At 49.4% G+C, this 144,179-nt stretch overlaps 1 protein-coding gene across 1 annotated transcript; it reads right to left on the reverse strand.

The window, feature by feature from the left end:
- Positions 1-40,505: 40,505 nt before the first annotated feature.
- LOC137325567 (nucleus accumbens-associated protein 1-like) lies at positions 40,506-118,717 on the reverse strand. The gene is made up of 6 exons (XM_067990821.1): positions 118,613-118,717; positions 83,144-83,959; positions 77,293-77,466; positions 76,708-76,813; positions 73,633-73,730; positions 40,506-47,920 (listed from the first exon to the last, which is right to left on the reverse strand). Exons 2-6 carry the CDS (start codon positions 83,934-83,936, stop codon positions 47,577-47,579), a joined length of 1,515 nt encoding a protein of 504 aa, XP_067846922.1. The 5' UTR covers positions 83,937-83,959; positions 118,613-118,717; the 3' UTR covers positions 40,506-47,576.
- Between the last annotated feature and the right edge of the window lie 25,462 nt (positions 118,718-144,179).

Genomic DNA, 144,179 nt, shown 5'->3' on the forward strand with positions numbered 1-144,179 from the left:
TCTGCTCCACCTACCTCAGATATACAGCAATCTCTGCTCTACCTACATCAGACATACAGCAATCTCTGATCGAACTTCATCAGATATACAGCAATCTCCGCTCTACCTTCATCAGATATACAGCAATCTCTGATCTACCTTCATCAGATATCCAGTAATATCTGATCTACCTTCATCAGATATACAGCAATCTCTGATCTACCTTCATCAGATATACAGCAATCTCTGCTCTACCTTCATCAGATATACATCAATCTCTGCTCTCCACCTTCATCAGACATACATCAATCTCTGCTCTCCACCTTCATCAGATATACAGCAATCTCTGCTCTACCTTGATCAGATATACAGCAATCTCTGCTCTGCTTCATCAGATATACAGCAATCTCTGATCTACCTTCATCAGATATACAGCAATCTCTGCTCTACCTACCTCAGATATACAGCAATCTCTGCTCTACCTTCATCAGATGTACAGCAATCTCTGATCTACCTTCATCAGATATACAGTAATATCTGCTCTTCCTTCATCAGATATACAGCAATCTCTGATCGACCTTCATCAGATATACAGCAATCTCTGCTCGACCGACGTCAGATATACAGCAATCTCCACTCTACCTACATCAGATATACAGCAATCTCTGCTCTCCAACTTCATCAGATATACAGTAATCTCTGCTCTACCGACATCAGATATACAGCAATCGCTGCTCTACCGACATCAGATATACAGCAATCTCTGCTCTCCACCTTCATCAGATATACAGCAATCTCTGCTCTGCCTTCATCAGATATACAGCAATCTCTGCTCTCCACCTTCATCAGATATACAGCAATTTCTCCTCTACCTTCATCAGACATACAGCAATCTCTGCTCTCCAACTTCATCAGATATACAGCAATCTCTGCTCTACCTTCATCAGATATACAGTAATCCCTGCTCCACCGACATCAGATATACAGCAATCTCTGCTCTAACCACATCAGATATACAGCAATCTCTGCTCTACCTTCATCAGATATACAGCAATCTCTGCTCTCCACCTTCATCAGATATACAGCAATCTCTGTCTCCACCTGCATCAGATATACAGCAATCTCTGCTCTCCCTTCATCAGATATACAGCAATCTCTGCTCTCCCTTCATCAGATATACAGCAATCTCTGCTCACCACCTTCATCAGATATACAGCAATCTCCGCTCTACCTTCATCAGATATACAGCAATCTCTGCTCTAACCACATCAGATATACAGCAATCTCTGCTCTACCTTCATCAGATATACAGCAATCTCTGCTCTCCACCTTCATCAGATATACAGCAATCTCTGTCTCCACCTGCATCAGATATACAGCAATCTCTGCTCTCCCTTCATCAGATATACAGCAATCTCTGCTCTCCCTTCATCAGATATACAGCAATCTCTGCTCTCCACCTTCATCAGATATACAGCAATCTCCGCTCTACCTTCATCAGATATACAGCAATCTCTGCTCTAACCACATCAGATATACAGCAATCTCTGCTCTCCACCTTCATCAGATATACAGCAATCTCTGCTCTACGTACATCAGATATACAGCAATCTCTGATCGACCTTCATCAGATATACATCAATCTCTGCTCTACCTACATCAAATATACAGCAATCTCTGCTCTACCTACCTCAGATATACAGCAATTTCTGTTTCTAACTTCATCAGATATACAGCAATCTCTGCTCTACCTTCATCAGATGTACAGCAATCTCTGCTCTCCCTACATCAGATGTACAGCAATCTCTGATCTACCTACATCAGATATACAGCAATCTCTGCTCTCCCGACATCAGATGTACAGCAATCTCTGCTCTACTACATCAGATATACAGCAATCTCTGCTCTACCTTCATGAGATATACAGCAATCTCTGATTGACCTTCATCAGATATACAGCAATCTCTGATCGACCTTCATCAGATATACAGCAATCTCTGATCGACCTTCTTCGGATATACAGCAATCTCTGCTCTACCTACATCAGATATACAGCAATCTCTGCTCTACCTTCATCAGATATACAACAATCTCCGGTCTACCTCGTTAAGTTACGAGGAGAGATTACATAAATTCGGGTTGTATTCTCTGGAGTTTCGAAGGTTAAGGGGTGATCTGATCGAACTTTATAAGATATTCAGGGGAACAGATTGGGTGGATAGAGAGAAACTATTTCCGCGAGTTGGGGATTCTAGGAGCAGGGGGCACAGTCTTAAAATAAGAACCAGACCTTACAGCAGCTGCATTGACACTAGCTCAATTGCTGAATTTAAATCTGAGATAGATAGCTTTTTGGCAACCAAAGGTATTAAGGGATATGGGCTAAAGGTAGGTATATGGAGTTAGATCACAGATCAGCCATGATCTTATCAAATGGCAGAGCAGGCACGAGGGGCTGAATGGCCTACTCCTGTTCCTATGTTCCTACCTTCATCAGATATACAGCAATCTCTGCTCTACGTACCTCAGATTTACAGCAATGTCTGCTCTCCACCTTCATCAGAGATACAGCAATCTCTGCTCGACCTACCTCAGATATACAGCAATCTCTGCTCCACCTACCTCAGATATACAGCAATCTCTGCTCTACCTACATCAGACAGACAGCAATCTCTGATCGACCTTCATCAGATATACAGCAATCTACGCTCTAACTTCATCAGATACACAGCAATCTCGGATCTACCTTCATCAGATATCCAGTAATATCTGATCTACCTTCATCAGATATACAGCAATCTCTGATCTACCTTCATCAGATATACAGCAATCTCTGCTCTACCTACATCAGATATACAGCAATCTCTGCTCTACCTTCATCAGATATACATCAATCTCTGCTCTCCACCTTCATCAGATATACAGCAATCTCTGCTCTACCTACATCAGATATACAGCAATCTCTGCTCGGCTTCATCAAATATACAGCAATCTCTGCTCTACCGACATCAGATATACAGCAATTTCTGTCTCTACCTGCATCAGATATACAGCAATCTCTGCTCGAACTTCATCAGATATACATCAATCTCTGCTCTACCTACATCAAATATACAGCAATCTCTGCTCTACCTACCTCAGATATACAGCAATTTCTGTCTCTAACTTCATCAGATTTACAGCAATCTCTGCTCTACCTTCATCAGATATACAGCAATCTCCGCTCGACCTACATCAGATATACAGCAATCTCTGCTCTCCACCTTCATCAGATATACAGCAATCTCTGCTCTACCTTCATCAGATATACAGCAATCTCTGCTCTACCTTCATCAGATATACAGCAATCTCTGCTCTACCTACATCAGATGCACAGTAATATCTGCTCTACCTTCATCAGATATACAGCAATCTCTGCTCTACCTACATCAGATATACAGCAATCTCTGCTCTCCCTACATCAGATGTACAGCAATCTCTGCTCTACTACATCAGATATACAGCAATCTCTGCTCTACCTACATGAGATATACAGCAATCTCTGATTGATCTTCATCAGATATACAGCAATCTCTGATCGACCTTCATCAGATATACAGCAATCTCTGATCGACCTTCATCAGATATACAGCAATCTCTGCTCTACCTTCATCAGATATACAACAATCTCCGGTCTACCTCGTTAAGTTACGAGGAGAGATTACATAAATTCGGGATGTATTCTCTGGAGTTTCGAAGGTTAAGGGGTGATCTGATCGAACTTTATAAGATATTAAGGGGAACAGATTGGGTGGATGGAGAGAAACTATTTCCGCGAGTTGGGGATTCTAGGAGTTGGGGGCACAGTCTTAAAATAAGAACCAGACCTTACAGCAGCTGCATTGATACTCGCTCAATTGCTAATTTTAAATCTGAGATCGATAGCTTTTTGGCAACCAAAGGTATTAAGGGATATGGGCTAAAGGTAGGTATATGGAGTTAGATCACAGATCAGCCATGATCTTATCAAATGGCAGAACAGGCACGAGGGGCTGAATGGCCTACTCCTGTTCCTATGTTCCTACCTTCATCAGATATACAGCAATCTCTGCTCTACCTACCTCAGGTATACAGCAATGTCTGCTCTCCACCTTCATCAGAGATACAGCAATCTCTGCTCGACCTACCTCAGATATACAGCAATCTCTGCTCTACCTACCTCAGATATACAGCAATCTCTGCTCTACCTACCTCAGATATACAGCAATCTCTGCTCTACCTACATCAGATATACAGTAATCTCTGATCTACCTTCATCAGATATACAGCAATCTCTGCTCAACCTACCTCAGATATACAGCATTCTCTGATCGACCTTCATCAGATATACAGTAATATCTGATCTACCTTCATCAGATATACAGCAATCTCTGCTCTACCTACCTCAGATATACAGCAATGTCTGCTCTCCACCTTCACCAGAGAGACAGCAATCTCTGCTCCACCTACCTCAGATATACAGCAATCTCTGCTCTACCTACATCAGACATACAGCAATCTCTGATCGAACTTCATCAGATATACAGCAATCTCCGCTCTACCTTCATCAGATATACAGCAATCTCTGATCTACCTTCATCAGATATCCAGTAATATCTGATCTACCTTCATCAGATATACAGCAATCTCTGATCTACCTTCATCAGATATACAGCAATCTCTGCTCTACCTTCATCAGATATACATCAATCTCTGCTCTCCACCTTCATCAGACATACATCAATCTCTGCTCTCCACCTTCATCAGATATACAGCAATCTCTGCTCTACCTTGATCAGATATACAGCAATCTCTGCTCTGCTTCATCAGATATACAGCAATCTCTGATCTACCTTCATCAGATATACAGCAATCTCTGCTCTACCTACCTCAGATATACAGCAATCTCTGCTCTACCTTCATCAGATGTACAGCAATCTCTGATCTACCTTCATCAGATATACAGTAATATCTGCTCTACCTTCATCAGATATACAGCAATCTCTGATCGACCTTCATCAGATATACAGCAATCTCTGCTCGACCGACGTCAGATATACAGCAATCTCCACTCTACCTACATCAGATATACAGCAATCTCTGCTCTCCAACTTCGTCAGATATACAGTAATCTCTGCTCTACCGACATCAGATATACAGCAATCGCTGCTCTACCGACATCAGATATACAGCAATCTCTGCTCTCCACCTTCATCAGATATACAGCAATCTCTGCTCTGCCTTCATCAGATATACAGCAATCTCTGCTCTCCACCTTCATCAGATATACAGCAATTTCTCCTCTACCTTCATCAGATATACAGCAATCTCTGCTCTCCAACTTCATCAGATATACAGCAATCTCTGCTCTACCTTCATCAGATATACAGTAATCTCTGCTCCACCGACATCAGATATACAGCAATCTCTGCTCTAACCACATCAGATATACAGCAATCTCTGCTCTACCTTCATCAGATATACAGCAATCTCTGCTCTCCACCTTCATCAGATATACAGCAATCTCTGTCTCCACCTGCATCAGATATCCAGCAATCTCTGCTCTCCCTTCATCAGATATACAGCAATCTCTGCTCTCCCTTCATCAGATATACAGCAATCTCTGCTCACCACCTTCATCAGATATACAGCAATCTCCGCTCTACCTTCATCAGATATACAGCAATCTCTGCTCTAACCACATCAGATATACAGCAATCTCTGCTCTACCTTCATCAGATATACAGCAATCTCTGCTCTCCACCTTCATCAGATATACAGCAATCTCTGTCTCCACCTGCATCAGATATACAGCAATCTCTGCTCTCCCTTCATCAGATATACAGCAATCTCTGCTCTCCCTTCATCAGATATACAGCAATCTCTGCTCTCCACCTTCATCAGATATACAGCAATCTCCGCTCTACCTTCATCAGATATACAGCAATCTCTGCTCTAACCACATCAGATATACAGCAATCTCTGCTCTCCACCTTCATCAGATATACAGCAATCTCTGCTCTACCTACATCAGATATACAGCAATCTCTGATCGACCTTCATCAGATATACATCAATCTCTGCTCTACCTACATCAAATATACAGCAATCTCTGCTCTACCTACCTCAGATATACAGCAATTTCTGTTTCTAACTTCATCAGATGTACAGCAATCTCTGCTCTACCTTCATCAGATATACAGCAATCTCTGCTCTCCCTACATCAGATGTACAGCAATCTCTGATCTACCTACATCAGATATACAGCAATCTCTGCTCTCCCTACATCAGATGTACAGCAATCTCTGCTCTACTACATCAGATATACAGCAATCTCTGTATTCTCTGGAGCTTCGAAGGTTAAGGCGTGATCTGATCGAAGTTTATAAGATATTAAGAGGAACAGATTGGGTGGATGGAGAGAAACTATTTCCGCCAGTTGGGGATTCTAGGAGTAGGGGGCACAGTCTTAAAATAAGAACCAGACCTTACAGCAGCTGCATTGATACTAGCTCAATTGCTAATTTTAATTCTGAGATCGATAGCTTTTTAGCAACCAAAGGTATTAAGGGATATGGGCTAAAGGTAGGTATATGGAGTTAGATCACAGATCAGCCATGATCTTATCAAATGGCAGAGCAGGCACGAGGGGCTGAATGGCCTACTCCTGTTCCTATGTTCCACCTACCTCAGATATACAGCAATCTCTGCTCTACCTACATCAGATATACAGTAATCTCTGATCTACCTTCATCAGATATACAGCAATCTCTGCTCAACCTACCTCAGATATACAGCATTCTCTGATCTACCTTCATCAGATATACAGTAATATCTGATCTACCTTCATCAGATATACAGCAATCTCTGCTCCACCTACCTCAGATATACAGCAATCTCTGCTCTACCGACATCAGACATACAGCAATCTCTGATCGACCTTCATCAGATATACAGCAATCTCTGCTCAACCTACCTCAGATATACAGCAATCTCTGATCTACCTTCATCAGATATCCAGTAATATCTGATCTACCTTCATCAGATATACAGCAATCTCTGATCTACCTTCATCAGATATACAGCAATCTCTGCTCGACCTACATCAGATATACATCAATCTCTGCTCTCCACCTTCATCAGACATACATCAATCTCTGCACTCCACCTTCATCAGATATACAGCAATCTCTGCTCTACCTTGATCAGATATACAGCAATCTCTGCTCTGCTTCATCAGATATACAGCAATCTCTGCTCTACCTACCTCAGATATACAGCAATCTCTGCTCGACCTACATCAGACATACAGCAATCTCTGCTCTACCTTCATCAGATATACAGCAATCTCTGCTCTACCGACCTCAGATATACAGCAATCTCTGCTCTACCTTCATCAGATGTACAGCAATCTCTGATCTACCTTCATCAGATCTACAGTAATATCTGCTCTACCTTCATCAGATATACAGCAATCTCTGATCGACCTTCATCAGATATACAGCAATCTCTGCTCGACCGACGTCAGATATACAGCAATCTCCACTCTACCTACATCAGATATACAGCAATCTCTGCTCTCCAACTTCATTAGATATACAGCAATCTCTGCTCTACCTTCATCAGATATACAGTAATCTCTGCTCGACCGACATCAGATATACAGCAATCGCTGCTCTACCGACATCAGATATACAGCAATCTCTGCTCTCCACCTTCATCAGATATACAGCAATCTCTGCTCTGCCTTCATCAGATATACAGCAATCTCTGCTCTCCACCTTCATCAGATATACAGCAATCTCTGCTCTACCTTCATCAGATATACAGTAATCTCTGCTCTACCGACATCAGATATACAGCAATCTCTGCTCTAACCACATCAGATATACAGCAATCTCTGCTCTACCTTCATCAGATATACAGCAATCTCTGCTCTCCCCCTTCATCAGATATACACCAATCTCTGTCTCCACCTGCATCAGATATACAGCAATCTCTGCTGTCCCTTCATCAGATATACAGCAATCTCTGCTCTCCCTTCATCAGATATACAGCAATCTCTGCTCTCCACCTTCATCAGATATACAGCAATCTCCGCTCTACCTTCATCAGATATACAGCAATTTCTGCTCTAACCACATCAGATATACAGCAATCTCTGCTCTCCACCTTCATCAGATATACAGCAATCTCTGCTCTACCTACATCAGATATACAGCAATCTCTGATCGACCTTCATCAGATATACAGCAATCTCTGCTCTACCTACCTCAGATATACAGCAATCTCTGCTCTACCTACATCAGATATACAGCAATCTCTGATCGACCTTCATCAGATATACAGCAATCTCTGCTCTACCTACATCAGATATACAGCAATCTCTGATCGACCTTCATCAGATATACAGCAATCTCTGATCGACCTTCATCAGATATACAGCAATCTCTGCTCTACCTTCATCAGATATACAGCAATCTCTGCTCTACCTACATCAGATATACAGCAATCTCTGCTCTCCACCTTCATCAGATATACAGCAATCTCTGCTCTACCTTCATCAGATATACAGCAATCTCTGCTCTACCTTCATCAGATATACAGCAATCTCTGCTCTACCTACATCAGATGCACAGTAATATCTGCTCTACCTTCATCAGATATACAGCAATCTCTGCTCTACCTACATCAGATATACAGCAATCTCTGCTCTCCCTACATCTGATGTACAGCAATCTCTGCTCTACTACATCAGATATACAGCAATCTCTGCTCTCCCTACATGAGATATACAGCAATCTCTGATTGACCTTCATCAGATATACAGCAATCTCTGATCGACCTTCATCAGATATACAGCAATCTCTGATCGACCTTCATCAGATATACAGCAATCTCTGCTCTACCTTCATCAGATATACAACAATCTCCGGTCTACCTTGTTAAGTTACGAGGAGAGATTACATAAATTCGGCATGTATTCTCTGGAGTTTCGAAGGTTAAGGGGTGATCTGATCGAACTTTATAAGATATTAAGGGGAACAGATTGGGTGGATGGAGAGAAACTATTTCCGCTAGTTGGGGATTCTAGGAGTAGGGGGCACAGTCTTAAAATAAGAACCAGACCTTACAGCAGCTGCATTGATACTAGCTCAATTGCTAATTTTAAATCTGAGATCGATAGCTTTTTGGCAACCAAAGGTATTAAGGGATATGGGCTAAAGGTAGGTATATGGAGTTAGATCACAGATCAGCCATGATCTTATCAAATGGCAGAGCAGGCACGAGGGGCTGAATGGCCTACTCCTGTTCCTATGTTCCTACCTTCATCAGATATACAGCAATCTCTGCTCTACCTACCTCAGGTATACAGCAATGTCTGCTCTCCACCTTCATCAGATATACAGCAATCTCTGCTCGACCTACCTCAGATATACAGCAATCTCTGCTCCACCTACCTCAGATATACAGCAATCTCTGCTCTACCTACCTCAGATATACAGCAATCTCTGCTCTACCTACATCAGATATACAGTAATCTCTGATCTACCTTCATCAGATATACAGCAATCTCTGCTCAACCTACCTCAGATATACAGCATTCTCTGATCTACCTTCATCAGATATACAGTAATATCTGATCTACCTTCATCAGATATACAGCAATCTCTCCTCTACCTACCTCAGATATACAGCAATGTCTGCTCTACACCTTCACCAGAGAGACAGCAATCTCTGCTCCACCTACCTCAGATATACAGCAATCTCTGCTCTACCTACATCAGACATACAGCAATCTCTGATCGACCTTCATCAGATATACAGCAATCTCCGCTCTACCTTCATCAGATATACAGCAATCTCTGATCTACCTTCATCAGATATCCAGTAATATCTGATCTACCTTCATCAGATATACAGCAATCTCTGATCTACCTTCATCAGATATACAGCAATCTCTGCTCTACCTACATCAGATATACAGCAATCTCTGCTCTACCTTCATCAGATATACATCAATCTCTGCTCTCCACCTTCATCAGACATACATCAATCTCTGCTCTCCACCTTCATCAGATATACAGCAATCTCTGCTCTACCTTGATCAGATATACAGCAATCTCTGCTCTGCTTCATCAGATATACAGCAATCTCTGCTCTACCTACCTCAGATATACAGCAATCTCTGCTCGACCTACATCAGAAAAACAGCAATCTCTGCTCTACCTTCATCAGATATACAGCAATCTCTGCTCTACCTACCTCAGATATACAGCAATCTCTGCTCTACCTTCATCAGATGTACAGCAATCTCTGATCTACCTTCATCAGATATACAGTAATATCTGCTCTACCTTCATCAGATATACAGCAATCTCTGATCGACCTTCATCAGATATACAGCAATCTCTGCTCGACCGACATCAGATATACAGCAATCTCCACACGACCTACATCAGATATACAGCAATCTCTGCTCTCCAACTTCATCAGAAAAACAGCAATCTCTGCTCGACCTTCATCAGATATACAGTAATCTCTGCTCTACCGACATCAGATATACAGCAATCGCTGCTCTACCGACATCAGATATACAGCAATCTCTTCTCTCCACCTTCATCAGATATACAGCAATCTCTGCTCTGCCTTCATCAGATATACAGCAATCTCTGCTCTCCACCTTCATCAGATATACAGCAATTTCTCCTCTACCTTCATCAGATATACAGCAATCTCTGCTCTCCAACTTCATCAGATATACAGCAATCTCTGCTCTACCTTCATCAGATATACAGTAATCTCTGCTCTACCGACATCAGATATACAGCAATCTCTGCTCTAACCACATCAGATATACAGCAATCTCTGCTCTACCTTCATCAGATATACAGCAATCTCTGCTCTCCACCTTCATCAGATATACAGCAATCTCTGTCTCCACCTGCATCAGATATACAGAAATCTCTGCTCTCCCTTCATCAGATATACAGCAATCTCTGCTCTCCCTTCATCAGATATACAGCAATCTCTGCTCTCCCTTCATCAGATATACAGCAATCTCTGCTCTCCACCTTCATCAGATATACTGCAATCTCCGCTCTACCTCGTTAAGTTACGAGGAGAGATTACATAAATTGGGGTTGTATTCTCTGGAGTTTCGAAGTTTAAGGGGTGATCTGATTGAACTTTATAAGATATTAAGGGGAACAGATTGGGTGGATAGAGAGAAACTATTTCCGCTAGTTGGGGATTCTAGGAGTAGGGGGCACAGTCTAAAAATAAGAACCAGACCTTACAGCAGCAGCATTGATACGAGCTCAATTGCTGAATTTAAATCTGAGATAGATAGCTTTTTGGCAACCAAAGGTATTAAGGGATATGGGCGAAAGGTAGGTATATGGTGTTCGATCACAGATCAGCCATGATCTTATCAAATGGCAGAGCAGGCACGAGGGGCTGAATGGCCTACTCCTGTTCCTATGTTCCTACCTTCATCAGATATACAGCAATCTCTGCTCCACCTACCTCAGATATACAGCAATGTCTGCTCTCCACCTTCATCGGATATACAGCAATCTCTGCTCTCGACCTACATCGGATATACAGCAATCTCTGCTCTACCTGCATCAGATATACAGCAATCTCTGCTCTACCTACATCACATATACAGCAATCTCTGCTCTACCTTCATCAGATATACAGCAATCTCTCCTCGGCTTCATCAAATATACAGCAATCTCTGCTCTACCTACATCAGATATACAGCAATTTCTGTCTCTACCTGCATCAGATATACAGCAATCTCTGCTCGACCTTCATCAGATATACATCAATCTCTGCTCTACCTACATCAAATATACAGCAATCTCTGCTCTACCTACCTCAGATATACAGCAATTTCTGTCTCTAACTTCATCAGAAAAACAGCAATCTCTGCTCTACCTTCATCAGATATACAGCAATCTCCGCTCTACCTTCATCAGATATACATCAATCTCTGCTCTCCCTTCATCAGATATACAGCAATCTCTGCTCTACCTACATCAGATGCACAGTAATATCTGCTCTACCTTCATCAGATATACAGCAATCTCTGCTCTACCTTCATCAGATATACAGCAATCTCTGCTCTACCTTCATCAGATATACAGCAATCTCTGCTCTACCTACATCAGATGCACAGTAATATCTGCTCGACCTTCATCAGATATACAGCAATCTCTGCTCTACCTACATCAGATATACAGCAATCTCTGCTCTCCCTACATCAGATGTACAGCAATCTCTGCTCCACTACATCAGATATACAGCAATCTCTGCTCTACCTACATGAGATATACAGCAATCTCTGATTGACCTTCATCAGATATACAGCAAACTCTGATCGACCTTCATCAGATATACAGCAATCTCTGATCGACCTTCATCGGATATACAGCAATCTCTGCTCTACCTACATCAGATATACAGCAATCTCTGCTCTACCTTCATCAGATATACAACAATCTCCGGTCTACCTCGTTAAGTTACGAGAAGAGATTACATAAATTCGGGTTGTATTCTCTGGAGTTTCGAAGGTTAAGGGGTGATCTGATCGAACTTTATAAGATATTAAGGGGAACAGATTTGGTGGATAGAGAGAAACTATTTCCGCGAGTTGGGGATTCTAGGAGTCGGGGGCACAATCTTAAAATAAGAACCAGACCTTACAGCAGCTGCATTGATACCAGCTCAATTCCTAATTTTAAATCTGAGATCGATAGCTTTTTGGCAACCAAAGGTATTAAGGGATATGGGCTAAAGGTAGGTATATGGAGTTAGATCACAGATCAGCCATGATCTTATCAAATGGCAGAGCAGGCACGAGGGGCTGAATGGCCTACTCCTGTTCCGATGTTCCTACCTTCATCAGATATACAGCAATTTCTGCTCTACCTACCTCAGATTTACAGCAATGTCTGCTCTCCACCTTCATCAGATATACAGCAATCTCTGCTCGACCTACCTCAGATATACAGCAATCTCTGCTCCACCTACCTCAGATGTACAGCAATCTCTGCTCTACCTACCTCAGATATACAGCAATCTCTGCTCTACCTACATCAGATATACAGTAATCTCTGATCTACCTTCATCAGATATACTGCAATCTCTGCTCTACCTACCTCAGATATACAGCAATGTCTGCTCTCCACCTTCACCAGAGAGACAGCAATCTCTGCTCCACCTACCTCAGATATACAGCAAACTCTGCTCGACCTGCATCAGACAGACAGCAATCTCTGATCGACCTTCATCAGATATACAGCAATCTACGCTCTAACTTCATCAGATATACAGCAATCTCTGATCTACCTTCATCAGATATCCAGTAATATCTGATCTACCTTCATCAGATATACAGCAATCTCTGATCTACCTTCATCAGATATACAGCAATCTCTGCTCTATCTTCATCAGATATTCTGCAATCTCCGCTCTACCTTCATCAGATATACATCAATCTCTGCTCTCCACCTTCATCAGATATACAGCAATCTCTGCTCTACCTACATCAGATATACAGCAATTTCTGCTCTACCTACATCAAATATACAGCAATCTCTGCTCTACCTACCTCAGATATACAGCAATTTCTGTCTCTAACTTCATCAGATATACAGCAATCTCTGCTCTACCTTCATCAGATATACAGCAATCTCTGCTCTACCAACATCAGATATACAGCAATCTCTGCTCTACCAACATCAGATATACAGCAATCTCTGCTCTACCTTCATCAGATATACAGCAATCTCTGCTCTAACCACATCAGATATACAGCAATCTCTGCTCTACCAACATCAGATATACAGCAATCTCTGCTCTACCTACATCAGATATACAGCAATCTCTGCTCTAACCACATCAGATATACAGCAATCTCTGCTCTACCTACATCAGATATAAACAGCAATCTCTGCTCTACCTTCATCAGATATACAACAATCTCCGGTCTACCTCGTTAAGTTACGAGGAGAGATTACATCAATGGGGGTTGTATTCTCTGGAGTTTCGAAGGTTAAGGGGTGATCTGATCGAAGTTTATAAGATATTAAGGGGAACAGATTGGGTGGATAGAGAGAAACTATTTCCGCTAGTTGGGGATTCTAGGAGTAGGGGGCACAGTCTTAAAATAAGAACCAGACCTTACAGCAGCTGCATTGATACCAGCTCAATTGCTAAATTTAAATCTGAGATCGATAGCTTTTTGGCAACCAAAGGTATTAAGGGATATGGGCTGAAGGTAGGTATATGGAGTTAGATCACAGATCAGCCATGATCTTATCAAATGGCAGAGCAGGCACGAGGGGCTGAATGGCCTACTCCTGTTCCTATGTTCCTACCTTCATCAGATATACAGCAATCTCTGCTCTACCTACCTCAGATATACAGCAATGTCTGCTCTCCACCTTCATCAGATATACAGCAATCTCTGCTCTACCTACATCAGATATACAGCAATCTCTGCTCTTCACCTTCATCAGATATACAGCAATCTCTGCTCTCCCTTCATCAGATGTACAGCAATCTCTGCTCTCCACCTTCATCAGATCTACAGCAATCTCTGCTCCACCTACATCAGATGTACAGCAATCTCTGCTCTCTACCATCATCAGATACACAGCAATCTCTGCTCCACCTACCTCAGATATACAGCAATCTCCGCTCTACCGACATCAAATATACAGCAATCTCTGCTCGACCTACATCAGATATACAGTAATCTCTCATCGACCTTCATCAGATATACATCAATCTCTGCTTGACCTACATCAGATATACAGTAATCTCTCATCGACCTTCATCAGATATACATCAATCTCTGCTCTGCCTACATCAGATATACAGCAATCTCTGCTCTCCCTACATCAGATATACAGCAATCTCTGCTCTCTACCATCATCAGATATACAGCAATCTCTGCTCTACCTACATCAAATATACAGCAATCTCTGCTCTGCCTACATCAGATATACAGCAATTTCTGTCTCTACCTGCATCAGATATACAGCAATCTCTGATCGATCTTCATCAGATATACATCAATCTCTGCTCTACCTACATCAAATATACAGCAATATCTGCTCCACCTACCTCAGATATACAGCAATTTCTGTCTCTACCTACATCAGATAGACAGCAATCTCTGCTCGACCTTCATCAGATATACTGCAATCTCTGCTCTACCTTCATCAGATATACAGCAATCTCTGCTCTACCTACATCAGATGTACAGTAATATCTGCTCTACCTTCATCAGATATACAGTAATATCTGCTCTACCTTCATCAGATAGACTGCAATCTCTGCTCTACCTCGTTAAGTTACGAGGAGAGATTACATAAATTGGGGTTGTATTCTCTGGAGCTTCGAAGGTTAAGGCGTGATCTGATCGAAGTTTATAAAATATTAAGAGGAACAGATTGGGTGGATGGAGAGAAACTATTTCCGCCAGTTGGGGATTCTAGGAGTAGGGGGCACAGTCTAAAAATAAGAACCAGACCTTACAGCAGCTGCATTGATACGAGCTCAATTGCTAATTTTAATTCTGAGATCGATAGCTTTTTAGCAACCAAAGGTATTAAGGGATATGGGCTAAAGGTAGGTATATGGAGTTAGATCACAGATCAGCCATGATCTTATCAAATGGCAGAGCAGGCACGAGGGGCTGAATGGCCTACTCCTGTTCCTATGTTCCTACCTTCATCAGATATACAGCAATCTCTGCTCCACCTACCTCAGATATACAGCAATCTCTGCTCTACCTACATCAGATATACAGTAATCTCTGATCTACCTTCATCAGATATACAGCAATCTCTGCTCTACCTTCATCAGATATACAGCATTCTCTGATCTACCTTCATCAGATATACAGTAATATCTGATCTACCTTCATCAGATATACAGCAATCTCTGATCTACCTTCATGAGATATACAGCAATCTCTGCTCGATCCACATCAGATATACAGCAATCTCTGATCTACCTTCATCAGATATACAGCAATCTCTGATCTACCTACATCAGATATACAGCAATCTCTGCTCTCCCTACCTCAGATATATAGCAATCTCTGCTCTACCTACATCAGATATACAGCAATCTCTGATCTACCTTCATCAGATATACAGTAATATCTGATCTACCTTCATCAGATATACAGCAATCTCTGCTCTACCTTCATCAGATATACAGCAATCTCTGATCTACCTTCATCAGATATACAGCAATCTCTGCTCTCCCTACATCAGATATAGAGCAATCTCTGCTCTACCTACATCAGATATACAGTAATCTCTGATCTACCTTCATCAGATATACAGCAATCTCTGCTCTACCTTCATCAGATATACAGCATTCTCTGATCTACCTTCATCAGATATACAGTAATATCTGATCTACCTTCATCAAATATACAGCAATCTCTGATCTACCTTCATGAGATATATAGCAATCTCTGCTCTACCTACATCAGATATACAGCAATCTCTGCTCTACCTTCATCAGATATACAGCAATCTCTGCTCTATCCACGTCAGATATACAGCAATCTCTGATCTACCTTCATCAGATATACAGTAATATCTGCTCTACCTACATCAGATATACAGCAATCTCTGCTCCACCTACCTCAGATATATAGCAATCTCTGCTCTACCTACATCAGATATACAGCAATCTCTGATCTACCTTCATCAGATATACAGTAATATCTGATCTACCTTCATCAGATATACAGCAATCTCTGCTCTACCTTCATCAGATATACAGCAATCTCTGATCTACCTTCATCAGATATACAGCAATCTCTGCTCTCCCTACATCAGATATACAGCAATCTCTGCTCTACCTTCATCAGATATACAGCAATCTCTGCTCTACCTACCTCAGATATACAGCAATCTCTGCTCTACCTACATCAGATATACAGCAATCTCTGCTCTACCTACATCAGATATACAGCAATCTCTGATCGACCTTCATCAGATATACAGCAATCTCTGCTCTACCGACCTCAGATATATAGCAATCTCTGCTCTACCTACATCAGATATACAGCAATCTCTGATCTACCTTCATCAGATATACAGCAATCTCTGCTCTATCCACATCAGATATACAGCAATCTCTGATCTACCTTCATCAGATATACAGCAATCTCTGATCTACCTACATCAGATATACAGCAATCTCTGCTCTACCTACCTCAGATATATAGCAATCTCTGCTCTACCTACATCAGATATACAGCAATCTCTGATCTACCTTCATCAGATATACAGTAATATCTGATCTACCTTCATCAGATATACAGCAATCTCTGCTCTACCTTCATCAGATATACAGCAATCTCTGATCTACCTTCATCAGATATACAGCAATCTCTGCTCTCCCTACATCAGATATACAGCAATTTCTGCTCTACCTTCATCAGATATACAGCAATCTCTGCTCTACCTACCTCAGATATACAGCAATCTCTGCTCTACCTACATCAGATATACAGCAATCTCTGATCTACCTTCATCAGATATACAGCAATCTCTGCTCTACCTACATCAGATATACAGCAATCTCTGCTCTACCTACATCAAATATACAGCAATCTCTGCTCTACCTACATCAGATATACAGCAATTTCTGTCTCAACCTGCATCAGATATACAGCAATCTCTGATCGACCTTCATCAGATATACATCAATCTCTGCTCTACCTACATCAAATATACAGCAATCTCTGCTCTACCTACCTCAGATATACAGCAATTTCTGTCTCTACCTACATCAGATATACAGCAATCTCTGCTCTACCTTCATCAGATATACAGCAATCTCTGCTCTCCACCTTTAGCAGATATGCAGCAATCTCTGCTCAACCTTCATCAGATATACAGCAATCTCTGCTCTACCTACATCAGATATACAGCAATCTCTGCTCAACCTTCATCAGATATACAGCAATCTCTGCTCTCTACCATCATCAGATATACAGCAATCTCTGCTCTACCTACATCAGATATACAACAATCTCTGCTCTACCTACATCAAATATACAGCAATCTCTGCTCTACCTACATCAGATATACAGCAATTTCTGTCTCTACCTGCATCAGATATACAGCAATCTCTGATCGACCTTCATCAGATATACATCAATCTCTGCTCTACCTACATCAAATATACAGCAATATCTGCTCCACCTACCTCAGATATACAGCAATTTCTGTCTCTACCTACATCAGATATACAGCGATCTCTGCTCTACCTTCATCAGATATACTGCAATCTCTGCTCTACCTTCATCAGATATACAGCAATCTCTGCTCTACCTACATCAGATGTACAGTAATATCTGCTCTACCTTCATCAGATATACAGCAATCTCTGCTCTACCTACATCAGATATACAGCAATCTCTGATCGACCTTCATCAGATATGCAGCAATCTCTGATCGACCTTCATCGGATATACAGCAATCTCTGCTCTACCTTCATCAGATATACAGCAATCTCTGCTCTACCTTCATCAGATATACAGCAATCTCTGATCTACCTTCATCAGATATACAGTAATATCTGATCAACCTTCATCAGATATTACAGCAATCTCTGATCTACCTTCATCAGATATCCAGCAATCTCTGCTCTATCTACATCAGATATACTGCAATCTCCGCTCTACCTCGTTAAGTTACGCGGAGAGATTACATAAATTGGGGTTGTATTCTCTGGAGCTTCGAAGGTTAAGGGGTGATCTGATCGAACTTTATAAGATATTAAGAGGAACAGATTGGGTGGATGGAGAGAAACTATTTCCGCCAGTTGGGGATTCTAGGAGTAGGGTGCACAGTCTAAAAATAAGAACCAGACCTTACAGCAGCTGCATTGATACGAGCTCAATTGCTAATTTTAATTCTGAGATCGACAGCTTTTTAGCAACCAAAGGTATTAAGAGATATGGGCTAAAGGTAGTTATATGGAGTTAGATCACAGATCAGCCATGATCTTATCAAATGGCAGAGCAGGCACGAGGGGCTGAATGGCCTACTCCTGTTCCTCTGTTCCTACCTTCATCAGATATACAGCAATCTCTGCTCTACCTACATCAGATATACAGCAATCTCTGCTCTACCTACATCAGATATACAGCAATCTCTGCTCTACCTTCATCAGATATACAGCAATCTCTGCTCTAACCACATCAGATACACAGCAATCTCTGCTCTCCACCTTCATCAGATATACAGCAATCTCTGCTCTACCTACATCAGATATACAACAATCTCCGGTCTACCTCGTTAAGTTACGAGGAGAGATTACATCAATGGGGTTTGTATTCTCTGGAGTTTCGAAGGTTAAGGGGTGATCTGATCGAAGTTTATAAGATATTAAGGGGAACAGATTGGGTGGATAGAGAGAAACTATTTCCGCGAGTTGGGGATTCTAGGAGTAGGGGGCACAGTCTTAAAGTAAGAACCAGACCTTACAGCAGCTGCATTGATACCAGCTCAATTGCTAAATTTAAATCTGAGATCGATAGCTTTTTGGCAACCAAAGGTATTAAGGGATATGGGCTGAAGGTAGGTATATGGAGTTAGATCACATATCAGCCATGATCTTATCAAATGGCAGAGCAGGCACGAGGGGCTGAATGGCCTACTCCTGTTCCTATGTTCCTACCTTCATCAGATATACAGCAATCTCTGCTCTACCTACCTCAGATATACAGCAATGTCTGCTCTCCACCTTCATCAGATATACAGCAATCTCTGCTCTCCACCTTCATCCGATACACAGCAATCTCTGCTCTACCTACATCAGATATACAGCAATCTCTGCTCTACCTACATCAGATATACAGCAATCTCTGCTCAACCTTCATCAGATATACAGCAATCTCTGCTCTCTACCATCATCAGATATACAGCAATCTCTGCTCTACCTACATCAAATATACATCAATCTCTGCTCTGCCTACATCAGATATACAGCAATTTCTGTCTCTACCTGCATCAGATATACAGCAATCTCTGATCGATCTTCATCAGATATACATCAATCTCTGCTCTACCTACATCAAATATACAGCAATATCTGCTCCACCTTCATCAGATATACAGCAATTTCTGTCTCTACCTACATCAGATATACAGCAATCCCTGCTCTACCTTCATCAGATATACTGCAATCTCTGCTCTACCTTCATCAGATATACAGCAATCTCTGCTCTACCTACATCAGATGTACAGTAATATCTGCTCTACCTTCATCAGATATACAGCAATCTCTGCTCTACCTACATCAGATATACAGCAATCTCTGATCGACCTTCATCAGATATGCAGCAATCTCTGATCTACCTTCATCAGATATACAGCAATCTCTGATCTACCTTCATCAGATATACAGCAATCTCTGCTCTATCTACATCAGATATACTGCAATCTCCGCTCTACCTCGTTAAGTTACGAGGAGAGATTACATAAATTGGGGTTGTATTCTCTGGAGCTTCGAAGGTTAAGGCGTGAACTGATCGAAGTTTATAAGATATTAAGAGGAACAGATTGGGTGGATGGAGAGAAACTATTTCCGCCAGTTGGGGATTCTAGGAGTAGGGGGCACAGTCTAAAAATAAGAACCAGACCTTACAGCAGCTGCATTGATACGAGCTCAATTGCTAATTTTAATTCTGAGATCGATAGCTTTTTAGCAACCAAAGGTATTAAGAGATATGGGCTAAAGGTAGTTATATGGAGTTAGATCACAGATCAGCCATGATCTTATCAAATGGCAGAGCAGGCACGAGGGGATGAATGGCCGACTCCTGTTCCTATGTTCCTACCTTCATCAGATATACAGCAATCTCTGCTCCACCTACCTCAGATATACAGCAATCTCTGCTCTACCTACATCAGATATACAGCAATCTCTGATCGACCTTCATGAGATATATAGCAATCTCTGCTCTACCTCCATCAGATATACAGCAATCTCTGCTCTACCTTCATCAGATATACAGCAATCTCTGCTCTATCCACATCAGATATACAGCAATCTCTGATCCACCTTCATCAGATATACAGCAATCTCTGATCTACCTACATCAGATATACAGCAATCTCTGCTCTACCTACCTCAGATATATAGCAATCTCTGCTCTACCTACATCAGATATACAGCAATCTCTGATCTACCTTCATCAGATATACAGTAATATCTGATCTACCTTCATCAGATATACAGCAATCTCTGCTCTACCTTCATCAGATATACAGCAATCTCTGATCTACCTTCATCAGATATACAGCAATCTCTGCTCTCCCTACATCAGATATACAGTAATATCTGATCTACCTTCATCAGATATACAGCAATCTCTGCTCTACCTTCATCAGATATACAGCAATCTCTGCTCGACCTACCTCAGATATACAGCAATCTCTGCTCTACCTTCATCAGATATACAGCAATCTCTGCTCTCCCTACATCAGATATACAGCAATCTCTGCTCTACCTTCATCAGATATACAGCAATCTCTGCTCTACCGACCTCAGATATACAGCAATCTCTGCTCTACCTACATCAGATATAGAGCAATCTCTGCTCTACCTACATCAGATATACAGCAATCTCTGATCGACCTTCATCAGATATACAGCAATCTCTGCTCCACCTACCTCAGATATATAGCAATCTCTGCTCTACCTACATCAGATATACAGCAATCTCTGATCTACCTTCATCAGATATACAGTAATATCTGATCTACATTCATCAGATATACAGCAATCTCTGCTCTACCTTCATCAGATATACAGCAATCTCTGATCTACCTTCATCAGATATACAGCAATCTCTGCTCTCCCTACATCAGATATACAGCAATCTCTGCTCTACCTACATCAGATATACAGTAATCTCTGATCTACCTTCATCAGATATACAGCAATCTCTGCTCTACCTTCATCAGATATACAGCATTCTCTGATCTACCTTCATCAGATATACAGTAATATCTGATCTACCTTCATCAGATATACAGCAATCTCTGATCTACCTTCATGAGATATATAGCAATCTCTGCTCTACCTACATCAGATATACAGCAATCTCTGCTCTACCTTCATCAGATATACAGCAATCTCTGCTCTATCCACATCAGATATACAGCAATCTCTGATCTACCTTCATCAGATATACAGCAATCTCTGATCTACCTACATCAGATATACAGCAATCTCTGCTCTACCTACCTCAGATATATAGCAATCTCTGCTCTACCTGCATCAGATATACAGCAATCTCTGATCTACCTTCATCAGATATACAGTAATATCTGATCTACCTTCATCAGATATACAGCAATCTCTGCTCTACCTTCATCAGATATACAGCAATCTCTGATCTACCTTCATCAGATATACAGCAATCTCTGCTCTCCCTACATCAGATATACAGCAATTTCTGCTCTACCTTCATCAGATATACAGCAATCTCTGCTCTACCTACCTCAGATATACAGCAATCTCTGCTCTACCTACATCAGATATACAGCAATCTCTGATCTACCTTCATCAGATATACAGCAATCTCTGCTCTACCGACATCAGATATACAGCAATCTCTGCTCTACCTACATCAAATATACAGCAATCTCTGCTCTACCGACATCAGATATACAGCAATTTCTGTCTCAACCTGCATCAGATATACAGCAATCTCTGATCGACCTTCATCAGATATACATCAATCTCTGCTCTACCTGCATCAAATATACAGCAATCTCTGCTCTACCTACCTCAGATATACAGCAATTTCTGTCTCTACCTACATCAGATATACAGCAATCTCTGCTCTACCTTCATCAGATATACAGCAATCTCTGCTCTCCACCTTCAGCAGATATGCAGCAATCTCTGCTCAACCTTCATCAGATATACAGCAATCTCTGTCTCGACCTGCACCAGATATACAGCAATCTCTGATCGACCTTCATCAGATATACATCAATCTCTGCTCTACCTACATCAAATATACAGCAATCTCTGCTCTACCTACCTCAGATATACAGCAATGTCTGCTCTCCACCTTCATCAGATACACAGCAATCTCTGATCGACCTTCATCAGATATACATCAATCTCTGCTCTACCTACATCAAATATACAGCAATCTCTGCTCTACCTACCTCAGATATACAGCAATGTCTGCTCTCCACCTTCATCAGATACACAGCAATCTCTGCTCTACCGACATCAGATATGCAGCAATCTCTGCTCTACCTACATCAGATATACAGCAATCTCTGCTCAACCTTCATCAGATATACAGCAATCTCTGCTCTCTACCATCATCAGATATACAGCAATCTCTGCTCTACCTACATCAAATATACAGCAATCTCTGCTCTACCTACATCAGATATACAGCAATTTCTGTCTCTACCTGCATCAGATATACAGCAATCTCTGATCGACCTTCATCAGATATACATCAATCTCTGCTCTACCTACATCAAATATACAGCAATATCTGCTCCACCTACCTCAGATATACAGCAATTTCTGTCTCTACCTACATCAGATATACAGCGATCTCTGCTCTACCTTCATCAGATATACTGCAATCTCTGCTCTACCTTCATCAGATATACAGCAATCTCTGCTCTACCTACATCAGATGTACAGTAATATCTGCTCTACCTTCATCAGATATACAGCAATCTCTGCTCTACCTACATCAGATATACAGCAATCTCTGATCGACCTTCATCAGATATGCAGCAATCTCTGATCGACCTTCATCGGATATACAGCAATCTCTGCTCTACCTTCATCAGATATACAGCAATCTCTGCTCTACCTTCATCAGATATACAGCAATCTCTGATCTACCTTCATCAGATATACAGTAATATCTGATCTACCTTCATCAGATATTACAGCAATCTCTGATCTACCTCCATCAGATATACTGCAATCTCCGCTCTACCTCGTTAAGTTACGAGGAGAGATTACATAAATTGGGGTTGTATTCTCTGGAGCTTCGAAGGTTAAGGGGTGATCTGATCGAACTTTATAAGATATTAAGAGGAACAGATTGGGTGGATGGAGAGAAACTATTTCCGCTAGTTGGGGATTCTAGGAGTAGGGGGCACAGTCTAAAAATAAGAACCAGACCTTACAGCAGCTGCATTGATACGAGCTCAATTGCTAATTTTAATTCTGAGATCGATAGCTTTTTAGCAACCAAAGGTATTAAGAGATATGGGCTAAAGGTAGTTATATGGAGTTAGATCACAGATCAGCCATGATCTTATCAAATGGCAGAGCAGGCACGAGGGGCTGAATGGCCGACTCCTGTTCCTCTGTTCCTACCTTCATCAGATATACAGCAATCTCTGCTCTACCTACCTCAGATATACAGCAATGTCTGCTCTCCACCTTCATCAGATATACAGCAATCTCTGCTCGACCTACCTCAGATATACAGCAATCTCTGCTCCACCTACCTCAGATATACAGCAATCTCTGCTCTACCTACATCAGATATACAGCATTCTCTAATCTACCTTCATCAGATATACAGTAATATCTGATCTACCTTCATCAGATATACAGCAATCTCTGATCTACCTTCATGAGATATACAGCAATCTCTGCTCTACCTACATCAGATATACAGCAATCTCTGCTCTACCTTCATCAGATATACAGCAATCTCTGCTCTATCTACATCAGATATACAGCAATCTCTGATCTACCTTCATCAGATATACAGCAATCTCTGATCTACCTCCATCAGATATACAGCAATCTCTGCTCTACCAACCTCAGATATACAGCAATCTCTGCTCTACCTACATCAGATATACAGCAATCTCTGATCTACCTTCATCAGATATACAGTAATATCTGCTCCACCTACCTCAGATATACAGCAATTTCTGTCTCTACCTGCATCAGATATACAGCAATCCTTGCTCTACCTTCATCAGATATACAGCAATCTCTGCTCTACCTACATTAGATATACAGCAATCTCTGCTCTACCTTCATCAGATATACAGCAATCTCTGCTCTACCTACCTCAGATATACAGCAATCTCTGCTCGACCTACCTCAGATACACAGCAATCTCTGCTCCACCTACCTCAGATATACAGCAATCTCTGCTCTACCTACATCAGATATACAGCATTCTCTGATCTACCTTCATCAGATATACAGTAATATCTGATCTACCTTCATCAGATATACAGCAATCTCTGATCTACCTTCATGAGATATACAGCAATCTCTGCTCTACCTACCTCAGATACACAGCAATCTCTGCTCTACCTACATCAGATATACAGCATTCTCTGATCTACCTTCATCAGATATACAGCAATATCTGATCTACCTACATCAGATATACAGCAATCTCTGCTCTACCTACATCAGATATACAGCAATCTCTGCTCTACCTTCATCAGATATACAGCAATCTCTGCTCTATCTACATCAGATATACAGCAATCTCTGCTCTACCTTCATCAGATATACAGCAATCTCTGATCAACCTTCATCAGATATACAGCAATCTCTGCTCTACCTACATCAGATATACAGCAATCTCTGCTCTACCTTCATCAGATATACAGCAATCTCTGCTCTCCACCTTCAACAGATATACAGCAATCTCTGCTCAACCTTCATCAGATATACAGCAATCTCTGTCTCTACCTGCACCAGATATACAGCAATCTCTGATCGACCTTCATCAGATATACATCAATCTCTGCTCTACCTACATCAAATATACAGCAATCTCTGCTCTACCTACCTCAGATATACAGCAATGTCTGCTCTCCACCTTCATCAGATACACAGCAATCTCTGCTCTACCGACATCAGATATACAGCAATTTCTGCTCTACCTACATCAGATATACAGCAATCTCTGCTCAATCTTCATCAGATATACAGCAATCTCTGCTCTCTACCATCATCAGATATACAGCAATCTCTGCTCTACCTACATCAGATATACAGCAATCTCTGCTCTGCCGACATCAAATATACAGCAATCTCTGCTCTGCCTACATCAGATATACAGCAATTTCTGTCTCTACCTGCATCAGATATACAGCAATCTCTGATCGACCTTCATCAGATATACATCAATCTCTGCTCTACCTACATCAAATATACAGCAATATCTGCTCCACCTACCTCAGATATACAGCAATTTCTGTCTCTACCTGCATCAGATATACAGCAATCCTTGCTCTACCTTCATCAGATATACTGCAATCTCTGCTCTATCTTCATCAGATATACTGCAATCTCTGCTCTACCTTCATCAGATATACAGCAATCTCTGCTCTACCTACATCAGATATACAGCAATCTCTGATCGACCTTCATCAGATATGCAGCAATCTCTGATCGACCTTCATCGGATATACAGCAATCTCTGCTCTACCTTCATCAGATATACAGCAATCTCTGCTCTACCTTCATCAGATATACAGCAATCTCTGATCTACCTTCATCAGATATACAGTAATATCTGATCTACCTTCATCAGATATACAGCAATCTCTGATCTACCTTCATCAGATATACAGCAATCTCTGCTCTACCTTCATCAGATATCCAGCAATCTCTGCTCTATCTACATCAGATATACTGCAATCTCCGCTCTACCTCGTTAAGTTACGAGGAGAGATTACATAAATTGGGGTTGTATTCTCTGGAGCTTCGAAGGTTAAGGGGTGATCTGATCGAAGTTTATAAGATATTAAGAGGAACAGATTGGGTGGATGGAGAGAAACTATTTCCGCTAGTTGGGGATTCTAGGAGTCGGGGGCACAGTCTAAAAATAAGAACCAGACCTTACAGCAGCTGCATTGATACTAGCTCAATTGCTAATTTTAATTCTGAGATCGATAGCTTTTTAGCAACCAAAGGTATTAAGAGATATGGGCTAAAGCTAGGTATATGGAGTTAGATCACAGATCAGCCATGATCTTATCAAATGGCAGAGCAGGCACGAGGGGCTGAATGGCCTACTCCTGTTCCTATGTTCCTACCTTCATCAGATATACAGCAATCTCTGCTCTACCTACTTCAGATATACAGCAATGTCTGCTCTCCACCTTCATCAGATATACAGCAATCTCTGCTCGACCTACCTCAGATATACAGCAATCTCTGCTCCACCTACCTCAGATATACAGCAATCTCTGCTCTACCTACATCAGATATACAGCATTCTCTGATCTACCTTCATCAGATATACAGCAATCTCTGCTCTACCTTCATCAGATATACAGCAATCTCTGCTCTATCTGCATCAGATATACAGCAATCTCTGATCTACCTTCATCAGATATACAGCAATCTCTGCTCTACCTTCATCAGATATACAGCAATCTCTGATCTACCTTCATCAGATATACAGCAATCTCTGCTCTACCTACATCAGATATACAGCAATCTCTGCTCTACCTTCATCAGATATACAGCAATCTCTGCTCTACCTACCTCAGATATACAGCAATCTCTGCTCTACCTACATCAGATATACTGCAATCTCTGCTCTACCTTCATCAGATATACTGCAATCTCTGCTCTACCTTCATCAGATATACAGCAATCTCTGCTCTACCTACATCAGATGTACAGTAATATCTGCTCTACCTTCATCAGATATACAGCAATCTCTGCTCTACCTACATCAGATATACAGCAATCTCTGATCGACCTTCATCAGATATGCAGCAATCTCTGATCGACCTTCATCGGATATACAGCAATCTCTGCTCTCCCTTCATCAGATATACAGCAATCTCTGCTCTACCTTCATCAGATATACAGCAATCTCTGATCTACCTTCATCAGATATACAGTAATATCTGATCTACCTTCATCAGATATACAGCAATCTCTGATCTACCTTCATCAGATATACAGCAATCTCTGCTCTACCTTCATCAGATATCCAGCAATCTCTGCTCTATCTACATCAGATATACTGCAATCTCCGCTCTACCTCGTTAAGTTACGAGGAGAGATTACATAAATTGGGGTTGTATTCTCTGGAGCTTCGAAGGTTAAGGGGTGATCTGATCTAAGTTTATAAGATATTAAGAGGAACAGATTGGGTGGTTGGAGAGAAACTATTTCCGCTTGTAGGGGATTCTAGGAGTAGGGGGCACAGTCTAAAAATAAGAACCAGACCTTACAGCAGCTGCATTGATACTAGCTCAATTGCTAATTTTAATTCTGAGATCGATAGCTTTTTAGCAACCAAAGGTATTAAGAGATATGGGCTAAAGCTAGGTATATGGAGTTAGATCACAGATCAGCCATGATCTTATCAAATGGCAGAGCAGGCACGAGGGGCTGAATGGCCTACTCCTGTTCCTATGTTCCTACCTTCATCAGATATACAGCAATCTCTGCTCTACCTACCTCAGATATACAGCAATGTCTGCTCTCCACCTTCATCAGATATACAGCAATCTCTGCTCGACCTACCTCAGATATACAGCAATCTCTGCTCCACCTACCTCAGATATACGGCAATCTCTGCTCTACCTACATCAGATATACAGCATTCTCTGATCTACCTTCATCAGATATACAGTAATATCTGATCTACCTTCATCAGATATACAGCAATCTATGATCTACCTTCATGAGATATACAGCAATCTCTGCTCTACCTACATCAGATATACAGCAATCTCTGCTCTACCTTCATCAGATATACAGCAATCTCTGCTCCATCTACATCAGATATACAGCAATCTCTGATCTACCTTCATCAGATATACAGCAATCTCTGATCTACCTACATCAGATATACAGCAATCTCTGCTCTACCTACCTCAGATATATAGCAGTCTCTGCTCTACCTACATCAGATATACAGCACTCTGTGATCTACCTTCATCAGATATACAGCAATCTCTGCTCTACCTTCATCAGATATACAGCAATCTCTGATCTACCTTCATCAGATATACAGCAATCTCTGCTCTACCTACATCAGATATACAGCAATCTCTGCTCTACCTTCATCAGATATACAGCAATCTCTGCTCTACCTACCTCAGATATACAGCAATCTCTGCTCTACCTACATCAGATATACAGCAATCTCTGATCGACCTACCTCAGATATACAGCAATCTCTGCTCTGCGTACCTCAGATATACAGCAATCTCTGCTCTACCTACATCAGATATACAGCAATCTCTGATCGACCTTCATCAGATATACAGCAATCTCTGCTCTACCTACATCAGATATACAGCAATCTCTGATCGACCTTCATCAGATATACAGCAATCTCTGATCGACCTTCATCAGATATACAGCAATCTCTGCTCTACCTTCATCAGATATACAGCAATCTCTGCTCTACCTACATCAGATATACAGCAATCTCTGATCGACCTTCATCAGATATACAGCAATCTCTGATCGACCTTCATCAGATATACTGCAATCTCGGCTCTACCTTTTTACGAGGAGAGATTACATAAATTGGGGTTGTATTCTCTGGAGCTTCGAAGGTGAAGGGGTGATCTGATCGAACTTTATAAGATATTAAGGGGAACAGATTGGGTGGATGGAGAGAAACTATTTCCGCTAGTTGGGGATTCTAGGAGTAGGGGGCACAGTCTAAAAATAAGAACCAGACCTTACAGCAGCTGCATTGATACTAGCTCAATTGCTAATTTTAAATCTGAGATCGAAAGCTTTTTAGCAACCAAAGGTATTAAGGGATATGGGCTAAAGGTAGGTATATGGAGTTAGATCACAGATCAGCCATGATCTTATCAAATGGCGGAACAGGCACGAGGGGCTGAATGGCCTCCTCCTGTTCCTATGTTCCTACCTTCATCAGATATACAGCAATCTCTGCTCTACCTACCTCAGATATACAGCAATCTCTGATCTACCTTCATCAGATGTACAGCAATCTCTGCTCTACCTTTGAGAATCCCTACGTGGTCAGTTTTCAGTAAAATATTAAAATGCCTACGTGGCAAAGAAGCAGAATGCAAAATGGTTAGAAAGGGTTAATTAGTTAGTAACTGAGATTAGTACAGGTGGCCTGGCCTCCTGCTGGGCCATATGTTTGCGTCGTCAGCAGGTTTGCATGGTCTTACCAATGTAGAGTTTTTGATGTGATTCAAGGACTGGTCTGAATGTCTCCATGTTTATGGCAGATCAATATAGGTAACGAGCTTAGCTAAAGTTGAAAGACATTCCAGGTTGGGAGAGAAGGAACAGGGAAGAACATTCCAGGTTGGAAGGTGAGGAAGTATCCCCTTTGATGTCTAACAGCAACATGATCAGCACATGGATTATCTATGATTGGCCGGAAATAATGTAACCTCGCATGGCAACCTACGCCCGGCTTATGATTGGTGTTGACCCTCGTTAAGTATGTTCCAACCCTATTGATTTGTATAAAAACGTGTGGATTTCTGTATGTTTTTGTTCTTGCTCTGCCAGCATAGAGGGACTCTATCAGGAGTCCAAATCAATGCTGCAGACTAAGAACCCTGCTATTAAAGTTGTGATGAACTTTAAAATGTATTCGACTTCAGTTTTTACTGATCCATTTGGTGGCCCGTACGGGGATCTTAACGGTCGTTCACCGAGAGTTCGCGGAGTAAGAGGCGGGTTATCTCAGACACGGAGGAAGGAAATGGCGCCCCGATGTAAGTAGTCTTAATTTACTACGTCGGTTTTCCTCCAATCCGTCAGTCTGACGACGAATCGTCCAATCGCTAACACTCGTGTGGCGTCCTTACAAGATTCAGGTCAGTCTGGCGAATACACAGAAATAGCAGGAAGAGGTCAGTGGTCGAATATCACTGAGCGAATAACTTGTAAGCGGTAGGTCAGTGGTTAATATCACTGAGGGTAGTCAGGGTTTAAGTTCCTGGTGATTGGATATAAACAGGAACTATTGATAAAACTTAGATGTCGCCAAAAAGGCTCAGGAATTAATTTGGAAAAATAACAGAGGTACCACAGCCAAAGAACTAATTGCTTTCTGGAGACAGTACTGTCAAAAAAAAATATGGATAGAATTAAGTGACTAGACAAATGTTTAAAAGACAGAGACCCGAAAAAGAAAGGTTTTGTTGTTTAAGTGTACTGTCCCTTTAAAAAGCCTGTCTTGATCAGTGTTTTTTTTTGTCGGTGTTGTGGGCCACGCCCCCTTCTTACTGTGTCTTACGTGTTTTCTTCCTTTGTGTCATGTATCTGTCTTGTCGTGTGTTTAATTCTAATACTGCCGAATTAAAATTGGAGTTATTGAGGTTAAGTGACCTATTAAATTCTGGTTCTTATAAAGTGTGGGCATGATAAATTCCAGACATGGGATCTTCAAAAAATTTGCATTTTGAATTTTTATTTTGTGATTGGCTGTGGTTTAAAAAGAGGTTAAAAATTAACGGGATAGATTAAAAAAACTATCAGGATCATTGTGATAGGAAAAGTCGGAAAGCTGGAACAGCTCGGAGCGTTGATTATAATCACATCCACTAAAAGTATGTGAAAAAATAGTGTGAAAAAATATAGTATAAAGCAATCCACAAATGTGAGAAGTAAAAAAATCAGTCAAACCTGTGTGAAGAGAAATTTTGAAGGTGGGAACTTAATCTCAAAGGGAGAAGGATCAAGTTACTCCTACCACAAGAGCAAGTTAATGTTAACCCCTTCCATCCCAAGAAGCCAGACTGTCATGCCAAGAGCAGTTCAAACAAATAGAAATGACCCAGTCGGTTGAGAACTGTCTGAGGCTTACCATTACACAGGTGAACATGAGGTAACAATTGGTATAGGTTATATTAGTAAAATTGTCCCAATCACTCGGAAATGCCAAAGGCTACAATTGACTGAGATATAAGTTTTCACGCTACAGTGAAAAATTGATAAGAAAGGAATGTAAAACAAATCATATGAAAAGGAAGCTTAGCTTAGACAATTGGAAGTCCATTACTTGAGCTATGTACTGACACAGGGTACTAAACGCCTATCAGTTTTACCCTGCCACAGTATGATAAGGAAGTTTTGACAAGTTCTGGGGCTATTCAATTTTATTTGAAATTAATAGTAGAATACAAGATCTGACCAAAGAGGGGAGACCTTCCCTGACAAATTATATAACTCGCATTGAGAATGCTAAGAAAACTCAACAATTAGATCAACACCTCCTAACTCAAGTGTTAAAACAAAGAGCCACATGGAATGGAGGTGGACATCGTAAAAAGAGATAGGCAAATATGGAGACGTAAAGATCTGTGATAAGTGATATAGCAACTGCCTTTGCCTCAGTTGTTAACACCATTGATTTGACAACATTAGATCAAAATGTCAGAGATTTAGGGTCTCGCATTAAAGATATATTAAAAGATAAATGAAAATACAGATAAGGAATTGTCTGAGGATCAAATGCTGACCATATATTTGCAAAGGATAGCTACAGTGCTAGAAACACATGCCCAAACCATTAATAAATTAATATATCTTAGCAGGCGGCTGCTAATGATATCTGCTTAATGTGGTTACATCTTGAAAACACAGAGATTAGGACTTGGAGTTAGAAATTCCAGTCTGCAGCCTTGCGTACATCTGTATGTGGGAGAGACAGTGTTTATTTCAGACAGGCTGCGTGCTTCAGAGAGAGAGCGAGAGTGGAACTAGGCAATTTCTCTCTCCTGTTTTGTTTTCTGAATTTGTTTCGGGTATAGGGATTATTCCTTTGGATAAATAAATAATAAATGAAGATTTGACAAATTAATCACTTGGGCTCTCAAGAAGAGCCGCAATGGATTTTCTGTGTTTCTTTTAAAACAGGTGACCCTGGTTTTTTTTGGGACCACGTGAGTGTTGATGGTGCAGGATTACCAAGAGTAGTTACAAAGTTACAGTGCAACCTTTGCTGGAGAAATTTGGTGCAGGAAACGATCCAGTGGTGTTAAAGATTTAAGACTTTAGCTGCAGACATCAGCGGATACCAAATGTCACAGCGTGGTGATATCAACCTGATTCTCTTCTTTTGAAAACATTTTGATTTGTTTTGTTTTAACCTATTTGTTGTCTTCCGAGACAGAGTGCTCGAGGTGGGGAGATATGGGAATTTCTCTAAAGTCATTGAATTGGGCATGATAAAAAAATCAATCTGGCATAAATATACAATCTAGTGGAAGTCAGGAAAGTGTAGTTGAGAATAGTAAATTGATAGCTTTCTCGTGGAGATATTTGTGTCCTTGCCTATAATGAATAATGAGAAAACTACACTCAATAGCCTGGCCACTACCCTGACATCGGGACCATGCAGGGGGAGATAAGCACTCTAGACACCCCTGATCTTTTTGATAAGATAACCTGAAAACCTAAGAATGGCTACAGTGGACATAAAAGATACAAATGTATGTTGCCATCATCTGAAACGGAGATCAGGATGAAGAACATGATTACAAAGGCCTATGGCCTGGTGAGCTATTGCAACCACTCTTTAAACAAACCAGTTGCTTTTACAGGACTGAATCCTACAGGACATATGATGTGTGCCATGGAAAATGTTCGGAAATACCATGAGAATGAAGAGACTGGCCAGCAGAAAGTTAATATCCAAGAACACTAAGCTCATTCCTATGAGATGCTGCTAGTATGCGGAGATACATGAAGAAGATACATTGAAGAATGAGTCTCAGACAGGCTCAGTTACTTGACAACAGCACAACAGGAAAATGGTTAATGTGGTCCAGGCGAGTGAGAAATCCTTTTAAACAAGGCACTGACACATGGTCCATAGAGAAACCAACTAATTAATGAAACAGTCAGGAAACACTGGTATCAATCAAAAGGGCTGAAATTAAAGTAAAGAGGGACACAGTAATTTGGATTTCCAAAATTCAGGGTTAGGTTCCCATCAGTTAACAATAAAATTGGGAGAAACAATATTTAGAAGATATCCGCACGATGGATACAAAATTACAAGATTATGAGGGGCCCAGATAGAGTAGACAGGAAGTACCTGTTTCCCCTCGCAGAGGGTTCAAGAACTAGAGGACGTAGATTTAAGCTGATTGGCTGGAACAAAATTAAAGGGATGTGTTACTAGACATGCTGTCACTGTGTGTCCACATAGTGTTGGACACAGCCCAGAAGCACAGTGTGGGTTTAATAATACCGGTACCAATCGGGATATTAACTGTACCATGGAGGCCCTAGAGGCGGATCTAAAACCCACTTAAGTGGTATATGCCGGAGAGGGCGAATATTGTGTTACAACTAATTTTAAAACGTTTAAATATGCCAATCTAACTTGTGATATTTTAAGTCCAGAATTCTCCATTCCTGAAGCCCTGGTTCGGATTGGACCCGAGGAACTGGTAGAGATACACCGGCATAACCTCACCACCGTACAAGTTTCTGAGAATGTCAGAAAGGACTTAAAAGCATATCAGGACACATTTGGGTATCTGACACCCCTGTTGCCTAAATACTTGAAAGCATTGCGAATGGAGATACACCTCTCCCAGAAGGTTTATTATAACCTACAACAGGACAATAACAACATTAAGCATGACATTGACCAAATTAAAGTCACCACCTGGTGAAATGACCTCTGGAATTTGGGACTGAATATACAGATCCATCCTTGGATTAGATTAATTTCATATGTATTAGTCGTAGTGCAGTTTGTTGTAATGTGCTTCTTGATTTTCATTGCATGTAATAAATGTAAGCAGAGGATGAAGGGTTTGGCAAAGATAGTAAAACAAAGCCTGGGTGAGAATGTCCCCATTGTCTCTGTGATTTCAACTAAGAAAACATCTTAATGGTACCGGGAGTAGCACCCACTGGGGTAAGGTGCATGTAAAAGGGAAGACAATTATAGTTTGATAGGATTATCAGATGCTCTGCCTCTCTTCCACCCGGACTGGTGGCCAACACGAAGGGAACCTGGTTAAGATGAGGTACAGCATCTAACGGGATATTGTAGGGAGAATTTGGATTAAGGGATATAATGGGGAGGGCACCAATTCACAGGTGTAAAATGGTCTGAAAGGTACCATTCAGTCTAGTTAGGCTGGAAACAAAATATAAAGCACCATAGGATATTTGACTATGTTAGCCTTTTCAAACTAACATGAATAGGTTTAGCTGACCAAGGACATTCGCAGCTTACATGAGAGATGTTTAGAAGGAGTCTGTTCCTGAGAACAGATAAGAGTACAAAGGTGTATTGATGAAACATGTCTGTGTTCTATTGGGACTTCTCTAGTTCAAGGGCTAGTCATATTCATTGTTATGATTCTTATAGTTTATTGCTTACTTAAATGTTGCTGCGCTGCAGAACCTGCAGAACCAGTGAGCACCGTAATAATTGGTTATCATTAAATGATAAAAGGGGGGAATGAGAATCCCTACGTGGTCAGTTTTCAGTAAAATATTAAAATGCCTACGTGGCAAAGAAGCAGAATGCAAAATGGTTAGAAAGGGTTAATTAGTTAGTAACTGAGATTGGTACAGGTGGCCTGGCCTCCTGCTGGGCCATATGTTTGCATAGTCAGCAGGTTTGCATGGTCTTATCAATGTAGAGTCTTTGATGTGATTCAAGGACTGGTCTGAATGTCTCCATGTTTATGGCAGATCAATATAGGTAACGAGCTTAGCCAAAGTTGAAAGACATTCCAGGTTGGGAGATAAGGAACAGAAGGAACAGGGAAGAACATTCCAGGTTGGAAGGTGAGGAAGTATCCCCTTTGATGTCTAACAGCAACATGATCAGCACATGATTATCTATGATTGGCCGGAAATAATGTAACCTCGCATGGCAACCTACGCCCGGCTTATGATTGGTGTTGACCCTCGTTAAGTATGTTCCAACCCTATTGATTTGTATAAAAACGTGTGGATTTCTGTATGTTTTTGTTCTTGCTCTGCCAGCATAGAGGGACTCTATCAGGAGTCCAAATCAATGCTGCAGACTAAGAACCCTGCTATTAAAGTTGTGATGAACTTTAAAATATATTCAACTTCAGTTTTTACTGAACCAGACTGAGGGGAAAGAATCCGGATCGTCACCTTCATCAGATATACAGCAATCTCTGATCTACCTTCATCAGATATACAGCAATCTCTGATCTACCTGCATCAGATATACCGCAATCTCTGCTCTACCTTTATCAGATATACATCAATCCCTGCTCTCCACCTTCATCAGATATACATCAATCTCTGCTCTCCACCTTCATCAGATATACAGCAATCTCTGCTCTACCTACATCAGATATACAGCAATCTCTGTCTCTACCTTCATCAGATATACAGCAATCTCTGCTCTACCTACATCAGATATACAGCAATCTCTGATCTACCTGCATCAGATATACAGCAATCTCTGCTCTACCTTTATCAGATATACATCAATCTCTGCTCTCCACCTTCATCAGATATACAGCAATCTCTGCTCTACCTACATCAGATATACAGCAATCTCTGCTCTACCTTCATCAGATATACAGCAATCTCTGCTCTACCTTCATCAGATATACAGCAATCTCTGCTCTACCTTTATCAGATATACATCAATCTCTGCTCTCCACCTTCATCAGATATACATCAATCTCTGCTCTACCTACATCAGATATACAGCAATCTCTGCTCTACCTTCATCAGATATACAGCAATCTCTGCTCTACCTACATCAGATATACAGCAATCTCTGATCTACCTGCATCAGATATACAGCAATCTCTGCTCTACCTTTATCAGATATACATCAATCTCTGCTCTCCACCTTCATCAGATATACAGCAATCTCTGCTCTACCTACATCAGATATACAGCAATCTCTGCTCTACCTTCATCAGATATACAGCAATCTCTGCTCTACCTACATCAGATATACAGCAATCTCTGCTCTACCTACATCAGATATACAGCAATCTCTGCTCTACCTTCATCAGATATACAGCAATCTCCGCTCTACCTACATCAGATATACAGCAACCTCTGCTCTACCTACCTCAGATATACAGCAATCTCTGCTCTACCTTCATCAGATATACAGCAATCTCTGTTCTACCTACCTCAGATATACAGCAATCTCTGCTCTACCTTCATCAGATATACAGCAACCTCTGCTCTACCTACCTCAGATATACAGCAATCTCTGCTCTACCTTCATCAGATATACAGCAATCTCTGTTCTACCTACCTCAGATATACAGCAATCTCTGCTCTACCTTCATCAGATATACAGCAACCTCTGCTCTACCTACCTCAGATATACAGCAATCTCTGCTCTACCTTCATCAGATATACAGCAATCTCTGTTCTACCTACCTCAGATATACAGCAATCCCTGCTCTACCTACATCACATATGCAGCCTTCCTTGCTCTTTACATTTCATTTCAAAGGAATTGCTTGAATTCCAAAATATCTTAATTTCGACAAAAGGCTCCACATAACAATTTCCCACCCTCACCAGGCCTCTAATCCAAGCCTGTGATTCTTATTAAATTCTGTATGACCTGCTCCAGCCTCTTCAAGCATCTGGCCTCCGTTGGTTATACCAGGATATCGATGTTGGTTTTCGTAGATGATGGCCATTAAAAAAAGCTGAATGTCTTGAGACATTTGGCTAAATTTCAGTGTAGCATCTTGTGATTTTGATCTAGGATCTCCGAGATGTTCACGCAAACCCTGATCAGCCCATCGCATTTTATAATGAGGTGATTCAGTCTCCTTGGCGAAGGGGGAAAGAGAATTAATCTTGATTGGAATACCCATGGTATTCAAAGTATGATAAAGATAAAGAGTAATTTATTCACCTTGAGACACAATTATAGTTCTTTGAAGATGCAATCGATGTGCTGCCCTTTCAGACTCTCTCCCCTTGGGGCTGGTAGGTTTTTCCCTCTTTTGGATGAGACATTAAACCGAGGCCCGTCTGCCCTCTCAGTTGGAGGTAAAAGATCCCATGGCATTATTTGAAGAAGTGCAGGGCAGTTTTCCCCGGTGTTCTGACCAATATTTATCACTCAATCATCACCTAAAAAGATTGTCTGGTCATTATCACGTTGCTATTTGTGGGATCTTGCTGAGGGAAAATTAACTGCCGCGTTTTCTATATTACACTAATGACAACACTTCAAAAGTGTTCACTTCAATTGGCTGTGAAGCGTTTGGGACATCCTGAGGTGGTGAAAGGCACGATAGAAATACAAGTTCTTCTACTTCTAGATTATTGGTCACTCATGGGCCAGCTGACTGATGTGATCTGCTGTTCATCATTAAATCCATGATGGCAGGTACAGATGAGGAAATCCATTTGCTGATTTAGCTCATCCATCATACCATCCCCTACTGCAGCATTTGACTGAATGACTCCAGATGACCATTCCAGGTAACGATCAGTTTTCATTATGAAAACAGGTTCTTTCAGTCCCCATTGTAAATGGTTCTCATGTCTCCTCACCCGCCACTCCTCCCTCAGTGGCTTACACTCTTGCCTCTGAGTCAGAAGGTTGTGGGTTCAACTCCCACTCCAGAGACTTGAGCCCATAATCCAGGCTGACACTCCCAGTGTTGTACTGAGGGAGTACTGCACTGTTGGAGGTGCCGTCTTTCGGATGAGGCTCCGTCTGCCCTCTCAGGTGGATTTAAAGAACCCTCGGCACTATTTCAAAGAAGAGTGGGAGTTCTCCCTAGTGTCCTGTGCCAATATTTATCCCTTAACTAAGATCACTACAACAGATTATCTAGTCATTATCTCATTGCTGTTTGTGGGATCTTGCAGTGTGCAAATTAGCTGCCGCGTTTCCTACATTACAAAAAAGTACTTCATTGTCTGTAAAGTGCTTTAAGGTGTCCTAAGGTTGTGAAAGGTGCCATATTCTTTCTTTTTTGAGATGGTCACTTGCTACGTTAAACCTCTGGTGAGGAAAGATGACTGTCCATAGACACCATTGTGCAGCAGGAAAGGGACTGTGCAGCTGTCTCAGCAGCATCTTGAACGGTCAGATGTCCATTTCTCTGGCTGGGTGTACGTCTTACCCACACTATGTGGGGTCGGAGCTTCACTCACAGATTGGTGGCTGCACACAAACCTAAGCTGCCCATTCTTTGTGTGTCCGTGTGATTGCAGAGATGTGAATATCAGTCTCCAGGAAACCACAGTGTGGGTATGAGGTAATATCGCGCAGTGAGCATTCAACCATTTATTAGTCAACAATATATCCTCTTTTATGCTCGCATTCAATAGATTCTGAGGTGTCCAACTATGGGTATGGTAGTGTAGTGGGTATGTTACTGAACTCGTAATCCTAGAGGCCTGGACTAATCACCCAGAGAACGTGAGTTCAAATCCCACCAGGCCCATTTGAGAATTTGAATTCAACTTTTTTTCAAAATCTGGAAATACAGTGAAAGTGACCATGAAGCTGTCGGATTGTTGTTAAAAACGCACCTGGTTCACTAATGTCCTTTAGGGAAGGAAACCTGCCGTCCTTACCCGATCTGGGCCCGTATGTGACTCCAGTCTCACACTAATATGATGGACTCTTAACTGCCCTCTTGAAGCAGCCCAGGAAGACCCTATCAGATCAACTAGGGATGGGCAATAAACGCTGACTTTGGCAGTGACGCCCACATCCCAAGAACGAATGAAAACTACAGCCTGTGAACTATATATAGTTGAGCCTTGGCAATCGGACCCACAGAACCTAAGCACCCAGTCCCATTGCCCCTGTAAGAAATGACGACCAGAAACAATCCTGTTCTCGTCCAAAGTCCCCTTCTTAGCAAGAATCAGTGGTAGCCATGATGTGGAGATGCCGGTGATGGACTGGGGTTGACAATTGTAAACAATTTTACAACACCAAGTTATAGTCCAGCAATTTTATTTTAAATTCACAAGCTTTCGGAGGCTTCCTCCTTCCTCAGGTGAACGTTTGTTGGAACGTTTCCAACAAACGTTCACCTGAGGAAGGAGGAAGCCTCCGAAAGCTTGTGAATTTAAAATAAAATTGCTGAACTATAACTTGGTGTTGTAAAATTGTTTACAAGAATCAGTGGACAGTGAGCAGGAATCCAGGTTGATCTTTTGCACACCCCAAGCACAGGGCACGGACCCCCCCCCCCCCCGCCCCCTCCTCCTGCTGAAACCTATTAACATATTTTTGGCCGGAGGGGAGGGGCGGGGGTGTAAGTAGAGCTGGGTGCCGAGAATCCCCTACAGCTTGTGATTTCCTCCTCCACCACACCAGATAAAGACATCAGAGGCAGCTCATGAGTAATGCTATAGGGCGACGCCATTGAAAACACAACCCATGAATGTTATGTGAAACCTCACATGGAAATGTGCAGCAAAAGCTTCTAGTGTGAGGGACGGTGCTAATGAGGGATTCTCGAGCTGGATTTGTATTTATACATGTTATTTGTTTAAAATGATACATACAACAAACACCAATGGGAGCACCGCGAGATACAGTATCACACAAACAAATATCGGGTTGTTTCGTTGCAGACCAGGACCCGTCTTTAAACGGGCTGGTGTCCCATTGTGTGTCAGTAAGGCCACTGGAAACCGGTACAAGATTCAAAGGGTCCATCGGAGTGACACGCACACCCCAGTGCGGCTGTATAAAAAGGGGGCCCTCTCGCGCTGCATGACTCACAGCCAACCGTTCAACACTCAAGGGGAAAGTGAAGAGCCTTCCAAACGGCAGAAGCCCAAAGTTGTCCATGTTCATAAGAAATCAAGGTTCAAAATACACTTTACATTCCTAATTGCCAAAACACAAGCACATTATCACTGCTGGCCGCCCATCCACGTAGACAGGGAGCAAAAGCCATTCCGATTCGCCACAGACACAGTTTCTTGCCCGAAGTCCAATATACGGTCCATGTGCAACGCAGGCTGCAGAAGCATTTCAAACTGCAAGGCGGGTGTGTCCGTTCAGATTGCTGGGTGTGTTTCAACGTCCAGTGGTACCTGTGGTGTTGGAGGAGGATTGCCCGAAGTAGTGCAGTGTTCCTGAGTTGAGCTGCCTTCGTCGGATAATGCCAACTCGCTCCATGCCAAGCAAGCGCCAATCTTACATCATTCCCACCTCTGCCTGTTCTACTCCTCCTGCAAACATTGAGAGTTATTTTTCCATTTTAGCTGGAGTTACCATGGTGCCAGGTTGGGTTACAGATGCCTTGGAGCCAACATATTTAATTGTTTGTCAATATTTCAGACAGGGAGAAGGGGACAGGAACAGACCCAAGAGCTTGGTCAGTGACATTCAGACTGGAGGGGTGGTGAGAAACAGGATCAGAACCATGGGCCTGGCCAGCAATCATATGGTGGCTTATTTATCAGGAAGATCCCCAAAATAAGTTCCTCATTTGCTCCATTTCAGAAGGCATTACACACCTGTTAATTTGTCAGACTTGCATTTATATGGCGCCTTATCACGTGTCTCATATCTCTAAAGTGCTTTACATACAATGAATTACTGTCATCATTGAGCAAGCAAGATCCCATTTACAGTTGTGTTGATTGAGGGAGGAATGTGGGCCAGGACACTGGGTGAAATCCCTGCTGCTCTTTGAATGGGGCCATGGGACCTTTATCACCCACTTGTACAGGCAGGCAGGGCCTCGGTATGGTGGTACATCCAACAATGCAGTCTCCCTCAGCACTACACTAGCCTGTTCCATTTTGATTTCCAAGAATCAGTACACAGTTCCACTTTGTTAGTTACACCCTCCCCAAAAGTGAAACGTGTTGACTGACTTTTAGCAATCACCTTCCAAAAGTAAGTCCTACTTTTCTGATAAGCTGTTCGATAAATGCAAGTATAATTTTACCTCTTTGCAGGGAGGGGCGACTGAGCTGGTTTCTAATTATCTGCCCTCTGCCAGGGGCTGGGAGGAGCTGGCTAAATCTGCTCACGTTTCTGATATGAACCAATGGGGACATCATCACCACCCCCTCCCCTCTCCACCCGACCCACCCCCCACAGTTCACCTTTGCTTTCAATAACACAGGCTGGTTTGAAGCCCAATGTCAAACTCAACAGCAGCGGCCAAATGTTCAAATACTCAACGTGTTCCATAGAGGACCCTCGGGGAGAGGGCCCTCGGGGAGTGGGCCCGCGGGGAGAGGGCCCTCGGGGAGTGGGCCCTCGGGGAGAGGACCCGCGGGGAGAGGACCCGCGGGGAGAGGACCCTCGGGGAGTGGACCCTCGGGGAGAGGACCCGCGGGGAGAGGGCCCTCGGGGAGAGGACCCGCGGGGAGAGGGCCCTCGGGGAGAGGACCCGCGGGGAGAGGGCCCTCGGGGAGAGGACCCGCGGGGAGAGGGCCCTCGGGGAGAGGACCCGCGGGGAGAGGACCCGCGGGGAGAGGACCCTCGGGGAGAGGACCCTCGGGGAGAGGACCCTCGGGGAGAGGACCCTCGGGGAGAGGACCCTCGGGGAGAGGACCCTCGGGGAGAGGGCCCTCGGGGAGAGGACCCTCGGGGAGAGGGCCCTCGGGGAGAGGGCCCTCGGGGAGAGGGCCCTCGGGGAGAGGGCCCTCGGGGAGAGGGCCCTCGGGGAGAGGGCCCTCTGGGAGTGGACCCGCGGGGAGAGGGCCCTCGGGGAGTGGACCCGCGGGGAGAGTGCCCTCGGGGAGAGGACCCGCGGGGAGTGGACCCTCGGGGAGAGGACCCGCGGGGAGTGGACCCTCGGGGAGAGGACCCGCGGGGAGTGGACCCTCGGGGAGAGGACCAAGCTGCCTATCATAAGCTCAGAAGCTGAGATGAGGAGGAAAAATCATTTCATTTCATTGCCTCAGGGTGCTAATGTATATTTCAGTCAGCAAAATGAGCGTCTGCTTCAGCGCCTGCGAGGGGGCGCAGGGCCGGCGGAACGCCCGTCTAGCGCCTGCGAGGGGCGCTGGGCCAGCGGAACGCCCGTCTAGCGCCTGCGAGGGGGCGCAGGGCCGGCGGAACGCCCGTCTAGCGCCTGCGAGGGGGCGCAGGGCCGGCGGAACGCCCGTCTAGAAACATGTCCGATGTGACAGTGACACCAGAGTTTGGTGTTTTTGAATCAGCCCGATACTTACACGACTCTTGGGAGCAGTGCTGCTGTGCCCCGTACATCACCGTGTGAAGCACTGAGACTTTACGACGCGAAAACACACTGTGTAAATACAAGTGTTGTTTGGACAATCATAACTGGGCTGTAACTACCTCCCATTCACTCAGAAACCTAGCACAGCATACAGGACCCGCTCTGGAAGCCCCACTGACGTTGGAGCAAGATGCACGCCTGATACTGGGAACCCCCCCACCCCACCCGATTGGCACTGGATTCTCATCCTGCACTGAGCCCCCAGGTTGGTGGGGTGGGGCACAGGTTTGTTGTGAAGCCAGAGGCTGCAGTAGGGCAAAGATTATAGACACTGTGTTAATTCAAATAAAAGCATGTGTGAGCTTGTTTGTGTACGTGTTTAATTGGCAGCTCTTTGAGCTTGAGTCATGTGTTTAATTTTCCTTTGTCTTGGCCATTTTTAAAAAACTATTTCATAACTTGTCTTATTAAAATTGGATAGTCCACCCGAAGTGATGAGAGACAAACACACACACACACACAAACATATACACAGGGAGAGAGAAAGAGGGAGATAGAGAGAGACAGACAGACAGAGGGGGAAAGAGAGAGAGAGAGACAGACAGAGACACAGAAAGACACACAGGGGGGGGGGGCGGGGGGAGAGAGAGAGAGACACAGACGGACACACAAAGGGGGAAGAGAAATAGAGAGATCTAAAGAGAGAGAGACACACACGGGGGGGGGGGGGGGGGGGGAAGAGAGACACACACACGGGGGGGGGGGGGGGGGGGGAGAGAGACACACACACACACACACAGACAGAGGGAGAGAGACACAGACGGACACACAAAGGGGGCGAGAAATAGAGAGATATGAAGAGAGAGAGACACACAGGTGGGGGGGGGGGGAGGAGAGAGAGAGAGACACACATACACACACACACACACACACAGAGGGAGAGAGAGACAGGCGGACACACACGGTGGGGGGGGGAAAGAGAGAGAGACGGACACACACACACACAGACACAGACAGAGGGGAGAGACAGAGAGAGGTCACGGAGGGACACAGAAACTGCCACTTTAAGGTTCATATTCCGGGTCCTTGTGTCTGATCCGATTTATACTGCTACCAGTTTGGTGCTGCCAATGTGACTGTTATTTTCCATCTTCCAAGGAAAATATAGGTCAAAATCCTGAAACTCCCCATCTAACAGTACTGTACCTAACCCTAACCCTTCATCACACGAACTGCAGCAATTGAAGGCAGCTCACCATCAACTTCCCACCTTCTCAAGGACAACTATGGATGGCCAATAAATCCCCAGAATGAACAAATAAAAGGACAGATAGCTAAGCTAGCACTGACTGTAAATCTGTAATGTGTCCTTGCTTCTGTTCACCTATCTGTTTATTGATCGGATGAGCAGGTTATAGCCTAATACCACGGTCCAGTGAAGCGTTTACTTCTACTGCTGTCAATTTTTGTCTGATTACCCTCCAATGAAGCGCCTTTGGACATTTTACTACGTTAAAGGCGCTATATGAATGAAAGTTATTATTGTTGTGAAGTCGAGGATCAGCAATGTGACAGCGGCGGGCAAAATACAGTGACGGGGTTTTATGTTTGATCCCTGGGCTCGTTACAAAATATCTAGATATTGGGCAGTTAAAGGCACACAGAGAGTGAGGGGCCTCATCAACACAGTCTGAGACACCAAACCCCAGAAATATATCTACAATAGAAACCCAGTGGGGCCTCCCTGGGAAACCACCCTCTGTGGTCGGTCTTTGTCTCTCTCTCCCTCTCCCTCCCTCCCTTCCTCATCACTTCGGTTGGACAATCCAATTTTAATAAGACAAGTTGTGAAATACTTTTTAAAAAATGTCCAGAGCAAAGGAAAGTTAAACACATGTCTCAAGCTCTCAGTGTTACCAATTAAACACTTACAGGCCCACAAGATGCTTAATTGACACAATATCTAGGATCTAGAGGCCATAAATATAAGATAATAAATCCAATAGGGAATCCAGGAGAAATGTCTTTATTCAGAGTGGATGTTTTTATATGGGATCTGTGTTGGGGCCTCAGTTATTCACTGTATTTATTAACGACTTAGATGATGGGATAGAGAGCCACGTATCCAAATTTGCCGATGATGCAAAGATAGGCAGCATTGTGAGCAGTGTAGATGGAAGCATAAAATTAGAGAGAGATATTAATAGATTAAGTGAATGGGCAAAACTGCGGCAAATGGATTTCAATGTAGGCAAGTGTGAAGTCATCCACTTTGGACCTAAAAAGGGTAGATCAGAGTACTTTATAAATGGTGAAAAGCTCAAAACAGTGGATGTCCAAAGAGACTTAGGGGTCCATGTACATAGATCATTAAAATGTCATGGACAGGTACAGAAAATAATCAAAAAGGATAATGGAATGCTGGCCTTTATATCTCGAGGACTAGAATACAAGGGGGTAGAAGTTATGCTACACTATACAAAACCCTGGTTAGACCACACCTGGAATACTGTGTTCAGTTCTGGGCACCGCACCTTAGGAAGGATATATTGGCCTTGGAGGGAGTGCAGCGTAGATTTAATAGAATGATACCTGGACTTCAAGGGTTAAATTACGAGGAGAGATTACACAAACTAGGGTTGTATTCCCTGGAATTCAGAGATTAAAGGGTGATTTGATTGAAGTTTTCAAGATATTAAGGGGAACTGATAGGGTAGATGGAGAGAAACTATTTCCACTGATTGGGGAATCTAGGACTCGGGGACATGGCCTAAAAATTAGAGCCAGGACTTTCAGGAGTGAAGTTTGGAAACACTTCTACACGCAAAGGGTGGTAGAAGTTTGGAACTCTCTTCCGCAAACGACAGTTGATGCTAGCTCAATTGTTAATTTTAAACATGAGATTGATAGATTTTTGTTAACCAAAGGTATTAAGGGATATGGGGCTATGGGGGGTATGTGGAGTGAGGTCACAGATCAGCCATGATCTCAATGAACGGAGGAACAGGCTCGAGGGGCGAAATGACCTCCTCCTGTTCCTATGTTCCTACAGTGAGAATGTGGAACTCGCAACCACATGGAGTGGTTGAGGCGATGAGCACAGATGCATTTGAGGGGATGCTAGATAAGTGCATGAGGGAGAAAGGAATAGAAGGATTATGGTGATAGGGTGAGATGAAGTAGGGAGGGAGAAGGTTCGTGTGGAGCATAAACACTGGCTTAGACCAGTTGAGCCGAATGGCCTGTTTCAGTGCTGTACATTCGATGTAATTCTATGTCTGTAATGGGGGGAGAAGCATTACACCACATTACACCTGATTTGATTGAACCACTCTTTACTCTTCACGTGAAGGTTTCGAATGTTTCCTTTAGCGCGGGCGCTGAACAGCGAACTCGCTCCGTGGAGCGAGACACGGACGCCGAACAGTGCTGGCGGAGCAGAAAGGGACGGGGCAAGGGGGCTGCTCATCAGTTCCAGTGGAGAGCTGGACGGCCATTCCTCCTCGGATCTGCTTATTGTACATTATTCTTTTCTTTTTTTAAAGAGTGGGATTGAGTTTATACGGATGCGCTTGGCTGATATCTCGGATCCCCGGGCGGGCTTTCTCCCCGGGTCTGCGAACACACCTTGAACTCTCCTATATTAGTGATCACAGCAGAAACCAGCAGGGCAGTGTGTTCCCGGGTCCTTTAAAGCATTACCAGGCCTGTAATAGTGTCAGCCGTGATTCAGTGGGCAGCACTCTCGCCTCTGAGTCAGAAGGTCGTGGGTTCGAGCCCCACTCCAGAGACTTGAGCACATAATCCAGGCTGACACTCCCAGTGCAGTACTGAGAGAGTGCTGCACTGTTGGAGGTGCCGTCTTTCGGATGAGACGTTAAACCGAGGCCCCGTCTGCCCTCTCAGGTGGATGTAAAAGATCCCATTGCACTGTTTGAAGAAGAGCAGGGGAGTTCTCCAGGTGTCCTGGACAAGGTTTATCCCTCAAACAACATCACTAAAACAGATTATCTGGTCATTATCTCATCGCTGTTTGTGGGATCTTGCTGTGCGCAAATTGCTGCCGCATTCCCTACATTAAATAATGACTACACTTAAAGTACTCCATTGGCTGTAAAGTGCTTTGGGACGTCCTGAGGTCCTGGAAGGCACGATATAAATGCAAGTTCCTTTTCTTTAGCACCAAATCCAAACCAGTATACGGGTGCCCAGCAGTGAAAGGGTTAATTATTGGGCGCGGTGCGATTTCCCCCTCCCCCCCTACCCCACACACGCTGGCTACCCAGTTCTCAGTCCAAGTCACCACTAACGCCCCCCAATTGAAACAGGCCGAGACCAAACCCCAGCACATGACGGACTCCCTATGTCCTACACAGCACGTGTCCATTAGTTCGGAGCCTCCACGATCCCGTTCCCGGAGTCGTCCAGACCCTCCGGGAAACCCGTCTCGTATCTGTGTCCGGCAGCACCGACCCTCATCCCGCCAGCGTCGTGTCGGTTCCCGGTGCCCGGCATCTCCGTCTCCTGGCTCCCGGACGCCCCTTCCGGCAAACCGCTGCCCGCCACGTCTGCGATGACCGAGCGGTAGACACCGTCTCCCTCGGCCAGCATCAGCTTGAGCTTGGGGATCCAGTGCTTGCGGACTACCCTGCGGGCGTTGGTGCACATGTCTGCAGCGATGGCATTCATCTCACTCTCCTTGAAGTTCGGAGCAAAGTTCTGGCAGTAAACTGGAAAAGAGAAAGAAAGAAAGGACTTGTATTGATGGACGTTCCAAAGCACTTTACAGACAGTCAAGCGCTTTTTGAAGATGTCACAGGAACAGGAGGAGGCCATTCAGCCCCTCGAGCCTGTTTCTCCATTCAACGAGATCAGGGCTGATGTGTACCTTTACTCCATCGACCCCTAACAAAGATCTACCAATCTCAGTTTTGATATTTTCAATTGACCCCCCAGCCTTAACAGCTTTTTGGGGGAGAGAGTTCCAGATTCCCACTCCCCTTTGTGTGAAGAAGTGCTTCCTGACATCACCCCTGAACGGCCTGGCTCTAATTTTAAGGTTATGCCCCCTTGTTCTGGACTCCCCCACCACAGGAAATCGTTTCTCTCTATCTACCCTATCAAATCCTTCAATCATCTTAAATACCTCTATGAGATCACCCCTTAATCTCCAAAACTCAAGGGAATACAAGCCGAGTCCATGCAACCTGTTTTCATAACTTAACTCCAACTGAGTGGGGAACAGTCTCGAGGGGCTGAATGGCCTCCTCCTGTCCCGACATGCCCAAGTGTTGGTGGGGCAGGTCCCTCCCAGTGCACCCACAGACCTGGATGCACGAGCTTGGTACGTTCCGATGAGCTCCAGCCCCAACATGAAGGAACTCGTGTACTGCGTGTCGTGAGAAACGGTGATGTGACCGAGCGGCAGGGTCTCGGTGACCGGCTGCTCTCTGCCGGCCAGCAGGGGGAGCATTTTGTACAGTGGGAGAGGTCTGTCGCGGCTGGTAAAGGGGCAGAGTGTCGGCAGAGCCCGTGGCAGTGAGTCACTGTGTGACACACGGCGGCTGTGAGATGAGAATTCTCACTGGCAGCTTAACACCAACCCAGGTCAGGTCCACTCACTGAGTCATGTGTCCCAGACTTGGCTCGACACAAACCGGACCCCACGACACAGGGAAACCCTCGACACAAACCGGACCCCACGACACAGGGAAACCCTCGACACAAACCGGACCCCACGACACAGGGAAACCCTCGACACAAACCGGACCCCACGACATGGGGAAACCCTCGACACAAACCGGACCCCACGACACAGGGAAACCCTCGACACAAACCGGACCCCACGACACAGGGAGACCCTCGACACAAACCGGACCCCACGACACACCGAAACCCTCGACACAAACCGGACCCCAGGACACAGGGAAACCCTCGACACAAACCGGACCCCACGACACACCGAAACCCTCGACACAAACCGGACCCCACGACACAGGGAAACCCTCGACACAAACCGGACCCCACGACACAGGGAAACCCTCGACACAAACCGGACCCCACGACACAGGGAGACCCTCGACACAAACCGGACCCCACGACACACCGAAACCCTCGACACAAACCGGACCCCACGACACGGGGAAACCCTCGACACAAACCGGACCCCAGGACACAGGGAAACCCTCGACACAAACCGGACCCCACGACACACCGAAACCCTCGACACAAACCGGACCCCACGACACACCGAAACCCTCGACACAAACCGGACCCCACGACACGGGGAAACCCTCGACACAAACCGGACCCCACGACACACCGAAACCCTCGACACAAACCGGACCCCACGACACAGGGAAACCCTCGACACAAACCGGACCCCACGACACGGGGAAACCCTCGACACAAACCGGACCCCACGACACGGGGAAACCCTCGACACAAACCGGACCCCACGACACAGGGAAACCCTCGACACAAACCGGACCCCACGACACAGGGAAACCCTCGACACAAACCGGACCCCACGACACAGGGAAACCCTCGACACAAACCGGACCCCACGACACACCGAAACCCTCGACACAAACCGGACCCCACGACACACCGAAACCCTCGACACAAACCGGACCCCACGACACAGGGAGACCCTCGACACAAACCGGACCCCAGGACACAGGGAAACCCTCGACACAAACCGGACCCCACGACACAGGGAAACTCTCGACACAAACCGGACCCCACGACACAGGGAAACCCTCGACACAAACCGGACCCCACGACACAGGGAAACCCTCGACACAAACCGGACCCCACGACACACCGAAACCCTCGACACAAACCGGACCCCACGACACACCGAAACCCTCGACACAAACCGGACCCCACGACACACCGAAACCCTCGACACAAACCGGACCCCACGACACAGGGAAACCCTCGACACAAACCGGACCCCACGACACACCGAAACCCTCGACACAAACCGGACCCCACGACACAGGGAAACCCTCGACACAAACCGGACCCCACGACACAGGGAAACCCTCGACACAAACCGGACCCCACGACACACCGAAACCCTCGACACAAACCGGACCCCACGACACGGGGAAACCCTCGACACAAACCGGACCCCACGACACAGGGAAACCCTCGACACAAACCGGACCCCACGACACAGGGAAACCCTCGACACAAACCGGACCCCACGACACACCGAAACCCTCGACACAAACCGGACCCCACGACACAGGGAAACCCTCGACACAAACCGGACCCCACGACACGGGGAAACCCTCGACACAAACCGGACCCCAGGACACAGGGAAACCCTCGACACAAACCGGACCCCACGACACAGGGAAACCCTCGACACAAACCGGACCCCAGGACACAGGGAAACCCTCGACACAAACCGGACCCCACGACACAGGGAAACCCTCGACACAAACCGGACCCCAGGACACACCGAAACCCTCGACACAAACCGGACCCCACGACACAGGGAAACCCTCGACACAAACCGGACCCCACGACACGGGGAAACCCTCGACACAAACCGGACCCCACGACACAGGGAAACCCTCGACACAAACCGGACCCCACGACACAGGGAAACCCTCGACACAAACCGGACCCCACGACACAGGGAAACCCTCGACACAAACCGGACCCCACGACACACCGAAACCCTCGACACAAACCGGACCCCACGACACACCGAAACCCTCGACACAAACCGGACCCCACGACACAGGGAAACCCTCGACACAAACCGGACCCCACGACACAGGGAAACCCTCGACACAAACCGGACCCCACGACACAGGGAAACCCTCGACACAAACCGGACCCCACGACACACCGAAACCCTCGACACAAACCGGACCCCACGACACACCGAAACCCTCGACACAAACCGGACCCCACGACACAGGGAAACCCTCGACACAAACCGGACCCCTCGACACAGGGAAACCCTCGACACAAACCGGACCCCACGACACAGGGAAACCCTCGACACAAACCGGACCCCTCGACACAGGGAAACCCTCGACACAAACCGGACCCCACGACACAGGGAAACCCTCGACACAAACCGGACCCCAGGACACAGGGAAACCCTCGACACAAACCGGACCCCACGACACACCGAAACCCTCGACACAAACCGGACCCCACGACACAGGGAAACCCTCGACACAAACCGGACCCCACGACACAGGGAAACCCTCGACACAAACCGGACCCCACGACACACCGAAACCCTCGACACAAACCGGACCCCACGACACAGGGAAACCCTCGACACAAACCGGACCCCACGACACAGGGAAACCCTCGACACAAACCGGACCCCACGACACAGGGAAACCCTCGACACAAACCGGACCCCAGGACACAGGGAAACCCTCGACACAAACCGGACCCCACGACACAGGGAAACCCTCGACACAAACCGGACCCCACGACACAGGGAAACCCTCGACACAAACCGGACCCCACGACACAGGGAAACCCTCGACACAAACCGGACCCCACGACACAGGGAAACCCTCGACACAAACCGGACCCCTCGACACAGGGAAACCCTCGACACAAACCGGACCCCACGACACAGGGAAACCCTCGACACAAACCGGACCCCACGACACAGGGAAACCCTCGACACAAACCGGACCCCACGACACAGGGAAACCCTCGACACAAACCGGACCCCACGACACAAACCGGACCCCTCGACACACCGAAACCCTCGACACACCGAAACCCTCGACACACCGAAACCCTCGACACAAACCGGACCCCACGACACAGGGAAACCCTCGACACAAACCGGACCCCACGACACACCGAAACCCTCGACACAAACCGGACCCCACGACACAGGGAAACCCTCGACACAAACCGGACCCCTCGACACAGGGAAACCCTCGACACAAACTGGACCCCAGGACACAGGGAAACCCTCGACACAAACCGGACCCCTCGACACACCGAAACCCTCGACACAAACCGGACCCCACGACACAGGGAAACCCTCGACACAAACCGGACCCCACGACACAGGGAAACCCTCGACACAAACCGGACCCCACGACACAGGGAAACCCTCGACACAAACCGGACCCCACGACACAAACCGGACCCCTCGACACACCGAAACCCTCGACACAAACCGGACCCCACGACACAGGGAAACCCTCGACACAAACCGGACCCCACGACACACCGAAACCCTCGACACAAACCGGACCCCACGACACAGGGAAACCCTCGACACAAACCGGACCCCTCGACACAGGGAAACCCTCGACACAAACTGGACCCCACGACACACCGAAACCCTCGACACAAACCGGACCCCACGACACACCGAAACCCTCGACACAAACCGGACCCCACGACACACCGAAACCCTCGACACAAACCGGACCCCACGACACAGGGAAACCCTCGACACAAACCGGACCCCACGACACGGGGAAACCCTCGACACAAACCGGACCCCACGACACGGGGAAACCCTCGACACAAACCGGACCCCTCGACACAGGGAAACCCTCGACACAAACCGGACCCCTCGACACAGGGAAACCCTCGACACAAACCGGACCCCTCGACACAGGGAAACCCTCGACACAAACCGGACCCCACGACACACCGAAACCCTCGACACAAACCGGACCCCACGACACACCGAAACCCTCGACACAAACCGGACCCCTCGACACAGGGAAACCCTCGACACAAACCGGACCCCACGACACAGGGAAACCCTCGACACAAACCGGACCCCACGACACAGGGAAACCCTCGACACAAACCGGACCCCACGACACACCGAAACCCTCGACACAAACCGGACCCCTCGACACACCGAAACCCTCGACACAAACCGGACCCCACGACACACCGAAACCCTCGACACAAACCGGACCCCACGACACGGGGAAACCCTCGACACAAACCGGACCCCACGACACGGGGAAACCCTCGACACAAACCGGACCCCTCGACACAGGGAAACCCTCGACACAAACCGGACCCCTCGACACAGCGAAACCCTCGACACAGGGAAACCCTCGACACAAACCGGACCCCTCGACACAGGGAAACCCTCGACACAAACCGGACCCCTCGACACAGGGAAACCCTCGACACAAACCGGACCCCACGACACACCGAAACCCTCGACACAAACCGGACCCCACGACACACCGAAACCCTCGACACAAACCGGACCCCTCGACACAAACCGGACACCTCGACACAGGGAAACCCTCGACACAGGGAAACCCTCGACACAAACCGGACCCCACGACACAGGGAAACCCTCGACACAAACCGGACCCCACGACACACCGAAACCCTCGACACAAACCGGACCCCACGACACACCGAAACCCTCGACACAAACCGGACCCCACGACACGGGGAAACCCTCGACACAAACCGGACCCCACGACACGGGGAAACCCTCGACACAAACCGGACCCCACGACACGGGGAAACCCTCGACACAAACCGGACCCCACGACACAAACCGGACCCCTCGACACAAACCGGACCCCACGACACAGGGAAACCCTCGACACAAACCGGACCCCACGACACACCGAAACCCTCGACACAAACCGGACCCCACGACACAGGGAAACCCTCGACACAAACCGGACCCCTCGACACAGGGAAACCCTCGACACAAACCGGACCCCTCGACACAGGGAAACCCTCGACACAAACCGGACCCCACGACACACCGAAACCCTCGACACAAACCGGACCCCACGACACACCGAAACCCTCGACACAAACCGGACCCCACGACACAGGGAAACCCTCGACACAAACCGGACCCCACGACACAGGGAAACCCTCGACACAAACCGGACCCCACGACACAGGGAAACCCTCGACACAAACCGGACCCCACGACACACCGAAACCCTCGACACAAACCGGACCCCACGACACACCGAAACCCTCGACACAAACCGGACCCCACGACACAGGGAAACCCTCGACACAAACCGGACCCCACGACACAGGGAAACCCTCGACACAAACCGGACCCCACGACACAAACCGGACCCCTCGACACAAACCGGACCCCTCGACACAAACCGGACCCCTCGACACAAACCGGACCCCTCGACACAAACCGGACCCCTCGACACAAACCGGACCCCTCGACACAAACCGGACCCCTCGACACAAACCGGACCCCTCGACACAAACCGGACCCCTCGACACAAACCGGACCCCTCGACACAAACCGGACCCCTCGACACAAACCGGACCCCTCGACACAAACCGGACCCCTCGACACAAACCAGACCCCTCGACACAAACCGGACCCCTCGACACAAACCGGACCCCTCGACACAAACCGGACCCCTCGACACAAACCGGACCCCACGACACAGGGAAACCCTCGACACAAACCGGACCCCACGACACAGGGAAACCCTCAACACAAACCGGACCCCACGACACAGGGAAACCCTCGACACAAACCGGACCCCACGACACGGGGAAACCCTCGACACAAACCGGACCCCACGACACGGGGAAACCCTCGACACAAACCGGACCCCACGACACAGGGAAACCCTCGACACAAACCGGACCCCACGACACAGGGAAACCCTCGACACAAACCGGACCCCACGACACAGGGAAACCCTCGACACAAACCGGACCCCACGACACACCGAAACCCTCGACACAAACCGGACCCCACGACACACCGAAACCCTCGACACAAACCGGACCCCACGACACAGGGAGACCCTCGACACAAACCGGACCCCAGGACACAGGGAAACCCTCGACACAAACCGGACCCCACGACACAGGGAAACTCTCGACACAAACCGGACCCCACGACACAGGGAAACCCTCGACACAAACCGGACCCCACGACACAGGGAAACCCTCGACACAAACCGGACCCCACGACACACCGAAACCCTCGACACAAACCGGACCCCACGACACACCGAAACCCTCGACACAAACCGGACCCCACGACACACCGAAACCCTCGACACAAACCGGACCCCACGACACAGGGAAACCCTCGACACAAACCGGACCCCACGACACACCGAAACCCTCGACACAAACCGGACCCCACGACACAGGGAAACCCTCGACACAAACCGGACCCCACGACACAGGGAAACCCTCGACACAAACCGGACCCCACGACACACCGAAACCCTCGACACAAACCGGACCCCACGACACGGGGAAACCCTCGACACAAACCGGACCCCACGACACAGGGAAACCCTCGACACAAACCGGACCCCACGACACAGGGAAACCCTCGACACAAACCGGACCCCACGACACACCGAAACCCTCGACACAAACCGGACCCCACGACACAGGGAAACCCTCGACACAAACCGGACCCCACGACACGGGGAAACCCTCGACACAAACCGGACCCCAGGACACAGGGAAACCCTCGACACAAACCGGACCCCACGACACAGGGAAACCCTCGACACAAACCGGACCCCAGGACACAGGGAAACCCTCGACACAAACCGGACCCCACGACACAGGGAAACCCTCGACACAAACCGGACCCCAGGACACACCGAAACCCTCGACACAAACCGGACCCCACGACACAGGGAAACCCTCGACACAAACCGGACCCCACGACACGGGGAAACCCTCGACACAAACCGGACCCCACGACACAGGGAAACCCTCGACACAAACCGGACCCCACGACACAGGGAAACCCTCGACACAAACCGGACCCCACGACACAGGGAAACCCTCGACACAAACCGGACCCCACGACACACCGAAACCCTCGACACAAACCGGACCCCACGACACACCGAAACCCTCGACACAAACCGGACCCCACGACACAGGGAAACCCTCGACACAAACCGGACCCCACGACACAGGGAAACCCTCGACACAAACCGGACCCCACGACACAGGGAAACCCTCGACACAAACCGGACCCCACGACACACCGAAACCCTCGACACAAACCGGACCCCACGACACACCGAAACCCTCGACACAAACCGGACCCCACGACACAGGGAAACCCTCGACACAAACCGGACCCCTCGACACAGGGAAACCCTCGACACAAACCGGACCCCACGACACAGGGAAACCCTCGACACAAACCGGACCCCTCGACACAGGGAAACCCTCGACACAAACCGGACCCCACGACACAGGGAAACCCTCGACACAAACCGGACCCCAGGACACAGGGAAACCCTCGACACAAACCGGACCCCACGACACACCGAAACCCTCGACACAAACCGGACCCCACGACACAGGGAAACCCTCGACACAAACCGGACCCCACGACACAGGGAAACCCTCGACACAAACCGGACCCCACGACACAGGGAAACCCTCGACACAAACCGGACCCCAGGACACAGGGAAACCCTCGACACAAACCGGACCCCACGACACAGGGAAACCCTCGACACAAACCGGACCCCACGACACAGGGAAACCCTCGACACAAACCGGACCCCACGACACAGGGAAACCCTCGACACAAACCGGACCCCACGACACAGGGAAACCCTCGACACAAACCGGACCCCTCGACACAGGGAAACCCTCGACACAAACCGGACCCCACGACACAGGGAAACCCTCGACACAAACCGGACCCCACGACACAGGGAAACCCTCGACACAAACCGGACCCCACGACACAGGGAAACCCTCGACACAAACCGGACCCCACGACACAAACCGGACCCCTCGACACACCGAAACCCTCGACACACCGAAACCCTCGACACACCGAAACCCTCGACACAAACCGGACCCCACGACACAGGGAAACCCTCGACACAAACCGGACCCCACGACACACCGAAACCCTCGACACAAACCGGACCCCACGACACAGGGAAACCCTCGACACAAACCGGACCCCTCGACACAGGGAAACCCTCGACACAAACTGGACCCCAGGACACAGGGAAACCCTCGACACAAACCGGACCCCTCGACACACCGAAACCCTCGACACAAACCGGACCCCACGACACAGGGAAACCCTCGACACAAACCGGACCCCACGACACAGGGAAACCCTCGACACAAACCGGACCCCACGACACAGGGAAACCCTCGACACAAACCGGACCCCACGACACAAACCGGACCCCTCGACACACCGAAACCCTCGACACAAACCGGACCCCACGACACAGGGAAACCCTCGACACAAACCGGACCCCACGACACACCGAAATCCTCGACACAAACCGGACCCCACGACACAGGGAAACCCTCGACACAAACCGGACCCCTCGACACAGGGAAACCCTCGACACAAACCGGACCCCACGACACACCGAAACCCTCGACACAAACCGGACCCCACGACACACCGAAACCCTCGACACAAACCGGACCCCACGACACACCGAAACCCTCGACACAAACCGGACCCCACGACACAGGGAAACCCTCGACACAAACCGGACCCCACGACACAGGGAAACCCTCGACACAAACCGGACCCCACGACACGGGGAAACCCTCGACACAAACCGGACCCCTCGACACAGGGAAACCCTCGACACAAACCGGACCCCTCGACACAGGGAAACCCTCGACACAAACCGGACCCCTCGACACAGGGAAACCCTCGACACAAACCGGACCCCACGACACACCGAAACCCTCGACACAAACCGGACCCCACGACACACCGAAACCCTCGACACAAACCGGACCCCTCGACACAGGGAAACCCTCGACACAAACCGGACCCCACGACACAGGGAAACCCTCGACACAAACCGGACCCCACGACACAGGGAAACCCTCGACACAAACCGGACCCCACGACACACCGAAACCCTCGACACAAACCGGACCCCTCGACACACCGAAACCCTCGACACAAACCGGACCCCACGACACACCGAAACCCTCGACACAAACCGGACCCCACGACACGGGGAAACCCTCGACACAAACCGGACCCCACGACACGGGGAAACCCTCGACACAAACCGGACCCCTCGACACAGGGAAACCCTCGACACAAACCGGACCCCTCGACACAGCGAAACCCTCGACACAGGGAAACCCTCGACACAAACCGGACCCCTCGACACAGGGAAACCCTCGACACAAACCGGACCCCTCGACACAGGGAAACCCTCGACACAAACCGGACCCCACGACACACCGAAACCCTCGACACAAACCGGACCCCACGACACACCGAAACCCTCGACACAAACCGGACCCCTCGACACAAACCGGACACCTCGACACAGGGAAACCCTCGACACAGGGAAACCCTCGACACAAACCGGACCCCACGACACAGGGAAACCCTCGACACAAACCGGACCCCACGACACACCGAAACCCTCGACACAAACCGGACCCCACGACACACCGAAACCCTCGACACAAACCGGACCCCACGACACGGGGAAACCCTCGACACAAACCGGACCCCACGACACGGGGAAACCCTCGACACAAACCGGACCCCACGACACGGGGAAACCCTCGACACAAACCGGACCCCACGACACAAACCGGACCCCTCGACACAAACCGGACCCCACGACACAGGGAAACCCTCGACACAAACCGGACCCCACGACACACCGAAACCCTCGACACAAACCGGACCCCACGACACAGGGAAACCCTCGACACAAACCGGACCCCTCGACACAGGGAAACCCTCGACACAAACCGGACCCCTCGACACAGGGAAACCCTCGACACAAACCGGACCCCACGACACACCGAAACCCTCGACACAAACCGGACCCCACGACACACCGAAACCCTCGACACAAACCGGACCCCACGACACAGGGAAACCCTCGACACAAACCGGACCCCACGACACAGGGAAACACTCGACACAAACCGGACCCCACGACACAGGGAAACCCTCGACACAAACCGGACCCCTCGACACAGGGAAACCCTCGACACAAACCGGACCCCTCGACACAGGGAAACCCTCGACACAAACCGGACCCCACGACACAGGGAAACCCTCGACACAAACCGGACCCCACGACACAGGGAAACCCTCGACACAAACCGGACCCCTCGACACAAACCGGACCCCTCGACACAAACCGGACCCCTCGACACAAACCGGACCCCTCGACACAAACCGGACCCCTCGACACAAACCGGACCCCTCGACACAAACCGGACCCCTCGACACAAACCGGACCCCTCGACACAAACCGGACCCCTCGACACAAACCGGACCCCTCGACACAAACCGGACCCCTCGACACAAACCGGACCCCTCGACACAAACCGGACCCCTCGACACAAACCGGACCCCTCGACACAAACCGGACCCCTCGACACAAACCGGACCCCTCGACACAAACCGGACCCCTCGACACAAACCGGACCCCTCGACACAAACCGGACCCCTCGACACAAACCGGACCCCACGACACAGGGAAACCCTCGACACAAACCGGACCCCACGACACAGGGAAACCCTCAACACAAACCGGACCCCACGACACAGGGAAACCCTCGACACAAACCGGACCCCAGGACACAGGGAAACCCTCGACACAAACCGGACCCCTCGACACAAACCGGACCCCACGACACACCGAAACCCTCGACACAAACCGGACCACACGACACACCGAAACCCTCGACACAAACCGGACCCCACGACACAGGGAAACCCTCGACACAAACCGGACCCCAGGACACAGGGAAACCCTCGACACAAACCGGACCCCACGACACAGGGAAACCCTCGACACAAACCGGACCCCACGACACAGGGAAACCCTCGACACAAACCGGACCCCACGACACAGGGAAACCCTCGACACAAACCGGACCCCACGACACAGGGAAACCCTCGACACAAACCGGACCCCACGACACAGGGAAACCCTCGACACAAACCGGACCCCACGACACAGGGAAACCCTCGACACAAACCGGACCCCACGACACAGGGAAACCCTCGACACAAACCGGACCCCACGACACACCGAAACCCTCGACACAAACCGGACCCCAGGACACACCGAAACCCTCGACACAAACCGGACCCCACGACACAGGGAAACCCTCGACACAAACCGGACCCCACGACACACCGAAACCCTCGACACAAACCGGACCCCACGACACGGGGAAACCCTCGACACAAACCGGACCCCACGACACACCGAAACCCTCGACACAAACCGGACCCCACGACACAGGGAAACCCTCGACACAAACCGGACCCCACGACACAGGGAAACCCTCGACACAAACCGGACCCCACGACACACCGAAACCCTCGACACAAACCGGACCCCACGACACAGGGAAACCCTCGACACAAACCGGACCCCACGACACACCGAAACCCTCGACACAAACCGGACCCCACGACACACCGAAACCCTCGACACAAACCGGACCCCACGACACGGGGAAACCCTCGACACAAACCGGACCCCACGACACAGGGAGACCCTCGACACAAACCGGACCCACGACACACCGAAACCCTCGACACAAACCGGACCCCACGACACACCGAAACCCTCGACACAAACCGGACCCCACGACACAGGGAAACCCTCGACACAAACCGGACCCCACGACACAGGGAAACCCTCGACACAAACCGGACCCCACGACACAGGGAAACCCTCGACACAAACCGGACCCCACGACACAGGGAAACCCTCGACACAAACCGGACCCCTCGACACACCGAAACCCTCGACACAAACCGGACCCCACGACACAGGGAAACCCTCGACACAAACCGGACCCCACGACACAGGGAAACCCTCGACACAAACCAGACCCCACGACACACCGAAACCCTCGACACAAACCGGACCCCAGGACACACCGAAACCCTCGAAACAAACCGGACCCCTCGACACAGGGAAACCCTCGACACAAACCGGACCCCACGACACAGGGAAACCCTCGACACAAACCGGACCCCACGACACACCGAAACCCTCGACACAAACCGGACCCCACGACACAGGGAAACCCTCGACACAAACCGGACCCCACGACACAGGGAAACCCTCGACACAAACCGGACCCCACGACACACCGAAACCCTCGACACAAACCGGACCCCACGACACAGGGAAACCCTCGACACAAACCGGACCCCACGACACAGGGAAACCCTCGACACAAACCGTACCCCTCGACACAGGGAAACCCTCGACACAAACCGGACCCCACGACACACCGAAACCCTCGACACAAACCGGACCCCACGACACACCGAAACCCTCGACACAAACCGGACCCCAGGACACAGGGAAACCCTCGACACAAACCGGACCCCACGACACAGGGAAACCCTCGACACAAACCGGACCCCACGACACACCGAAACCCTCGACACAAACCGGACCCCACGAGACAGGGAAACCCTCGACACAAACCGGACCCCACGACACAGGGAAACCCTCGACACAAACCGGACCCCACGACACAGGGTAACCCTCGACACAAACCGGACCCCACGACACACCGAAACCCTCGACACAAACCGGACCCCACGACACAGGGAAACCCTCGACACAAACCGGACCCCACGACACAGGGAAACCCTCGACACAAACCGGACCCCACGACACACCGAAACCCTCGACACAAACCGGACCCCACGACACACCGAAACCCTCGACACAAACCGGACCCCACGACACACCGAAACCCTCGACACAAACCGGACCCCACGACACAGGGAAACCCTCGACACAAACCGGACCCCACGACACACCGAAACCCTCGACACAAACCGGACCCCACGACACACCGAAACCCTCGACACAAACCGGACCCCACGACACGGGGAAACCCTCGACACAAACCGGACCCCACGACACACCGAAACCCTCGACACAAACCGGACCCCACGACACAGGGAAACCCTCGACACAAACCGGACCCCACGACACAGGGAAACCCTCGACACAAACCGGACCCCACGACACAGGGAAACCCTCGACACAAACCGGACCCCACGACACAGGGAAACCCTCGACACAAACCGGACCCCACGACACACCGAAACCCTCGACACAAACCGGACCCCACGACACAGGGAAACCCTCGACACAAACCGGACCCCACGACACACCGAAACCCTCGACACAAACCGGACCCCACGACACAGGGAAACCCTCGACACAAACCGGACACCTCGACACAGGGAAACCCTCGACACAGGGAAACCCTCGACACAAACCGGACCCCACGACACAGGGAAACCCTCGACACAAACCGGACCCCACGACACACCGAAACCCTCGACACAAACCGGACCCCACGACACACCGAAACCCTCGACACAAACCGGACCCCACGACACAGGGAAACCCTCGACACAAACCGGACCCCACGACACAGGGAAACCCTCGACACAAACCGGACCCCACGACACGGGGAAACCCTCGACACAAACCGGACCCCTCGACACAGGGAAACCCTCGACACAAACCGGACCCCTCGACACAGGGAAACCCTCGACACAAACCGGACCCCTCGACACAGGGAAACCCTCGACACAAACCGGACCCCACGACACACCGAAACCCTCGACACAAACCGGACCCCACGACACACCGAAACCCTCGACACAAACCGGACCCCTCGACACAGGGAAACCCTCGACACAAACCGGACCCCACGACACAGGGAAACCCTCGACACAAACCGGACCCCACGACACAGGGAAACCCTCGACACAAACCGGACCCCACGACACACCGAAACCCTCGACACAAACCGGACCCCTCGACACACCGAAACCCTCGACACAAACCGGACCCCACGACACACCGAAACCCTCGACACAAACCGGACCCCACGACACGGGGAAACCCTCGACACAAACCGGACCCCACGACACGGGGAAACCCTCGACACAAACCGGACCCCTCGACACAGGGAAACCCTCGACACAAACCGGACCCCTCGACACAGCGAAACCCTCGACACAGGGAAACCCTCGACACAAACCGGACCCCTCGACACAGGGAAACCCTCGACACAAACCGGACCCCTCGACACAGGGAAACCCTCGACATAAACCGGACCCCACGACACACCGAAACCCTCGACACAAACCGGACCCCACGACACACCGCAACCCTCGACACAAACCGGACCCCTCGACACAAACCGGACCCCTCGACACAGGGAAACCCTCGACACAAACCGGACACCTCGACACAGGGAAACCCTCGACACAGGGAAACCCTCGACACAAACCGGACCCCACGACACAGGGAAACCCTCGACACAAACCGGACCCCACGACACACCGAAACCCTCGACACAAACCGGACCCCACGACACACCGAAACCCTCGACACAAACCGGACCCCACGACACGGGGAAACCCTCGACACAAACCGGACCCCACGACACGGGGAAACCCTCGACACAAACCGGACCCCACGACACAAACCGGACCCCTCGACACAAACCGGACCCCACGACACAGGGAAACCCTCGACACAAACCGGACCCCACGACACACCGAAACCCTCGACACAAACCGGACCCCACGACACAGGGAAACCCTCGACACAAACCGGACCCCTCGACACAGGGAAACCCTCGACACAAACCGGACCCCTCGACACAGGGAAACCCTCGACACAAACCGGACCCCACGACACACCGAAACCCTCGACACAAACCGGACCCCACGACACACCGAAACCCTCGACACAAACCGGACCCCACGACACAGGGAAACCCTCGACACAAACCGGACCCCACGACACAGGGAAACACTCGACACAAACCGGACCCCACGACACAGGGAAACCCTCGACACAAACCGGACCCCTCGACACAGGGAAACCCTCGACACAAACCGGACCCCACGACACAGGGAAACCCTCGACACAAACCGGACCCCACGACACAGGGAAACCCTCGACACAAACCGGACCCCACGACACAAACCGGACCCCTCGACACAAACCGGACCCCTCGACACAAACCGGACCCCTCGACACAAACCGGACCCCTCGACACAAACCGGACCCCTCGACACAAACCGGACCCCTCGACACAAACCGGACCCCTCGACACAAACCGGACCCCTCGACACAAACCGGACCCCTCGACACAAACCGGACCCCTCGACACAAACCGGACCCCTCGACACAAACCGGACCCCTCGACACAAACCGGACCCCTCGACACAAACCGGACCCCTCGACACAAACCGGACCCCTCGACACAAACCGGACCCCTCGACACAAACCGGACCCCTCGACACAAACCGGACCCCTCGACACAAACCGGACCCCTCGACACAAACCGGACCCCACGACACAGGGAAACCCTCGACACAAACCGGACCCCACGACACAGGGAAACCCTCAACACAAACCGGACCCCACGACACAGGGAAACCCTCGACACAAACCGGACCCCAGGACACAGGGAAACCCTCGACACAAACCGGACCCCTCGACACAAACCGGACCCCACGACACACCGAAACCCTCGACACAAACCGGACCACACGACACACCGAAACCCTCGACACAAACCGGACCCCACGACACAGGGAAACCCTCGACACAAACCGGACCCCAGGACACAGGGAAACCCTCGACACAAACCGGACCCCACGACACAGGGAAACCCTCGACACAAACCGGACCCCACGACACAGGGAAACCCTCGACACAAACCGGACCCCACGACACAGGGAAACCCTCGACACAAACCGGACCCCACGACACAGGGAAACCCTCGACACAAACCGGACCCCACGACACAGGGAAACCCTCGACACAAACCGGACCCCACGACACAGGGAAACCCTCGACACAAACCGGACCCCACGACACAGGGAAACCCTCGACACAAACCGGACCCCACGACACACCGAAACCCTCGACACAAACCGGACCCCAGGACACACCGAAACCCTCGACACAAACCGGACCCCACGACACAGGGAAACCCTCGACACAAACCGGACCCCACGACACACCGAAACCCTCGACACAAACCGGACCCCACGACACGGGGAAACCCTCGACACAAACCGGACCCCACGACACACCGAAACCCTCGACACAAACCGGACCCCACGACACAGGGAAACCCTCGACACAAACCGGACCCCACGACACAGGGAAACCCTCGACACAAACCGGACCCCACGACACACCGAAACCCTCGACACAAACCGGACCCCACGACACAGGGAAACCCTCGACACAAACCGGACCCCACGACACACCGAAACCCTCGACACAAACCGGACCCCACGACACACCGAAACCCTCGACACAAACCGGACCCCACGACACGGGGAAACCCTCGACACAAACCGGACCCCACGACACAGGGAGACCCTCGACACAAACCGGACCCACGACACACCGAAACCCTCGACACAAACCGGACCCCACGACACACCGAAACCCTCGACACAAACCGGACCCCACGACACAGGGAAACCCTCGACACAAACCGGACCCCACGACACAGGGAAACCCTCGACACAAACCGGACCCCACGACACAGGGAAACCCTCGACACAAACCGGACCCCACGACACAGGGAAACCCTCGACACAAACCGGACCCCTCGACACACCGAAACCCTCGACACAAACCGGACCCCACGACACAGGGAAACCCTCGACACAAACCGGACCCCACGACACAGGGAAACCCTCGACACAAACCAGACCCCACGACACACCGAAACCCTCGACACAAACCGGACCCCAGGACACACCGAAACCCTCGAAACAAACCGGACCCCTCGACACAGGGAAACCCTCGACACAAACCGGACCCCACGACACAGGGAAACCCTCGACACAAACCGGACCCCACGACACACCGAAACCCTCGACACAAACCGGACCCCACGACACAGGGAAACCCTCGACACAAACCGGACCCCACGACACAGGGAAACCCTCGACACAAACCGGACCCCACGACACACCGAAACCCTCGACACAAACCGGACCCCACGACACAGGGAAACCCTCGACACAAACCGGACCCCACGACACAGGGAAACCCTCGACACAAACCGTACCCCTCGACACAGGGAAACCCTCGACACAAACCGGACCCCACGACACACCGAAACCCTCGACACAAACCGGACCCCACGACACACCGAAACCCTCGACACAAACCGGACCCCAGGACACAGGGAAACCCTCGACACAAACCGGACCCCACGACACAGGGAAACCCTCGACACAAACCGGACCCCACGACACACCGAAACCCTCGACACAAACCGGACCCCACGAGACAGGGAAACCCTCGACACAAACCGGACCCCACGACACAGGGAAACCCTCGACACAAACCGGACCCCACGACACAGGGTAACCCTCGACACAAACCGGACCCCACGACACACCGAAACCCTCGACACAAACCGGACCCCACGACACAGGGAAACCCTCGACACAAACCGGACCCCACGACACAGGGAAACCCTCGACACAAACCGGACCCCACGACACACCGAAACCCTCGACACAAACCGGACCCCACGACACACCGAAACCCTCGACACAAACCGGACCCCACGACACACCGAAACCCTCGACACAAACCGGACCCCACGACACAGGGAAACCCTCGACACAAACCGGACCCCACGACACACCGAAACCCTCGACACAAACCGGACCCCACGACACACCGAAACCCTCGACACAAACCGGACCCCACGACACGGGGAAACCCTCGACACAAACCGGACCCCACGACACACCGAAACCCTCGACACAAACCGGACCCCACGACACAGGGAAACCCTCGACACAAACCGGACCCCACGACACAGGGAAACCCTCGACACAAACCGGACCCCACGACACAGGGAAACCCTCGACACAAACCGGACCCCACGACACAGGGAAACCCTCGACACAAACCGGACCCCACGACACACCGAAACCCTCGACACAAACCGGACCCCACGACACAGGGAAACCCTCGACACAAACCGGACCCCACGACACACCGAAACCCTCGACACAAACCGGACCCCACGACACAGGGAAACCCTCGACACAAACCGGACCCCACGACACAGGGAAACCCTCGACACAAACCGGACCCCACGACACAGGGAAACCCTCGACACAAACCGGACCCCACGACACAGGGAAACCCTCGACACAAACCGGACCCCTCGACACGGGGAAACCCTCGACACAAACCGGACCCCACGACACACCGAAACCCTCGATACAAACCGGACCCCACGACACAGGGAAACCCTCGACACAAACCGGACCCCACGACACGGGGAAACCCTCGACACAAACCGGACCCCACGACACAGGGAAACCCTCGACACAAACCGGACCCCACGACACACCGAAACCCTCGACACAAACCGGACCCCACGACACACCGAAACCCTCGACACAAACCGGACCCCACGACACACCGAAACCCTCGACACAAACCGGACCCCACGACACAGGGAAACCCTCGACACAAACCGGACCCCACGACACAGGGAAACCCTCGACACAAACCGGACCCCACGACACACCGAAACCCTCGACACAAACCGGACCCCTCGACACACCGAAACCCTCGACACAAACCGGACCCCACGACACAGGGAAACCCTCGACACAAACCGGACCCCACGACACAGGGAAACCCTCGACACAAACCGGACCCCACGACACAGGGAAACCCTCGACACAAACCGGACCCCTCGACACAGGGAAACTCTCGACACAAACCGGACCCCACGACACAGGGAAACCCTCGACACAAACCGGACCCCACGACACAGGGAAACCCTCGACACAAACCGGACCCCTCGACACAGGGAAACTCTCGACACAAACCGGACCCCACGACACAGGGAAACCCTCGACACAAACCGGACCCCACGACACAGGGAAACCCTCGACACAAACCGGACCCCACGACACACCGAAACCCTCGACACAAACCGGACCCCACGACACAGGGAAACCCTCGACACAAACCGGACCCCACGACACAGGGAAACCCTCGACACAAACCGGACCCCTCGACACAGGGAAACTCTCGACACAAACCGGACCCCACGACACAGGGAAACCCTCGACACAAACCGGACCCCACGACACAGGGAAACCCTCGACACAAACCGGACCCCACGACACACCGAAACCCTCGACACAAACCGGACCCCACGACACAGGGAAACCCTCGACACAAACCGGACCCCACGACACACCGAAACCCTCGACACAAACCGGACCCCACGACACAGGGAGACCCTCGACACAAACCGGACCCCACGACACGGGGAAACCCTCGACACAAACCGGACCCCACGACACACCGAAACCCTCGACACAAACCGGACCCCACGACACAGGGAAACCCTCGACACAAACCGGACCCCACGACACAGGGAAACCCTCGACACAAACCGGACCCCACGACACACCGAAACCCTCGACACAAACCGGACCCCACGACACAGGGAAACCCTCGACACAAACCGGACCCCACGACACACCGAAACCCTCGACACAAACCGGACCCCACGACACACCGAAACCCTCGACACAAACCGGACCCCACGACACAGGGAAACCCTCGACACAAACCGGACCCCACGACACAGGGAAACCCTCGACACAAACCGGACCCCACGACACACCGAAACCCTCGACACAAACCGGACCCCACGACACAGGGAAACCCTCGACACAAACCGGACCCCACGACACACCGAAACCCTCGACACAAACTGGACCCCACGACACAGGGAAACCCTCGACACAAACCGGACCCCACGACACACCGAAACCCTCGACACAAACTGGACCCCACGACACAGGGAAACTCTCGACACAAACCGGACCCCACGACACAGGGAAACCCTCGACACAAACCGGACCCCAGGACACAGGGAAACCCTCGACACAAACCGGACCACACGACACACCGAAACCCTCGACACAAACCGGACCCCACGACACACCGAAACCCTCGACACAAACCGGACCCCACGACACAGGGAAACCCTCGACACAAACCGGACCCCTCGACACACCGAAACCCTCGACACAAACCGGACCCCACGACACAGGGAAACCCTCGACACAAACCGGACCCCACGACACAGGGAGACCCTCGACACAAACCGGACCCCAGGACACACCGAAACCCTCGACACAAACCGGACCCCACGACACAGGGAAACCCTCGACACAAACCGGACCCCACGACACGGGGAAACCCTCGACACAAACCGGACCCCACGACACACCGAAACCCTCGACACAAACCGGACCCCACGACACAGGGAAACCCTCGACACAAACCGGACCCCACGACACAGGGAAACCCTCGACACAAACCGGACCCCAGGACACACCGAAACCCTCGACACAAACCGGACCCCACGACACAGGGAAACCCTCGACACAAACCGGACCCCACGACACGGGGAAACCCTCGACACAAACCGGACCCCACGACACACCGAAACCCTCGACACAAACCGGACCCCACGACACACCGAAACCCTCGACACAAACCGGACCCCACGACACGGGGAAACCCTCGACACAAACCGGACCCCAGGACACAGGGAAACCCTCGACACAAACCGGACCCCACGACACGGGGAAACCCTCGACACAAACCGGACCCCACGACACGGGGAAACCCTCGACACAAACCGGACCCCACGACACAGGGAAACCCTCGACACAAACCGGACCCCACGACACGGGGAAACCCTCGACACAAACCGGACCCCACGACACAGGGAAACCCTCGACACAAACCGGACCCCACGACACAGGGAAACCCTCGACACAAACCGGACCCCTCGACACACCGAAACCCTCGACACAAAGCGGACCCCTCGACACAGGGAAACCCTCGACACAAACCGGACCCCACGACACAGGGAAACCCTCGACACAAACCGGACCCCTCGACACAGGGAAACCCTCGACACAAACCGGACCCCTCGACACACCGAAACCCTCGACACAAACCGGACCCCACGACACAGGGAAACCCTCGACACAAACCGGACCCCACGACACAGGGAAACCCTCGACACAAACCGGACCCCACGACACAGGGAAACCCTCGACACAAACCGGACCCCACGACACAGGGAGACCCTCGACACAAACCGGACCCCACGACACAGGGAAACCCTCGACACAAACCGGACCCCTCGACACAGGGAAACCCTCGACACAAACCGGACCCCACGACACAGGGAAACCCTCGACACAAACCGGACCCCACGACACACCGAAACCCTCGACACAAACCGGACCCCACGACACAGGGAAACCCTTGACACAAACCGGACCCCACGACACAGGGAGACCCAAGACACAAACCGGACCCCACGACACAGGGAAACCCTCGACACAAACCGGACCCCTCGACACAGGGAAACCCTCGACACAAACCGGACCCCACGACACAGGGAAACCCTCGACACAAACCGGACCCCACGACACAGGGAAACCCTCGACACAAACCGGACCCCACGACACAGGGAAACCCTCGACACAAACCGGACCCCACGACACAGGGAAACCCTCGACACAAACCGGACCCCACGACACAGGGAAACCCTCGACATAAACGGGACCCCACGACACACCGAAACCCTCGACACAAACCGGACCCCACGACACACCGAAACCCTCGACACAAACCGGACCCCTCGACACACCGAAACCCTCGACACAAACCGGACCCCACGACACACCGAAACCCTCGACACAAACCGGACCCCACGACACACCGAAACCCTCGACACAAACCGGACCCCACGACACAGGGAAACCCTCGACACAAACCGGACCCCACGACACAGGGAAACCCTCGACACAAACCGGACCCCACGACACAGGGAAACCCTCGACACAAACCGGACCCCACGACACACCGAAACCCTCGACACAAACCGGACCCCACGACACAGGGAAACCCTCGACACAAACCGGACCCCACGACACAGGGAAACCCTCGACACAAACCGGACCCCACGACACACCGAAACCCTCGACACAAACCGGACCCCACGACACGGGGAAACCCTCGACACAAACCGGACCCCACGACACAGGGAAACCCTCGACACAAACCGGACCCCACGACACAGGGAAACCCTCGACACAAACCGGACCCCACGACACACCGAAACCCTCGACACAAACCGGACCCCACGACACGGGGAAACCCTCGACACAAACCGGACCCCTCGACACAGGGAAACCCTCGACACAAACCGGACCCCTCGACACAGGGAAACCCTCGACACAAACCGGACCCCACGACACACCGAAACCTTCTGCTAAAAGATCTCCTTCAGGCTAATTTGACCACGGGCTATTTGACCGCAGCCAACCCGAACTGTACCCTAATCCGACACTTCTACATGTGCACTTTCACTGGACAGGAATTGTGGTCAGGGACCAGGAATCTGGGATTAAGACAAGGGGATCGGGCTCGGGAGACGGGGGCGGGACACGCGGGTCGGGTGGACCACCTGACGGGGGGACCGGGAGCCGCGTACCTGTGGTCGGGGACCGAGGATCAGGGGCTCGGGGCACTAACAATCACTTGGGCAAGCGAGGTATCAGGGGGTGACTGGGGGCTCTCGGATCAGGGAGGGAAGGATAGAAGTACTAAAATTAATTTCAAGTTTCTCTTTCAGGAGCTCCCGTGCGAGATTGCGGCTGCCAGGTTTAGCCATTGCCACTCCCCAGGGGTGAAATACCTCCCCCCATTACCTGTAGTGCGTAGTGCATTTGATGTCGTCTTCATGGATTTTAGCAAGGCTTTTGACAAGGTTCCACATGGCAGACTGGTCAAAGAAGTGAAGGCCCATGGGAGTCAAGGGCAAGTGGCAAGTTGGATCCAAAATTAGTTCAGTGGCAGGAAGCAAAGGGTCATGGTCGACGGGTGTTTTTGCGACTGGAAGGCTGTTTCCAGTGGGCTTCTGCAAGCTCAGTCTTTGGTCCCTTGCTTTTTGTGACACACATTCATGATTTAGAGTTAAATGTAGGGGCTTGATTAAGAAGTTTACAGATTTTACAAAAATTGGCCGTGTGGTTGATAATGAGGAGGAAAGCTGTAGACTGCAGGAAGATATCAATGGACTGGTCAGGTGGGCAGAAAAGTGGCAAATGGAATTCAATCTGGAGAAGTGTGAGGTAATGTATTTGGGGAGAGCAAACAAGGCAAGAGAATACACAATAAATGGGAGGATACTGAAAGGTGTAGAGGAAGAGAGGGACCTTGGAGTGCATGTCCACAGATCCCTAAAAGCAGCAGGGCAGGTAGATAAGGTGGTTAAGAAGGCATACGGGATACTTTCCTTTATTAGCCGAGGCACAGGATATAAGAGCAGGGAGGTTATGCTAGAACTGTTTAAAACACTAGTTAGGCCACAGCTTGAGTACTGTGTACTGTTCTGGTCACCACATTACAGGAAAGATGTGATTGCACTAGAGAGGGTACAGAGGAGGTTTACGAGGATGTTGCCAGGACTGGAGAATTTTAGCTATGAGGAAAGATTGGATAGGCTGGGGTTGTTTTCTTTGGAGCAAAGGAGGCTGAGGGGAGATTTAATTGAGGTATATAAAATTATGAGGGGACTAGATAGAGTGGACAGGAAGGATCTATTTGCCTGAGCAGAGAGGTCAATGACCAGGGGGCATAGATTTAAAGTAATTGGTAGAAGGATTAGAGGGGAGCTGAGGAGAAATGTTTTCACCGAGGGTGGTGGAGGTCTGGAACTCACTGCCTGAAAGGGTGGCGGAGGCAGAAACCCTCAACTCATTTAATAAGTACTTGGATGTGCACTTGAAGTGCCGTAACCTACAGGGCTACGGACCAAGAGCTGGAACGTGGGATTAAGCTGGATGGCTCTTTTTCGGCTGGCACAGACACAAAGGGCCGAATGGCCTCCTTCTGTGTTGTAACTTTCTATGATTTCTATCACCCCTCCCTCACTAAGTGACACTGTCTCCCTATCCTGCTCCCCCCAACCAGGCATCGAATTTAAACCACCTGTCCTCACATCCACAGCCTGGCCCCTCCCGACCTCTCCGATCTCCTCCTCACATCACATCCTGCACCCTCCTTCCTCCCACTCCTGCCTCCTGTGCATCCTCCTCTCCAGACCACCAGGTGGTGTCGCGGCCCCTTCCTTCCCTAAACCCTCTCCGCCCCTTTACCTCTCCGCCCCTCCACTGCAACCCCTCCCCTCCCCGCCCCTCCATCCATTCAAAGGCTCAGCCCCCATTCCCCTCGAGCTCCGTTTTCTAACATTAACAGCGCTCTAGGAACACACTGTTGTCGCTGCTCTCCAGGTGCACGCGTACCTTTGATGGCGTTGAGAATCCGACTATCCAGCGGTTTCCGACTGGGATCACAGAGTGAGGAACGGATTCCAGTGCCACAGCTGTTAGCCAGAGTATTCCTGTTGGGACCAGATGAATAACCAGTCAAATCGAGGGGGGGGGGGGGGGGGGGGGGGAAGAAACCCATAGACACACCGACATCAAATTCAAGCGAGGTTGTTGTCCATTGCAACTGAGAATATCTCTGAGCAGTTTTCTGTTACGAAGCAGCTTTCAATCGTAGACTTGACCAAGGCCAGACTGACCAGTATGGCTCGATTTTACCAACTTAAAATACTGCCAGACAACAGACAACTTGCTGCCTCCTGAACTGCAGGCAGTGCCACATCCTACAGGGGCCTGAGCAGTTGTGGGAGTGCTTAGAGTGTCATAGATTGCAGGGTCTGGTGGGTCATTCCTGGCAGTGGCCACTCAATCTGAATCAACGCTCGAGTCTGCGAGGTGCCTGTGTGTTTGTCGTGGTGGAGATAAGGACCTGGGCTGAACGTGGGAAATGGGAGGAGAATTTTTCATACATCACCCAAATAATTAATCTGAGATCTGGATGAAGGGAATTTCCCCAGACTGACTGAAGAGACGTGGGAGAGGGAATTCACCTGCCAGCGAATATCAGCAGGTGAATTCCCTCTCCCACACACCACACTGATGAGGAAGGTGGTTGCCCAGGGTCCCTCTGCCCACGACTGGGCTCCAGACCGCAGAAACCCCCCTTCCTGGGTCACACATCCCTCCCAACTCCCAGGCTGTCCTTTACCCACTATTCTGGATGTCATGCATTCCTGCCACCCCCCCTTCCTGAGCTGTTCACCACCCCCGCCCCCCCCCCCCCCCCCCGTGCAAAGATTTCCTTCCCTTTGACCCTCTCGTCCACTCAAAGAAAGTGAGGTTGAAAAGCACAAGGAAGGATCGAATGGTTACCAAGTACAATTTGTCCTCGGACAGGCCGAATCCAGCCACCCCCGGCGCGGCCCGACCCCCCCCCCCCCCCCACCCTGGCGCGGCCCGGCCCGACCACGGCACCCCCCCCCCCCCCCCCCAACCACGGCCCCCACCACCCCGGCGCAGCGCGGCACGGCCCGACCCCCCGCGTGCGGCCCCACCCCCCCCCGGCGCGGCGCGGCCCCACCCCCGGCGCGGCTCGGCACAGCCCCACCCCCCCACGGCGCGGCCCGGGTCCAGCTGAGGAACCTGGTCACACGCCCAATGTGTAATTACACACGTACCCTTGATACCATTTGTGGCAAAAATTGGAATTTCTGGCTTTAGCGTTACGTCGCAGCTGCAAAGGAGGGTTGTCCGCTTAGTTCGACACAAAAAGGAAGGCAGGAGACAGCCTGACTCCTCCGGTACTGCTCCCAAACTGAACTGTGGGGCAGCGTGAGGACAGCCTGAGCCTCCCTCAGGCCTCTTCCTAATGAAGGATTTTGGACCTTGTTGGTGCTTGCTCTGATGGAGGACTCAGTGAGGTCTGTGGAGCAGACACTGTCCGGGCAACCCTCGCCCGGGAACCACGAGATGGATAAAGGAATGGACCTGAAACCATGGATTAGCAGGGTGAAAACTGGATAAAAGAGCATGATTGTTTAAAAGTATGAACCGCGAATGAAGGACGGCTCAGGTGCAGTCAATCACTATCGAAACAAAATTACAGGTGGACTAATTTGGGATCGAGAGCCCAGCAAGGAATGGAGCCATCGTATTGAAACACCAATGGAGCAAAGGACACGAGGAACTTGGCCAAAATCAGAGAGAAGGCTGGATCTTCTTTCCTGCCGTGGAAGAGAGAACGTGTTTCAGACTAACTGCTGGCCTGCTGTTTTCTTCAAGGACAAATCTTCTGAACTCGCTGTTCTTTCGAAGGACACTGACTGCTGACAACGAGAGATCAGCGGAGAATAACAAGGACAGCTGAGAGAGAGAGAGAGAGAGAGAGAGAGAGAGAGAGAGAGAGAGAAAGAAAGAAAGAAAGAAAGAAAGAAAGAAAGAAAGAAAGAAAGAACGAAAGAAAAAGGGAGAGGGAGAGAGAGAAAAAAAAACAGCAAGCTGTTCTCCCAGTAGAAGAAAGAAGCTGTAAAAACACCTGCTCACAATGGTTTCTAGGAGATTACGAGTAGCAGTCAAAGAATAAGTCAGTGATGAAACATTGACCCCCCCCGTCCCCTCCCGAAACAGAGGAACTGATCACCCCGAGTTTCTAGTTACACTCCCCGGATAAGGTTGTGCGGCATCTTCATCTGGAAAACGGTCGTGTCTTAATGTCAATAAAATTACTTCGAAAAGCGTTTAAAACCATTTCAAGGTGTTTCAGTCTCTCGGTTGATTCTTCCCTTTCGCACCCTAAAGAGTTTACAAAAAAATACCCTCCGGTGTGCGAAGAGGACGAGCCTCCACTGCTGAGATTGGGAACTCGGTACGTGGGGAAAGGGGGGGGGGGTGCTACAGACTCACGTCCTGCCACGCTAATACTCCTCTTAACTGCCGAGACGCCCCAAAACCGGCTAATTTTAAAATTCATACTTTGTACGGTGGGGTCGCCAACCCTCCTGGAGTCTCCGGGAATTGAAGATTAATCTCCAGGACACTGCTAGGAGCAAAAAACCCAGGAGAGAAATCACAGCGGGCTTTAAAAAATTGTGTTTTTAAAAAAATTTTCTTTGAACACTTTAATAAATTAGTTATAAAAATGTTGGAGATGGGGGGGGGCGGGGGAATAAGCTGTTTCACCAACAGTTGAGATTAATCCAATTGGTTAACAAAAAGAGTCTGTTCGCTTTCCAATTGGCCGCGGGAAGGCAATGCGCCTGGAGGATGGACCAATGGTGAGAGTGTGTGGGCGGTTCGAGGTGGGAGGTCACGTGATGAAACCTCCAGGAAATCACCCAACCAGAGCTGGCGACCCCTATTGTACAGACACAAACGTTTTTCTGGAGAAGCTGTCACTTCAGTAGGTGTTTTTGCAGCAGCCGCACCCGCCGCCCTGTCCCTGGGACCAGCGAACGCCACACGTCACACACCGGCCGACACCAGCACACTTACCGGTCAAAAAAGGCAGCCAGCAGCCTCCGGAGCAGCACTTTGTGTCTTGTCCCCGCGCAGATGTGGCAGTTCATCAGCTGAGCTCGTGTTATGTACACACTAGTACCTGCAGGTTCAACATACCATCAAGAAACAGTCAGCCAGCAGTGTATTTATAACACTATGCATTGTGACGTACCCCCTCCCTTCTCCCTTCCTCTCCTGAACGGCCTGTTGGGGTACAGTCCCCACATGGTAAAGCAGTCCCGCGCTGCCATTCGTAGACAATTCGGGACGGCCAGCATCGGCAGACTATTCAACTGCAGGGGAGAATTACCCTGTTCTCACTCAACGTGCAGGTATTCGCACTTTCCAGTTGGGGTCCCCTCCCGGGGCGCAAACGGCCGGACCCGGCCCCCTCCCGGGGCGCAAACGGCCGGACCCGGCCCCCTCCCGGGGCGCAAACGGCCGGACCCGGCCCCCTCCCGGGGCGCAAACGGCCGGACCCGGCCCCCTCCCGGGGCTCAAACGGCCAGACCCGTATCCCACTGTGAGCCTTTGATTGTCACGGGCTGATGGAGAGTGTCGTTGGGAGTTGCTGCTCACCTGTCACCAGCTCGAGCTTTTCCGACGGGTCCCCCTCCACGTACAGCTTGGGGTGGCAGCGGTGCCCGATCTGATTGATGAGGTCAGCGGGCAGCACTGCCAGGTCGTGGCGGATTCTCATCCTGGAACGGCCATCGATGTGATCAGGCAGGGCCTCCACCCTCTCTGGGGTTGCTGCAAAGGAGAAACAAAGGTCTTCAATGAAGAACGAGGCACAGCAGGTGACGAACAGCCCACAACTAGTGGTGGGACCCATCTCACCCAGCAGCTACAGACATCTCATTGAAATCTGTTCAGCTTCCATACACACCCCATGGAGGCAATCAGCAACAATACCGTCTCTTTAAGAAAGCCCACGTTATGGGGAATGTAGACATGTTTTAACATATTAACACAAAACAAAGACAGAACAGATTATGTAGCAATTATAGTTAAACCACATCTGGAAGTCAGAACTGGTTTGACCCGTGTGCTGCCAGATCTTCTCTTTTGATCACAATAACACCCCAGGACAAAGGCTATAGCTCGGGAACAGCATTGATAGGATGCAAAGGTTGGCGAAGGATGAAACCGTAGGCAATGTAGCAGGATACGGACCAGGATATGAGGCCTCTATCGTCGTGTGTTCAACGACCCACCAGCAATGAAACACCCAATAGAGGTAACCTCAGCAAGGATTAGACAACGGAAGCTTGTTTTTAGAACAATATAAAGGACAGATACGAAGCAAAATTCAGTAGGAACATTAGGCTACCTTCAAGGCAAGGTACCATGAACGGCTTTGGACAGGCATCGCTCCCGATTCCCGGGAAGGTCTTTACACGGAAATCGCTAGGATGTAGGACCGCGTGTACTGCTCTGTGTGAAGTCTTAAGATGAATGTTTTGAAACAATAATAAATGAGATGTTGCTAGTGTTACGAATCGGTTATTAAAAAAAGGATAACGGAATTATCCCAAGAGGTGATGGATTTACTCGTCACGACGATGGCTTCAGTCTGAGGAAGCAGTGAGACCAACAACGCCCTGAAACATTACTGGAATAACTATTGGCAGGAAAACACGGCAGAGAACAGGATGGAGTCTTCAGGATCGGGCTTTGCGTGGGGGAACTTTGCTCAAAGAATGAGGAAGATTCCTGGACATAAATATTCTTCCATTCTTTCTCCTTCATTCAACCTCCACATCCAAATAGGAAGGATCCCGAAGCTGGACAAACACGGCTGATGGGGCTTTTGGGACCTAAACCTTCAGGGCCAGCCTGGAGCACAGTCACAGTCACACTCAGTCATCGGCACTGGAGGGCGAGGCCCATCCAGCGCTGGAGGGAGAGGCCTGCTGGAAATAAACCCAGCCACTCAACTGGGCAGTAACCGTTGAGGAATGGGTTTCCTCAAAGTCTTGTTTAACCCACAATTGACCGACTAAGGTACGTCCAATCCAGGCTGATACTCCCAGTGCAGTACGAGGGAGTGCTGCACTGTCGGAGGTGCTGTCTTTCGGATGAGACGTTAAACCGAGGCCCTGTCTGTCCTCTCAGGCGGATGTAAAAGATCCCATGGCACTATTTCGAAGAACAGCAGGGGAGTTCTCCCCGGTGTCCTGGTCAATATTTATTCCTCAAACAACATCAATAAAACAGATTATCTGGGTCATTTATCACATTGCTGTTTGTGGGATCTTGCTGTGCGCAAATTGGATGCCGCGTTTCCTACATTACAACATTGACTACACTTCAAAAGTACCTCATTGACTGTAAAGGGCTTTGGGGCATCCTGAGGTTGTGAAAGATACTGTAAAATGCAAGTCTTTCATTTTGTTTACATAACAGTCCGTGCGTTCTGTAGCGACCAGTGAGACTTCCGCTCAATGGAAGGATGTGTGTGGGTAGAACTCCTGATATCAGTGAATCTCCAAACAACTTAAAGCAGAAAGGAAGGAACCAAGAACTGCAGCATCCACATACTAAACATGACCAAGTGGCTCCATCATTAAAGCAAACAGCAAGATAACTAACGTTCAAGACTACACGAACTCAATAGGGTCAAAGGTTCATAAGAACATAAGAAATAGGAGCAGGAGAAGGCCATCCAGCCCCTCGAGCCTGCCCCGCTACTCAATCAGATCATGGCTGATCTTCTACCTAAACACCATTTTCCTGCACTCTCCCGATATCCCTTGATGCCTTTAATATCTAGAAATCTAGCGATCTCTGATTTGAATGTACTCAATGACTGAGCCTCCACAGCCCTCTGGGGTAGAGAATTCCAAAGATTCACCACCCTGAGTGAAGAAATTTCTCCTCATCTCAGTCCTAAATGGCCTACCCCTTATTCTGAGACTGTGACCCCTGGTTCTAGACTCCCCAGCCAGGGGAAACATCCTCCCTGCATCTACCCTGTCGAAGCCCTGTAAGAATCTTCTAAACTCTAGAGAACACAGGCCTATTCTGCTCAATCTCTCCTCATATGACAATCCCGCCATCCCAGGAATCAATCTGGTGAACCTTCATTGCACTCCCTCTATGGCAAGTATATCCTTTCTTAGGTAAGGAGACCAAAATTGTACACAATACTCCAGGTGCAGTCTCACCAAGGCCCTGTATAATTGCAGTAAGACATCTTTACTCCTGTACTCAAATCCTCTTGTAATAAAGGCCAACATACCATTTGCCTTCCTAACTGCTTGCTGCACCTGTATGTTAGCTCTCAGTGACTCATGTACAAGGACACCCAGGTCCCTTTGAACATCAACATTTCCCAATCTCTCACCATTTAAAAAAACTCTGCATTTCTGTTTTTCCTACCAAAGTGGATAACTTCACATTTTTCCACATTATATTCCATCTGCCATGTTCTTGCCCACTCACTTAGCCTGTCTATATCTCCTTGAAGCCTCTTTGCATCTTCCTCACAACTCACATTCCCACCTAGTTTTGTGTCATCAACAAACTTGGAAATATTACATTTGGTCCCCTCATCCAAATCATTGATATAGATTGTGAATAGCTGGGGCCCAAGCACTGATCCCTGCGGTACCCCACTAGTCACAGTCTGCTACCACGAAAAAGACCTGTTTATTCCTACTCTCTGTTTTCTGTCTGATAACCAATTCTCAATCCGTGCCAGTATATTACCCCCAATTCCATGTGCTCTAACTTTGTTCACCAACCTCCTGTGTGGGACCTTATCAAAAGCCACATCCATTGGTTCCCCTTTATCTATTCTACTAGTTACATCCTCAAAGAACTCCAATAGCTTTCTCAAACATGATTTCCCTTTCATGAAACCATGTTGACTCTGCCAAATCCTATTATTATTTTCTAAGTGTCCTGATATCACATCCTTTATAATAGATTCTAGCATTTTCCCCACTACTGATGTCAGGATAACAGGTCTGTCGTTCCCTGTTTTCTCTCTCCCTCCTTTTTTAAATAGTGAGGTTACATTTGCTACCCTCCAATCTGCAAGTATCATTCCAGAATCTATAGAATTTTGGAAGATGACAACCAATGCATCCACTATCTCTACAGCCACTTCTTTCAAAACTCCTAGGATGTAGATCATCCGGTCCTTGGGTTTTATTGACTTTCAGTCCCATGAATTTCTCTAGTACTATTTTTTTTTTACTAATAGTAATTTCTTTCAGTCCCTCATTCTCGCCAGACCCTTGGCTCTCTAGAATTCCTGGGGGGTTTATTGTGTCATCTTCCATGAAGACAGACACAAAGTATTTGTTTAATTTCTCTTATTCCCCTTTTACAGTCCGTTTTAATGTTTCTCGCTAGTTTACTCTCATTCTATTTTCATTTTCTTTATCAATTTCTTGGTCCTCCTTTGCTGAATTCTAAAATGCTCCCAATCCTCAGGCTTACAGCTTTTTCTGGCAACTTTATTTGCCTCTTTGATTTAATACTATCTGAGGTCAACTGCAATGACCCCCCTCCTCCCCCTTTATTGAGACCAGCTGATCTGAACCTGGCACCATATCAAAAGAAAGTTATAGCATCTTTCACAACCTCAGGGAGTCTCAAAGCACTTCACAGACAATGAAGTACCTTTTGAAGTGTAGTCACTGTTATAATGCAAAAAACACGGCCGCCAATTTGCGCACAGCAAGATCCCACAAATAGCAATGTGATAACGACCAGATAATCTGATTTAGTGATCTTGGTTGAGAGATAAATATTGTCCAAGACGCAAGGGGGGATCTGCCCTGGTCTTTTTCAAAATAGTGCAATTGGATCTTTTAAATCCACCTGAGGGCAGATAGGACCACGGTTTAATGTCTCATCTGAGAGAAGGCACCTCTGACAGCGCAGCGCTCCCTCAGCACTGACACTCCCACCGCGCAGCGCTCCCTCAGCACTGACCCTCCCACCGGGCAGCGCTCCCTCAGCACTGACCCTCCCACCGGGCAGCGCTCCCTCAGCACTGACCCTCCCACCGGGCAGCGCTCCCTCAGCACTGACCCTCCCACAGGGCAGCGCTCCCTCAGCACTGACCCTCCCACAGGGCAGCGCTCCCTCAGCACTGGCCCTCCCACCGGGCAGCGCTCCCTCAGCACTGGCCCTCCCACCGGGCAGCGCTCCCTCAGCACTGACCCTCCCACCGGGCAGCGCTCCCTCAGCACTGACCCTCCCACCGGGCAGCGCTCCCTCAGCACTGACCCTCCCACCGGGCAGCGCTCCCTCAGCACTGACCCTCCCACCGGGCAGCGCTCCCTCAGCACTGACCCTCCCACCGGGCAGCGCTCCCTCAGCACTGACCCTCCCACCGGGCAGCGCTCCCTCAGCACTGACCCTCCCACCGGGCAGCGCTCCCTCAGCACTGACCCTCCCACCGGGCAGCGCTCCCTCAGCACTGACCCTCCCACCGGGCAGCGCTCCCTCAGCACTGACCCTCCCACCGGGCAGCGCTCCCTCAGCACTGATCCTCCCACCGGGCAGCGCTCCCTCAGCACTGACCCTCCCACCGGGCAGCGCTCCCTCAGCACTGACCCTCCCACCGGGCAGCGCTCCCTCAGCACTGACCCTCCCACCGGGCAGCGCTCCCTCAGCACTGACCCTCCCACCGGGCAGCGCTCCCTCAGCACTGACCCTCCCACCGGGCAGCGCTCCCTCAGCACTGACCCTCCCACCGGGCAGCGCTCCCTCAGCACTGACCCTCCCACCGGGCAGCGCTCCCTCAGCACTGACCCTCCCACCGGGCAGCGCTCCCTCAGCACTGACCCTCCCACCGGGCAGCGCTCCCTCAGCACTGACCCTCCCACCGGGCAGCGCTCCCTCAGCACTGACCCTCCCACCGGGCAGCGCTCCCTCAGCACTGACCCTCCCACCGGGCAGCGCTCCCTCAGCACTGACCCTCCCACAGGGCAGCGCTCCCTCAGCACTGACCCTCCCACCGGGCAGCGCTCCCTCAGCACTGACCCTCCCACCGGGCAGCGCTCCCTCAGCACTGACCCTCCCACCGGGCAGCGCTCCCTCAGCACTGACCCTCCCACCGGGCAGCGCTCCCTCAGCACTGACCCTCCCACCGGGCAGCGCTCCCTCAGCACTGACCCTCCCACCGGGCAGCGCTCCCTCAGCACTGACCCTCCCACCGGGCAGCGCTCCCTCAGCACTGACCCTCCCACCGGGCAGCGCTCCCTCAGCACTGACCCTCCCACCGGGCAGCGCTCCCTCAGCACTGACCCTCCCACCGGGCAGCGCTCCCTCAGCACTGACCCTCCCACCGGGCAGCGCTCCCTCAGCACTGACCCTCCCACAGGGCAGCGCTCCCTCAGCACTGCCCTGGAGTACAGAGAGCCACTGTATCTCCTTGTTCCCACAGTCTTGGGGTGACTATTCTCACCTGTGTGCGGGACACCCATATTGTACATGCTGCACATCTGGACGTATTGCTCCTCTGTCATGTCCTCTAGTGCTTCCTCTTCCCCCTCCTCCTCCTCCTCGTTCTGGCAGGAGAAGGGGCTGTCGCTGGGGTGAAGGCTGCTGGCGCCGGGGCTGGCGATATCGGGGGGCAGGTTGGAAGGGCAGCCCTGCCCAATTGATCCCTCGTGCCCCAGCCGGGCTGACTTGGCGCTGCCCCCAGCGAGACCCTCCGCTGCTCGCCTGGCCCGGCCGGAGCCACAGTCACTCTGCTCCACTTTGACCCGGGACGCGAGCAGTGGGGGGAGGGGGAGCGGGACGGCGAGGGGGAGGGGCGCGGCTGGGCTCTGAGGCTCCCAGCCCGGGTCTTCAGCGCTCAGCCCCTGCGAGTCGCACCGTGGCGAGCTGACCTTGGACAGGAGCTCGGTTCCCCGCTCCACGATGCGCTGGATCTGCAGGAACCCGGCCGTGTACATCAACACAAATTGCTCGCCCGCCTTCATCGACAGCTTCCCCGTGTAGCAGAAGTTCAGAATGTTCTGGAAGCTCTGCGGCTGCACCGCCGCCGGCAGCTCGAAGGCAGACCGTCCCGTCCCGGCAAACAGGTCCCGGAAGTAGGAGCTGTTGGCGGCCAGCACCGCCCGGTGGGCCTTGAACGTCTGACCCTTCACCACGATGGAAGTGTCGCAGTACAGGCCCTGCAGGCGCTGCTCGTTCAGGCACTCCATCACCGTGTTCCCAAAGTTGGGAATCTCCAGCTGCAGGGTTTGAGCCATGGTCCGGAGCACAACTTCACAGTCTTAAAAAGGAAAGGGAGAAAGAAAAAACAAAATTAGCCCTCGCGACATGATGGCGCACTTACAGTGAATGGCGTAACCCCAACCAGCGCTCTCCATTATTCTATATATAAACCCCCCAAACCGCTCGATTAGATTCCAGCCTGTAACTCACTCCCGGGTATCTGTTATTCTATATATAAACCCCCCAAACCCCTCGATTAGATTCCAGCCTGTAACTCACTCCCGGGTATCTGTTATTCTATATATAAACCCCCCGAACCCCTCGATTAGATTCCAGCCTGTAACTCACTCCCGGGTATCTGTTATTCTATATATAAACCCCCCAAACCCCTCGATTAGATTCCAGTCTGTAACTCACTCCCGGGTATCTGTTATTCTATATATAAACCCCCCGAACCCCTCGATTAGATTCCAGCCTGTAACTCACTCCCGGGTATCTGTTATTCTATATATAAACCCCCCGAACCCCTCGATTAGATTCCAGCCTGTAACTCACTCCCGGGTATCTGTATCTTCTATATATAAACCCCCCCGAACCCCTCGATTAGATTCCAGCCTGTAACTCACTCCCGGGTATCTGTTATTCTATATATAAACCCTCCGAACCCCTCGATTAGATTCCAGCCTGTAACTCACTCCCGGGTATCTGTTATTCTATATATAAACCCCCCCCGAACCCCTCGATTAGATTCCAGCCTGTAACTCACTCCCGGATATCTGTTATTCTATATATAAACCCCCCCCGAACCCCTCGATTAGATTCCAGCCTGTAACTCACTCCCGGGTATCTGTTATTCTATATATAAACCCCCACCGAACCCCTCGATTAGATTCCAGCCTGTAACTCACTCCCAGGTATCTGTTATTCTATATATAAATAACATACCCAGTATGTAAAAAGCCCAAGAGAGGAAGCACTGCTGGATCTAGTAATGGGAAATAAACCAGAACAGATAAGAGAATTAAGTGTAGGGGAACGTCTAGACAATAGTGATCACAACATAATATGGTTTAAGATAAAGATTGGGAAGGACATAAGTAAGTCAAAGACCAAAGTAATAAATTGGAAAAAGGCTGATATTCAGGGAATGAGAATGGAACTAGGGAAAATAAACTGGAAAAATTTACTGATAAACGAAGAAATAGAACGGCAGTGGGAAATATTTAAAACGGTGATGAATAGAGTCCAGGAGAAAGATATGCCACTAAAAAGTAAGAACAAATTAGCCAGTAATGCTACACCATGGATGAATAAAGAAATAAAGGCAAAATTGAAACTAAAGAAAAAGGCATACACTAAGTACATAGGCAATAAAGGAGAGGATGACAAAAGGGAATACAAAAAGGTTAGGAAAGAAATTAAAAAACAATTAGGAAGGCAAAGAGAAACTATGAAGCAAATTATCAAGGAATATAAAAATAGTAAAGTATTCTACAGACACCTAAATTACAAAAGAAAAATCTGGATAGGGATAAGGCCACTAAGGGATACACACAATCAACTCACCGGTAATGACACCAGGGAGATTAACATGGTGGGTGTGACATTAGAAGCAGTGATCAAAAAAGGTATATAGACATTTTAGAAAGAGGGGAGATAATTGATAAACTAATCAAACTTAGAGAGGATAAAACCCCTGGTCTGGATGGATTGCATCTGCGCATTTTGAAAGAAGTTAGGGAAGAGATAGCAGAGGCACTATTACATATATATAAAAATTCATTAGAAAAGGGAATAGTGCCAGAGGACTGGTGGACAGCTGATGTGATTCCTATATTTAAAAACGTGAGTAGTTGCACAACACCAGGTTACAGTCCAACAGCTTTATTTGAAATCACAAGCTTTCGGAGCTTTGCTCCTTCGTCAGGTGAAGTGAAGAGATGCATATAGGCACAGCAAATATAGTCAGAGAACAATGCCTGGTGATTACAGATAATCTTTCTAACTGCCCTTTATCATACCTCGGCAGAGAGATAATCACAGCAATCAAAGGAGTGAATGGTGTTCAGACAGGTTAGTCAGGGAAACATTACATCCAAGAATACTGAGGTGGGGTCACAAGGGGTCAAATGTAGCAGATGCTGGGGTTTGTATTAAAAACAGATAACTTTTTTTGCCGGAAATCGCAGCAGGTCCGGCCGCATCTGTGTATGGAGAACAAGCCAACTACGACTTGAGTCTGGATGACTCTACGTCAGGTGGGGTTACATGTAGCATGACATGAACCCAAGATCCCGGTTGAGGCCGTCCTCATGGGTGCGGAACTTGGCTATCAATTTCTGCTCGACGATTTTGCGTTGTCGTGTGTCTCGAAGGCCGCCTTGGAGAACGCTTACCCGAAGATCGGTGGCTGAATGTCCTTGACTGCTGAAGTGTTCCCTGACTGGGAGGGAACCCTCCTGTCTGGCGATTGTTGCGCGGTGTCCGTTCATCCGTTGTCGCAGTGTCTGCATGGTCTCGCTGATGTACCATGCTCCAGGGCATCCTTTCCTGCAACGTATGAGGTAGACAATGTTGGCCGAGTCACATGTACCTGTACCTGGTGGGTGATGTCCTTTCGTGTGATGTATCTGTGTCGATGATCTGGCATGTCTTGCTGAGGTTGCCGTGGCAGGGTTGTGTGGTGTCGTGGTCGTTGTTCTCCTGAAAGCTGGGTAATTTGCTGCGAATGATGGTCTGTTTGAGGTTAGGTGGCTATACACCAGATACATCGACGACATTTTCTTCCTATGGACCTACGGCGAAGAATCACTGAAGAGACTACACAATAACATCAACAAGTTCCATCCCACCATCAAGCTCACCATGGACTACTCCTCAGAATCGGTTTCATTCTTGGACACACGTATCTCCATCAAAGACGGGCACCTCAGCACCTCACTCTGCCGCAAGCCCACAGACAACCTCACAATGCTCCACTTCTCCAGCTTCCACCCTAACCACGTCAAAGAGGCCATCCCCTATGGACAGGCCCTGCGAATACACAGGATCTGCTCAGACGAGGAGGAACGCGATGGGCACCTATAGACGCTGAAAGACGCCCTCGTAAGAACGGGATAGGACGCGCGGCTCGTCGATCAACAGTTCCGACGGGCCACAGCGAAAAATCGCATAGACCTCCTCAGAAGACAAACACGGGACACAACCAACAGAGTATTCTTCGTCGTCCAGTACTTCCCCAGAGCGGAGAAACTACGCCATGTTCTTCGCAGCCTCCAACATGGCATCGATGACGACGAACACCTCGCTAAGGCCATCCCCACGCCTCCACTACTTGCCTTCAAACAGCCACCTAACCTTAAACAGACCATCGTTCGCAGCAAATTACCCAGCTTTCAGGAGAACAGCGACCACGACACCACACAACCCTGCCACGGCAACCTCTGCAAGACATGCCAGATCATCGACACAGATACCACCATCACACAAGAGGACACCACCCACCAGGTACATGGTTCATACTCCTGTGACTCGGCCAACGTTGTCTACCTCATACGTTGCAGGAAAGGATGCCCGGGAGCATGGTACATTGGCGAGACCATGCAGACACTGCGACAACGGATTAACGGACACCGCGCAACAATTGCCAGACAGGAGGGTTCCCTCCCAGTCGGGGAACACTTCAGCAGTCAAGGACATTCAGCCTCCGATCTTCGGGTAAGCGTTCTCCAAGGCGGCCTTCGAGACACACGACAACGCAAAATCGTCGAGCAGAAATTGATAGCCAAGTTCCGCACCCATGAGGACGGCCTCAACCGGGATCTTGGGTTCATGTCATGCTACATGTAACCCCACCTGACGTAGAGTCATCCAGACTCAAGTCGGAGATGGCTTGTTCTCCATACACAAATGCGGCTGGACCTGCTGCGATTTCCAGCAAAAAAAAAGTTATCTGTTTTTAATACAAACCCCAGTGAGAATCCCTACGTGGTCAGTTTTCGGTAAAATATTAAAATGCCTACGTGGCAAAGAAGCAGAATGCAAAATGGTTAGAAAGGGTTAATTAGTTAGTAACTGAGATTGATACAGGTGGCCTGGCCCCCCTGCTGGGCCATATGTTTGCTTAGTCAGCAGGCCTGCATTGTCTTATCAATGATAGGTCTTTGATGTGATTCAAGGACTGGTCTGAATGTCTCCATGTTTATGGCAGATCAATATAGGTTAAGAGCTTAGCCAAAGTTGAAAGACATTCCAGGTTGGGAGATAAGGAACAGAAGGAACAGGGAAGAACATTCTAAGTTGGAAGGTGAGGAAGTATCCCCTTTGATGTCTAACAGCAACATGGTCAGCACATGGATTATCTATGATTGGCCGGAAATAATGTAACCCCGCATGGCAACCTGTGCCCGGCTTATGATTGGTGTTGACTCTTGTGTTAATGATGTTCCAACCCCTATTGATTTGTATAAAGGTATGAGTTTTTGTCTTTGTCTCCTTATTCTGTTAGAATCGTTCGGATTCTCTCAGGAATCTGAATTGAAGCTACAGACTAAGATCTGCTATTAAAGTTGTGTTGAACTTTACGGTGTACTCGAATCAGTTCTTGCTGAACCAGACTGAGGGGAAAGAATCCGGTTCGTCATTTGGTGGCCCGTACGGGGATCTTAACGGTCGTTCACCGAGAGTTCGCGGAGTAAGAGGCGGTTTGTCTTGGACACAGAGGACAGGAAGGGCGCGCCCGGTGTGAGTAAACTTTTCTTTACTATATCGGCTTTCCTAAATCTGTTAAGTCTGACGACGAATCGTCCAATCGCTAACACTCGTGTGGCGTCCTTACGAGATTCAGGTCAGTCTGGCGAATACACAGAAATAGCAGAAAGAGGTCAATGGTTAAATATCACTGAGGGTCAGTACAGGTACTGAGGGAATAACTTGTATGCGGTAGGTCAGTGATCGAACTAGAACTTCGGGTCAGTGATCAAAATTATCACTGAGAGTTAGAGTTTGAGTTCTTGGTAATTGGATATAAACCGGAATCTTGAGTCAGTGATTAAAAATCGCTGAGGATTAGGGTTCGAGTTCCTGGTGATTGGGTATAAACAGGAACTTCGAGTCCCTGGGAAGTGGGTATAAACAGGAATTGATTGCTTGTGCTGATCGACTAAGGGAGGAAGTGCCTGTCTCAACGCGCAGCCTTAGACCGGTTGTTAAGAGGGGAGATCCCCCACGCGAAGGTCAGGACCCTGAAGTGGGCGTAGAGACCAAAGGCACTTGGGATTGTGAGGCACAAGGAGTCAGGTCCATCCTTGAATTCTGTTCAAATACAGTTGTATTAATTAGTTGACCAAGAGTAAAGGAAAACGGGACATAGAATGGGTAGTTGTCTGGATACCTCTGCAGAACCAGGGAGTGCCTTACAGACTTTGTGTGAAAAATATCCGGACAAGGCAAAACAATTTAGACAATTGTCAGGCGGGTTGAATAAAAAACTGGGGAATGATCAATGGCCATTGGGAGGAATTAAAGACCTAGATACTGCCATAAAAGCACAGGAATTAATTTGGAAAAATAACGGAAATAAAGCAACCAAAGATTTAATTGCTTTATGGAGTACTGTCAAGAACTGAAAGAAGCTTCGCTATTAGCAAGTTGGCAGGATAATGCGTTGAAGTTAGGGATAGGACTCACTGAAGGAGGAGTGGTCAAGTCCGTAGAGGTCCTAAAAGGAGAATGTGCTCATGAAAAGTGCTCTAAAAAGAGGTCAGAAAAGACTTCGGGCGAGCCCAAAACGATTGAGAAAAGTGGATTATGTAATCCAATGATTGGCCTTGCCTTGGCTGGGGGAGACGATGATGATTTGGATGAGTGGAATTGTAGGTCCCGTGTAGCTCCCCAGGGTCCTAGTGCCCCTCCTGAGTACAGTAATATCTATTCTTCAGTGCCTACGGTACAGACTGTTCAAACCCCTGTGATAATGCCTCAAACTGTCTCCCCGGTTGCTTCCCGTACCAGAAGCAAAACTAGGGAATTATTGGCTCCAACGTTTAAATTCTCAGTCAGCCCACTTAGTTTAAGTCAGCAGAGAGATCAGAGATTGGACAGTCAGGGACTTAGAGACGCAGAAACTGAAGAGTCAGGAGACGACTTGCCATCACTAAACTTAGAACGTACTACTGAGACACTAGCTAGGTATGAGCCGACCCCTCGTCAGTTACCAATGAGGCCGATGCCTAATCCCACTTTTGACCCAAACCCAGCCAATGCTGGAGTAGCCGGCAACTCCCGAACGATAGATGTGTACTGTCCATGGAAACCTAACGAGATAATGGCCATTCTATCTGGGGTGCCGGATAGGAGAAAGTCACCGACCGCATTTATAGAATTCCTTAAGACTACCGTTTCTGTCTATAATGCAGAATCAAGGGACTTATGGTCGCTAATACAGCAAGTTTTAACCCATGCTGAACATACCAAATTCCTGGACCAATTGAATGTCCGGACTCATGTCGCATTGGTAGCACAGATACCAAACAATGATGTTGAGCGCCAGGAGCGTCTTTTGGGTGCCCTTAGTGCTATTCTACAAAAACCAATTGACATAACTAAGATCTTAGACACCAGGCCTAAAAAGGGAGAGGGAGCAGACGAATATTTGGAAAGATTCTCGGAAGTATACTGGAATCAATCAGGAGACACAGCGTACCGTGAGGGAAGAGACTCACCACAGTACTGCGCTATGCTACTGAACTGCCTACCGATTCCGGTTTCTCAAGCAATTAGGACTAATAATATGGACTGGTCAGAGAATACTTCCAGCCAGATGAATAGGGCAGTAAAATACTACTGGACGGATAATAAGCACCAGGAAGGTCAGGCCCAAGTTAGAGTTAAAACTGAGTATGTGGTGAAAAAGGAAGGGCCGAAACGCACCTCAGACAGAACAGGATATCAGATGGATTGAGGTATTGTGTTCCAGGATGGGTTGACGGAGAAGGGTATGCGTACGATACACACCCTAATGGACCAACCGCCCCTAACTATGACCCATCCTACGTTCCTCCGAGACGTAATTTTGAAGGGAGAAGAGGAGGAGGGAGACAAACAGGGTCAGATGCCTGTTTCAATTGTGGTCAGCTAGGCCACTGGATCAAGGAATGTCCCTCCCGTAGACAGGGAAGAGGGGGCCATATGCAAGGGCAGCGAAGGGGAGGTTGGCAAGGGAATCGAGGACGAGGAAGATATACGGACTTTTCCCAAAATAATCCGTTCCCCCAGTATTGACTAGCTAACCTTGTGGTAAACGGGATCCAGTCAGAGCAGGAGCCCGTTCTGTCACTGATGATTAAAGGAAACCCACATATATTCTTAGTAGACACCGGAGCAACCATGTCATCTGTCCGATCGGAGCTTAATCTCCCTGAGTCTGGGGAAAAACAGAGTCTGTCTGGTTTTCAGGGACAAGTGAGCCAATACCTGATATCTGAACCAGTGGAAGTACAATTTGGAAATGAGTCAGTGAAACACCAATTTGTAATTACAAGTGGACTAGACTGTAATCTCATGGCTCGAGACTTGCTATGTGCATTCCGCCTGAGCATTGAGTGCGGGGACGAAGGACTGACTGTGAAACCATGGGCCCCTAAAATGCAGTGTTATGTTTCCATCACCCCACAATGGTGGTCTCTAGACTTCGAAGATGAGGGTCCCCTTCATGTAACCTTGGCCTACGATATGAGTGGGAGAAATAAGGAATTGGAGGACTTTTACCGAAGCTATATAGGAACGGAATGGGAGGTTATTCGCCGGGCTATGGTTACAGGACCAGAAGGGAGAGCAGAGTATGTTGAGATCCCCTCAGAATTGTGGAAGGAAGCACCTGTTACAGGTTACATCACTCGGGGTGCTGCAAAAACAATGGGATGGAACCCAGGACCCTTTGAAATAAAGGGAGCCCCACATATCACCCGGGAGGTGAATTACCCGTACCATGCGAAAGATTTAGGACCCATGGTAAAACAGACAGTCGAACAAGCTGATCCAAATAATCGACAGAAACAGACCCTGTCATGCGGCCGGACTATTCTGTTTTACCAGACACCAAGGGTTAACAGGGCACAATTGCGCCACCATGTGGGCAATGAAAAATCAGAATATGTTAATCCGCAAGTGTGGGCGGAGGATCCCACACAGGTAGGATGCGTTAAAATGATTCCTATTCATATTGACCTGCAGGAAAATGTTGTATTACCCTCTATTCGACAATATCCACTAAAGCAACAGGCGATACCAAGCATTGACAAATTGATCACTGGGTTGTTAAAGCAAGGGATTTTGATTAAATGTCAGTCCCCGTGTAACACGCCCATACTGACAGTTCCAAAGCCAGGCAAGCCAGACCAGTACAGATTAGTACAGGATTTGCGATCAATCAATGCCATTGTACAGCCGCTGCACGCGCTAGTGCCCAATCCAGCTCATATTCTGGCTCAAGTTCCTGCAACAGCCAAAGTCTTTGCAGTAGTCGATCTTCAACACGCCTTTTTCGCCTTACCGCTAGACCCATCAAGTCAGTACCTTTTTGCCTTCACTTACAAGGGACAGCAATATACTTGGACCCGACTGCCACAAGGCTTCGTTAACTCCCCAACGTTATTTTCTAGATGCTTACAGGAACAATTACAGACATTGACTTTGAAACAAGGGTCTGCGCTAGTCCAGTATGTGGATGATCTGTTGATAGCCAGCCCTGATGAGCAGAGTAACCGAAAAGACACTGCCCAATTGCTAAATCACTTATCCTCGCTAGGGTACATAGTACCCCAATCGAAAGTACTGGTGGCCCAACAGAGGGTTAAGTTTCTTGGAGTTATGCTCTCAGCAACCGAGCGGAGCCTAGAAAGAAGCAGGATTGAACCAATCTGTCAATTCCCTGTACCTCGCACTGCAAAGGAGGTACGGCAGTGGATGGGAATGGTAAACTATTGCAGACAGTGGATCCCTAACATTGCCATGGACACTAAATTATTAACGCCATACACCAGCATAGAGGGCGAATTTCAACTAGATTCTGACGCCTTGGGAGCATTTGAGAGATTAAAGGAAGCTTTGTCACAAGCACCCGCATTGGGGAGACCCCTGTATGACAGACCATTTCAGTCGTACTGTACTATCCTCGCTGATTGCTCGACTGCTGTTTTGACTCAAAAACATGGAGACAAGCATAGACCGGTGGCGTACTACTCTTCGAAGTTAGATTCGGTAGCACTGGGACATCCAGTTTGTACTCAGATTTTAATGGCCATTTACAATAGCCTACAGTCAGCTGCTAATCTGACTTTACAACAGGACATCACTGTATACAGTTCACACTCGGTAACTGCATTATTAGGACAGCTGCAGACTCAACATCTTACCATGGCTCGACAGAATAAGTATGAGATATATCTGCTGAATAATCCTAGACTGCGATTTAAACATTGTACTACCATCAACCCAGCATGTTTTCTCACAGAGCCACCCATGGAACAGACTGACCCAGGACACGATTGTTTATCTTTAATTAAGGAAGACACTTCTGTCAGAGACGATCTATCTGATGTCCCAATAAAGGATCCGGACATAACTATGTATGTAGATGGGAGTGCCTCTATTGGTTCCTTTGGAGAGAAACTTTCTGGATATGCAATAGTGGACCAGGACGGTAAAACTGTTGAATCTGCTGCTTTTGAGTTTCCATATTCTGCCCAGCAAGCGGAGCTGTTTGCACTGATAAGAGCTTGTGTCCTCGGGAAAGACCAAAGGGTTAATGTGTATACAGATTCGAGATATGCTTTCGGGGTAGTTCACGATTTTGGACAGTTATGGAAAAACAGAGGGTTTCTGACTTCTGTAGGTACACAGATTTCCCATCAGAAGTTAGTCTCAGATTTGTTACAAGCCCTTATGCTACCAAGACAGATCTCAGTTATAAAATGCTCCGCCCACACGACAGGACAGACCCCAGTAGATATAGGAATAGATATGCTGATCAGGAAGCTAAGGAAGCGTCCCAGACACAGAGGGTGGTTGTCCCTAGAATGATGAGTCAGACTAAAAGCTCAAACCAGAGCAAGTCTCCCTCTGAAAAGCCAATGCCAACCATCCAAGACGTCATTAAATTACAGGAGGACGCTCCTGACTGTGATAAACAATTGTGGAAACAACTTGGTTGTACTTATGACTGTGTATCTAAATTATGGGTTACCCCTGTGGGGCAGACCTGTATGTCAGATGAATTAGCAGTATGGGTTATTGAATGTGTACACTTTGCAACTCATTGTGGTGCCAAAGCTGTTAGTGGTATGCTGCTGGCCACTTGGTGGCATCCTAGGTTGCAAGCCCTAGCCCAGAGCATTAGCAGTCGCTGTCTCATTTGTCAACAATACAACCCTGGGAAGGGAGTGCCTTGCGAATGGGGAAAGACCCCTTTGCCGGAAGGTCCCTTTGAGACCCTCCAGATGGACTACATTGAGTTGGAAAGATGTCAGGGTTATAAATATGTCCTAGTTATTGTTGATGTATTTAGTAAATGGATAGAGGCCTATCCGACAACAGATAACAAAGCCTCCACTGTTGTAAAAGTTCTGATGAAAGAGATCATCCCTAGATACGGAATCCCAAATCAATTGAGTTCAGATAACGGCCCTCATTTTGTGGGTCAGGTGAACAAGGAATTCTGCACCCAAATGGGCATTAAACAACAGTTACACTGTGCCTACAGGCCACAGGCCGCTGGGTTGGTCGATCGAGCTAATCAGGCTTTGAAAAATAAACTGGCTAAACTGCAGGCAGAGACTGGTACTACTTGGCTTAAACTTCTTCCTATGGCCTTATTTCAGATACGTACTACTCCGGCTGGGGTAGCACGGTTAAGTCCTGCTGAAATTATATACGGGAGACCCCTCAAGACCCCGTGGAATCAAAACGTTCCGAAAACTGTCCACTTTCACCACATGACGACAGAAATGACTAACTATATTTTGTCATTAACTAAGGCATTGAGAAGCCTCCACTCTCGGGTACGAGCTGCCTACGTCGAACTTCCTCATATAGCCAGTCCGTCTAAAATTGAACCGGGGACGTACGTGTTAATCAGGAATTGGACAAGGAAAGGACTGGAACCTCGTTGGGAGGGGCCCTATCAGGTTCTACTCACCACCCCTACCGCTGTGAAGGTAGAGGGGGAAGAGTGCTTGGGTTCACCTCCACCACTGTAAAACTATCAGTCCCACGTCTCAAACTTAAAATGCTAACTTTTCTTTTCTTCTAAGAAATCTTCCCTATATAGGTATCGTGACCAGTTATGAAAGTCTTCCCTTGGATATTCTGCCTTGAACTCTTGCTGACACTGGGAGTAACCAAAGAGAGAACATGTCGACGGGACCAGCCTAAGCGCATACACCACCTATGCAAAGGAGACGTACTTCGATGCAACGATAACAACCCAGACGGATTCGGAAGGTGGAACATCACCCGGATAGATGGATGTGCCGGGCTCCTGAGGCAGCCCCACCGCTCGATAGAGTTAGGAATATCACATGGAGGAATACCTTGTTATTGGACTGAGTGCAAATATGATTATGTTTGTAAGCGTGAAGGGGAAAAGACCCCTGAGTTGTGTAAACAAGAGAGAGATACACAGAGGTACGATCGGTACCTGAGATTTAACCAAGGGAGACAGCGTAATGGGTTAGCCCCCATAGAGATTTTTAACTATCTAAGATTAGAGGGTTCTCTGCTACAGAGACGTAAGAGAGATCTCCAACTCCAAAAGCACGAACTGCACGTTAACACCTTCCTGTACATGAGTTATGTGTATGCCAAACGGCAGGGTATCTCTAGCTGTTGGGTGTGTTCCCACATTCCTATCCATTCCAAGGGAGGTATCCCTTTAAAGCCGATTCCCTTTATGTCCCATGAATCTGCGGAATGGGTCATAAGATGAAACAATTCGGGAAATGCGATAGGAACCCCGGAAACAATAGAATGGGCATCAGCGGGGTATAGTCTTAATGAGTTTAGAGGATGGTGCCAGCCTAATTACAATCAAGTCCATAAGCCCCCGTTCTTGCTCTTGACCAACACGTCTAGACCAAACGGGACGATATGTTGGAATAAGAATGCCCCAAATAATGGCCCTTTTATGGGACATAGTGATTGCAGCACCACCCACTACTGGCTACCGCCCATAGTCAACCTGACTACCCAGGGCATGTTCCAGGGCCAGTGGGCCCCAACGCTTAATAAAACCAGTGGGTTGCTGTGGAATCACCTTGACTCTCGGCCTCTTATATATGTGGCTAAAGAGGGAAATTTAACTGCATATAATGATACGTATTTCATATGCGGTCATAAGGCATACCCATGGTTGCCTCAGAACTGGATCGGGTCCTGTTATTTAGGATATGTAGTACCCCATGTTCATCACTTGCCTTCCCTAGCGGATCATCACCAGTATAGGCCTAAAAGGGAAATTACAGAAACGGAGCGATATTTCGCTATTTTGTTCCCTGGGTATGGGGTAGCCAGGATAATTAAGGAAATTCGGCAGATGGCTTCGGTATTAGAAGAAGTAGCTAATGACACCGCAGTAGCACTGAAGGATACTAATGCAGAAATGATAGCCATTCGGACAATGGACTTGCAGAATCGCATGGCTTTAGACTACCTGTTAGCCGCAAAAGGGGGAACCTGTGCACTGATTGGATCAGAATGCTGCACCTACATACCAGATAACTCAGAAAATATAACTAATCTGGCTGAGCATATACAGAAAGCCGTAACAAAATTACACCAAACCCTGGGAGAAGGTTGGTTAGAATGGCTTCTCAGTGGCTCATGGGGATCGTACTTGATGCACGGATTAGTTATTCTAATTGTAGCAATACTTACTTTTGGCCTGATCGTTGCTTGCGTTAAAATCTGCTGTAAGGCAGCAATGGAACAAATTCGAGTATGAGACTCTGCTCAGGCAGAACTGATGAGTGAACAAGGGTTGGTTATCATGAAATGATAAAAGGGGGGAATGAGAATCCCTACGTGGTCAGTTTTCGGTAAAATATTAAAATGCCTACGTGGCAAAGGAGCAGAATGCAAAATGGTTAGAAAGGGTTAATTAGTTAGTAACTGAGATTGATACAGGTGGCCTGGCCCCCCTGCTGGGTCATATGTTTGCTTAGTCAGCAGGCCTGCATTGTCTTATCAATGATAGGTCTTTGATGTGATTCAAGGACTGGTCTGAATGTCTCCATGTTTATGGCAGATCAATATAGGTTAAGAGCTTAGCCAAAGTTGAAAGACATTCCAGGTTGGGAGATAAGGAACAGAAGGAACAGGGAAGAACATTCCAAGTTGGAAGGTGAGGAAGTATCCCCTTTGATGTCTAACAGCAACATGGTCAGCACATGGATTATCTATGATTGGCCGGAAATAACGTAACCCCGCATGGCAACCTGTGCCCGGCTTATGATTGGTGTTGACTCTTGTGTTAATGATGTTCCAACCCCTATTGATTTGTATAAAGGTATGAGTTTTTGTCTTTGTCTCCTTATTCTGTTAGAATCGTTCGGATTCTCTCAGGAATCTAAATTGAAGCTACAGACTAAGATCTGCTATTAAAGTTGTGTTGAACTTTACGGTGTACTCGAATCAGTTCTTGCTGAACCAGACTGAGGGGAAAGAATCCGGTTCGTCACCAGCATCTGCTACATTTGACCCCTTGTGACCCCACCTCAGTATTCTTGGATGTAATGTTTCCCTGACTAACCTGTTTGAACACCATTGACTCCTTTGATTGCTGTGATTATCTCTCTGCCGAGGTGTGATAAAGGGCAGTTAGAAAGATTATCTGTAATCACCAGGCATTGTTCTCTGACGATATATGCTGTGCCTATATGCATCTCTTCACGTCACCTGACGAAGGAGCAAAGCTCCGAAAGCTTGTGATTTCAAATAAAGCTGTTGGACTGTAACCTGGTGTTGTGCAACAACTCACATTTGTCCACCCCAGTCCATCACCGGCATCTCCACAATATATTTAAAAAGGGAGAGAGAACAAGTCCAGGGAACTATAGGCCAATTAGCTTAGTGTTGGTGGCAGGAAAGATAATGGAATCTTTACTCAAAGATTTAATACAAAAACATCTAGAAACCGAAAATATAATCAAGAATCGTCAGCACGGATTTCAAAAGGGATGGACATGCTTGTCCAAACTTAATGAATTCCTTGAAGAAGTAACAGAAAGAGTAAACAAGGGTAATGTCGTAGCTTTAATATATTTGGATTTTCAAAAGGCCTTCAATAAAGTACCGCATAGTAGTTTCATGACGAAGGTCAGATCACGTGGAGTCAGGGGACAGGTAGCAGAATGGATAGCAAGCTGGCTACAAAACAGAAAACAGAGAGTAGGGGTTAAAGGTAGTTACTCAGACTGGCTAAAGATGGGAAGTGGTGTTCCACAGGGATCGGTGCTGGGACCACTGTTGTTCACCATTTATATAAACAATTTGGACTCGGGAATTAAAAGTACAATTTCAAAATTTGCAAACGACACCAAATACTGAGGAGGACTGTGACAAAATACAGGAAGACATTAATAAACTTGCAGAATGGGTGTGTAATTGGCAAATGAATTTCAATATAGATAAGTGTGAGGTGGTACATTTTGGTAGGAAGAATAAGGGGGCCACATACTGCTTGGATAATAAGTCTAAACGGGGTAGAGGAGCAGAGGTATCTGGGGGGGTACAGATACACAAATCACTAAAAGTAGCGACGAGGTTAATAAGGCCATTATAAAAAAAGGCAAACCAAGCACTGGGATTCATTTCTGGAGGGATAGAATTGAAAAGCAGAGAAGTTATGTTAAACTTGTATAGAGCCTTGGTCAGACCACACTTGGAGGACTGTGAGCAGTTCTGGCCCCCATATTATAAAAAGGATATAGAGGCACTGGAGAAGGTGCAAAAAATGTTCACAAGGATGATACCAGAACTGAGAGGTTTACCTATCAGGAAAGATTGAGCATACTGGGGCTCTTTTCTCTAGAAAAGAGAAGACTGAGGGGTGACCTGATAGAGGTCTTTAAGATTATGAAAGGGTTTGATTGAGTAGACGCAGAGAAGATGTTTCCACCTGCGGGGGGAGACCAGAACTAGGGGCCAGAAATATAAAATAGTCACTAATAAATTCAATAGGGAATTCAGGAGAAACTTCTTTGTCCAGAGAGTGGTTAGAATGTGGAATTCACTACACAAGGAGTAGTTGAGGTGAATAGCATAGATGCATTTAAGGGGAAGCTAGATAAACACGCGGGAGAAAGGAATAGAAGGATATGCTGATAGGGTTCGATGAAATCGGGAGGGAGAAGGCTCGTGTGGAGCATTAACACTGACATGGACATGTAGGGCGAAATGGCCTGTTTCTGTGTTGTACATTCTATGTAATTCTATGTCATTCACTCCTGGGTATATATAATCCAGCTGAACCCCTCGATTAGATTCACTCCAGGGTATCCATTATTCTATATATCATAGTAGGTACGGCACAAGAGAAGGCTGTTCGGCCCATTGTGCCGGTGCTGGCTCTTTGAAAGAGCTATCCAATCAGTTCAACTCCCCTGCTCTTTCCCCATAGCCCTGTAAATTTTTTCCACTTCAAGTATTTATCCAATTCCCTTTTGAAAGTTAATACTGAATCTGCTTCCACCACCCCTTCAGGCAGTGCATTCCAGATCATAACAACTCACTGCATAAAAAAAAAGTTTCCTCATGTCGCCTCTGGTTCTTTTGCCAATCACCTTAAATCTGTGTCCTCTGATTACTGGCCCACCTGCCCCTGGAAACTGTGTCTCCTTATTTACTCTATCAAAACCGTTCATGATTTAGAATCCCTCTATCAAATCGCCCCTAAACCTTCTCTGCTCTAAGGGGAACAACCCCAGCTTCTCCACATAACTGAAGTCCCTCATCCCTGGCACCATTCTAGTAAATCTCTCTAAGGCTTTGACATCCTTCCGAAAGTGTGGTGCCCAGAATTGAACACATGCTGAGGCATAACCAGTGTTTTATAAAGGTTTAGCATAACTTCCTTCCTTTGTACTCTATGCCTCTATTAATAAAGGCCATGATCCCATATACTTCTTTAACAACCTTCTCAACTTGTCCTGCCACCTTCAAAGATTTGTACATACACCCCCAGGTCTCTCTGTGCCTGCACCCCCTTTAAAATTATACCATTTAATTTATTTATTGCCTCTCCTCATTCTTCCTACCAAAATGTATCACTTTACACTTTTCTGCATTAAATTTTATCTGCCATGTGTCTGTCCATTTCATCAGTCTGTCTATATCCTCCTGAAGTCTGTTACTATCCTCCACATTGTTTACTACATTTCCTAGTTTCGTGTCATCTGCATACTTTGAAATTATACCCTCTATATCCAAGTCCAGGTCATTAATATCTATCAAAAAGAGCAGTGGTCCTAATACTGACCCCTGGGGAATATCACTGTATACTTCCCTCCAGTCTGAAAAACAACCGTTCACCACTACTCTCTGCTTTCTGTCCCTTCGCCAATTTTGTATCCACGCTGTCACTGTCCCTTTAATCCCATGGGCTTTAATTTTGCTTACAAGTCTATTATGGGGCACTTCATCAAATGCCTTTTGAAAGTCCATACACACATCGACCACACTACCCTCATCAACCCTCCTCGTTACTTCATCAAAGAACTCAATCAAGTTATTCAAACACGATTTTCCTTTAACAAATCTGTGCTGCCTTTCATTTATTAGCCCATACTTTTCCAGGTGCCAATTCATTTTGTCCCAAATTATTGTCTCTCAAAGTTTCCCCACTGACTGACTGGTCTGTATTTGCCAGGTTTATCCCTCTGCCTTTTTTTGAACAGGGGTGTAACATTTGTAATCCTCCAGTCCTCTGGCACCGTCCCCATGTCCAAGGAGGATTGGAAGATTGTGGCCAGAGCCTCCGCAATTTCCACCCTTACTTCCCTCAGTAACCTAGGATGCATCCCATCCGGACCGGGTGACTTTTCTACTTTGAGCACTGCCAACCTTTAAAGTACCTCCTCTTCATCTATTTTTATCCCATCCTTTACTGCTCCATTAGCAGCATCCTCTCCTCTAGTGAAGACCGATGTGAAGTATTCATTTGTTAGCTCAGCCATACCTTCTGCCTCCATAAGATCATCTTTTTTGGTCCCTAATTGACCCCACCCTTCCTTTGACTACCCTTTTACTATTTATATGTTTATAAAAGACTTTTGGGTTCCCTTTTATGTTAGCCGCTAATCTACTCTCATGCTCTCTCTTTGCCCCTCCTATTAGCTATTTTAGATCTGCTCTGTAATTTCTGTATTTAGTTTGGTTCTCTACTGTACTATGAACCTTACATTTATCATAGCTACAGGCAGCGGTGGGGTGGAGCGGAGCGGACCGGACCTGAGTGGAGTAGCCCCATAAAGAGCGGGAGGACAAATTACCAGTTTTTCCTCTTTAAACTAGGGCATTGGTTTACACCAAGAACTGGGAAATTAAAAAAAGGGGTAGGTTAATCGGAGTAAGTAAACAGTAAGCAAATTAATACTAACAATATTTTAAGTCCTTAGTTTATTTCTGTTAAGTTGAGTAGCAATCTAATAAATGGAGGCATGTCAGGGCACCTCAGTCCCGTCGAATGCACATCTTGCGCCAAGTGGGAACTCCAAGATGCTTCCCGTGTCCTGGATAACCACAGGTGCAGGAAGTGTCGTCAGCTGGAGGAGCTCGAGCTCTGGGTTTCGGAGCTGGAGCAGCGGCTGGGGTCAGGGCTTGCTGCTCCTTATCACGTTCCAGTGGAAAGCCCCAGTGTGTAGATCTCAGCGGAGGACGGGGTCGAGCGAGGTGGCGATTTCCCTTCGTGATCAATAGTTCATGAAAACTCAGTGCAGATTCACACGTGAAGAATGGTCACGTGGGTGAGGACTGTGAAGGCCCACAGAGCCCATCGGAAGAGGGAGCGGGCGGAGAATGTTCCCATTTTCACAGGTCAAGTATCACAAACTGGCAGCCAAATTTCTGGAGGTACAAAATGCTGCTTTGTGTGTTTGTGTGTGAGCGCGTGCGTCTGTTAATATCATCACGTTAGCTGATATTGTTAACTAGGTACTGTCCCCCTTCCCATCAAATCTGCCGTTATCACCCCCGTCCTCAAAACACCCAACCTTGAGCCCTCTGTCCTTGCAAACTGCCGCCCCATCTCCAACCTCCTTTTTCTCTCCAAAGTCCTTGAACGTGTTGTCACCTCCCAAATTCGTGCCCATCTTTCCAGCAACTCCATGTTTGAATCCCTCCAATCAGGTTTCCGCCCCTACCACAGTACTGAAACGGTCCTTATCAATGTCACAAATGACATCCTCTGTGACTGTGACCATGGTGAACTATCCCTCCTCATCCTTCTCGACCTGTCTGCAGCCTTTGACACGGTTGACCACACCATCCTCCTCCAAAACCCCTCCTCCGTCTTCCAGCAGGGTGGGACTACACTTGCCTGGTTCCATTCCCATCTAGCCAGTCGTAGCCAGAGAAACACCAGCAGTGGCTTCTCTTCCTGCTCCCACGCCGTTACCTCTGGGGTCCCCCAAGGATTTATCCTTGGCCCCCTCCTATTTCTCATCGACACGCTGCCCCTTGGCGACATCATACGAAAACATAACATCAGATTCCAAATATACGCTGACGACATTCAGCCCTACCTCACCACCACATCTCGACCCCTCCACTGTCTCTCATTTGTCACGCTGCTTGTCCAGATGAGCAAAAAATTTCTCCAACTAAATATTGGGAAGACCGAAGCCATTGTCTTTGGTCCTCGGTGCAAACTCCGTTCCCTAGCCACCGACTCCATCCCTCTCCTTGGCCGCTGTCTGAGGCTGAACAAACTCGGCGTTCTATTTGAATCTGAGATGAGCTTCCGAACAAATATCGTCTCCATCACCAAGACCGCCTACTTCCACCTCTGTAACATCCGTCCCTGCCCCTGCCTCGGCTCATCTGCTGCTGAAACCCTCATCCAGGCATTTGTTACCTCCACACTGGACTATTCCAATGCTCTCCTAGCTGGCCTCCCATCTTGCACCCTCCATAAACTTGAGCTCATCCAAAAACTCTGTTGCCCGTATCCTAATTAACACCAAGTCCCATTCACCCATCATCCCTGTGCTCACTGACCTACACTGGCTCCGAGTCCGGCAACGTCTCGATTTTAAATTCTCATCCTTGTTTTCAAATCACTCCATGGCCTCGCCCCTCCTTATCTCTGTAACCTCCTCCAGCCCAACAACCCTCTGACATCGCTGCGCTCCTCCAATTCTGGCCTCTTGCGCAGCCCCAATTTTAATTGCTCCATCATTGGCTTTCATGTCTTCAGCTGCCTAGGCCCTAAGCTCTGGAATTCCCTCCCTAAACCTCTCCGCATCTCTACCTCTCTCTCCTCCATTAAGGCGCTCCTTAGAACCTACCTCTTTGACCAAGCTTTTGGTCACCTGTCATGATATCTCCTTATGTGGCTCAGTGTCAAATTTTGTTTGGTTACACTCCTGTGAAGAGTCTTGGGACGTTTTACTACGTTAAAGACGCTTTATAAATCCAACTTGTTGTTGTTGGTGTGTGTGCGCGTACGTACATTCGGGTATAATTTTGCGTGTACCTGTGTGCACGCGCGTGAACGAATATGGGTGCACATGTGTGTGCGTACGTGTGTACATTTGTGAGCATACGTCTGTGTGCATGTACGTGGATTTGCGTGTGCGCGCGTGTAAGTGTACTTGTGTGTATGAGTGTACACATTCGGGTGCAATTGTGTGTGCGCGTGCATGAGTACATTTGTGTGCGTGTACATCTGTGTGTATGTGTACATATGTGTGTGGGTGTGTGTATGTATGTCTATATGTGTGGATACTTGTGTATGTGTACGTTTGTGCATGTGCGTGTGGGTGTATATGTATATATGTGTATATATATTTGTCTATGCCTGTTTATTAAAAGTAGCAAGTGATATAATAAATTTGTGTCACAAATATGAACTTCCGTTTTGCCTTGGTCAGCCTGTCTCTGAAAGTACTTACCACATCACACTCCTCCCCATTGAATAACTCCCACTCAATTTCAGCCTTGAAGACACTTGAGATCCCATGAGCTCTCTGCAAATGGACCATGTACTGCTCCTGCAGTTAGCTCGCAAACTCGGAACAGAGACACTCAGGAGCAGCTGTCAGAAAGCCAGCACTTCCAGGCCTGCATTGCATCCTTTGGGTAACTTGCACCCTCTGCTCACCCGACAGTGCTGTCTTCTTGTCGTTGTCGAGCTGCTAACCCACTTATCTGCTGGTGTTTTATTCACACATACGAGGACAGGAGAGTAACTGGAACAGGTCCAGCCATTCTGCAATAACAGACACAGATTGCTCACTGTCTCCACCAGCTTCCGTTCTCAGTCTGTCTGCAGTCGCTCCAGCTCAAAAATAGCTTTTAGTTTATTTAAATATTAATTTTGTGAATTTTGAGCTCATTAAAGGCACCTAATGTCAATATAAAATATTCCCCAAGTCTGGTACACCACGGGTTAGATACAGAGTAAAGCCCCCTCTACACCATCACATCAAACACTCTCAGGGCAGGAATAGCATGGGTTAGGTACAGAGTAAAGCCCCCTCTACACCATCACATCAAACACTCTCAGGGCAGGAATAGCATGGGTTAGGTACAGAGTAAAGCTCCCTCTACACTGTCCCATCAAACACTCCCAGGGCAGGTACAGCACGGGTTAGATACAGAGTAAAGCTCCCTCTACACTGTCCCATCAAACACTCCCAGGGCAGGTACAGCACGGGTTAGATACAGAGTAAAGCTCCCTCTACACTGTCCCATCAAACACTCCCAGGGCAGGTACAGCACGGGTTAGATACAGAGTAAAGCTCCCTCTACACTGTCCCATCAAACACTCCCAGGGCAGGTACAGCACGGGTTAGATACAGAGTAAAGCTCCCTCTACACTGTCCCATCAAACACTCCCAGGGCAGGTACAGCACGGGTTAGATACAGAGTAAAGCTCCCTCTACACACTCCTATTAAACACTCTTTCGGCAGGTACAGCATGAGTTGGATACACGCATCTAACCCATGCTGTACCTGCCCTGGGAGTGTTTGATGGGACAGCGTGTGGAGGGAGATTAAATGGGTGGGTAGAGTCCATAATAGGGGAGAGGGGAGGTGGATTTTTCCCTCTCTATGCTCGGTGGTAAGAGGGTGTAATGCTGGACTGGGTCGACAGAGCAACAGAGGCAGGTCAGGCCGGATGCCCTCAGGGAGCTGTGCCAAGTTCAGTTGATTTGTTTACAGAACCTCCTAATCAGCATTCCACACAAAAGAGTCACAGTGCGCAATCGGCCAGATGCAGATCAAAGCACCCAGGCATTGTTTTCAGTTCAGAACACGTCTACTAATTCAGTGCCAGCTCAGAGACTTGGCCCAGCTGACAGTGACTCTGGTCCGTACTGACCCTGGACACCAGCCATTCGCCAGTGGAACTTGCCAGGGGGACGTGTCACTGGTTGAAAAGCTCTTTCCCTTTTAACTGGATTGTTCCCTCCACTCACTCACCCATTTTGTCCTCGTTATTAAACCCTTTAGATTTTTTTTTGGAGGGGAGAGTGCCTTCCTCCCACTATTGCACTGATTTTACCCTGGGATGCCTGCCACCCGCTTACACCCCACTCTACATCCGTTAAAGAGTCACACCCAGGGAGGGAGCCTACCCCAGGCAGAGAGTTATCTCCTCCGAATGCTCCTGTTGACTCTGCAAGAACATAAGAAATAGGAGCAGGAGTAGGCCATACGGCCCCTCGAGCCTGCTCTGCCATTCAATTAGATCATGGCTGATCTTCAACTCCAGATGTAGTCTCACCTGTACAATTGCAGCAAGACTTCCTTACTCTTGTACTCCAACCCCCTTGCAGTAAAGGCCAACATGCCATTTACCTTCCTAATTGCTTGCCGTACCTGCATGTCAACTTTTTGTGTTTCTTGTACCAGGACACCCAAATCTCTCTGAACACCAACATTTAATAGTTTCTCATCATTTAAAGAATGTTCTGTTTCTCTATTCTTCCAACCAAAATGAATAGCCTCACATTTCCCCACATTATACTCCATCTGCCACATTCTTCCCCACTCACTTAACCTGTCTATATCCATTTGCAGATTCTGTGTCCTCCTCACAGCTTACTTTCCCACCTAGCTTTGTATAGTCAGCAAACTTGGATACATTACACTCGGTCCCTTCATCTTAGTCATTAATATAGATTGTAAATAGCTGAGGCCCAAGCACCGATCCTTGCGGCACCCCACTAGTTACAGCCTGCCAACCTGAGAATTACCCGTTTATCCCTACTCTCTGTTTTCTGTCCGTTAACCAATCCGCTATCTGTGCTAATATCTTACCCCCAACCCCATGAGCCCTTACCTTGCGTAACAACCTTTTATGTGGCACCTTATCGAATGCCTTTTGAAAATCCAAATATACTACATCCACTGGTTCCACTTTATCTATCCTGCTAGTTACATCCTCAAAAAACTAATAAATTTGTTAAACATGATTTCCCTTCCATAAAACCATGTTGACTCTGCCTAATCATATTATGATTTTCTAAGTGCCCTGTTATCATTTCCTTAATAATGGATTCCAGCATTTTCCCAACGAGTGACGTGAGACTAACTGGTCTGTAGTTCCCTGATTTCTCTCTCCCTCCTTTCTTGAATAGCGGGATTACATTTGCTACCTTCCAATCCACTGGGACTGTTCTAGAATCTAGGGAATTTTAAACGACCACAACCAATGCATCCAATATGTCTGCAGCCACCTCTTTTAGAACCCTAGGATATAGGCCATCAGGTCCAGGGGATTTGTCAACTTTTAATTATTTTAATTTAGCCATTACTTTCTCTACTGGTTCTTTTCTCTACTGATAATAATTACCGTAAGTTCCTCCCTCTCATTAGCCCCTTGGTTCCCCACTATTTCCGCAATGTTTTTTGTGTCTTCTACTGTGAAGACAGATACATAATATTTGTTGAACGTCTCTACCATTTCCTGATTCCCCATTATAATTTCTCTTGTCTCTGCCTCTAAGGGACCAACATTTACTTTTGCTACTCTCTTCCTTTTTACATACTTCTGGAAGCTCTTACAATCTGTTTTTATATTTCTTGCTAGTTTACTTTCATATTCTATTTTCTCTCTTTTTATCAATTTTTTGGTCGTCCTTTGCTGGTTTCTAAAACTCTCCCAATCCTCAGGCTGACTCCTCTTTTTGGCAACATTATAGGTCTCTTCTTTTAATCTAATACTATCCTGAACTTCTTTAGGTAGCGACAGACGGATCAGTGATCTGATCAGGGTGTGGTGAGACCATGATATTTTAATAACGTGTCACGTGCGGTTTAAAATAATGGGGTGACTATTGAAAACGCTGATGACCTGTATTATCATCGATAACATCTCAATAAACACTGACACCGCAGTCTGTCCCGTGCTACTGACAACGCACGATTTAGGGTTAGTAGTTACCTACTGAAGGGTTAATAGTGGTTAGGGGTTGGGGTTAGGATTATGGTCAGAGTTAGGGCTTAGGGTTAGTCGTTAGGGGTTAGAGTTAATCGTTAGGGGTTAGTGGTTAGAGTTTCGTGTCAGGGTTTGTGGTTATGGTTAGGTTTAGAAACCATTTATTTTTATAATTATTATTATTGACAGTACTGTTATCACTTGACACATCCTTAAAAATAAATCTAATTAAAGGGGCTTACCCCCTAATTAAAAGGGTATACCCCCAGCTGCGATACCTGCTCTCCCACAAAACAACAGTCACTCACTAACACCTGTTTCACTGAAGTGCTAGATGTCTCAGTGTGTAAACGTACCGTGTGCTGCTGCGCCCAATTGCAGGATCCTAATTTCCACCTGACCTCCTCGCTCGCCCGCCCCCTCTGCTTCGTGCCGAGCCCAGACAGGGCAGTGTTGGGACCGCCACAATATGGTTGAGGTCGGCACCCCAAGATGAGGGCGGAGAAAATCGGCTAGGGTTCCCGATTGCTGTCCAGCGCATGATGGTTGGGTGAGGCGTGTCCGGGCCTTGGTTGCGATGCTCCCCGTGGTTGAAAGCCCGCACAGACTCAGAGGTGAAGAACTGGGACTTGGGCAAAACGCAGATCCAGTCGGCAGCATGGCCCATTCTCACAGCTGGGGTGGTGGAGGGGTTCAACCAGTGAACCTGAAAGAATCTGGAATATGGGTGGTAAACCAAACAGGGTCTTGTATTGTATTAATGGAACCATTCAGTACAAGTCAAAGGACACCGTTTTTACACTATACAGGTCGCTGGTCAGACTGCATCTGGAGTACTGTGCCCAGTTTCGGTCCCCTCAAATGGTGGGTGATATAGTGGCCTTGGAAAAGGTTCAGAGTGGAGTTACAAGGATGATTCCCAGCTTAAGGAACCTTAGCTACTCAGACTGGATTGAAGAGCTGGGTCTCTTTACTTTAGAGCAGTGTAAACTTAGAGGCGACCTGATAGAGGTCTATAAATTAATGATAGGGATGGATTGCATGCCTATTGATAGATTATTTCTGTTTGACAGATTGTGGGGGGGACCAGGGGACATGCATTCAAACTATGCAAGAGTAGGAGTAGACTGGATGTTGGGCTGTTCTTCTTTTCCCAGAGAGTAGTGAGCCTCTGGAATACATTGCCCGCTGGTGCGGTGGGTGCTGACTCTCTGCCTTCAAGAGGGAGCTGGATTGACGGGGATAGAGATCACATCATATAGAAGGTTAGTGTCTTTATAGACTACACATGGTCCACGTCATCTCCTAGATTGGTTTCGAACACCTGAGGGGGTCGGAGAGGAAATCTCCAGATTTTTTTCCCCCCTTTTTAGCCTTGGGGGTTTTTTTTCCTGTTTTTTTTGCCTCTCCCAGGAAGTTACATGGCTGCTGGGGGAGGGTCGGAAGTGCCCGGCCGGGACGCTCCAGGCATGGGGGGAGGGTCGGAAGTGCCCGGCCGGGACGCTCCAGGCATGGGGGGAGGGTCGGAAGTGCCTGGCCGGGACGCTCCAGGCATGGGGGGAGGGTCGGAAGTGCCCGGCCGGGACGCTCCAGGCATGGGGGGAGGGTCGGAAGTGCCTGGCCGGGATGCTCCAGGCATGGGGGGAGGGTCGGAAGTGCCCGGCCGGGACGCTCCAGGCATGGGGGGAGGGTCGGAAGTGCCTGGCCAGGATGCTCCAGGCAACGAGAGCAAGGGGCAGGCTAGATGGATCAGCTGGCCTTTTCCTGCCCACCATTTTCCTATGTTTGTATGAGTCATGGCTTAACCAAGGTTCCTACAATGACAGTGAGGTGGAAATCTCCGCTAAAACCAGCTGTACAAACACATCTCAACGGCTTTGGACGCCAAACTGTTCCAAATAAACTGTACCATCTTCATCCCTGCCTCACTTACCGCTACAGGACAAGACACCTGAGATGGTCATGGTCAACAACAACAACTTGCATTTATATAGCGCCTGTAACATAGTAAAATGTCCCAAGGCACTTCACAGGAGCGTTATCAAACAAAATTTAACACTAAACCACATAAGGGTATATTAGGACAGGATCAAAGAGGTAGGTTTTAAGGAGCGTCATGAAGGAGGAGAGGTGGAGAGAGGCGGAGAGATTTAGGGAGGGAATTCCAGGGCTTAGGGCCTAGACGGCTGAAGGCATGGCCACCAATGGTGCTGCAAAGGAAATCATGGATGGCCAAGAAGCCAGAATTGGAGGAGCGCAGAGATCTCGGATGGTTGTAAGGCTGGAGGAGGTTACAGAGATAGGGAGGGACGAGGCCATGGAGGGATTTGAATAAAAGGATGAGAACTTTAAAATCAAGGCATTCCCGGACCGGGAGCCAATGTAGGTCAGCGAGCACAGGGGTGATGGGTGAACGGGACTTGATGCAAGTTAGGATACAGAAAAAATAAGAATACAATCAGTTTTGGATTCAAAGCCCTAACATCCTTCACCTTGAGAACAAAGTTTTATGGAGAGTCTTTGTAAGATACAGAAAATAGTGACTCACATACTCGGCCCCAGCTTTTCCAAGTAAACTTCTGTAATCTATCCAATGGAGTGAAAGTGAGCTTCAGTAACATAAGAATTTCTAGATGAAAAAAAGACCAAGGTCCATCTAGTTGGCCTTCTACAATCCTGGAAGTCGCATGATGCAATGATAATGGAGTTGTTGACTAATTGTAGCAATCAGTCTATATCAATGAGTCTACAACACACCCAGACATGAGGTGAGGAAAACCCCCAGTGGTGGAGAGATTTGGGAACCACAGGTCCAAAGTCACCTGTTCCTCCCAGTCCTGTTACACTCACCATATGTCAAGTCTCAAATTACTCGTATACCGTATCCCAGAAAGTTATTTTCTGAAAGAAATCTTATCTAATTTGTATTTGAATGTATCAACACGAACTGATTCCACCGTTTTCCTCGGGACCCTGACCCACAGACTGACCACTCACTCACTGAGATATTGTTTCTGCAGATTAGTTTTGAATTTGCCGCCCTTCAAGTGCAGGCCGTATCCTCTGGTTCTACTGTTCTGGACAGGGTGAAACAGCTCGTCACGGTGGACATTATCCAGTCCCTTTCGAGTCCTAAAACAGCAATCAGATCACCTCTCAACCTTCTCTTTTCCAGTGAGATCACACCCAATTTACATAATCAGTCCTCATAATCCAATCCCTCCATCCCGCTCAATCATTCTGGTTGCTCTCTTCTGTGTCCTTTCAATAACTGCGATATCCTTTTTGTGCTGCAGTGACCAGCATCCTAAGTGCAGTTGCACCAATGATTTAATAAGTGCCAGGATCCTGAGAGGCACAGTAATCTGAGGAAGAGCCAGGGATGGCAGATCATTCAGGGTAATGGAAACATTTTTCACTGATATCAATGATTTAAGAAATGACTTGCATTTATATAGCACTTGTCACATCCTCAGTATGTCCTAAAGCGCTTCACAGCCAGTGAAATACATTTTGAAGAGTAGTCACTGTTGTAATGTAGGGAAATGTGGCAGCCAATTTGTGCACAGCAAGATCCCACAAGCAGTAAATTAGACAAACAGTGCCGTGGGATCTTTTACATCCACCTGAGAGGGCAGACGGGGCCTCTGTTTAATGTATCATCCGAAAGACAGTACCTCCGACAGTGCAGCACTCTCTCAGTACTGCACTGGGAGTGTCAGCCTGGATTATGTGCTCAAGTCTCTGGAGTGCGACTTGAACCCACAACCTTCTGATTCAGAGCCTAGAGTGCGACCCACTGAGCCACAGCTGACCTATGCTTGATTTTGACTGGGTGAATGGTACAAGCAGTTTAACACGGATGATTTGCTGTGTTGAGTATTGTTGATGAAGTGATTAGTTTGGCATCTTGCATCAGGAAGAGTTGGTCGGCTTTGGCCCAGCTGAATTGCCCTTTAGAAGAACGGTCAACCTTAGAGCTTGTAGCCCACACTGGGACCAGCCAAAGGGGCCGCAATGGCCCTTCCCAGTTCTGTACATTCCTTTGTTCCCAGGTATTTGATCTATGAGCTTTTACATAACTTTTCTTTGGGAATGTCCTATTGGTCTGGGAGGGAATTGGACAGGGAGGGCCTGTCCAAGTATCTCACCAGAAATTCAGCTCCAATGGATGAGAGGAGGTCGACTCTTCCATCACCATCCCTGGGTATGTCCTGTCCCACTGGCAGGTCAGACCTACTAGAGGTGGCGGTACAGTGATATACAGTCAGGAGGGAGTGGCCCTGGGAGTCCTCAACATTGACTCCAGACCCCATGAAATCTCATGGCATCAGGTCAAACATGGCCAAGGAAACCTTCTGCTGATTACCACCTACCATCCTCCCTCAGCTGATGAATCAGTCCTCCTCCATGAAGAGCACCACTTGGAGGAAGCACTGAGGGTAGCAAGGGCACAAAATGTACTCTGGGTGGGGGACTTCAATGTCCATCACCAAGAGTAGCTCGGTAGCGGTACTACCGACCGAGCTGGCCAAGTCCTGAAAGACGTAGCTGCCAGACTGGGCCTGCGGCAGGTGGTGAGCGAACCGACACGAGGGAAAAACCTACTTGACCTCATCCTCACCAATCTACCTGTCGCAGATGCATCTGTCCATGAAAGTATTGGTGGGAGTGACCACCGCACAGTCCTTATGGAGACGAAGTCCCATCTTCGCACTGAGGATACCATCCAACATGTTGTGTGGCACTACCACCGTGCTAAATGGGATAGATTCAGACCAAATCGAGCAGCTCAAAACTGGGTATCCATGAGGTGCTGTGGGCCATCAACAGCTGCAGAATTGTATTCCAGCACAATCTGTAACCTCATGGCCTGGGATATTCCTCACTCTACCATTACCAACAAGCCAGGGGATTAACCCAGGTTCAATGAGGAGTGTGGAAGAGCATGCCAGGAGCAGCACCAGGCCTACCTAAAAATGAGGTGCCAACCCGGTGAAGCTACAATGCAGGACTACATGCATGCTAAACAGTGGAAGCAACATGCTATAGACAGAGCCAAGCGATTCCACAACCAACAGATCAGATCAAAGCTCTGCAGTTGTGCCACATCCAGTCATGAATGGTGGAGGACAATTAAACAACTAACGGGAGGAGGAGGCTCTGCAAACATCCCCATGCTCAATGATGGCAGAAACCAGCATGTCAGTACAAAAGACAAGGCTAAAGCGTTTGCAACCATCTTCAGCCAGAAGTGCCGAGTAGATGATCCATCTCGGCCTCATCCCGAAATCCCCACCATCACAGAAGCCAGTCTTCAGCCAATTCGATTCACTCCAAGTGATATCAAGAAATAGTTGAGTGCACTGGATACCACAAAGGCTATGAGCCCCGACAACATCCCGGCTGTCGTGCTGAAGACTTGTGCTCCAGAACTAGCCGTGCCTCTAACTAAGCTGTTCCAGTACAGCTACAACACTGGCATCTACCCGACAATGTGGAAAATTGCCCAGGTATGTCCTGTCCACAAAAGGCAGGACAATTCCAATCCGGCCAATTACCGCCCCATCAGTCTACTCTCAATCATCAGCAAAGTGATGGAAGGTGTTGTCGACAGTGCTATCAAGCGGCACTTACTCACCAATAACCTGCTCACCAATGCTCAGTTTGGGTTCCGCCAGGACCACTCGGCTCCAGACCTCATTAAAGCCTTGGTCCAAACATGGACACGAGAGCTGAATTCCAGAGGTGAGGTGAGAGTGACTGCCCTTGACATCAAGGCAGCATTTGACTGAGTGTGGCACCAAGGAGCCCTAGTAAAATTGAAGTCAATGGGAATCAGGGGGAAAACTCTCCAGTGGTTGGAGTCATACCTAGCACAAAGGAAGATGGTAGTGGTTGTTGGAGGCCAATCATCTCAGCCCTAGGACATTGCTGCAGGAGTTCCTCAAGGCAGTGTCCTAGGCCCAGCCATCTTCAGCTGCTTCATCAATGACCTTCCCTCCATTATAAGGTCAGAAATGGGGATGTTTACTGATGATTGCACAGTGTTCAGTTCCATTCGCAACCCCTCAGGTAATGAAGCAGTCCGGTCCCACATGCAGCAAGACCTGGACAACATCCAGGCTTGAGCTGAAATGTGGCAAGTAACAGTCGCGCCAGACAAGTGCCAGGCAATCACCATCTCCAACAAGAGTGGGTCTAACCACCTCCACTTGACATTCAACGGCATTACCATCGCCGAATCCCCCACCATCAACATCCAGGGGGTCACCATTGACCAGAAACTTAACTGGACCAGCCATATAAATACTGTGGCCACAAGAGCAGGTCAGAGGCTGGGTATTCTGCGGCGAGTGACTCACCTCCTGACTCCCCAAAGCCTTTCCACCAGCTACAAGGCACAAGTCAGGAGTATGATGGAATACTCTCCACTTGCCTGGATGAGTGCAGCTCCAACAACACTCAAGAAGCTCGACACCATCCAGGACAAAGCAGCCCGCTTGATTGGAACCCCATCCACCACCCTAAACATTCACTCCCTTCACCACCGGCGCACCGTGGCTGCACTGTGTACCATCTACAGGATGCAATGCAGCAACTCGCCAAGGCTTCTTCGACAGCACCTCCCAAACCCGCAACCTCTACCACCTAGAAGGACAAGGGTCGCAGGCACATGGGAACACCACCATCTGTACGTTCCCCTCCAAGTCACACACCATCCCGACTTGGAAATATATCGCCGTTCCTTCATCGTCGTTGGGTCAAAATCCTGAAACTCCCTTCCTAACAGCACTGTGGGAGAACCTTCACCACACGGACTGCAGCAGTTCAAGAAGGCGGCTCACCACCACCTGCTCAAGGGCAATTAGGAATGGGCAATAAATGCCGGCCTCGCCAGCGACGCCCACATCCCATAAACGAATAAAGAACGGTAAAGAGATATTGGCCTGGAAATTGCTCATAAAATAAAGGCGATGCTAACAGGGCTCACCGGTATTTCAGGGCAAATTGAAGAGCAAGTTCCGGAGACCACAGGCACAGTCAAACACGGAAATCCGGAAATTACTCGACCATTTGCCCTGCTCATTTGAAATCTTCACGTTAAAGAGATCTCACTGGCTGAATGAATGAACCAGCACGGACTTTCTGCATTGCTCAGCTGGAAACAAACTAATCTCTCCGTTAAAAAAGGTACGCTGGGTTTTTTGGGGTCTAAACTAACTTTTAACGGCCTGGTAAGTCTTAATGACTATCAAACAATCTTTCTGCCACTGGAAATTAACTTTCAAAAAAGTGGAGCTTCATTACACCTGATTTTAATTGTGGTTAAACACTTTATTATAAAGTCCAATTTTTAAAAAAAAACTTTTTCCTTCTGTCTCTTTTATCTCTGTCTTTTAATTCAATATTTCTTACCCTCTCTTAATATCGCTTTCTCTAACTGATTTTATATTGAATTTACTGCTGTAGATTTCACTTCCTGGTTCTGACTCTGCGTGGCTTGTCAAGGGTGCGTCAAGCTGACTGGTTGAGGGGAAAGAGAGGTCCTTTCCCCATTCTCACAGCTGACAAGATGCCCGGGAAAGATCGCTGCACTTTCTTCAGCTCCCAAATGAAGCATGTTGCTGCCCAAAAGCCCACGGATAGTTTGTGGGTGAGTTTATAACTCATCGAGCTGCAGGTGAGGTTCACAGCTCAGCACAATTTCTGGGCCATTAAACTTGTTGCTTTTTCCAATTTCCATTGTGCCTTATGTGAACCTAAAACCATTGAGTTGGGGGCGGGGGGCGGGGGAGGAGGAGGAGGAGGTGGTGGGGGGAGCATAGCAGGCAGGGGGCACGTAGATGGTTGTCTTTAACTAATGGCATTCCAGCACCAAAAGTCTAAAACTGAAATGGTAATGAATCAATTCCAGAGGGCAGTTAAAATCTTTCTCTCCCTCCCCCCCCCCCCATTATAAATCCATCGTCACCACAACCCCCTCAGCAAGAAAAAAAAACCCTCTAGATTAATAGAGGATAACCAGGTTTTGAAACATCCTGCGATAACATTGGCCACCTCACAGGCGGCTCGTGAGGTGAGGCCTGGTGAGACACAGCCTCATCTAGAATCTCAAGCTCTCGTGCGGGCTGGGGAGTCGATGACTCTGTCGACAAGCAAAACCACATGTACACTGCACACTTATTTGCAATTTCCAAATCATAGCCACAGTACTGGATTTTTAAATAAATTATTATTAGCGTTCATTCTCAGGATCTGGGTGTTGCTGGCGAGGCCGGCATTTATTGCCCATCCCTAATTGCCCTTGAGAAGGTGGTGGTGAGCCTCCTTCTTGAACCGCTGCAGTCCGTGTGGTGAAGGTGCGCCCACAATGACGTTCTCTTTGGTGGTTTGATACAACCAAGTGTCTTGCTGGGCTACTTCAGAGGGCAGCTTACAGTCGATCTTTCACATACTGGCCCAGACCGGGTAAGGACGGCAGGTTTCCTTCCCCAAAAAGGACATTCGTGAACCAGTTGGGTTTTTAACGACAATCTGACATCTTCATGGTCACTTTTACTGAAACTGACTTATTTCCAGATTTTATTTCAAATTGTAGATCAAATTCTCAAACAGCCACAGTGAGATTTGAACTCACATTCTCTGGATCACTAGTCCAGTAACATAAACCACTACACTACCGTACCTGATCATGGCCAATGAAATTGGATGGGATTTTGTTGCCAGATTCTACGACTGCTGTTTTGACCCCTCTGACAACTTACACTTTCCTGCACATATGACACTGTCTTTAATTAACGTTAACATTAAGGGAATCCAAGGGGAATATCGCTTAATGTAGAACAGATCTTTCCTTCATCCTTTGAGTAATTCACTTAACTTGGACTCTTTCAAACATACTCTGGTATCATAAAAATACGGTCTGTGTGTAGGCGGGAGTGCACCTGTGTGGAAGAACATAATAGGAGCAGGAGTAGGCCATACGGCCCCTCGAGCCTGCTCCGCCATTCAATAAGATCATGGCTGATCTTCGACCTCAACTCCACTTTCCTGCCCGATCCCAATTCCCTTAGTATCCAAAAATCTATTGATCCGAGTCTTGAACATACTCAATGACAGCCCTCTGGGGTAGAGAATTCCAAAGATTCACAACCATCTGAGTGAAGAAATTCCTCCTCATCTTAGTCTTAAATGGCTAACCCCTTATCCTGAGATTATGCCCCCTAGTTCTAGACTCTTCAGTCAGGGAAACAGCCTCTCAACATCTACCCTGTCAAACCCCCTCAGAATCTTATATTTTTCTATGAGATTACCTCTCATTCTTCTAAACTCCAGAGAGTATAGGCCCATTCTCAACAATCTCTCCTAACAGGACAACACTCTCATCCCAGGAATCAATCTAACGAACCTTCGTTGCACTGCCTCTGAGGCAAGTATATCCTTCCTTAGGCAAGGAAACCAAAACTGTACACAGGTGTGATCTCACCAGAGCCCTATATAATTGCAGCAAGACCTCCTTACTCTTATACTCCAACCCCCTTGCAATAAAGGCTAACATACCATTTGCCTTCCTAATTGCTTGCTGTACCTGCATGTTAACTTTCTGAGATTCATGTACAAAGACACCCAAATTCCTCTGAATACCAACATTTCTTTGTTTCTCACCTTGTAACAAATATTCTGCTTTTCTGTTCTTCCTACCAAAGTGGATAACTTCACATTTCCCTACATTATACTCCATCTGCCACCTTCTTGCCCACTCACTTAATCTGTCTATATCAATTTTGCAGACTCTTTGTGTCCTCCTCACATCTTACTTTCCCATCTAGCTTTGTATCGTCAGCAAACTTGGATACATTACACTCGGTCCCTTCATCTTAGTCATTAATATAGATTGTAAATAGCTGAGGCCCGAGCACTGATCCTTGTGGCACCCCACTAGTTACAGCCTGCAAACCTGAGAACCGTTTATTCCTACTCTCTGTTTTCTGTCCGTTAACCAATCCTCTGTCCATGCTAATATATTACCCCCAACCCCACGAGCCCTTATCTTGTGTGCGTAGGTGGGGGCCGCGCGCACCTGTGCGTAGGTGGGAGGGGGGTCGATTTTTGTGTGTTTTAGGCAACAATTGTTCCCCTTTTAAATGCCACTGTTTAATTTTTGATGACTAACACTACAAGTTTTAATTCAATTGGCTGCATCAACAGGTCATGCACATATTACCAGAAACATAACACAGAACACAAATACCAAGAGTTTTATCACTCTCACAATCAGCCAAATAACACCCTAAAGGTTTAGTCGCTCCACAGCCTTAAAGAACGAAAATATCCCCCAAAACAATACCGCTCCGGAGAAAGAGCAAGGCAAATTACCCTGGTACCAAGTGTATTGCACCCAGAGAACAAACACACGCCCAAAACCATTTGGAAAACAGCCAGCAGTCCTGGGTTTGCTGAATACAAGCCTTTGAGCTAACATCAAACATCCCGAGCGACAACTTAATGGCAGAGGGCAAAGTAAATTTAATAAAACGCCTTTTTTACTTTGTAGAAAATTTGTACCAGTAGCTAAAATAGATTAGACTAAAATACTTTTTAAAAAAATATATATATATACACTGCAAAGAAAATGAACAGGTGGGGAGGAGGAGAGCAAAACTAGGCCTGACACTAAGCTAATGATCAAAACACTTTTGAATGGGAATTTTTGGGAGTGGGGGGGGGGTGGGGGTGGGGGACAGATGTGTTTAAGAAGTTGTAAAGTTTTGTCCTGCATTGGGGCTGCTCTCAGCTCTCCCTCTGTCCATGCCTCACTCTAGCTGAGTGCAGCAAACACAATGGATGCAGGTATATAAAGTGTATTGAGCTAAGAGTGACAAATATGCTGAGCTGGCACCTGTAACCCCCCCCCCCCCACACACACAAACACCCACACAAATACCCACACACAACACCCTGCCCCTCCCCCCCTCTCTCTCTGCCATCTCACCAGCTCCTTCCCCGCCCTCAGAATTACCCCGCCCTGGGGCGGTCGGTCGGACTTACCCTCCTGTGCCAGCTCCCCGGGTGGTATGGCTCCCCTTTCCCCTCCTGGTTGACGTTAACTCCTCTCTCGCTGCACTCTCTCCCTCATTGCTGCCGATCGCTCAAGTGAGGAGAGGGAGAGAGGAGGAGAGGAGGAGGGGGGGGGGGAGGGGCGGTGTGTGTGTGAATGATGAGCGTCTGCCGCGGGGGCCGCCGGGATCTGTAGTCCTCCCGCGCGGTCCTCCCGCCGACTCCCGCCGCGCCTCCAACTACAACTCCCGGCGGCCCCTCCCCCGCGGCGGCCGTGCGCATGCCCAGCTCCCAGGGACTGGCTGGCTGGCAGCCTCTCTCCTTGAGTGCCCACGTTAAATAAGATGGCAAAGGATTGGTAGCGGGGAGAGAGAGGCAGAGCTAATAGGGCGAGGGGGGTCTTAAATAGATGCAGCACGGCGGGTGGGGGGCAGAAAGCTCCCTTGCAATCCAGCCGGGGAAACTGTGCGAAAACCCCTGGATCTGCCCAACTTGTCTTTTCTCCCTTGCACAATGCCACCTGGACCCCCCACTCCCCCTTTTCTTGCAACCATTGCACAGGGTGTGTTATGCTTTCATTTTCAGAACATTCCAGAAAACAAATTTCCCACCCACCCACCCATGATTTGCAAATAAATCAATGATTGCCATTTTTTTTTTGGTTCTAATTTCTGTAACTTTTACAGGGGTTGGGGGGCGATGGGTAGATTTTTGTAACCGTGACGAGTTCGGAAATTGCCAAGCGGTAAAATGCCCAACGCTGCCAACAATAACCTTGCCAAGTCTCGTCCGTGCCCTCGGCTTTTCCTACATCGTTCCTCAAAATGCCTACCCAGAATTTTAAATCTTCAAACTGGCCACTGTTTTGAGGCTCGTTCTGCAACCTTACATTGTAACCTTTTTTTTACATTGATAATAACTGATTGTGGGTTTCCAAAAAATTCATTACAAAATTTTCCAAAAAAAATTGCTTCCTCCCCCCCCCCCCCCCCCCATTTTATATGAGGCAGGTGGGGTGATATATGCGTTCGCCCCACTTCCATACTTAAATCTACCTCTGAAAGTTATTAATTCCAGCTCGTGACTGGCACCGGAGAATACGATAGCCTATTGCAGCTAATTGAGGGTGAAAACACCCACCTCCCCCTCCCCTCTCTGACATACCACTTCCCCCTCCCCTCCCCCAGCACTCTTCACTTGCCCTCTGACACTCCCCAACACTCTCGATTTCCCAAAACTCTCCATTTCCCCCTCCCCAGGGACACGCTACATAACCCCCTCCCCTCTTCCCCCTCCCCCGGACAATGTACACTGCCCTTTTCCCCTTCCCTCCAGACACTCTCCATTGCCCCTTCCTCACCCACCAGACACTCTCCATTACCCCCTCCCCACCCACCAGACACTCTGCATTTCCCCCTCCCCCCTGACACTCTCCATTTCCCCCTCCCTTCCCCTCAGACACTCTCCATTTCCCCCTCCCCCTTGACACTCTCCATTTCCCCCTCCCCTCCCCCCTGACACTCTCCATTTCCCCCTCCCTTCCCCTCGGACATTCTGCATTGCCCCCCCTCCCCCCTGACACTCTCCATTGCCCCCCCTTCCCCTCGGACACTCTCCATTGCCCCCTCCCTTCCCCTCGGACACTTTCCATTTCCCCCTCTCCTCGGACACTCTCCATTGCCCCCTCCCTTCCCCTCGGACACTCTCCATTCCACTCTCCCCTCGGACACTCTCCATTGCCCCCTCCCTTCCCCTCGGACACTCTCCATTTCCCCCTCCCTTCCCCTCGGACATTCTCCATTGCCCCCCCTCCCCCCTGACACTCTCCATTGCCCCCCCCTTCCCCTCGGACACTCTCCATTGCCCCCTCCCTTCCCCTCGGACACTCTCCATTTCCCCCTCCCCTCGGACACTCACCATTGGCCCCTCCCTTCCCCTCGGACACTCTCCATTCCCCTCTCCCCTCAGACACTTTCCATTTCCCCCTCTCCTCGGACACTCTCCATTGCCCCCTCCCTTCCCCTCGGACACTCTCCATTCCACTCTCCCCTCGGACACTCTCCATTTCCTCCTCCCTTCCCCTTGGACACTCTCCATTCCCCTCTCCCCTCGGACACTTTCCATTTCCCTCTCCCCTCGGACACTCTCCATTGCCCCCTCCCTTCCCCCTGACATTCTACATTCCCCTCTCCCCTCGGACACTCTCCATTTCCCCCTCCCCTCGGACACTCTCCATTCCCCTCTCCCCTCGGACACTCTCCATTCCCCTCTCCCCCTCGGACACTCTCCATTTCCCCCTCCCCTCTCCCCGTCGGACACTCTCCATTTCCCCCTCCCCTCTCCCCTCGGACACTTTCCATTCCCCTCTCCCCTCGGACACTCTCCATTTCCCCCTCCCCTCTCCCCTCGGACACTTTCCATTCCCCTCTCCCCTCGGACACTCTCCATTTCCCCCTCCCCTCTCCCCTCGGACACTTTCCATTCCCCTCTCCCCTCGGACACTCTCCATTTCCCCCTCCCCTCTCCCCTCGGACACTTTCCATTCCCCTCTCCCCTCGGACACTCTCCATTTCCCCCTCCCCTCTCCCCTCGGACACTTTCCATTTCCCTCTCCCCTCGGACACTCTCCATTTCCCCCTCCCTTCCCCCGACACTCTCCATTCCCCTCTCCCCTCGGACACTCTCTATTCCCCTCTCCCCTCGGACACTTTCCATTCCCCTCTCCCCTCGGACACTCTCCACTCCCCTCTCCCCTCGGACACTCTCCATTCCCCTCTCCCCTCGGACACTCTCCATTTCCCCCTCCCCTCTCCCCTCGGACACTTTCCATTTCCCTCTCCCCTTGGACACTCTTCATTCCCCCTCCCCTCTCCCCTCGGACACTCTCAATTTCCCCTCTTCCCCCGACACTCTCCATTTCCCCCTCCCTTCCCCCGACACTCTCCATTACCCTCTCCCCTCCCCCGACACTCTCCATTACCCTCTCCCCTTGGTCACTCTTCATTTCCCCCTCCCTTCCCCCGACACTCTCCATTTCCCTCTCCCCTCGGACACTCTCCATTTCCCCCTCCCTTCCCCCGACACTCTCCATTACCCTCTCCCCTCGGACACTCTCCATTTCCCCCTCCCTTCCCCCGACACTCTCCATCTCCCTCTCCCCTCGGACACTCTCCATTACCCTCTCCCCTCGGACACTCTCCATTGCCCCCTCCCTTCCCCTCGGACACTCTCCATTTCCTCCTCCCTTCCCCTTGGACACTCTCCATTCCCCTCTCCCCTCGGACACTTTCCATTTCCCTCTCCCCTCAGACACTCTCCATTGCCCCCTCCCTTCCCCCTGACATTCTACATTCCCCTCTCCCCTCGGACACTCTCCATTTCCCCCTCCCCTCGGACACTCTCCATTCCCCTCTCCCCTCGGACACTCTCCATTCCCCTCTCCCCCTCGGACACTCTCCATTTCCCCCTCCCCTCGGACACTCTCCATTCCCCTCTCCCCTCGGACACTCTCCATTCCCCTCTCCCCCTCGGACACTCTCCATTTCCCCCTCCCCTCTCCCCCTCGGACACTCTCCATTTCCCCCTCCCCTCTCCCCTCGGACACTTTCCATTCCCCTCTCCCCTCGGACACTCTCCATTTCCCCCTCCCCTCTCCCCTCGGACACTTTCCATTCCCCTCTCCCCTCGGACACTCTCCATTTCCCCCTCCCCTCTCCCCTCGGACACTTTCCATTCCCCTCTCCCCTCGGACACTCTCCATTTCCCCCTCCCCTCTCCCCTCGGACACTTTCCATTCCCCTCTCCCCTCGGACACTCTCCATTTCCCCCTCCCCTCTCCCCTCGGACACTTTCCATTCCCCTCTCCCCTCGGACACTCTCCATTTCCCCCTCCCCTCTCCCCTCGGACACTTTCCATTTCCCTCTCCCCTCGGACACTCTCCATTTCCCCCTCCCTTCCCCCGACACTCTCCATTCCCCTCTCCCCTCGGACACTCTCTATTCCCCTCTCCCCTCGGACACTTTCCATTCCCCTCTCCCCTCGGACACTCTCCACTCCCCTCTCCCCTCGGACACTCTCCATTCCCCTCTCCCCTCGGACACTCTCCATTTCCCCCTCCCCTCTCCCCTCGGACACTTTCCATTTCCCTCTCCCCTTGGACACTCTTCATTCCCCCTCCCCTCTCCCCTCGGACACTCTCAATTTCCCCTCTTCCCCCGACACTCTCCATTTCCCCCTCCCTTCCCCCGACACTCTCCATTACCCTCTCCCCTCCCCCGACACTCTCCATTACCCTCTCCCCTTGGTCACTCTTCATTTCCCCCTCCCTTCCCCCGACACTCTCCATTTCCCTCTCCCCTTGGTCACTCTTCATTTCCCCCTCCCTTCCCCCGACACTCTCCATTTCCCTCTCCCCTCGGACACTCTCCATTTCCCCCTCCCTTCCCCCGACACTCTCCATTTCCCTCTCCCCTTGGTCACTCTTCATTTCCCCCTCCCTTCCCCCGACACTCTCCATCTCCCTCTCCCCTCGGACACTCTCCATTACCCTCTCCCCTTGGTCACTCTTCATTTCCCCCTCCCTTCCCCCGACACTCTCCATTTCCCTCTCCCCTCGGACACTCTCCATTTCCCCCTCCCTTCCCCCGACACTCTCCATTACCCTCTCCCCTCCCCCGACACTCTCCATTACCCTCTCCCCTTGGTCACTCTTCATTTCCCCCTCCCTTCCCCCGACACTCTCCATTACCCTCTCCCCTCGGACACTCTCCATTTCCCCCTCCCTTCCCCCGACACTCTCCATTACCCTCTCCCCTCGGACACTCTCCATTTCCCCCTCCCTTCCCCCGACACTCTCCATCTCCCTCTCCCCTCGGACACTCTCCATTACCCTCTCCCCTCGGACACTCTTCATTTTCCCTTCCCCTCCGCTCGGACACATCCGATTATCCCAGGACACCCCATTTCCCCCTTCCATTTCCCCAACACTCCCCCTTCCCCCGAGACTCCCCATTTCCCCCTCCCCTTCCTTTCCCCCTTGTCGTTCGCCATACATCCAGGTGCATCAACACTTCCTAGGCCTCTGCCAATACCCCTTCACGAGGGCAGCCATTCCCAAACTCCCCGGGAGTGGAGGTCGTGGCAAATGTTGACACTTCTCCCCGGGGACTCCGTTCTGAACCAGAGCAGGTCAGTGGCAAACAGTGCAATGACAGCAGAAAGAATCTGATTGGTCTATAACAGTAGGAGTAACAGGCTATGAATACAAACTGGAAAGTCCAGAAAAAAAGGACCTTTCACCACTTCAGGATGTCACAAAGCGCTTTACAGCCAATGAAGTACTTTGCTGAAGTGTAGTCACTGTTGTGATGTAGGAAACGCAGCAGCCATTTTGTGCACAGCAAGATCCCACAAACAGCAATGAGATAATGACCAGATCATCTGTTTTAGTGATGTTGGTTGAGGGATAAATATTGACCAAGGATACTGGGGAGAACTCCCCCGCTCTTCTTTCAACAGTGCCATGGGATCTTTTACATCCACCTGAGGGGGCAGACGGGGCCTCGGTTTAACGTCTCATCCGAAAGACGGCACCTCCGACAGTGCAGCACTCCCTCAATACTGCACTGGGAGTGTCAGCCTGGATTATGGGCTCAAGTCTCTGGAGACACTTCCTTGGTTACTAAATGGTGGTAGATACTTGAACCCACGACCTTTTTTACTCAGAGACGAGAGTGCTACCCACTGAGCCACGTCGAACTGCTGCAGTGCAGTGATTGGACAGGGTCAGTGTGGGATCGCCGACTCTGGCAGGACGCATTCCGGGAGCTTTCATCACATGACCTCCAGCCACCCCACCCCCACGCTCATGCTTTCGGTCGCCCGGCCCGTCCATCATCCACGGCAATCAGTCAATAATGGCGACGTACAATACCCACAATCCCCTGCACTCCAGAAACTGCTCTATCCATTTGCTGATTGCCGCGCGCGTGATTCAGGGCTGCAGGTTCAACTTTGTTGTGAGTCCGGCTGGAAAATTAAAGGACCAAGAAGTTTAAGTAAAATTTAATGTGTATAAACGGCGCACTCGCCTACTTTATAAGCAGAAAGTGAGGCAATTGTTTTTTTTCTCACTGGGTTTTTGCTCGCAGCAGTGTCTGGGAGATCAATCTTCTATTCTGGGAGACTCCAGGACAATCCGGGAGGGTTGCCAGCCCTACGTCATTCCAAGCTCTCTCAGCTTCTCCCCAACCCAGTTTGACATCGTTCGCTAACAATGTGCGATCAATTTTTTCTATTTCTTCCAATGTGCAATGTGTGCACAGCAGGATCCCACAGGCAGCACGAAGATGATCGATCGGTTAATCTGTTTTTGGTGTTGGTTGGGTGAGGGAGGAATGTTGGCCAGGATAATGGGAGAGCTCTCTTGCTCTTTAAATCGTGCCATGGGATCTTCTGAGCAAGCAGATGGGGCATCGTTTAGCATCTCATTCCAAGGTTAGCATCTCCAACAGTGCAGCACTCCTTCAGTTAAGATAAGAACATAAGAAATAGGAGCAGGAGTAGGCCATACACCCCCTCGAGCCTGCTCCGCCATTCAATAAGATCATGGCTGATCTTCTACCTCAACTCCACTTTCCTAGGAGTACAGGTTCATAGCTCCTTGAAAGTGGAGTCACAGGTGGATAGGGTGGTGAAGAAGGCATTCGGCATGCTTGGTTTCATTGGTCAGAACATTGAATGCAGGAGTTGGGATGTCTTGTTGAAGTTGTACAGGGCATTGGTGAGGCCACACTTGGAATACTGTGTACAGTTCTGGTCACCCTGTTATAGAAAGGATATTATTAAACTAGAAAGAGTGCAGAAAAGATTTACTAGGATGCTACCGGGACTTGATGGTTTGACTTATAGGGAGAGGTTAGATAGACTGGGACTTTTTTCCCTGGAGAGTAGGAGGTTAAGGGGTGATCTCATAGAAGTCTATAAAATAATGAGGGGCATAGATAAGGTAGATAGTCAAAATCTTTTCCCAAAGGTAGGGGAGTCTATAACGAGGGGGCATAGATTTAAGGTGAGAGGGGAGAGATACAAAAGGGTCCAGAGGGGCAATTTTTTCACTCAAAGGGTGGTGAGTGTCTGGAACGAGCTGCCAGAGGCAGTAGTAGAGGCGGGTACAATTTTGTCTTTTAAAAAGCATTTGGACAGTTGCATGGGTAAGATGGATATAGAGGGATATGGGCCAAGTGCAGGCAATTGGGACTAACTTAGTGGTATAAACTGGGCGACATGGACATGTTGGGCCAAAGGGCCTGTTTCCATGTTGTAACTTCTATGATTCTATGATTCCCGCTCCATCCCCATATCCCTTGATTCCCTTAGTGTCCAAAAATCGATCGATCTCAGTCTTAAATATACTCGATGACTGAGCATCCACAGCCCTCTGGGGTAGAGAATTCCAAAGATTCACAACCCTCTGAGTGAGGACATTTTTCCTCATCTCGGTCCTAAATGGCCGACCCCTTATCTTGAGACCACAATCCCCAGCTCTAGACTCTCCAGCCAGGGGAAACAACCTCTCAAATCGACCCTGTCAAGGCCTATAAGAATTTTATATGTTTAAATGAGATCACCTCTCATTCTTCTAAATGCCAGAGAATATCAGCCCATTCTACACAATCTCTCCTCATAGGACAACCCTCTCATCCCAGGAATCAATCTAGTGACCCTTCGTTGCACCACCTCCAAGGTGAGTATATCCTTCCTTAGGTAAGGAGACCAAAACTGTACACAGTACTTCAGGACTGGTCTCACCAGAGCCCTATATAATTGCAGCAAGAGCTCCTTACTCATACTCCAATCCCCTTCCAATAAAGGCTAAAATACCACTTGCTTCCTAATTGCTTGCTGAACCTGCATGTTAACTTTCTGTGTTTCGTGCATGAAGACACCCAAATCCCTCTGAACACCAACGTTTAATAGTTTCTCACCTTTTAAAAAATATTCTGATTTTCTATTCTTCCTACCAAAGTGGATAATTTCACATTTCCCCACATTATACTCCATCTGCCACCTTCTTCCCCACTCACTTAATCTGTCTATATCCGTTTGCAGACTCTGTGTCCTCCTCACAGCTTACTTTCCAACCTAGCTTTGTATCATCAGCAAACTTAGATACATTACACTTGGTCCCCTCACTTAAGTCATTAATATAGATTGTAAATTTTTTAAAATTCGTTCACGGGATGTGGGCGTCGCTGGCGAGGCCGGCATTTATTGCCCATCCCTAATTGCCCTCGAGAAGGTGGTGGTGAGCCGCCTTCTTGAACAGCTGCAGTCCGTGTGGTGAAGGTTCTCCCACAGTGCTGTTAGGAAGGGAGTTCCAGGATTTTGACCCAGCGACAATGAAGGAACGGCGATATATTTCCAAGTCGGGATGGTGTGTGACTTGGAGGGGAACGTGCAGGTGGTGTTGTTCCCATGTGCCTGCTGCTCTTGTCCTTCTAGGTGGTAGAGGTCGTGGGTTTGGGAGGTGCTGTAGAAGAAGCCTTGGCGAGTTGCTGCAGTGCATCCTGTGGATGGTACACACTGCAGCCACAGTGCGCCGGTGGTGAAGGGAGTGAATGTTTAGGGTGGTGGATGGGGTGCCAATCAAGTGGGCTGCTTTATCTTGGATGGTGTCGAGCTTCTTGAGTGTTGTTGGAGCTGCACTCATCCAGGCAAGTGGAGAGTATTCCATCACACTCCTGACTTGTGCCTTGTAGCTGGTGGAAAGGCTTTGGGGAGTTAGGAGGTGAGTCACTCGCTGCCGAATACCCAGCCTCTGACCTGCTCTTGTAGCCACAGTATTTATATGGCTGGTCCAGTTAAGTTTCTGGTCAATGGTGACCCCCAGGATGTTGATGGTGGGGGATTCGGCAGTGGTAATGCCGTTGAATGTCAAGGGGAGGTGGTTAGACTCTCTCTTGTTGGAGATGGTCATTGCCTGGCACTTATCTGGCGCGAATGTTACTTGCCACTTATGAGCCCAAGCCTGGATGTTGTCCAGGTCTTGCTGCATGCGGGCTCGGACTGCTTCATATAGCTGAGGTCCAAGCACCGATCCTTGCACCACCCCACTAGTTACAGCCTGTCAACCTGAAAATGTCCCGTTTATTCCTGCTCTCTGTTTTCTGTCCGTTAACCAATTCTTAATCCATGATAATATATTACCCCCAATCCTATGAGCCCTTATCTTGTGTAACAACCTTTTGTGTGGTACCTTACCGAATGCCTTTTGAAAATCTAAATATACGACATCCACTGTTTCTCCTTTATCTACCGTGCCAGTTACATCCTCAAAAAACTTTAACAGATTTGTCAAACATGATCGAGAACCTCCATCTGAAATACCTCCCTACTGACTGCCGTGTCTGGCGGACCGGACTGTGAATCTCTAGGCAGGGAGAGGGGGTTCATGCCCTAGGGCTCGAGCACAGTTAACCACATCAATGAATAGATTATAGTCCAAAGAATTTGATTATTTATTCAGCATCAAATTTCCCCATATACACAAATCAGGTGTCTTAGTTCAGCATTGACAGAACAATTTACTTTACAACAGCAATAGAGCCAAATATATTCTGACTTATTGGCAATCGATCGATCACCCGTTGATCAGTCAATGATCAACTCAGGGACATCTGTCACAGCCAAGAGGTTTCATCTGCCCAGACTGCTTTGCAGATGTGGTTTACATCCCATTCTAATTCTATGTCCTATCACATCCCACAACACGATTTCCTCATTCAATGCGCTCAATCTTTTCCAAACATTAATTTTAGTCTCATGTTCTTCCATTGCAAATTTAACATAGAAACATAGAAAATAGGAGCAAGAGTAGGCCATTCGGCCCTTCAGGCCTGCTCCGCCATTCAAAATGATCATGGCTGATCGTCTAACTCAGTACCCTGTTCCCGCTTTTTCCCCATATCCCTTGATCCCTTTAGCATTAAGAAATATATCTATCTCCTTGAATACATCTAATGACTTGGTCTCCACTGCCTTCTGTGGTAGAGAATTCCACAGGTTCACCACCCTCTGAGTGAAGAAATTTCTCCTCATCTCAGTTCTAAATGGCATACCCCGTATCCTGAGACTGTGACCCCTGGTTCTGGACTCGCCAGCCATCGGGAACATCCTCCCTGCATCCAGTCTGTCTAGTCCTGTTAGAATTTTATATGTTTCGATGAGATCACCTCTCATTCTTCGAACCTCCAGTGAATATAGGCCCAGTCGACCCAATCTCTCCTCATACGTCAGTCCTGCCATCCCAGGAATCAGTCTGGTAAACCTTCGTTGCACTCCCTCCATGGTAAGGACATCCTTCCTCAGATAAGGAGAACAAAACTGCACACAATACTCCAGGGCCCTCACCAAGGCCCTGTACAACTGCAGTAAGACATCCCTGCTCCTGTACTCAAACCCTCTTGCAATGAAGGCCAACATACCATTCGCCTTCCTAATTGCTTGCTGCACCTGAATGCTCGCTTTCAGCGACTGGTGTACAAGGACTCCCAGGTCTCGTTGCACCTCCCCTTTTCCCAATCTATCACCATTCAGATAATCTGCCTTTCTGTTTTTACAACCAAAGTAGATAACCTCACATTTATCCACATTATACTGCATCCGCCATGTTCTTGCCCACGAACCCAACTTGTCTAAATCACATTGGAGCCTCTTTGCATCCTCCTCACAGCTCACATTCCACCCCAGCTTTGTGCCATCTGCAAACTTGGAAATGTTACATTCAGTTCCCTCATCCAAATCATTGATATATATTGTGAATAGCTGGGGCCCAAGCACTGATCCCTGCGGTACCCCACTAGTCACTTCCTGCCACCCGGAAAAAGACCCGTTTATTCCTACTCTCTGTTTCCTGTCTGTCAACCAATTTTCAATCCATGCCAGTATATTCCCCCCAATCCCATGTGCTTTAATTTTGCACACTCACCTCTTGTGTGGGACCTTATCAAAAGCCTTCTGAAAATCCAAATACACCACATCCACTGGTTCTCCCCTATCTATTCTACTAGTTACATCCTCAAAAAACTCCAGTAGATTTGTTAAGCATGATTTCCCTTTCATAAACCCATGCTGACTTTGTCCAATCCTGTTAATGCCCTCCAAGTGTTCTGTTATCACATCTTTTATAATAGACTCAAGCATTTTCCCCACTACTGATGTTAGGCTAACTGGTCTGTAATTCTCTGTTTTTTCTCTCCCTCCTTTTTTAAATAGTGGGGTTACATTTGCCACCCTCCAATCTGTAGGAACTGTTCCAGAGTCCATAGAATTTTGGAAGATGATCACCAATGCATCCACTATTTCCAGGGCCACTTCCTTTAGTACTCTGGGATGTAGATTATCAGGCCTTGGGGATTTGTCAGCCTTTAGCCCCATTAATTTCCCTAGCACTATTTTTTTACTAATACTGGTTTCCTTCAGTTCCTCCCTCTCACTAGACCCTTGGTTCCCTAACATTTCCGGGAGGTTATTTGTGTCCTCCTTTGTGAAGACAGAACCAAAGTATGTGTTTAATTGTTCTGCCATTTCTTTGTTCCCCATTATAATTTCCCCCATTTCTGACTGTAAGGAACCCACATTTGTCTTCACTAATCTTTTTCTCTTGACATATTTATAGAAGCTTTTACAGTCAGTTTTTATGTTCCCTGCTAGTTTATTCTCATACTCTATTTTTCCACTCTTAATCAATCTCTTTGTCCTCCTTTGCTGAATTCTGAACTGCTCCCAATCCTCAGGCTTGCCACTTCTTCTAGGAATTTTATATGCCTCCTCTTTGGATCTAATACTATCCCTAATTTCTTTTGTAAGCCACGGTTGAGCCATCTTTCCTGTTTTATTTTTGCACCAGTCAGGAGTGAATAATTGTTGTAATTCCTGCACACGTTCTTTAAATATTAGCCATTTCCTATCCACCGTCATCCCTTTTAGTAAAGTTCCCCAATCTATCATAGCCAACTCGCACCTCATACTTTCATAATTTCCTTTATTTAGATTCAGTACCCTAGTTTCGGATTCAACTACTTCACTCTCCATCTTAATGAGGAATTCGATCATGTTATGATCGCTCTTCCCTAAGGGACCCCGCACAACAAGATTGTTAATTAATCCTTTCTCATTGCACAATACCCAGTCTAGGATCGTCTGTTCTCAAGTTGGTTCCTCAATGTATTGGTCTAGAAAACCATCACGTACACACTCCAGGAATTCCTCCCCCACAGTATTATTGCTAATTTGGTTTGACCAATCTATATGTAAATTAAAGTCACCCATGATTATAGTTGTACCCTTCTTGCATGCGTCTCTAATTTCCAGTTTAATGCCCTCCCCTACATCTCCACGACTGTTTGGGGGCCTATAGACAACCCCCACCAACATTTTCTGCCCTTGGCGTTTCTTAGCTCCACCCATACAGATTCCACATCGTGATTTTCCGAGCCAATATCCTTCCTCACTATTGCATTGATTTCCTCCTTTACTAGCAACGCTACCCCACCTCCTTTCCCTTTGCCTGTCCTTCCTAAATATTGAATACCCCTGGATGTTCAGTTCCCATCCTTGGTCACCCTGCAGCCATGTCTCCGTAATCGCAACTATATCATACCCGTTAATATCTATCTGCGCTGTTAATTCATCTACCTTATTGCGAATGCTCCGCGCATTTAGACACAATGCCTTTAGACTTGTCTTTTTAAGATTGCTAATCATCTTAGTTTTATTTTGCATTATGGCCCGATTTGTTTTTTGCCCTTGTTTTCTCTGCCTTCCACTATTGCTTCTTCCCTTTCTGTCTTTTGTTTCTATCCTCGTTTCCCCCTCCTCTGTCTCCCTGCTCAGGTTCCCATCCCCCTGTCATTCTAGTTTAAACCTTCCCCAACAGCACTAGCAAACACCCTCGTGAGGAGATCGGTCCCGGTCCTGTTCAGGTATAACCCGTCCCGCTTGTACAGGTCCCACCTTCCCCAGAACTGGTCCCAATGTCCCAGGAATCTAAATCCCTCCCTCCTACACCATCCCTGCAGCCACGCATTCATCCTGTCTATTCTCCTGTTCCTATACTCACGAGCACGTGGCACTGGTAGTAATCCTGAGATTACTGCCTTTGAGGTCCTGCTTTTTAATTTATCTCCTAACTCCTTAAATTCAGGTTGCAGGATCTCATCCCTTTTTTTTACCGATGCCGTTGGTATCGATATGGACCACGACTATTGGCTGTTCACCCTCCCCTTCCAGAATGCCCTGCAGCCGCTACGTCACGTCCTTGACCCTAGCACCAGGGAGGCAACACACCATCCTGGAGTCACGTTTGCGGCTGCAGAAACGCCTATCTGTTCCCCTTACAATTGAATCCCCTATCACTATAGCCCTGCCACTCTTCTTCCTCACCTCCTGTGCAGCAGAGCCACCCGTGGTGCCACAAACTTGGCTCTTGCTGCTTTCTCCTGATAAGGCATCTCCCCCAACAGTATCCAAAGCGGTATATCTGTTTGAGAGGGAGATGGCTCCAGGGGACTCCTGCTCTACCTGCCTGGTCCTTTCACTCTGCCTGGCGGTCACCCATTTCCTTTCTGCCTGCATAATCTTTACCTGCGGTGTGGCCACCTCACTGAATGTGCGACACACAATAATCTCAGCATCGCGGATGCTCCACAGTGAATCCACCCGCAGCTCCAGCTCCGAAATGCGGTTAGCCAGTAGCTGCGGCTGGACACACTTCCTGCACACATGGTCGCCAGGGACACCTGTAGTGTCCATGACTTCCCACATAGTGCAGGAGGAGCATATCACGGGTGTGAGCTCTGCTGCCATGACTCGCCTTAGAGTTACACTTTGTTCACCCCTCGGACTCTCCTTTTACACTGCGCTCACCTCTCGGACTCTCCTTTTACACTGCGCTCACCTCTCGGACTCTCCTTTTACACCGCGCTCACCTCTCGGACTCTCCTTTTACACCGCGCTCACCTCTCGGACTCTCCTTTTACACCGCGCTCACCTCTCGGACTCTCCTTTTACACTGCGCTCACCTCTCGGACTCTCCTTTTACGCCGCGCTCGCCTCTCGGACTCTCCTTTTATACTGCGCTCACCTCTCGGACTCTCCTTTTACACCGCGCTCACCTCTCGGACTCTCCTTTTATACTCTCCTCCCGCTCTCGGACTCTCCTTTTACACTGCGCTCACCTCTCGGACTCTCCTTTTACACTGCGCTCACCTCTCGGACTCTCCTTTTACGCCGCGCTCGCCTCTCGGACTCTCCTTTTATACTGCGCTCACCTCTCGGACTCTCCTTTTACACCGCGCTCACCTCTCGGACTCTCCTTTTATACTCTCCTCCCGCTCTCGGACTCTCCTTTTACACTGCGCTCACCTCACGGACTCTCCTTTCACACCGCGCTCCCCTCTCGGACTCTCCTTTTACACTGCGCTCACCTCTCGGACTCTCCTTTTACACTGCGCTCCCCTCTCGGACTCTCCTTTTACACTGCGCTCACCTCTCGGACTCTCCTTTTACGCCGCGCTGCCCTCTCGGACTCTCCTTTTACTCTGCGCTCACCTCTCGGACTCTCCTTTTACACCACGCTCACCTCTCGGACTCTCCTTTTACACCGCGCTCACCTCTCGGACTCTCCTTTTACGCCGCGCTCCCCTCTCGGACTCTCCTTTTACGCTGCGCTCACCTCTCGGACTCTCCTTTTACACTGCGCTCACCTCTCGGACTCTCCTTTTACGCCGCGCTCCCCTCTCGGACTCTCCTTTTACACCGTGCTCACCTCTCGGACTCTCCTTTTACGCCGCGCTCCCCTCTCGGACTCTCCTTTTACACCGTGCTCACCTCTCGGACTCTCCTTTTACGCCGCGCTCCCCTCTCGGACTCTCCTTTTACGCCGCGCTCCCCTCTCGGACTCTCCTTTTACACCACGCTCACCTCTCGGACTCTCCTTTCACACCGCGCTCACCTCTCGGACTCCCCTTTTACACCGCGCTCACCTCTCGGACTCTCCTTTTACACCGTGCTCACCTCTCCGACTCCCCTTTTACACCGCGCTCACCTCTCGGACTCTCCTTTTACACCGCGCTCACCTCTCGGACTCTCCTTTTACACAGCGCTCACCTCTCGGACTCTCCTTTTACACCGCGCTCACCTCTCGGACTCTCCTTTTACACCGCGCTCACCTCTCGGACTCTCCTTTTACACCGTGCTCACCTCTCGGACTCTCCTTTTACACCGCGCTCACCTCTCGGACTCTCCTTTTACACCGCGCTCTCCTCTCGGACTCTCCTTTTACACCGTGCTCACCTCTCGGACTCTCCTTTTACACCGCGCTCACCTCTCGGACTCTCCTTTTACACCGCGCTCACCTCTCGGACTCCCCTTTTACACCGCGCTCCCTTCTCGGACTCTCCTTTTACACCGCGCTCACCTCTCGGACTCCCCTTTTACACCGCGCTCACCTCTCGGACACCCCTTTTACACCGCGCTCCCCTCTCGGACTCTCCTTTTGCCCCGTGCTCACCTCTCGGACTCTCCTTTTACACTGCGCTCACCTCTCGGACTCTCCTTTTATACTGTGCTCACCTCTCGGACTCTCCTTTTACACTGCGCTCACCTCTCGGACTCTCCTTTTATACAGCGCTCACCTCTCGGACTCTCCTTTTATACTGCGCTCACCTCTCGGACTCTCCTTTTACACCGAGCTCACCTCACGGACTCTCCTTTTACACCGCGCTCCCCTCTCGGACTCTCCTTTTACACCGCGCTCACCTCTCGGACTCCCCATTTACACCGCACTCCCCTCTCGGACTCTCCTTTTACACCGAGCTCACCTCACGGACTCTCCTTTTACACTGCGCTCACCTCTCGGACTCTCCTTTTACACCGTGCTCACCTCTCGGACTCTCCTTTTACACTGTGCTCACCTCTCGGACTCTCCTTTTATACCGCGCTCACCTCTCGGACTCTCCTTTTATACTGCGCTCACCTCTCGGACTCTCCTTTTACACCGAGCTCACCTCTCGGACTCCCCTTTTACACCGCGCTCCCCTCTCGGACTCCCCTTTTACACCGCGCTCCCCTCTCGGACTCTCCTTTTACACTGCGCTCACCTCTCGGACTCTCCTTTTACACCGTGCTCACCTCTCGGACTCTCCTTTTACACTGTGCTCACCTCTCGGACTCTCCTTTTACACCGAGCTCACCTCTCGGACTCCCCTTTTACACCGCGCTCCCCTCTCGGACTCTCCTTTTACACCGAGCTCACCTCACGGACTCTCCTTTTACACTGCGCTCACCTCTCGGACTCTCCTTTTACACCGTGCTCACCTCTCGGACTCTCCTTTTACCCCGCGCTCACCTCTCGGACTCTCCTTTTACACTGCGCTCACCTCTCGGACTCTCCTTTTACACCGAGCTCACCTCACGGACTCCCCTTTTACACCGCGCTCCCCTCTCGGACTCTCCTTTTACACCGAGCTCACCTCACGGACTCTCCTTTTACGCCGCGCTCCCCTCTCGGACTCTCCTTTCACACCTTGCTCACCTCTCGGACTCTCCTTTTACACCGTGCTCACCTCTCGGACTCTCCTTTTACACCGCGCTCACCTCTCGGACTCTCCTTTTACACCGCGCTCCCCTCTCGGACTCTCCTTTTACACTGCGCTCACCTCTCGGACTCTCCTTTTACACCGCGCTCACCTCTCGGACTCTCCTTTTACACTGCGCTCACCTCTCGGACTCTCCTCTTACTCTGCGCTCACCTCTCGGACTCTCCTTTTACACTGCGCTCACCTCTCGGACTCTCCTCTTACTCTGCGCTCATCTCTCGGACTCTCCTTTTACACCGCGCTCATCTCTCGGACTCTCCTTTTACACCGCGCTCATCTCTCGGCCTCTCTTTTTACACCGCGCTCACCTCTCGGACTCTCCTTTTACACCGCGCTCACCTCTCGGACTCTCCTTTTACACCGCGCTCACCTCTCGGACTCTCCATTTACACCGCGCTCACCTCTCGGACTCTCCTTTTACACCGCGCTCACCTCTCGGACTCTCCTTTTACACCGTGCTCACCTCTCGGACTCTACTTTTACGCCGCGCTCCCCTCTCGGACTCTCCTTTTACACCGCGCTCACCTCTCGGACTCTCCTTTTACACTGCGCTCACCTCTCGGACTCTCCTTTTGCACTGCGCTCACCTCTCGGACTCTCCTTTTACCCCGCGCTCACCTCTCGGACTCTCCTTTTACACCACGCTCACCTCTCGGACTCTCCTTTTACACCGCGCTCACCTCTCGGACTCTCCTTTTACACCGCGCTCACCTCTCGGACTCTCCTTTTACACCGCGCTCACCTCTCGGACTCTCCTTTTATACTGTGCTCACCTCTCGGACTCTCCTTTTACACCGCGCTCACCTCTCGGACTCTCCTTATACACCGTGCTCACCTCTCGGACTCTCCTTTTATACTGTGCTCACCTCTCGGACTCTCCTTTTACACCGCGCTCACCTCTCGGACTCTCCTTTTAAACCGCGCTCACCTCTCAGACTCTCCTTTTACACTGTGCTCACCTCTCGGACTCTCCTTTTACACCGCGCTCACCTCTCGGACTCTCCTTTTACACCGCGCTCACCTCTCAGACTCTCCTTTTACACTGTGCTCACCTCTCGGACTCTCCTTTTACACCGCGCTCACCTCTCGGACTCTCCTTTTATACTGTGCTCACCTCTCGGACTCCCCTTTTACACCGCGCTCACCTCTCGGACTCTCCTTTTACACTGCGCCCTCCTCTCGGACTCTCCTTTTACGCCGCGCTCCCCTCTCGGACTCTCCTTTTACACCGCGCTCACCTCTCGGACTCTCCTTTTACACCGTGCTCACCTCTCGGACTCTACTTTTACGCCGCGCTCCCCTCTCGGACTCTCCTTTTACACCGCGCTCACCTCTCGGACTCTCCTTTTACACTGCGCTCACCTCTCGGACTCTCCTTTTACACTGCGCTCACCTCTCGGACTCTCCTTTTACCCCGCGCTCACCTCTCGGACTCTCCTTTTACACCACGCTCACCTCTCGGACTCTCCTTTTACACCGCGCTCACCTCTCGGACTCTCCTTTTACACCGCGCTCACCTCTCGGACTCTCCTTTTACACCGCGCTCACCTCTCGGACTCTCCTTTTATACTGTGCTCACCTCTCGGACTCTCCTTTTACACCGCGCTCACCTCTCGGACTCTCCTTATACACCGTGCTCACCTCTCGGACTCTCCTTTTATACTGTGCTCACCTCTCGGACTCTCCTTTTACACCGCGCACACCTCTCGGACTCTCCTTTTAAACCGCGCTCACCTCTCAGACTCTCCTTTTACACTGTGCTCACCTCTCGGACTCTCCTTTTACACCGCGCTCACCTCTCGGACTCTCCTTTTACACCGCGCTCACCTCTCAGACTCTCCTTTTACACTGTGCTCACCTCTCGGACTCTCCTTTTACACCGCGCTCACCTCTCGGACTCTCCTTTTATACTGTGCTCACCTCTCGGACTCCCCTTTTACACCGCGCTCACCTCTCGGACTCTCCTTTTACACTGCGCCCTCCTCTCGGACTCTCCTTTTACGCCGCGCTCCCCTCTCGGACTCTCCTTTTACACTGTGCTCACCTCTTGGACTCCCCTTTTACACCGCGCTCACCTCTCGGACTCTCCTTTTACACTGTGCTCACCTCTCGGATTCTCCTTTTACACTGCGCTCACCTCTCGGACTCTCCTTTTACACCACGCTCACCTCTCGGACTCTCCTTTTACACTGTGCTCACCTCTCGGGCTCTCCTTTTACACCGCGCTCCCCTCTCGGGCTCTCCTTTTACACCGCGCTCACCTCTCGGACTCTCCTTTTATACTCTCCTCCCGCTCTCGGACTCTCCTTTTACACTGCGCTCACCTCACGGACTCTCCTTTTACGCCGCGCTCGCCTCTCGGACTCTCCTTTTATACTGCGCTCACCTCTCGGACTCTCCTTTTACACCGCGCTCACCTCTCGGACTCTCCTTTTATACTCTCCTCCCGCTCTCGGACTCTCCTTTTACACTGCGCTCACCTCACGGACTCTCCTTTCACACCGCGCTCCCCTCTCGGACTCTCCTTTTACACTGCGCTCCCCTCTCGGACTCTCCTTTTACACTGCGCTCACCTCTCGGACTCTCCTTTTACGCCGCGCTCCCCTCTCGGACTCTCCTTTTACTCTGCGCTCACCTCTCGGACTCTCCTTTTACACCACGCTCACCTCTCGGACTCTCCTTTTACACCGCGCTCACCTCTCGGACTCTCCTTTTACGCCGCGCTCCCCTCTCGGACTCTCCTTTTACGCTGCGCTCACCTCTCGGACTCTCCTTTTACACTGCGCTCACCTCTCGGACTCTCCTTTTACACTGTGCTCACCTCTCGGACTCTCCTTTTACACTGAGCTCACCTCTCGGACTCTCCTTTTACGCCGCGCTCCCCTCTCGGACTTTCCTTTTACACTGCGCTCACCTCTCGGACTCTCCTTTTACACTGCGCTCACCTCTCGGACTCTCCTTTTACGCCGCGCTCCCCTCTCGGACGCTCCTTTTACACCGTGCTCACCTCTCGGACTCTCCTTTTACGCCGCGCTCCCCTCTCGGACTCTCCTTTTACGCCGCGCTCCCCTCTCGGACTCTCCTTTTACACCACGCTCACCTCTCGGACTCTCCTTTCACACCGCGCTCACCTCTCGGACTCCCCTTTTACACCGCGCTCCCCTCTCGGACTCTCCTTTTACACCGTGCTCACCTCTCCGACTCCCCTTTTACACCGCGCTCACCTCTCGGACTCTCCTTTTACACCGCGCTCACCTCTCGGACTCTCCTTTTACACCGCGCTCACCTCTCGGACTCTCCTTTTACTCTGAGCTCACCTCTCGGACTCTCCTTTTACACAGCGCTCACCTCTCGGACTCTCCTTTTACACCGCGCTCACCTCTCGGACTCTCCTTTTACACTGCGCTCACCTCTCGGACTCTCCTTTTACACTGCGCTCACATCTCGGACTCTCCTTTTACGCCGCGCTCCCCTCTCGGACTCTCCTTTTACACCACGCTCACCTCTCGGACTCTCCTTTCACACCGCGCTCACCTCTCGGACTCCCCTTTTACACCACGCTCCCCTCTCGGACTCTCCTTTTACACCGTGCTCACCTCTCCGACTCCCCTTTTACACCGCGCTCACCTCTCGGACTCTCCTTTTACACCGCGCTCACCTCTCGGACTCTCCTTTTACACCGCGCTCACCTCTCGGACTCTCCTTTTACTCTGAGCTCACCTCTCGGACTCTCCTTTTACACCGCGCTCACCTCTCGGACTCCCCTTTTACACTGCGCTCACCTCTCGGACTCTCCTTTTACACAGCGCTCACCTCTCGGACTCTCCTTTTACACCACGCTCACCTCTCGGACTCTCCTTTTACACTGCGCTCACCTCTCGGACTCTCCTTTTACACCGCGCTCACCTCTCGGACTCTCCTTTTACACCGCGCTCACCTCTCGGACTCTCCTTTTACACCGCGCTCACCTCTCGGACTCTCCTTTTACACCGCGCTCACCTCTCGGACTCTCCTTTTACACTGTGCTCACCTCTCGGACTCTCCTTTTACACTGTGCTCACGTCTCGGACTCTCCTTTTACACCGTGCTCACCTCTCGGACTCTCCTTTTACACTGTGCTCACCTCTCGGACTCTCCTTTTACACCGCGCTCACCTCTCGGACTCTCCTTTTACACTGTGCTCACCTCTCGGACTCTCCTTTTACACCGCGCTCACCTCTCGGACTCTCCTTTTACACTGTGCTCACCTCTCGGACTCTCCTTTTACACCGCGCTCACCTCTCGGACTCTCCTTTTACACTGTGCTCACCTCTCGGACTCTCCTTTTACACCGCGCTCACCTCTCGGACTCTCCTTTTACACCGCGCTCACCTCTCGGACTCTCCTTTTACACCGTGCTCACCTCTCGGACTCTCCTTTTACACCGTGCTCACCTCTCGGACTCTCCTTTTACACCGCGCTCACCTCTGGGACTCTCCTTTTACACCGCGCTCACCTCTCGGACTCTCCTTTTACACCGTGCTCACCTCTCGGACTCTCCTTTTACACTGAGCTCACGTCTCGGACTCTCCTTTTACACTGCGCTCTCCTCTCGGACTCTCCTTTTACACCGCGCTCACCTCTCGGACTCTCCTTTTACACCGCGCTCACCTCTCGGACTCTCCTTTTACACCGTGCTCACCTCTCGGACTCTCCTTTTACACCGCGCTCACCTCTCGGACTCTCCTTTTACACCGCGCTCACCTCTCGGACTCTCCTTTTACACTGCGCTCACCTCTCGGACTCTCCTTTTACACTGTGCTCACCTCTCGGACTCTCCTTTTACACTGTGCTCACCTCTCGGACTCTCCTTTTACCCCGTGCTCACCTCTCGGACTCTCCTTTTACACCGCGCTCCCCTCTCGGACTCTCCTTTTACACCGCGCTCACCTCTCGGACTCCCCTTTTAAACCGCGCTCACCTCGCGGACTCCCCTTTTACACCGCGCTCCCCTCTCGGACTCTCCTTTTACACCGCGCTCCCCTCTCGGACTCTCCTTTTATACCGCGCTCACCTCTCGGACTCTCCTTTTATACCGCGCTCACCTCTCGGACTCCCCTTTTACACTGCGCTCACCTCTCGGACTCTCCTTTTACACTGTGCTCACCTCTCGGACTCCCCTTTTACACCGCGCTCACCTCTCGGACTCTCCTTTTGCCCCGTGCTCAACTCTCGGACTCCCCTTTTACACTGCGCTCACCTCTCGGACTCCCCTTTTACACCGCGCTCCCCTCTCGGACTCTCCTTTTGCCCCGTGCTCACCTCTCGGACTCCCCTTTTACACTGCGCTCACCTCTCGGACTCTCCTTTTACACCGCGCTCACCTCTCGGACTCTCCTTTTACACTGTGCTCAACTCTCGGACTCTCCTTTTACACTGCGCTCACCTCTCGGACTCCCCTTTTACACCGCGCTCCCCTCTCGGACTCTCCTTTTGCCCCGTGCTCACCTCTCGGACTCCCCTTTTATACTGTGCTCACCTCTCGGACTCTCCTTTTACACCGCGCTCACCTCTCGGACTCTCCTTTTACACTGTGCTCACCTCTCGGACTCTCCTTTTACACCGAGCTCACCTCACGGACTCTCCTTTTACACCGCGCTCACCTCTCGGACTCTCCTTTTACACTGCGCTCACCTCTCGGACTCTCCTTTTATACTGCGCTCACCTCTCGGACTCTCCTTTTACACCGAGCTCACCTCACGGACTCTCCTTTTACACCGCGCTCCCCTCTCGGACTCTCCTTTTACACCGCGCTCCCCTCTCGGACTCTCCTTTTACACCGCGCTCACCTCTCGGACTCTCCTTTTACACCGAGCTCACCTCACGGACTCTCCTTTTACACTGCGCTCACCTCTCGGACTCTCCTTTTACACCGTGCTCACCTCTCGGACTCCCCTTTTACACCGCGCTCCCCTCTCGGACTCTCCTTTTACACCGAGCTCACCTCTCGGACTCTCCTTTTACACTGCGCTCACCTCTCGGACTCTCCTTTTACACTGCGCTCACCTCTCGGACTCTCCTTTTACACCGTGCTCACCTCTCGGACTCCCCTTTTACACCGCGCTCCCCTCTCGGACTCTCCTTTTACACCGAGCTCACCTCTCGGACTCTCCTTTTACACCATGCTCACCTCACGGACTCTCCTTTTACACCGAGCTCACCTCTCGGACTCTCCTTTTACACCGAGCTCACCTCTCGGACTCTCCTTTTACACCGTGCTCACCTCTCGGACTCTCCTTTTACACTGCGCTCACCTCTCGGACTCTCCTTTTACACTGCGCTCACCTCTCAGACTCTCCTTTTACACCGAGCTCACCTCTCGGACTCTCCTTTTGCACCGTGCTCACCTCTCGGACTCTCCTTTTACACTGTGCTCACCTCTCGGACTCTCCTTTTACAGCGCGCTCCCCTCTCGGACTCTCCTTTTACACCGAGCTCACCTCACGGACTCTCCTTTTACACTGCGCTCACCTCTCGGACTCTCCTTTTACACTGCGCTCACCTCTCGGACTCTCCTTTTACACTGCGCTCACCTCTCAGACTCTCCTTTTACACCGAGCTCACCTCTCGGACTCCCCTTTTACACCGCGCTCCCCTCTCGGACTCTCCTTTTACACCGTGCTCACCTCTCGGACTCTCCTTTTACACCGCGCTCACCTCTCGGACTCTCCTTTTACACCGCGCTCCCCTCTCGGACTCTCCTTTTACACCGCGCTCACCTCTCGGACTCTCCTTTTACACCGCGCTCACCTCTCGGACTCTCCTTTTACACCGCGCTCACCTCTCGGACTCTCCTTTTACACCGTGCTCACCTCTCGGACTCTCCTTTTACCCCGTGCTCACCTCTCGGACTCTCCTTTTACACCGCGCTCACCTCTCGTACTCTCCTTTTAAACCGCGCTCACCTCTCGGACTCCCCTTTTACACCGTGCTCACCTCTCGGACTCTCCTTTTACACTTCGCTCACCTCTCGGACTGTCCTTTTACACCGCACTCACCTCTCGGACTGTCCTTTTACACCGCACTCACCTCTCGGACTCTCCTTTTACACTGCGCTCACCTCTCGGACTCTCCTTTTACACTGCGCTCACCTCTCGGACTCTCCTTTTACACCGCGCTCACCTCTCGGACTCTCCTTTTATACTGTGCTCACCTCTCGGACTCTCCTTTTACACAGCGCTCACCTCTCGGACTCTCCTTTTACACCGCGCTCACCTCTCGGACTCTCCTTTTACACCGCGCTCCCCTCTCGGACTCCCCTTTTACACTGCGCTCACCTCTCGGACTCTCCTTTTACACCGCGCTCACCTCTCTGACTCTCCTTTTATACTGCGCTCACCTCTCGGACTCTCCTTTTACACCGAGCTCACCTCACGGACTCTCCTTTTACACCGCGCTCCCCTCTCGGACTCTCCTTTTACACTGCGCTCACCTCTCGGACTCTCCTTTTACACTGCGCTCACCTCTCGGACTCTCCTTTTACACTGCGCTCCCCTCTCGGACTCTCCTTTTACACCGCGCTCCCCTCTCGGACTCTCCTTTTACACCGCGCTCACCTCTCGGACTCTCCTTTTACACTGTGCTCACCTCTCGGACTCTCCTTTTACACTGAGCTCACCTCTCGGACTCTCCTTTTACACTGCGCTCACCTCTCGGACTCTCCTTTTACACCGCGCTCACCTCTCGGACTCTGCTTTTACACTGATCTCACCTCTCGGACTCTCCTTTTACACTGTGCTCACCTCTCGGACTCTCCTTTTACACTGATCTCACCTCTCGGACTCTCCTTTTACACCGTGCTCACCTCTCGGACTCTCCTTTTACACCGCGCTCACCTCTCGGACTCTCCTTTTACACCGCGCTCACCTCTCGGACTCTCCTTTTAAACCGCGCTCACCTCTCGGGCTCTCCTTTTACACCGCGCTCACCTCTCGGACTCTCCTTTTACACCGTGCTCACCTCTCGGACTCTCCTTTTACACCGCGCTCACCTCTCGGACTCTCCTTTTACACTGTGCTCACCTCTCGGACTCTCCTTTTACACAGCGCTCACCTCTCGGACTCTCCTTTTACACCGCGCTCCCCTCTCGGACTCTCCTTTTACACCGAGCTCACCTCTCGGACTCTCCTTTTACACCATGCTCACCTCACGGACTCTCCTTTTACACCGAGCTCACCTCTCGGACTCTCCTTTTACACCGAGCTCACCTCTCGGACTCTCCTTTTACACCGTGCTCACCTCTCGGACTCTCCTTTTACACTGCGCTCACCTCTCGGACTCTCCTTTTACACTGCGCTCACCTCTCAGACTCTCCTTTTACACCGAGCTCACCTCTCGGACTCTCCTTTTGCACCGTGCTCACCTCTCGGACTCTCCTTTTACACTGTGCTCACCTCTCGGACTCTCCTTTTACACCGCGCTCCCCTCTCGGACTCTCCTTTTACACCGAGCTCACCTCACGGACTCTCCTTTTACACTGCGCTCACCTCTCGGACTCTCCTTTTACACTGCGCTCACCTCTCGGACTCTCCTTTTACACTGCGCTCACCTCTCAGACTCTCCTTTTACACCGAGCTCACCTCTCGGACTCCCCTTTTACACCGCGCTCCCCTCTCGGACTCTCCTTTTACACCGTGCTCACCTCTCGGACTCTCCTTTTACACCGCGCTCACCTCTCGGACTCTCCTTTTACACCGCGCTCCCCTCTCGGACTCTCCTTTTACACCGCGCTCACCTCTCGGACTCTCCTTTTACACCGCGCTCACCTCTCGGACTCTCCTTTTACACCGCGCTCACCTCTCGGACTCTCCTTTTACACCGTGCTCACCTCTCGGACTCTCCTTTTACCCCGTGCTCACCT

This window comes from Heptranchias perlo, chromosome 9 (genome assembly GCF_035084215.1).
Source record: "Heptranchias perlo isolate sHepPer1 chromosome 9, sHepPer1.hap1, whole genome shotgun sequence".
NCBI lineage: Eukaryota > Metazoa > Chordata > Chondrichthyes > Hexanchiformes > Hexanchidae > Heptranchias > Heptranchias perlo.

Excerpts from the sequence above, each read along its gene's own strand:
- LOC137325567 (XM_067990821.1), bottom strand. The coding sequence starts at position 83,936 with ATGGCTCAAACCCTGCAGCTGGAGATTCCCAACTTTGGGAACACGGTG. Across the intron at positions 77,467-83,143 it reads TATGGGTGTCCCGCACACAG|CAACCCCAGAGAGGGTGGAG; the intron begins GTGAGAATAGTC and ends TCTCCTTTGCAG. Across the intron at positions 73,731-76,707 it reads CTGGCTGCCTTTTTTGACCG|GAATACTCTGGCTAACAGCT; the intron begins GTAAGTGTGCTG and ends TGGTCCCAACAG.